The sequence below is a fragment of the Vulpes lagopus genome, chromosome 9 (genome assembly GCF_018345385.1).
Source record: "Vulpes lagopus strain Blue_001 chromosome 9, ASM1834538v1, whole genome shotgun sequence".
Lineage (NCBI taxonomy): Eukaryota > Metazoa > Chordata > Mammalia > Carnivora > Canidae > Vulpes > Vulpes lagopus.
The window spans coordinates 41,863,730-42,007,908 of record NC_054832.1 but is presented as its reverse complement, the minus strand read 5'-3'; the positions used below and the strand labels follow the sequence as shown (position 1 = coordinate 42,007,908).

At 43.5% G+C, this 144,179-nt stretch overlaps 1 protein-coding gene, 1 long non-coding RNA gene and 3 pseudogenes across 12 annotated transcripts; 2 read left to right on the top strand and 3 right to left on the bottom strand.

Annotated features, from left to right (window-relative positions):
• Nucleotides 1-23,658: 23,658 nt before the first annotated feature.
• On the bottom strand, nucleotides 23,659-81,244 carry LOC121498826. Of its 11 annotated transcripts, XR_005989921.1 has the most exons (8): nucleotides 81,186-81,244; nucleotides 71,737-74,547; nucleotides 69,088-69,316; nucleotides 68,610-68,674; nucleotides 68,308-68,500; nucleotides 37,958-38,057; nucleotides 37,027-37,203; nucleotides 35,885-36,833 (listed from the first exon to the last, which is right to left on the bottom strand). XR_005989921.1 is itself a non-coding variant. In XM_041769037.1 (6 exons), exons 2-6 carry the CDS (start codon nucleotides 74,541-74,543, stop codon nucleotides 38,047-38,049), a joined length of 660 nt encoding a protein of 219 aa, XP_041624971.1. In that variant the 5' UTR covers nucleotides 74,544-74,547; nucleotides 81,186-81,244; the 3' UTR covers nucleotides 37,210-38,046. The 11 variants fall into 11 exon arrangements, 5 of the variants coding, with proteins under 5 accessions (XP_041624972.1, XP_041624971.1, XP_041624969.1 ...); XR_005989918.1 differs by having other exon boundaries at nucleotides 68,308-68,674; XR_005989920.1 differs by lacking the exon at nucleotides 69,088-69,316.
• On the top strand, nucleotides 75,920-79,123 carry LOC121498828 (annotated as a pseudogene).
• LOC121498829 lies at nucleotides 81,239-117,213 on the bottom strand. The gene is made up of 4 exons (XR_005989922.1): nucleotides 117,088-117,213; nucleotides 116,517-116,602; nucleotides 82,923-83,398; nucleotides 81,239-81,296 (listed from the first exon to the last, which is right to left on the bottom strand). It is a non-coding gene; the product is annotated as an uncharacterized LOC121498829 (long non-coding RNA).
• Nucleotides 109,283-114,151, top strand: LOC121498825 (annotated as a pseudogene).
• Nucleotides 117,214-132,824: 15,611 nt separating the features above from the next.
• LOC121499182 lies at nucleotides 132,825-132,925 on the bottom strand (annotated as a pseudogene).
• Between the last annotated feature and the right edge of the window lie 11,254 nt (nucleotides 132,926-144,179).

Genomic DNA, 144,179 nt, shown 5'->3' with positions numbered 1-144,179 from the left:
GCAAGTCAATCCAGGAATCAAACAAATGGCTTCCATTATACGATACCAATAATTACCACTGACATCCGTCAAGTATTACTGTGGTTAATACAGTTCAGGTGCTATACTATGTGCTTTATAGGGCCTCCCATTTCACACCCAGAAGAGCCCTATAACGTAGATCTCATCATTCCCACTTTACAGATAAAAAATTTGAGGTGTAAAAAAGTTAGTGACTTGCCTAGAGTTATACAGGTAACACAGCAAAGCCAGAGTTTGGACCCAGGCTGTCTGATTTCAGAACCCCTGCTCTTAACCTTCTCATTATCTTGCCAGAAGCTGGAAATGACAGCTTGAACTTAACAGCTATTAGAAGAGAAACCCCAAGCGTACTTTGGCTGAGATGATTTTACCTTTTACAGACTGTGAGAAAAAATCTTTGAAACCTTTAATAAAAGTGAATGAGTCTACTAGAATTTAATAAACATGTAATGTTGAAAAACTACCGAGAAAAACACTACAGATCAGGAGATCTACTTCATTTATCCCCACAGGACATGTTCCGGGAAAAGAATTTTAGTCCTGATAGTGCCTTGAACATTACAGGCTGCTAACTCGCTCTCAGTAATAAGTGAATGCATGAAAGAATAAATGAATGATTAGTGTTGATTAGTTTGATTGGAATGGTTAGCCTAATTAATGGGGAGAAACCAAAGAGAAGAAAGCTAGAGGAAAAGATGTAAAGCGTATCGTATCGTAACTAAATTGCATTATATGTTCACACTACCAATCCCAAAATTAGGATATCCATTTCATCACTCCAAGACCTGCTGTCTGAAGGGATTTGGCTCATATGATTACTGTGTTTCCTGGTAGCTCTTTTAGGATAGGTTTTATGTCCACTCAAATCTTGTATCAAAGCAATTTCCAAAGAAGTCTGTAATTTTTCTTCCTATTTTATATGCATCATCAAGACAATTTGAAAGGGCAGTTGCAAAATTACAGACCCTTAACAACAACTTGAGGGGGGTGCCCATGCATGCATGTCGCCTAAGAATTGCTTTTATGTCGCATCAGAGAATTGAAGTTGCTAGACAAAGAATGACTCCTCATAGGGAATCATGTTGGTGGGCTTATTTATACCAGGGTCTCTGGGTTTCGGATACAAAAAAGACCCAACATGCCATCCCACAGAGCACATCTGACGTGTTCAGCTGATGCATTTAACTCTCAGGAATAGTCACCACCCAGACACGAGACGTTCTATGTGGCAGCGGAGGCTGTAGCGTAAGGGATTATGACTAAGATCCCAGAGAAAGCGCTATGCATTCTGTAAGACTCCAAGGGGATGAGTGTGAACGAAAGAACATGGAGGAGACTGCACCTGGAGAAAGTACCAGGGTATTTTGCATCCCCATTTCTATCTCTGGACACACTCACACCCACTCTCATGCACTCACAGATACACACAAGTATGCAACTGGCACGGGTGTGGGTAAAACCCTAGAGTCAGATGAAGACCCAGGGCCAGGTGAAGAATTTGGGTGTGGTGTAGAACGGAAGCCTGGTAAACTCCTGTCCGTGAATGCAGACAGCATGTTTGTCTCCTGAAGGAAGCGTCTAGAGAGGAGGGTCTTGCACAGCCCTGGGCACACGATCAGTTTTCAATACAAGTTCATTGAAAGATTAAATCAACAAACCAAGGGATAAATGAACTCTAGATTAGAAGTCTGCTGTAGACTAGAGACCCTGCGGAATAACCCTCCCAGCCTTCTGATTGCTCCTGCTGCCTGGACAGGAGTCAAATAAAAATACTACCTTCCATTATTAGGGAGCTTTAAGAGTAACTAAGGAAGTTCATGCAAGACTGTTAAATTCATGTTATCCCCACAACAACTTCTTGTTATGGGGGGACAACACCTTGACCCTAACTTTACATATTAGGAATCCCTAGGGCACAGAGGTAAAGTAACTTGTCTCCATCTACACGTCACTGGAGTCTATTGATAGAAATGGAACTGAATCCAAGGTCTAGTTATTATTCCCCATCTACTCTTCCTCTGAAACACATTTACACACGCACTCACACACGTACAATATACATATAATAGTTGATTCTCATTGTTTGTGGTAGTTCTATTTTACAAAGTCTCCACGAACAGTGAATGAGTGAGTCTTGAACCGTTGTTCCTGGGAGGCATATGTGTACACATACGTCTGTATCACGTAGATCACCATCTTAAATCCTAAAAACAACTCCACTCGGTGGCTTCTATTTTCTTTATTTTACAAAAGAGAAAGTGAAGCTCAGAAGTGCTGAGTGATTTCCCTACAAGCACTCCACTAACAGTTGCCAGGGTTGGGATTCAAACTCGTCCAAACCCCCTCTGCCCCCAAACCTGTCCCCCCACCACAGTCAGAGCTTCTGGTACTACCCTGCACTACCCCCTCCTGTCTCCATTCTCTGCTCCCTTCCCTGTGAGAGAGACACAAAAACAGAGGGATGCCTTGTTTGACCTCAGTGGGGAACTTGTACTTGGAGGGGACTCACAGCTTTCTCGGTCTGCATATGTCTGTGAATGATGGGGAAGGCACCAGAATGTTGAGTTGGAGTCACAAATAAATTTTATCAAGTAGGCAAATTCACAAATGTGGCATCTGTGAGTGATAAGGATCACCTGATCTTATCATGTCATATCATATCATATCATAGGAATGACCTTTCTCTTCAGTCTGATCTCTTGAAAAGAGAAAAAAGATCAGTTTTGTGAGAAAAGGCTGATCCAGTGGTAGGCAAGAGAGATTTCACCAATCTCCACCCCTGCGTTCAGTCTCTAGTCTGTCTGTTGGGCAGATGTAGTTAACTTCTGGCCTCCATGCTTTTATTTCCCACGTAATACCCGTGGGCACCGAACCAATGTACAAGGAGAGAGGAGAATGTATTTTACACGAAGGACTTCATTCCCTCTCAGACTACCACATCCTACAGCGCAGGCAGGAAAAGAGTATTGCCCACCGCATGCATGTGGAAAGCACAGTGAATAAATCACAGCAAGGCAAAGAAAGCCAAGGTGGGCCACTCTGACTAGGATCCCCAGAGAAGACAGCTTGGCCGTGTGGCAATCCAGGGGGAACATGGTGGACTCTGAATAGGCTTTAGGCCCGGCTGACATCTCAAGGGCACAACTGCAACACGATTGGGCTAGAAAACAAGTCAATGGTGGCAAGTCAGGGAGCAAAGAGTGGCCAAGGTGAGGAAAGCAGTGCACCTCCATATCCATCTCTGCACCGTCAACTGAGGAGAGTCATGAGGGCAGCATCTCTGAGCCCATTGCTACAATTTCCAGAAGGCCTTACATTAAGCAGTTTGCACGTGCGTTTAATTCTCACAAGAACACGACTGGCAGCCCTACTCTTTGTGCTCTTTCCACAAGGGAGGAAAGTCAAGTCTTAAAGAAGTGAAGTGATTTGCCCAGGGCCACTCAACCAATCAGCGGCGAGGCCAAGATTCAAACCCAGTGCCGTCTGAAGCCAGGGGTCATCTTCTCCCACTTTGTAGACACGTCGCTGCCTTCTGTGGGTACTAGAGAAAAAAGTAAATATGAATCTAAACACAGCTGGCAGGAGTTTGCTGGCACTAGAATTCTCTCCCCTGTTCAATAATGAATTCATATTAAAAAGCCTACTCTGAGAGAAAGGAAAATGCAATTCATCAAATTAATGGCTGGCGTTCTTACATTAAGAAATTGACCTTCTGAACTGAGTGTGTCAATCTGCACGGAGATAATATTTATGTTCTAATATCTATAGATTTGTCATTCTTGTTATCACAGAATAAGTAATTTGTTACAGAAGACACAGTTCCAAAGTCGTCCAACCGCCCCCCCATGGTAAAAAAAAAAAAAAGTAAGTCCTTGGAAACATGTAAATTCCATCCTGTCAGATATACAAATCAATTTAAAAATTAAATATGAAGTAGTGTTCGGCTGAAGAGTTTGGCATTTTGCAGAATGAAAGACATCTGGAAAAAACAATAGATGGATCCGTTCCATGATTCCAAAACCTGCCTGAATTCACTCATCCTTCCCCGGGCCCATTTGGAGCCCAGCCACGAGCACATAAGGAAACGTGCATTTACCCTGTGATTCCAGGGAACAAAAGCATTGCTTCGACGGGCTCCTCTCCTCCCACCTCCTCAGTCTCTGCCATCTCTGAAACAGGAGAATAGATCTCATTCCTCCAGCTCCCGAGTTTTATGTATTATATTCTTTTAATGATGTACAATTGATTCAGTGCCTTTGAACTTCCTCTAAACATCTAAAGCACTTAGGATCATTAAGATGCTTTCAGAAGGCAGAGAGTGTATCCCTCAAGTACTCTTCGCCACTTGTTGTGGATTGAACATTGCCTCTGTCTCACCCAGCCTGGGTGTCAGCTCATGGCTCGTTACTGTAAATTACTAACATTAGAAATGGTGAATCACAAAGATGAATTGTGGAAAACTTACACAAGAGGACTTTCCAAGCCACGTGTCTGTGGGATGTGCTAGGTGTTAATGCAGGAAAAGAAGATGCAAGGGTTTGGAAAGATAGCCATCTTCTGAGTCAACAATCGTGCCGCTGTGCAGGAGGGTAGGATGGACTTTTTAAAGTGGGGGCCACCACCCTGGTTTCTTTAACCAAAACTTCTCACTCCTGAGACATGCCTCGGGGTTGACAATACATAGAACGCTAGAGGAAGGACAGCAGAGGGCCCCGCCTCGCTGGCCAAAGGTAGAAACCACTCTTGGTCATGTTGAACCAAGTCTATTGCCTTAGGTTCCTCGTGTGAGGGATCCCCAATATGCTCATAGTAAGTGGCAGAGGGACAGGGACTTGGGAGGTAGGATAAGTTGGGAGGTCCTAATGTAGGTAGAGCTGGTGAGTTTAAAAATAATAAGTATGCTCCCATAAGTCAGGGAAATCAATCATAATATGTTTATGTGTCATATGTTTATTTATTCTCTGATGGGCTTTTCCTAACTCAATTCTGCAGTAGGACTATTCTAACTCCTACTCACAAATTTTATGCTGTTAAACTTTTCGAGGTTGCCTTCCTTGAGGCTCATCTTCACCCGATTTGCCTTTGTAAGAAAAAATGTTAAAGGGGAATAGGTAGTCTCAGAACTAGTCTATAAGTAAGCCGTTGGCTCTCAGGCTTTTTGGACCCTAATCCATAATAATAAATACCTTTCATATTGCAATACAGTACACACATACAAATATATAAACAAAAGTATACACGTAACACACACACACAACCAATAATACTTCAGTAAGAGATGACTGTAGAAATGAAGAAAGAGTGCAACCCAAAAACAATGTGTTATGCAGTCGATAATTATACTTACCTAAAATAGTTAATACCATGGTACAGTGCTCATGAGAAAACAATAAAACAAAATACAGAAAATGAAGGAAAACAACTGTATGTATAGTGTGACCCCAATTTTTTAATAGATTTTATTTATTTATTTATTTATTTATTTATTTATTTATTTATTTATTCATGAGAGACACAGAGAAAGGCAGAGACATAGGCAGAGGGAGAAGCAGGCTCCCTGAAGGGAGGCTGATGCGGGACTCGATCCTAGGACTCCAGTATCATTACCTGAGCCCAAGGCAGACACTCAACGGCTGAGCCACCCAGGCATCCCTGAACCCAATTTTTAATTCATATCTTGATAAACTCAGACCATTGGTGCAATTTGTCTTTAGGATTTAGAAGGAAAGAGGACATGCTTAAAGTGAGCAGATCTATATCCTATTTACAGAAAACCAACAGAAGAAAAAGGTTGAGAAACTATATCAAATTATAAAAAAGGAAGCCACAATTTCCTGATAAAATCAGTCTGTGTATATAATCAATTCATATTATTCAAAATATGAGTCCTAATTAATTAGAATAACAGCGGTAACAACTACTAACTACGTGCATTTGGGAATATTCTTATTGCCAACCGAAAAGAAAAATAAAACTCCAGTGATTTATAATTTATGCCATGCAACTAATGAGAAGTATTGACTTATTTTACTACCCACTCATTCATTCGTTCATTCATTTATGTGAGCATGCAATATTTTTGAGCCACTATGATAATACTGGCTCTTTAATAGGACGTAGAGATCCAAAAGATAAATAAGACAGAGATCCTGTCCTTAAGCAGCTCAAAACCTAGTGGATGATCCAGGCAAGTAGACACTCACATGAAATGTCATGAGCACAACACCAGACTAGAATATGAAGTGCTATGGGGACAGTGATCCGGTGGGTCCTAGGCAAATGGGAGAAGGTTCAGAGAGTGGCTGACCATGGACTGAGTCCTAAAAAGTGTGAGCACTTTGCTGAGTAGGTAAAGGAGGGGAGGGTATTCCCAAAAGAGAGACTAATAGGTTCAAAAGCCCAGAGACAGAAGATGGCCCGTCTGGAAACCCATCTATTTCAGCAGGGCTGCAATGTAATAGCTGGTGGGAAGAATGGGAAGATATGAAGTAAGCTGGAGAAAAACAATGTTTTTATCATGCAATTCTAAAGAGTTTGGGTTTCTTCTGAAGACAACAGAGAGCCCATGAAATGCTCAGAGCCAAGAAATAACAGATGTCATTTGTGTTTCAGAGATACTATTCTGGGATGGGTTTGGAAGCATGCATGGCTAGAGACGAGACTTATTAAGGAGTTGGACTTAGACCTGCGGACACTTGTCCCTGTTTGACCGGCTATGTCAAGAGATCCGCAAACGGAGACCCTGCCTTCAGTGAATCCAATATCCAATTTATGGAACCCCAAATCGCAACCGATGGAGAAATGCTCTTTCTTGAGATAAATGTGTTGTTTGCCAGCGCGTTGACACAAAGCAAAGTGCTGGCTTCATAGAAATAATTAATCCTCTTTTTCTGCCACTGGGATAAACAAAGAAGGAAAAAAGAAATAGACGTTATGAAAAAAAAAAATCCAAGGCAGATCAAAGGGGATGTGGTGGAGGATTCAACAACTGCTCCCCTTAAGCAAAGAATAGTAATGAAGAAATGAGTTTTGGCAGCCCAGCCAATGGGATATTCAAGAAATTAATCCAGAAGGGATGTAATGACCTGAAAAAAATGATGAGCAAAGACCAGAAGCATCAGGAGGGAGGAAGGAAAGCAGACAGGTAAGAGCCATTTTCTTCTCCGTCCTATTTTAAGGATATCAGATTTAAGGCCTCAGTAAAGGAAGAAGATATGAAAAGCAGGCCAAAGAATTGATTCGGCAAAGTCATTTAAATTTCTTACTCTTCTTATTCTTTTTTTTTTTTTTTTTTTTTTTTGTTAAGGCGAAGAATGGTATTTTAATTTACTGTCATAACAAAGGAACTGGCCATTGATTACAGCAGACTTGTTCAAGAGCAGCAAAACTTCAGCAGACTCGGGATGCATTTTCAAATACTTTGTTTTTCCAGCTAAAGATTAGAATTACTTTTGAGACTCTGAACCTTTAATATAATGTACGTTGATGGTTTTTATTTTTTCTTTCCAGAATGGACTTCAGTGCAACAGGGAATTAAACTGAAATCATTAAATTCCTTCTACTTAGCACTTTAGAGAACATTTATATCCAGCCGCCTAAGGTTAGTGAGTACTGTAATAATAAATTGTTAATACTGAAGTCTTTGGTATTTATCTGATTTTTAAGTGATTTTTTCCACCTCATTAGGTAGAGTCTTATTTTCTTTTTAGTCCTGTGAATTTGAAACGGAGAAGATAATCTTGATGATCTGAAAATATTTTCTTGACCAAAGGCTTTCAGATAAACTTGGAAATGTCACGGCTGTTCATCAGGACATGTCCGAATTTTTGAGCTCTGAGTAATAGTTCCAGAGTTTAAAGTTCCCAGTTATTAACGGGTTTGTACTTTTCACACACAATTTGATATGTGTTTCTTGGACTTAAAGTGATGATGCTCACAGTGGGAAATTTAAAGCAGCCAGTCAGTCTCAGATTTAAAAAAAAAAAATCCATCCTTACCCATCACCTTACGAATCAGGAAAATGCATTATCAAAAGTTTTGAGTCTTGAAGAAGCTGCAGAACAAAAATCAAAGTAAGAAACCTTCAGGTACTGTGACTTCGGGGTTGTTCTATGCTCCAGAGAATGTGCAAGGTATATACCATTGTGGCCATTTACCTTCCTTTTTAGTTAAAATATCTTTTCAGTTCCAATATCCCCAGTGTTGGTCAAGTCTGCCATCTGATTTCTAGAATTTCAACCTCCATCCTCCCTACTCAACCCTCTCCACTCCAGTCCTGTCCGCACTGACGAAAGAATTTCCATCCACTCCCTGCAAACCAAGGTAGGGAGCACCTGCCACGAAACCTGCCCTTTACCAGAAATGGGCCAAGTGGCAACCTGGGTGGACGACATCCCTGGGAGGCAGGGGGAGGGCTTGTCTTGTGGTCCAGCTGCAGTGAGAATTTTCTCGTCTTCCTGGGGGAAAGGGGCACTGACCTAGCTTTCAGCCTGAGCCTGCTGCTGGAGAACTAATTACTAGTGTGAAAAAAAAGACTTGATTCAGGTCAGTGTTTCCTCAAACATTGTTTACATTTGATTTTAAATCCATACAATGGCAGAATTGACATTTGCAGCTTGCTCCCACATTCATTTGAGAGGTTTTAGGTGATTTTATTTGCAGGTTAGGAATGTTTGAGGAGGAATTTATCATTAAAGCCATGGCCTTTGCTCCTAAAGCTTCGCCTCTCAAGTACAATAACAAAAACTGCTAATTAAAAGAGGGAAAACAACCAGGAGCCGATCACAAAGGGGCGTCCCTTCCTCATCAGCACAGAACAATAGAAAGCTCCTTCCAGCTCCTTCCAGGCTTAGTACTGGGAAGCCTGCTCCACCCTCCAGGGTAAGCACTTCATCCTGCTGGCTAAGAGCAGGAAGGGAGGAAAAGGTGTTATTCTCTTACAGAACCATAACCCAAGATAGGCTAGGTTATGTGCAATAACCAACGACCCCCAAAATCTATGACTGAATCCAGTTGAAGTTCATTGCTCACAGTCAGAAAAATCTATTGTGGGTCCAGGCAACACCCTGGGGCAACTTGCCCCCATATGGTGACTCAGTCATCCAGGCTGAGAGAGTGCCACCATCTCGTCAGTGTACCATCTGGAATATTGTCCTACCTGTTTTATCCAGCCTGGGAAGAAAGTGCTAGTCTCCCACCCGTAATTCAAAGCTTCCTCCAGGAAGTAATGAGGGGTCCAGCTTATTGGCCAAAGCAGTCACAAGGTTGTACCTAACTGTAAGAGGGCAAGAAATTATCATTTTCCCAGAAATTAGATGAAGGGAAACAAATAAGAGTGAGCACTCAAGTCAAAACATAACAGTTTATGGATACGTGGTCCTTCTCAGTTTAAGTAACCCTCACATACAAGGTGGAATAATTTTTTAAAGAGAGAGCCCTTCTCTTTTCCAATAAAGTCTAAAATTTTTCAAAAATCTCTCTCTCTCTTTTTTCTCACTTCTTTGCCTTTTTGCATTGACAGGTGAAGTTTTGTCCCTACCAAAGTTTAGCTAAGTCAGTTGAGATAAGACAGTTGGTTTATCCAAGTGAGAATATTTTAATATGTTTACCATTCCTTTCAGAAATACATTTTGGTACAGCTTACTGCCGTGAGCTATCACCTAAAAGACAATCTCATGAGCTCTATGTTACGGACAAATAAAATATTTCCATAGTTCTCTGAATGAGGAAAGTTTGAGTCAGGACCTTCCATTTTGCACTTGGGGAAACTAAACCCTGAAGAAGTAAGTAATTTGCCCAAGATCACACGGATAATTGGTGGCAAGGCCAGGATGCAATCCAGGTATCGTGGATGAATAGCCCACCTTGAATCACTATGTTATATAACTTCATGTACAAAGAAAAAAAGTTCCAGTGTTGTTTCCTCTCAGAGAGAAAGAAGATAAAGAACATGAATCTGGACAGGCAGCGAGAGAACATATGTTGAGGGCCTTTTGTGCTCTGCGGAGAAGGTTGGGTTAATCCTCTTAGCTGGAGGCCAGCACATTTTTTTTCTGTAAAGGATCAGATAGGAAATATCCTAGGTTTTGCAGACCCTACATTCTCTTTCGCAAAGACTCAAGTCTTCTTCATTGTTCGTGGCTACTTTCATGCAATGGAAGAGTTGAGTTTGTACATGAGTTTTGTTTGCCCAGAAACAGAAGATGAGCCCGATTTGGCCCATGGGGCATATTCTCCCTGTTCTGAGCCAAGAAGGTCCTTGAAGAATTCTTACTGGGTGCTGACATGTTCAAATTCATAGGGGATGAATTTTTTTTTTTTTTTTTGGTAGAGGGGTGGTGAGAGACAAAAGTAGAAATTGGAAACAGCATAAGGAGTTCATGTAAGAAGTAATGGATGCCTGGATCAGCAGAGGCTATAGGAAAGAGAGGAGGGCACAGAGCCATGGGCTGGTATGACTGATAAGACTTATCATTCAAGGGGATCCCTGGGTGGCTCAGTGGTTTATCACCTGCCTTTGGCCCAGGGCGTGATCCTAGAGTCCTGGGCTCAAGTTCCACATCAGGCTCCTTGTATGGAGCCTGTTTCTCCCTCTGCCTGTGTCTCTGCCTCTCTCTCTCTCTCATTCTCATGAATAAATAAAATCTTAAAAAAAAAAAAGACTTACCATTCAATTAGCTATGTGGGGTGAAGGCAGGAAATATATCCAGGAGTCCCGTGTGGGCATAGAGGTACTGGGCACCTTTAGGAAAATACAGGAGAGAGAGTAAGGTGAAGGAAGTTGAAGAGGGGAGACATACTTCAGGGTAGAGCAAATTAAAGGCATCTGGACTGGAATGGAGCACATACACATCTGAACACACATGTCTGGGTCAGAGGAGAGAGGGCTGAGTGAAAGATGGGGGCTCACAGTCAAGAGAAGAAAGATGGATCTTAAGCTGTGGAAGTAAATGAGAGAGCCTAGGAAGGACTGAAGAAGGGAAATGGGCTAATGAGAAATTAATGATATCAATATTTAAATAAATATGAACATTTAAGAGATGTTATGGAAGAAGAGACACCTGGAAAGAAGACCAAGGAAGAGCACAAGCAGCTCAATGAAGAAACCAAATGAGGAAAGAAAGTTTAAGAAGGATGGCATTGTCAGCAGCGGGAAGTATGGCAGGGAAATCAAATATGATGCCTGGGAAGTATCCATGAAGTTGGCCGCTAGAGGATGGTCAGTGGTGTTAGAAAGAAGAGTTACGTCAGACTGGAGAGGAAGAACACCAACTTGTAATGAGTTGAAGATAGAGAGGAAGATGGGTTCTCAGGTCAGAAGGATTTGCACACTGGGTGATGGCAAGGACTCACATGACCGAAGAGAGGGACACTTTGAAGCTACGGGCAGGAAAGAGCATTTGGTGAAACAGGAGGCACAAGGGAAAACCCAGAACACAGCAAAATGGGCTTGCTTTGGGTAAAGGAGGCAGAGGAGAGGGACAAATGCTCACATGGACATGGAGGCTGATGTAGAGAAGCAGAACGGTGGGGAAAGCCAGACCTTAAGAGCCTCTCTTTTGTCTGTAGATAAGAAGCAGGGTCTTAGATGCCAACCTGGAGACCCACGAAAAGGGAGGGCAGGAGTAATTTATAGTAGCCACCAATCATCTGTCCCTAGAAGTTAGAAAGTCCAAACATTTTTGACAAGTATTTGCAGATGTGGAAAAGGCAGCTTCCACCACCTTTGGGAAATTTGGACTAAGGCTCCTCTTCGACTGGGCCCGGTCGCGGGGCCAGCAACAGGTCCTCCGCTACCACGGTTCTACTGAGCCAGTTACTCCGCCTGCGACTCCCCCTTTGGGATGTGTCTCTAGACAAGGCAACGTTTTCAGTTGCGGGCTCACGGTTCAGAAGGATTAGCTGACAAGAGTATGGGGGTGGCTAGGAAGCCAAAAGAAAGTGAGCTGCGCCGGAGTTCAAACTCACTGCCTTCACGCGGGAATGAGCGCTGGCTTGAGCAGGGGGCTGTGGCCTTATGGCTGTTTTCAGCAAACCCCTCGCAAAGCATTCATCCTTTGCAGCATTATAATACTTGCGAAAGGGAGAAATAACTGCCATTAGTTCGTTATGAAAAGATATTTTTATTTTTAACAATGTCCTGCAAAATAAGACAAATGTGGGAGGAAAGATTCATCTCTATGGAAATAGCAGTTTTGAGAGGAACAGTACTATTATTTTTGGAGATTCCGAAGACAAGGCAGTCTTGGGAGGAGGAGAGCATTCTCTCTGCGGGGAATACACGGCAGTGATGGGGTTCCCAAGAGGGGAGAGGGAGCGTTGTGGTTGGGGGGTGATGAGCCTGTGACATGCCCTATAGGCCTCCCTCACCAACAGCTGGGTAGTCCTCCCGACTGAAGGACTGAAGGACTGAGTGCAGGGGTGAGCAGTGCCTCCTTATCCCAAGAGCGGGTGGGAAGCAATGACAGGACACTTCTGAAATGAAGAAGCTCTGCAGAGCCTGGGCCCTTCATGCTCGGGCCCTCGGGTTCTACAGAGTAGACGCAGTGGATGCACATGAGTCACAACAGGCCAGAGACGTTCTCAGTGGAGAGGTGGAGCAGACACACCTTCCTTCTGGCCTGCCTCCTTTCCATCCTCTCTTCTTCCTTCTTCCCTTCCATCCTTTCTTCCCTCCTCCTTCCTTCCTCCTTCCTTCCTCTCTCAGACACCCTGTGTGAGGCTCTGCTTGCCCCTTGATCCAGTTCCAAAAGCAGCTCCTGGTGAAGCTTCCTCCGTGTTCCTTCCCCCTCAACAAAAAGCAGTGAGCCCACCTCCATCTCTCTCTTAAGCGGAAATAGCCCCAACTCAGGAACTCGTTTTGAACTGTCCTCCTCCCTCACTGGACTTTGGGCCTGCAAAGACTAACCTGTGCTCTCCCCCTCCAGCCTCTTTCCTTGGTTCCCCAACAAGGTGCCGCACACCTAGAAGGAACACACTACATGTTTGTCCAATTGAAATACGTATGGGAATTTGGCAAATCGAGAATGTTTTTGAAACTTCAATTTCTTGGCTAATTAGACATAAAATTAGGAAAGTGGCTGAATGACAAATATTAAATTCTGAATCCTCCTCAAAATGTATAATAATGTGCGGAGCAGCAGGAATCTTTATTCTCTCCCTCTGAAAATATAATTATAGAGCTAGAAATGACTAGAAGAATCATTCGCTCCATTCTCCTCTGCCTCCCAGGTAGGTTATATTAAATTATCTCAGACAGATGAAAATCTATCCTTTTTTCACTTCAAAAAATGAGATTTTAATTCCACTATTCTAGTATAAAAAAAAAAAAAAAGGCCTCAGCTAAGCATCTCATCCTGATTTCTTCTCTAAGGCCCACATGGCACAATTTAAGTTGGATAAAGCCAGCTGGATAAGCTTCCTTTTGTTATAATTTTACAAATTGCATATATAGATTTGTATTTATATAGAATCTATATTTATAGATAGATTTGTAATTTTACAAATTATATACCTAGATATTATACCGATATGGATTGTGTGTGTGCATGTGTGTAGAGAGAGAGAGAGAGAAAGACAAAGACAGAGACAGAGAATTGGCTCTATTTAACTTACAATTTCTGAAATGATGAAGTAGGAAATCTTTTTTTTTACCTGAGACCTCAAACTCCAGGAAGTTTTAGTCTTGACCAGTGTGAAACATGCTAGTAATACGAGGACATAGGAAGAACGGGTTTTTAAGTCATCATATATATAGTGGTCCCTTGTCAGTCTCTCTTCCCTGTGCCTGAAATTCTCGGGTGTGGGACTGCATCTACTTATTTTCTTTCTATTGCCATGAGAATTTTAGATCTGAATTTGTGGACATCAATTGTCATTTCTGCTCAGAACTAAAAAGGAAGAACTGGGCATTGGAAGGGGAAGAGGAAGGTGGAGTAGGGACTGAGGTTGTTGTGGTGAAGCCTCTCCAAATTCAGAGCACAGAGGAGAAGCCAGGGGAGACTGGCTTGCATCCGTGGACAGAAGAGGGATCAGGGCCATGCAGCCAGGGCTCCCCACTAGGAATGAGGAGGGGCTCTCTGAGGACCACCCACCCAGCTCCTCCGGCCAGGTTCAGTACAGGGTCCCACTATCTCTTTCATGGCTGTATTTCTGGGATTATGGTCAGAACGGATTTCCCTAACCAGCAGGGAAAACAAAAATCAGGAAAGAGAACCAAAAAGCTAAAAAACTACTTATTAGGTTAAAATGCAATCTGATAGCATTAAAAGAGTAGAGCTTCAGGGCACCTGCGTGGCCCAGTCGGTTAAGTGTGAGACTCTTGGCTTTGGCTCAGGTCAGGAGCTCAGGCCCTGTGTCAGCCTCCACGTGAAGCCTGCTTAAGATTCTGTCCCTCTCCCTCCCCCCTGCCTCTCCTGCCCCTTTTCCTCTCTTCCTCTCTAAAAAAGAAGAAAAAAGTAGAGCTTCCAGGGTCAGCTGGGTTCACCACCCAGTTCTGTCATTTATGTGTGAACTGGACAGTGAGTTGTTCTCTTTAAAGCTCATTTTCCTGGGGCGCCTGGGTGGCATGGTTGGTAAAGCATCTGGCTCTTTATTTCAGCTCAAGTTGTGATCTCAGGGGGGTGAGTTCGAGCCCCACGTGGGACTCCGCGCTCAGCACAGAGTCTACTGGAGTGTCTCTCTCTCCCTCTCCCTCTGCCCCTCCTCGCCCCACTACCTCAAATACATAAATAAAAAATTTTTTAAAGCCCGCTTTCTTCACCCATAATGGGGATAATGGTATCTCTCTTATGGGGTCTTATGTAGGTTGAATAAAATAGTAGGTGTCTGCAATATAGCATGTGCTCAGTTCATGGCAATTATTAATATATCATTTGTAACAGAGAAAAAACATTTGTAAGTATCTTATTAAAGCTCAGGGGATGGGAAAGAGATAAATAATAAACTAATGAGCTGTAGAGCATTAATTATTACTGTTTTAAGGTATGCAAAACAGGCTTGACAACACGTGTTTTATTGTTATATTTCAGTGAATGTAAAAAATAGATATGAGATTCCTCTTAACCTTACTTGCAGCCTTCATTTTTCTGTAAGGTCTTCCTTTCCTCATATGGGAATTCTACAATGCAGGTGAACACCGTGGCGCCCACCCAGACCCACCCTGGTAAGACCCAACACTCATGACCCCAGCTGCTAGGCTTGTTGGTAACCAAAGGTTCCCGGCTGAGTCCCTCCCCAGGTGAGAGCTGCCCCTAGTCACAGGGAGCCTCTCTTCCTGAGACCATGCCCATCCCCAGGCTGGCCAGCCTCTAGCGTCCCCCCGAGGAATGTTTACCAAGACCCAGCTGTTCCATGAAGGGTTCAGTTGAGACCTTTGCATGGCTGCATCGTAGTGAACTCCTCCACCAACCTCATCCTTCTTCCTCTACTGCCCCACAGGAGATGGCCCTGGGAGCACTCCCCAGGCTCCCGGGACCCAACCCAAGACAGAAAGTTCAGGAAAATACGTTTCATCCCTGGAGACAGGCCACCAGGACTCCAGAGAGAAGAAGGTGGGGAGTGGCAGGTGCCCAGCCTGCTGCAGGGGTCACTGATTATAACAGAAAATTGAGGAATTGAGGTGGCCAAGGGGAGAGGGGCGGGCAGAGGTGCAGGGTGCAGAGGATGGCACGCAGGGTGATGTGGCCTGAGTGTGAGAGGGTCCGGCCCACACTCGGAGAGGCCCACAGACTGCTACAGGTCTACAAAGGAAACAGGCACCTTGTGAGAAAGGCTACAGATCCCCACCTGGCGTGGCCAGATGGGGGTGACGAAATGCCAGTCCCAAACAGGTTGCCACTATTCCAATACCTTGTTCCACAAAAGCCTTCTTCTTTATAAGTTTGTCCTCAGCACAACAGTAGAAATCAAAAAGAAAGATGGAATTGATCTGATTCAGGTCCCCCTTACAGGTTTGTTTCCCCCCTGGGGCAAAGGGATTCCATACAGACACTCAGTCTCCTGTCAGCTTTCTCTTCTTCAGACAAGAAAGAGAAGCTGTTTGTTTTGACCTCTGCAGTGTGTCAAACTACGCTTTTTATTCTAAACTTTTACATTATAGAGAAGGGTTATAAGGCGTTTATAAACTCTGCAGACTCTGGCTCACGGCTTAAAGGGCATAAATGTGCTGTGCCACCAATTTTGTGCGATTTAAAAGGGCATATTTTATACTTTACTGTAAAAACACTCGCCAGGTGTGCTGTAAACATGAGTGTTTGAAAGTTTCCTGGCTGGGCCTTCATCCTTTTGGGTTTATTGAGCATTTTATTATTTCTAGCTTATAGTAGAGTTGTGTTTCTGGTTGCATTTAGAGGGAGTGGTGAGTTTGAGAAAACCAGGTTACCTTCCCCAGAAGCTGAGGATCGGGTCCTCCCCCCACCCCCACCGACCCCAGCAGTTCCAAGGTTCCTCCTGCAAATGATTTCAATGAAGGCTTTTGTTCTCCCTTTGCAGGAGGTGGGACATGTTTTCTTCCTTCCCTCACGCCATCCTCAGGGCTTTTAAGTTATTAAGAAATCATCAGCATGTGCATTATTCAAGAGCCATGACAGATCATTCTCCCACGGGCATAGGAAAGAGAGAAAAAGGAGTCTGCTTGGAACCACGTTGGGTGCGTCCAAGAGGTGGGAGACCAGAGCCACCACACAGGCCACCTCCCCACCCTCCCCTCGTCATCGGTGGCAGGGCAGTGGGGGCCCTACATCAGGCCTGAAGCCCAGAGATGGTTCTGCTGGCTGGTGCTGCATCTCAGGCACTTCTGACCTGGCCCTGTCTCTCTCTGCAACTTGCACTGGCCACCGTCAGGAAAAAGAGTGGGTACAGCCCATCACTCGGGAGCAAGTCCCCACCAGCTCACATGAGGGGAAACGTGTATTGCTAGGGCTGCTGTAACAAAGTACCACAAACGGGGGGTGCATTAGAACAATAGAAATTTATCTTCTTGCAGTTCTGGAGGCCAGAAGTCTGAAATCAAGAAGTTTGCAGAGACATGCTCTCCCAAGAGGCACTAGGGAAGGGTCTGTTCCGGGCCTCTCTCCCTGTAGGCTGCTCGTAGCTTCGGCGTATGGACACCTATCTTCTTCGCAACACCTTAGTGTGTTTGTGGCCAAATCCCCCATTTCAATAGGGCACCCAATCACATCAAGGACCCACACTAACAACCACACTTTAACCTGATCCTCTCTTAAAACACTCTATTTCCAAATCAGGTCATATTCTGAGCTATTGGGGTCTAAAGCTTCAACGTGTCCTTTAGCGGTGGGGCACAATTCAACCTGTAACTGTGGACAAATGTTCTGGTTCCCAGAAGTGAGTGGTTGGCTTTCCATGGAGAAAGTCCTTTCAAATAGAGATAAGTCCAAGGGAGTCCAGGCAACATTGCCTGGCAGAGGGGTTGGTTATGAGCTCAGGGTACGGTGCTTGGAACCAGACCAAACTGTAGATCCCAACTTTGCCAGTTCTGGATGAAGCCACCTCTGCGAGCCTCTGCTTTCTCTCCTGCAAACCAGGGCAAGTGACAGTTTACACTTTCATGGGATTTCTGTGAAGGTGAAATGATAAAATATAAGGAAAGCATGGAGTATCAAGGTCCGGGTGTATATTCAAGCTTCAATAAGCGTACTAGCTATTTTCAACCATCAAGTTTTCTACTTACCTGTAGAAAGACCTTCTAGGAGCACAGCCTGTGGTGACTCCTTACAGCATTGTCTAAAATCCAAAAGAGCTATCAAGGCATCCATCCCAGCTCCCTACAGAGGCCCTACAAACAATGACAATCAAATTGGGTAGATTCGCGGATCTTACCTTCCAGACAATCTAGAAATCTATTGTTTCCAAGTTCTTCAAAGTTTGTATTTTCCAAAGAGAGAGGTCTTTTTCTCTTCCTTTAAAAGAAAAAGAAAAGTCATTGTCTGAGTCAATAGATTCCGTGGGTCATGGAAGCAAATTACAAAGCTAATACAATGGATTTGAGAAATTGCTAATGTAATCAGATTTTGAACAGGCTTTGGAAATGGTCCCTATTTCGCCGCACCAAGGGTATTTTTCTAAACCGTTCATTGCTTTCAACAACCCCATTATAAAACCAACTAAAAGTGAGAAAAGCAAATTCAGCAGCAACCTATCTTGTCAGGACAAAGAAACCCTCCTCACCAGGAAGCTGTTTTCAGAAAAATATTCAACACCGAATAAAATCCTATTTGAATTTTGCCACTCAAAGAAATCTCAGAAAGAGAGACTTGTGGAAGAAATCTGGGCAGGGGCTGGGGGAGATGGGGTTGGAAGGAGGTAGAGAGGAGGTAAGGAGAGGGGGGTTACCCAGAAAGCCTTCATTGCTTTCTACCTAGAAAAACAGAAGGGCTCTGCACCTTTCATTGTAGGAAATAAAAATTATGAGATCCCACACCTCTGACTTTTAATATAATTTTTAAACCTCATACTAAAATGTCACTGAAGACTTTACCTGCTCAACTGGTAAAAGAGACACTAAAGTCTAGAAATCCCTGAGGCCTTGCCTAGCACATAGTAAATACTGAACTGATGCAAACTTTTTATCATTTCATATGTAAGGTGATCCATATGTCCTGCTCGCTCTGGAAATTCCAGTTTATACTTGTTGCCTCAACAAAAATATTTATAATGTCTCCTTTCACTTTCAAAAGTGACCCAGTATTGACAAAAAATTAGATGGTCTACTCTATTGATAAGCAACCTTGAGAAAGTCTGAATATCCTACCACATAGGTTTCTTTTTATTCCTGGAAAGAACATCTGAAATTGCATTTAGGATTTTATTGGGGGAAGGACTTGTTTCATTTGATAGTAGACATAAGCATTTTCCATTATGTAATGTCAAACATATGTATTTAGGGTTTTGTGTTTAGGGGTCTTTTTTTATATACATAAATGAACTTTTCCTGAGCAGTTCTATCGACCTACAAATATTTATTGAGTGTCTACTATGTGCAAAACAGCTTTATATCCAGTACCAGCCAATATTCAGAAACATACTTGAAAGCTCTCACTCAACTAAAAAAAAAAAAAAATTATTCTTCCTATGTTCCTAAATTACTTTTGGAAGTCTTTTTAATTTGGAAATATATAAAGCTTTTAAATAGATATGAAAATGAGGCAGTAATCCGGGCTGGAAAAGGCACCAGGCTGGGCATGTGGTGACTTCGGTTCTCTGCCCAGCTGCTAATTAGCCGTGGAATGCTAGAAAGCAGTCTTCCCTTCACTGGGTCCCAGTTTCCTCATCCATAAAATGAGAGAGTCAGATGAGATAATCTCTGAGGCTCCTTTCAGCTCTAAAATTCTATGATCTGATGAACCATCTCTTTTCAATTGATTAAAATGAGTGTTAAGAGATTTCCTAAAGTAAACAAGCCAGGCACGATTCCAATTTGTTTTGTTTTCCCATTTTTCTTTTCATTCAGTTTTTCTATCTCAGCATTTGGGGCAGATACAAAGTGAGTTTTCCTGAATTGTCATTTAGAGATGACACCTGAAAGCTTCGCCATTTAAGATGCCTAACACGTCGCCGTTTTTAACGCGCTCTCAAGGCATTTAGACAACAAATTCAAAAGGAAACAGTCTGCACACAACCTGACTTAGTTTTAACCATGTAGGGAGTCAACCACCTTTTAGTCTATTTTTTAGCTTGTAACTTGGAATGACAAAAAAGCAAAAGGGGAATGATAAAAAGAAATAAATAAATCCTGGTATTCCTACCACCCACTTAGGGGATAGGTCAGCCCAAACCAGCTTAATGTTACCGGTGAGCTAACCCCTTCATGGACGTTCACAGTCTCTCAGCATTAAATGACCTCATTTGTTGGCTCAGTGGTTTAAAAGAAGCCTTCTATTTCCCATGGTTGTACTTCAATATGCTCTAATCCGTAGGGATTACTGTGGTAGAATTTTTCAACCCAGTGTAGCTTTCGGACACAAGTAATTTTCATCAGAGCAAAACTCACAGTCAATTTATGATCAACAAAGATATTAAAATCTTACAGTTATATAGTAGATGCCAAAATCAAACTATCTCAATGACTTAGTTTAAAAAAATTTTTTTCTAAAGTATTTTAACACCGAAAAAAAAAACCAACAAAAAACCAAAAACCTGCAACTCAAACCTTGATGGAATCAAGAAGGAATTTGCATTTTTGATTTTATGTACAGCTGGTGGCCAATGTGTTTATCTTGGTAGGGAAAGGGGGCAGGTGGAGGATAAAAATAGTAGTTAAGATAAAAGAATAATCCCAGTATGAATTTTTTTAAAATAAATGAGAAAAAGTGGATGGCACAATTGAAAAATCTATATACTCTTCAGGGAGCAGGTATGGGAATAGAAGGAGGAATATCATGCCTTCAGTGGAAGAGCGAAGTGAAGGTGTCATCAAAGCCCAACACTCATTAGAAGTGGCCCATCAGCTTCCCTCCTAATGTCTGGTTAAAAATTTAAGGATCTTTTGTGGGTACTATTATATGCCAATTGTGTGTCAGGCAGCACTGCCTACACAATTTAAGGGACCTCGAAACTGGAGGGTATTATGCTGAGTGAAATAAGTCAATCGAAGAAGGACAAACATTATATGGTCTCATTCATTTGGGGAATATAAATAATAGTGAAAGGGAATAGAAGGGAAGGGAGAAGAAATTGGTAGGAAATATCAGAAAGGGAGACAGAACATGAAGACTCCTGACTCTGCGAAACGAACTAGGGGTGGTGGAAGGGGAGGAGGGCAGGGGGTGGGGGTGAATGGGTGACGGGCACTGAGGGGGCACGTGATGGGATGAGCACTGGGTGTTATTCTGTATGTTGGCAAATTGAACACCAATAAAAAATAAATTTATTATTAAAAAAAAGGGACCTCGAGCAAATTGAAAACGTGAGGCCCCTTGTTCACTACTTATGAACAATTTCAAAATGGCAACTGCAGAACATTAAGCCAAGGACAAGATCCTGCGCAACCGCATAGTTCACATACTCATAGAGCCCACCCTGGTGCCAACTTCTCCACACCCACACTGGCTTCCATCATCTCACCAAATTGCACAATAATCCAGGAGGTGTGTGCCCCTATCCAGGCTGTAGATGAAGCCATTGAAAGTGAGGGAGGGCTTTCACTCAATCAGCTTGTGAGAGCTCAGATCCCCTGCCAGGAGACCTAGAGCTTTCCATCATCCCAGCCACACTTAGTGCTCCACGATATGCAAAGGTCAGTAAAACATGCAATTTTTTGCAATTCCTGAACTTCTAGTCCTCCAAAGATCCAGGCTTCAATCAGGTAAGTCCCCTGAGCATGCCATAGCTCGTCTATTTGTGCTTAACTCATAGGTTTTGCCACATAATTATCAGCTAAATGAGTGAGTAGATTAGCATGGCGTTCATCACAATAATAATATATTTTGGTAGATCATTTTTTCCATTTTTAAAAGCACCATCATATAATTTTCTTCTAGAATTTTTTGTTGCTGGGTATTTTAAGTTATTCTTATGATTTATAAATCCCCGATAATCTGAGCCTAATATAGGACAAGACAAACACCTACCCATACTCATTCAAAACTCTTTGCCAAGCACTGAGATAACTAAAAATAAACATACATAAACATACACATAAATGCAGTTCATTCCTTTCAAGACTTTACCATCTAATAAGATTTCCAGGATACTTTTTGAAGGTGAGTAAAAGGTATTTGGAAGGAAGACTGTGGACGAAACTTCAGAAGTAGGAATGACGTTTGCAAAGGTCCACATTCATTAATTGGCAAGGCATGGAGAAAGAATGCCTGTGTGGAATGGTGGGAGAGGAGGATGAAGAAGACAGGAGCAGACTGTCACAGGGTCTTGAGTACAAAGCCCAGGATGCTGGCTTTCTCCTAAAAGCTCTGAGGAATCATCCTAGGAGCCAAATGGTGTTCCCATGACCAAAGGTATGGCTCTCAGTCAGGGAACACTTAGAAACGCAAATCCTAGGCTTTGTAACTGAAAACTAGTCCCAATCTTCCCAGCCCCATTCATCCTCAGTCCTCCATCATAGTTATTCCACAGTCCAAAGGTTCCTGAGACTAAGAAGGACCAGACTTCATAGAATTCTTATAAGAATTGACGTCGTAGGAGATCCCTAGGTGGCTCAGCAGTTTAGCACCTGCCTTTGGCTCAGGCGTGATCCTGGAGTCCAGGGATCGAGTCCCACATAGGGCTCCCGGCATGGAGCCTGCTTCTCCCTCCTCCTGTGTCTCTGCCTCTCTCTCTCTCTCTATGTCTATCACAAATAAATAAATAAATAAATAAATAAATAAATAAATAAATAAATAAATCTTTAAAAAAAGAATTAACGTCGTACCTGAATGGCCACCCATAACCCCTGGAACGTTAATGCCAGCCTCTCCACAAAGTTATAGGCAGACGATCATGATGGAGGATCTTCAGGTCTCAAAGGAAGGATCCAGTCTCCAAAGCCAGAGTAATTTCTGCGGCCACTCTGAAGAATTAATGAACCTCTGAATCACCTTCTTAGAACTCAATCCAAGTCCTTCCAATTTATCCTATCATCTGTTTCTCATCCCTAACCTCGCACTATCTTGCTGTCGCCACCTTAATTCAGGACTTTGTTTTGGACAACTGTGCCAGCATCCTGCCTGACCTCCAGCCTTCTCAAAGTCACCCTGTGCCCAGCTGCCTAAATAATATACAGAAGATAAAAATCCCTACTCCAGAGCCTCCCCATCCTCTACTTGATGAAGTCCAAGCCCACCGCCATGGCATGTAAGACCACGCGTACCTACCTCCCGGCCTGGGCAGCATCTCCCAAACCTCCCATCTGGATTCCGACATGACTTGCAACTGCCTCTGACTCAACCTTAAAGAGCTGATTTGGTTGCCATCGCAACCAGAAAACCACCCTTTACTCCCCCAGCCCCAGTGATGGGTGTCCCTCCCCTCTGCTCCCGTAAACACTCTTCACATACATCTTTTTAGATTATATCAATATCATTTAGGTACCTATCTCCCCCTTGGGCTGCAACTTCTTTGAGGACTCTACTATATCTTATTTATCTCAAGAGTTAACAGACAGCCTATACCCACTGGTGTGTATGTGTACATATGTCAGGGCTTTCCAAGTTGGGGTTCCCAAGATGGAAAGAAAGAACCTAGGAAGGATAGGTAGAAGGAATAAATGTTAAAAGGCCATAAGGGGCCATGGAAGAAATAACTTCCTTTTTTTATTCCCTCCTGCTGCTAAGATCTAGGACACTTCCTACTTAATAAATATATCCCAGTGACATCCATGGGAAAGGAAAAGGAGGTGATCCTTCTATTGGATCCCCTACAGAACAGGGCTTCAACATAATCACCAGCCCCTCGTGAACATCTAAGAGCATTAGGAGCTCTTCAATCCCCCTGGACAAGATAAGCCATGTGAGGCAGCTTTATTAAGACAAAATTGATAAGGTATCGGCAGCCCTAATGCTCTTTCCTTTCTGTCCCTAACAAAGTTGTTAAAAGGCAACCATCCATTCTGAGATGGTAAGAAAGTCTCACTTGAGATGGCAAGACAGCCAGGAAGGTAAACCTTTTTTTTTTTTTTTTTTTAAATCTTTCTCAAGTATAGCTCAGGACTAATTTGAGGACGAGAAACGATTCCAGTGCCTTGTAAATTGCGATCCACATTGCAACTCCTAGCAGCCACAGTTCAGCACAGTTAGAAGTCAATTAAGGGAGGCCCCAGATTAAGACATCATGGAGACTGAATTATCTCACGCCAGCAGGAAGGAGTCGTTTCTTCAGTTCAGGTTCATGGTCTTTGGAGCAGAAGTGGTTTTGAAGAGGAAAGAAAACACAGGCAACTATGGTCTGTTACTTTCTGCAAGACAAGGAAATAGAGAAGATTCCAACCTAAATATGTAGCTGGGCTTTTCAAAAGTCTTTAACTAATGAATTTATTTTTTAAAACACTTCGAGTACAAATTTTAGGCCTGTAGGTTCATTGGGAACAGCTAAAAATACCAAAACATGGAATAAACCACAACATCCCACAGTTCCCTCCATATGTTTTATTTTCTTTCCCTGTTTATGGGATAAAATAGGTGAAATAAAAGTAAAAGTTTAATTACAAGAAATAAAGTGTCAGCAGTGAAGTTCACAGCCAATTTCTGTACTTGGAGTCATGTAGCATGTTTCCATGATATGATTGTAGGTTTTTGATTGTGCAATAAAATAATTCCAACAATAAAAACCATTAGTACGCAGGTGTTCTACAATTTTCTTAGGGAGTTGTGCAGGAGCTGGCATGCATTTGATAAATGCACTCCCAAACCCCAAACTCCTATGCAGAGACATGTGGCTTCACGCGGAAAAGCCTTTTGCACACCTGCAGTAATCAAGCAAAAACATAATGGGAGGCGAGGGGATTGGGGGACACATACCCTTCTGTCTTCAGATGAATATTGAAGTATTAATGAGGCCTCATACACAGAAAGGCAGTGTTGTCATTTGCTGACTTTGCCCACCCACATTTCTAGTAACTGTCACTTTAGAGATTCGTGGGTGATCTTTAAATGGGCACGAAGGGGACTAAGCATATTTTGACCTTGATGCAAAATTAAAAGTCACAATATGGCTTTGAAAAGTAACTCTGCTGTTCTTATAGCGAAGAGATATTCAGTTAGTTGGCCAACAAACATTTGCTGAACAAGTTTCTCATGATGAGCTCCCCCGTAATGTCTCTCCCTCATATAAGAGCCTCTCCCACCTCTCAGCTCATTCTTGCATTATCTCTGGAGGGTCACTCCGCGAGGAGCTAAAATTAGGTCATAGCAGCCTATCTAAGGCAACTCTGAGTGGAAGGATCCAAAGGTGAGCCTAAGCCAGCATCTGCACAAATCACTGACAGCGCAAGCCAGGAATACTTAATAGCAATGCCAGTTCAAAGGGACGAGTGAGGAGATTGTAAATGGGAAACAAAGCCAGAGGTCAGGATCCAGGAGGAAACAGGAGCAGAGCAGAATCAGATCAGGAAGGAAGCAAGAGGATTCCAGGCAATTGTTCTGACTCTCACTGGCCTGCTTTCAACTCATCTGCTTTGGTTATTAGGTCCAGCAATGTCCATGGGCATTAGCGCCAAGATTCAGTTTGGGCCAACATTCCCCAATTTTAGTTGTTTTCTTTTTCTCTTTATATTGTCACCTCTTTAAGCGATGGATACTTCTTTTTTGCCCATGGAGAGTCTAACAAAAATAGATTTAAAAAAAATCTAGTTTCCCCCTGATCCTGAAGACCAATGGTTAAAGACTAAACCCCTCCCCCCTTCAGGGGCATAAAGGAGGCAGAGGGGAGCAGTAAACCCTATGACATACCTAAACCAGCCTAAACTTTTTCTTCTGATGTTCTTTTACTTTTAAACTCTGTATTTCCAAACAAAGGGATAATAGCTTCAAGCACATAAAAAGGATTCACATGGTGTCAATCTGTACCCAGCCCTGTGCTGTGTTTTAGAAGTCACAAAAATTGTAGGATGCTGTTACTGCTCTCAAGGTTTCTACAATCTCAGTAGAAAGACAGAAGACTTCTATATGAAGCCACAAAATTGGATTTTGCTAGGTAATGAATCACCTCGAAACCGGCTTGAAATAATCATTTATTTTTCTCTCAATTCTGTGGATTGTAGACTTGGGTTGGGCTCAACTGAGACATCTTTATCTTTAACCTACGTCGTATCTGATGAGCCCACTCCTATACCTGAGGCCTCCTCTGGGACAGCTGGCAAGTTTGGGGTGGCTAGGCCTCTTGCTCCACAGGAAGAGGAAGGCAGGCTTGTTCAGCATAGCCATGTTCCAAGAAAGCAAGTACGGAGGTCGCAAGGTCTCTGGAGGCTGAAATTCGGTTTGCACATTGTCATTTCTGCCACATGTCTTAGCTGAATGAGGTTATGAGCCAGCCACAACTCAAGAGGGAGAGAAATCCACTCCATCTCTTCATGGGACAAACTGCGAAAGATTTGTGGCCATATTTGATCTACCGCGATCACCCACCAGCTGTAATTATTTGTATTTCTCCTACATGTCAAGTGAATTCACCCACTTCCAAGATGGCTGAAAAATATCGTGTAACTGTGTCACAGACTCAGAGTCCAGTAGCTTCGGAAGTGTACCCAGATGTGGATGGTCTAGATGTGGATGATGAGGTCTCTTACGTAGGTACAGCTTCTTGCATCTGGCCCCTCTTAATCCAGAAATTTGTGAACTAAGCAAATGTATTTATTTGCTCCTTCTGCCCACATACCCAACGCATAATGGTGAGGTAGCGATAAGATAATCATAATAAATATTTCCATTCAAACACAGGAGAAATGGGAAGCAAATAGGAGTCATTGGTCCATAGTAATTCAGGAATCCAGTCATATACCTATTACTTTAAGAAATAGACATTATTGGGGATCCCTGGGGGCTCAGTGGTTTAGCGCCTGCCTTCGGCTCAGGGCGTCATCCTGGAGACCCGGGATCAAGTCTCACATCAGGCTCCCTGCATGGAGCCTGCTCCTCCCTTTGCCTGTGTCTCTGCCTCTGTGTGTGTGTGTGTGTGTGTGTGTGTCTAATGAATAAATAAAAAAAATCTTAAAAGAAAAAAGAAATAGACATTATTTACAGATAAATAGCTTTTCTCATACTGCTTCCTACTCAAAGGAATTTTTAAAAATATTTTATTTATGTATTTACTTGAGAGTGAGAGAGAGAGAGAGAGAGCACAGGAGCATGACCGGGAGCAGAGGCTGAGGGAGAGGAAGAAGCAGACTCCCCGCTGAGCAGGAGGCCCAACGCTGGGCTCCATCCCAGAACCCTGGGATCATGACCTGGGCCAAAGGCAGACACTTAACCAACTGAGCCACCCAGGTGCCCCGGAAACGTAATTTATTTTCGAATTTAGAAAGTCTAGAGGTGCTCTATCTTTCCTCTACTTTCTGCTTGCAGACTGAGTTGTCTTTAGTTCCTCCCTTTCTTATATATTTTCAACACTCTGCCTGAAAATTTTCTTAATCAGATCCACAAGCTTATTAATTACATTTTCGAACTTCTGAGTTACCACATGCAGTATCTTTGCCAATTATTTCGAAATGAAACCAGCGCCGCATGTTTCAGATTTCTTGTGATGGCAACATCGCGTTTCTCAGCACCAATTTCTGTTTAAGGTAGCCTTTGCTGTACAACAAACCACCTCAAAAATTAGTGGCTTAGAACATTTATTTGGTCATAGTCCTGTAGGTCAACAATTTGTGTTGGATCCAACGGCATGATGATCTGGCAATCGTCATTGCTGAGTATGTAACCTGTCAACAGTGGAGATCAACACTGAGCGCCTGATATGGCACCATTTCCTGGTGAAACTGCCAGCACCTAATAGCAGGTTGATTACACTGGACTGCTTCCATGTGGTCCTCCACGCCTTCCCATTAGAGGCAGCACTCTGTTCTCATGGAATTGATAACCCCAAATATGGATTCGCCTTCATTTCCCACAACTGCCATCCGTGAACTTGCAGAATGCCTTATTTATCATCATCCTACTCTACACAATGCTGCTCTTGATAGAGAATTGATTTTGCAGCAAATGAAGTGGGTCGTGGGCTTCTGCTCATGGAATTCTCTGGACTTAACCATGGTCCTTCCCTTTCTGAGGTTTGACGGAACTGTAGAAAGGCCTTAAAGACGCAGTTAGGGTTTCGGTGGAGTACCACCCTTTTGTGACACTCCCCGAGATTCACTAAAAGCCAGATTAGTGACTAATATCTCATTCTGTTTCTTCCATAGATAGGATGCAGGAGCCTGAGAATCAAAGGATAGAAATGGAAGTGGTTCCTCTCCTATTACCCCTAACGTCTACTAGTCAACGTTTTGCTTCCTAGCCTCACCATGTTGGGCCCTGCTGGTTTAGAATTTCCTGTTGCTAAGGAATAATGCTTCCAGGGGTGTGTGTGTGTGTGTGTGTGTGTGTGTGTGTGCATATACACACACACACACACGCACGCAGATTTCATTAAACTGGAAGCTGAGATGACCACCTGGCCACACAGGCTCTTCACATGAGGAAACCAATCGTCAAAGAAGGAGCTTCCTTTATTGGTTGGGGTTATTGAGTCTATCAAAAAGAAACTGGTTTACTACTTGATAGGTTTTCTTCCTCCCACCAACCAATTCTGACACCACTGTGTGTCCTACGATCCAATTCAATTACAACACTATCTGAGTTAGTGTCAGACTCCACAGGTTTAAGGGCTCAGTCCATTTCAGATGCCGATTTCAAGTATTGGTTCCTTGGGTTACCCATGCTTCTAACTCAATTACAAAGTTGGGAGTTCCCATAAACCACCCCCCCTCAGTTTTAATAATTTATCACAATGACTCATAGAACTCAGGAAAATTCAATACTTTCAATTACAGTTTATTATGAAAGATACAAATAAAAGCTAGATGGAAAGGCACATAAGGCAGTGTCCAGAAGGATCCCAAATGCAGGCACCCTATGGAGTTGGGATGCGCTACCCTACCTGCGCCTGTATGTGTGCTTCAACACAGAAGCTCCCCAAATCCCATCAATTAAGAGTTTTTCACAGGAGGCATCATTACACAGGGGTAACTGATTCAATTGTTGACCATTGGTGATTAATTCAACCGCCATCCGCTCACCCTTCCCTAGAGGTTGGGGGTGAGTCTGAAAATTTCTGCTCTAATCACACGGTTGTTTCCTCTGATCACCAGCCCCTATCCTGAAGCCTTTTAGGGGGCTACCAAGAGTCCCCTTGTTAGAACAAATGACATCTTATCACCCTTATCCATCAGGAAATCCCAAGGGTTTTAGGAGCTCTGTGCCAGGAACCAGGAACAAAACCCAAATATTTTTCTTATTCTACACAGTACCACACAACAGGGTCAGAAGACTCAATATTCCCACTGCGCTGGGATGAAGTACATAGAAAACTGCAACGGCCTATTATAGGTGGGACAGCTAATAGCAGAGAGATGGGTTAGGTCCCCCACCCACCATCAGACAAGAACTATGGTAAGTTGAGGTACTTGCCTGGAGCAAAGGGAATATGGCACGGTTACAGAAAGAAGTTTTACACACCAGCAAGGACTGTGAGGCCAATTACAGAAAAGAAGACTATAGTACTCACTAGCATTGCTTCCTTAACTTGGCCTGAATATATATTTTTTCTTTTTTTCTCTCTGATTTTCCTACCATCTGAGATATGTTCATGATGGTTTATGTTACGTATAATGCTACATAGAACGTACACAATATATAGCATGTAGTGCCAAGTTATCAAGGTATTGTTCTACTAACCAGCTTGTGTAAGCTGAGAACGACTTTTCCCAGAATCTCTCCATGATTCCAGGCCAGAGTTGGCCAAAGTAGGAACTGAAAGAAAGAAGCCTGGGGTTAGGAAGTGTGTCTACACAGCTCGGTCCCTTCCTCCTTCTCTCGGGAGTGACGCTGCCCACCCAGAGCACACATCTCACTTCTCACACAGGATGGATCTCCACCGTGGCCTACACCACAGCCTGTAGTGGGGTGCGGATGTCCTCCCAAGTCTACGTTATAAGACCCACCTGCCACATTCTCCCACCTTGTCAGAGTAAAGATGGCATCTGGGGCTTCATCTGTCCAGTTTCTACTTCTCAACTGGTTCAGAACTAAGGTGGAGAAGAGAAGTGTTCATTGCTAGGCTCCCCCGAGCCCTAGAATTCCTCAAGGAGACCTTGTAAGAAAGCTTCCCGCCAGATCTTGAAGGATGTCATAGGACTAGAAGTGAAAGAGAACCAAGGAGGCAGGCACAGGAAACCATGTGAGCAAGAAAGAATGTCGTGTGGGCAAGAAAAGGAAGATTCATGGGGGGAAACGAAACTAAATTTTCTAAGCAAATGAAACATAATGAGGGAGACAGTTTGAAAAGACACAGGACAGTGGGGTAGCTGATGAAGGCCTTGAAGACGAACTTTAAAATTTTCATAATAAAAATAAATTTTTTTTTTCATAACACTTCCCTTGATTTTGCACCAATGATTCAGCTTCTCCCAATATTAAATCTTCTGATCAGCTTCACCCCTAATTTAGTGAGATACACAATCGCTCCTCTCTAGATCTCTTTTACGGCTAATATAGGTTTCCTAATATCCTAATCAGAGAAATGACCTGCCAAGAGGAAGAGTGTCCGAAGCTTTCCCACTGTCCGTCTCTCCAGCACCCTTAACTGTCTCCAGCTTTACTCAGAAATATATTTTGCAGTCTCGCAGACATTACTAATCCTTTCAGCAGTAGAACCCCTCTTCTATGCCATAGATATGATTTCAGGGTGCTTTCCTAGAAAGACCAGGAGAAAGAGGGATGGGATGGCTAACATTTTACCCTGGCTCCGAATCGGTCAGGAATTCAAGCGAAGAATTGTATCTCTGTGTGTGTTATGAATCACACTGTTGGAAAATGCACCCATATTTCCCTTTGGTCCCTTATCTATCCTCGCCCACCCCCTCTCCACATTTCAAATTCATTTTTGTTTCTGTTCCAGTACTAATGAGACTGTGATCAATGCATCTCTAGCTGACCCTGCCTTCAAGTCTTCAATCATAACTTCTCTGTCTAATCCACTCCCCTCTCTTCTTTGTCAACTGATGGATTTATTTAGTTAAGAAAACTAAAAATACAATCATGCCTCCACTCCACAAACAGGCCTCCGGTTTGATGGTCTTCATTTTATGAAATCCAACCAACCACAGATCCTAACGCTGTCCTTATGGTGTCTGTCTCTGGGATGATAATATTTTCTGCTTTTGTGAAAATGTTTTAAGTCTGCTTCTTTCACGAATGGGGTGTTCGGCAGGTCACTTTCCTGAGGCCAAGGTTTGAAGATTATATCCAGAAAGTTCTATCCCTAAGCAGTTGTGTTTTTTTTGTTTTTGTTTTTGTTTTTTGTTTTTTGTTTTTCACATGAGTTTAGTGCTCACAATCCTTGCTTTATGAAAATGGGACTCCGGGTGAGGTCCGCCCCCACCCAGGGGTGCTGAGAAGAGCCGGGCAATGCAGAAACCCACTGCCCACTGCCCACCAATGAGCCTGAGGGGCCCAGCAGGGAGGGGTGCCATGACTGCAAACTTCAGAGGACCCTGCGGGCTGCCCTCCCTACTTCCAAAGTTGTGCCAGCTTCACATCCAACCCCAACAGGCCTTTGTGTTTGTACATGATCTGATGATTTGGACAAAATGCTTTTTACAGCTAGCATCTCACTTGTTTCTTCCAACGTTCCTAAAGGTAACCCTTTTCCTTCTGTCCTTCTGGAGATGGAAAGCCTGAGCTTCTGACAGTGACATTACTCACTGGAATCCGCAGGACAACCACATCGTGCTGGTTCCAGGCCCCCTCGTGCTCCTTCAGGTGTGAGTCCTCACCCTCCTGACCTCTGCTCCAATCTCTATCTCTATCCCAGTGCGCACCTGCACTTGGAGCCCCCAAATGCCACCTCTGCACCCCTGGCCTTCCTCTCTGGCTACAACCACCTCTATGTTCCGTCCTCCCAGGCCAGAGAGCTTCCAATTACACCGTGCCATGCTCTAGACCATGTGCCATGGAGGCATCACAGGTTCGGAATACTTCCAAGGGAAACGTAGGGGATCCTAAACCCCTCCAAAGACCTGACCTGGAAATAAGCCTTGGAAATAAGCCCATGCCTTGGCTTGATCCCTACAGTTGGCCAAACTGGAATAATGAAAGGTCATGGCTGATGAAAAGGAAGGGGAGAGAAGTGGCATATAATTGCCTCTCTCTGCCTACTTGGTCTTTGTCTGCTGTTAAAAACAAAAACCATGTGGCTTTTTTTTTTCTTTTTTAATCTTTTCTTCCCTTCAGGGATAGAGAAATTTGTTTTAACTCCATTTCACCTAATTACGGGGACACTCTGTCATTTCTCCCACCCCTTATGGTCCTTGCCTAAGTCCTTTCTTCTTTACAGTAACTGACCCCCATGCACCTCCAGTAGCCATCACCAAGATGATCCCAGATCCTTTGGGCTGTTGGCCTTCACAGGTGACCTTGCTTCAAGTATACTTGCCAGGGCCGGCTCTGCAACTCTCAAAGAGAAAATGGAAGTTCCATCTTACTAATCCAATTTAAATGAAGAATTCTCCAAAGCAACAGATCTCAGTGAAATCGATCTTCTTTCTCTTGTCATCTATATGCTCACTGCTTTGATAAATAGTCATTTGCATTTGGAAAGCGGAAAAAATCAAGGAAAGCATAATTGAAGGCTGATACCACTTGGGAAATCTGGTCATAGATGTGAGAATGTTAAGACGGTTCAGGGGACCCTAAAAAAAAAAATTCGTGCGGCTAGCACGCTGTATATTTTATCTGCGGATTCCCGGACAAGCTTCATGAGAGAAAACACTCTGGGGTCACAAGTATGTATATTTTCTGCAAGAATGAAATGCATCTTCCATCTGAGGGTACTTTTTAGGAACAAAGCACTTGGAGAAATGGCTGTCTCGTAGCTGCTTTAATACTCAACCAGGAAGATAATCAAAATTTAATGACAAAATGCTGGATTCAGAACAATGGGGACAATGAGGTTCTTTACTCTTGCCATAATCCGTATTGCATTGTGTTAATGCGACTGCAATTATCCAGAGTTTGGGATGATCTCATCCCATTTTCAAAAATCACCGGTAGCACATATTACATGCAAATAATGCTTGGTATCATCCTAATACTTTCACGTCTTCCTTAGTTTTATTGCCCTCGAGGTGATCAGAAAGGGTGTTATTTTTGCAAGTGAGGAAGCTGAGGGAGAGCAATCTCCTGCCAGGATTGACACAGCCGCTTCGTGACAGCTCTAGGTTGGAACCCAAGTTTGTTGAACACCCATCCAGAACACCCTGTGTCCCATGAGCCCAGTCACGTTAGTCCCATACCGGTCTTGAGCTTCCAGGCATTCCTGGAACCCATGAAAATTGTATTTTTGATTGAGAGCCTACTGATGAATGGTGCTCCTCGTCAGAGCCAAAGAATGCCATATTTAATTTCAAAAAAATGGAGATTTAAATGTAAATGCAGACAACACCTTGCATAAAAAGCCTCCTGCCTTGAATCTCTTGTAACACCTCTCTTTCAAAGACCTAAGGAAACTTTGCAGCCACTTGCTAATCCTCCCAACAGGCCTGTGAAAGGCCCAGTGGGCAGTTTTAATTATGCCTGGTTTACAAATAGCAAAACTGAGACACAGATGGTGAAAAATGAAGCTGAGTAAGGGGTTCTCTCAGAACCACCAGGCCTGGTGGGGCCCAGGCCACTGCTTGCCAGGCCCGCACCTTCTCCATTGGACCACGGATTCAGAGTAAGATGCTTCAAACGGCAGGTGATCGTTGAAAGCCCCGGTGTGTTTCGACTGTAATACACAGAAACTTTGAGAAGCAGCAAAATAAAGGGGTCAGAGCTCAGGCTTGTTTGGGGAGGGCTGGGGGTAGATGACAGGAATGGAACACCCTAGGCACCAAGCAGCTGGCAGGTAGTCTGGACACAGGAACCGGTCGCAGGGAAATTGGTCTCTGCCTGAAAAGAAATGAGGCTGCTAATGTAGACACCTAATAAATATTTATGAAAGAAAGGAAGGAAAAAAGAAAGATGTGAGAGAGGGAGAAAACTTTGTAAATGGAGACTTTGGCTTACTACTCTCTTCCTGGGACTCATTAGAGCTTGTAAGAATGGTTTTATCTTCCGTAACATGAGGGTTTGGTGTTCGGAATATCATTTGACCATGTCTGTTTTTTTGGCTGCAGCAGTTCTTCACACTGCCCTTAATGTAGGTCAATTTTCACCTCGCCTGTGCAGGCTTCTTGGCTTAAAGGCCATGGTTACTGCAGCCCAACCAAGGGACATTGAGTAGACACAGTCTACCTACTACGGTTTGTTTCCATGCTAGTGCAGAAGAATTGCATGCCTCTTTGAAAAGTAGCTAAGAAAGGTTTCACTGGATGGCAATAGTGCCAGACTTGCCTCTCAAAAAAACACTCCTTTTCTACCTTTTTAATCCTCTTCTTGATTATCCCCCAAAATCAAACCAAATCTTCCTCTCCCTTGTGCCGACCGCGGCCGCACACACCATGATGCAGGTAGGGCATCCGATTAAGATTCCGAACAACTTTGCTTAGCAAATGGAAAGAAAGATATTTAAAAATTCATGAACTTCGCTGGCCAGTTGGATTTCTTTATCCAAGCTTCTACCAAATCCAAGCTTCTACCCCTCGGTTCTAACACAGAGCCCCTGACCACTGAGAGAGCCTGGAAATGGCTTGGCTGTCTTCTGGATGCTCAGACTCAGTTGCCCTGTTCAATCTGATACTATTAACACCGTCTACATTAAAAAGCAATGAGCAAACAAGCTTTATTGCTTAAAAGGAGGCATTGCTAAATATGGAAAAAATTGAACAACTTTTAACCTCGCCTAGGTAGTGTACGCAAGTATTCTTTCCGTGTTTAATCCTATTATTTAATGTGTGAAAATAAATAAATAAGAATGGGCTGACAAAAGTGGCAATATAATATCCTTTAATCTGCGGTTCACAGTGCATTTAAAAATAATAATTTTAAAAGGAGCATTTGAAAACATTTGATCTTAAAATGCATATTTTGCTTATTCTCGTGTTTGTTGATTTGAAGGCTTTGAGGTCAGCCCAGTAAATATTCAGTTTGCTTGGCACAAACTGTGCAGGAATCTAATAGAAAGCAATATTGTTGAAAATGGATATCAATTGAAAACAGAGAGCAGTGTCAACTATTCCCCACTGGGAACAGACAACAATAAAACCAGTCAAGCATTACACAGCCGAGCCTGCCAAATGTCATTAGAGTGGAGAAAAAAGGAAAGGAACATGGTAGGGAAAGAAGCACTTTGCTTTATTTTTTTTTCCTCCAATTTAAAAAGATAAAAAAAAAAAAAAGGAAAAAAATCTGGGTAGGTAGGGGTAGAAGGAGAACATTTGAAGAATAAGGAAAATAAAATTGTCCTGAAATTCTCCAAGCCAGTGTCACCATTATCTCAGGCCTGACATATCCATCCCGCCCCCCCTCATACACTCAGCTCCCAAAATGATCAGATTATAAAGATTTTCAAATAGTTTTTCTGTCTCTCCAGCTGATCATTTTTCTCCCAATGACCGTCTGATCGGGTGCATTTGCAATCATAAAGTTCCCAATGTGTAAACCGGCACTGTGATGTCATTCGGAATAATCATGTTTCTATCATCCTTTAACGAATTGATCTGAGTTCATATGGGAGAGAAAAGGTTTTGTACATGTAAACTTTCCACCATTACCCCCAATAGTGGAGAGCCTTTCAGAAGGAATGGGCTGCAGAGAATATCTCTGGGTGAGAAGAAATATTTACAGTAGCTCTAAAATCTGCTACATGATGGGAATGTACAAATATACCCATTGGGCATCGGGTGGGGGACCGAGGGGGGCAACACATCATCACCACCATCCCCACCCGGAGGCAAAACTGGGAGCCAGTGACTTCGCCCCAGAGCTTCTGCTGTATCTGTGGCATTTTCATTGATGATTTGTAAATTTTCAAACAAAGAAAAATTGTCTCCTACAGACAATGGTCAAGCCTCTGAACAGCCAGCCAAGAGCTCCCCCTAGTGAGGTTGCACTCATATCAGAAGGAGCTTCCCACGTGTGCGTGCGCGCGCACACACACACAAACACACACACACGCACGCATGTGAGCACGCACTCCCAGTCCTTAAACCTGACTCTTCAGGCCCAAAGTTGTCCAGCATCACGTTCTTTTAAAGCAACACGAAAAAAGAGTATCCCCCAAACTCTCCTGGATGGTTCCTCCTATCCCCTGTCAAAGCCCACACTCAGCAGTGAGGAGCCTAGCCAGGACCCCCGAAGAAGGCAAAAACTGTCATTCTGATCATATCATTTTGAAATAGTAATAATCACACATTGGCTCTGAATCTGCATCCTCAAGGAGATGCTATCAGGGTAGAAAGTCCTCAGGGGCAGCGTATTACCATGTAATTAGCATAATAACTTTGTTGTGTAAACAAAATAAAAGAGGGCTTGATATAAGAAATGTATCTTCCACTGTAGGGTATCTACAGCTTCTAGAGAAAACCCTATTGTCCTTGCTCGTCTTCTAGTTTGTTGCCGCACGACAGGGGGAAACACCTCCTGGCACGCGCGAGCAGCTTCCTATGTGAGTGCGCCTCGGCCGTGCACACGCCTACACCTGCCCGTGCAGTTTATTGCAGAACAATGTACAGAACGCTCATCCCACTCATATTTAACAGAACTAATTTGCTCTAACACCAGCACTGCGTGTCCCAGATCAACCCTAATTCCTTCAAGTACGTGTTGGCTTCCTCCAAAAAGATATTTTATTGGTTTTTATGAGCCTTGATGGGGCTCTGAAGGGAGGATAGGCATTCTTTGGGGGAAAGAAGGTAACAAACGTAGAAATCAGACACGGCGATGAAAAGGGGTTTAAGGTCTTCTTAAAAATTCTTTGAGAGCCATATCGATGTTTTTAGTAAAATACAAATGACTGCCATTTAATAATCGACACCGGTTCGGGTTAAGTATCCAGCGCTTCGTAGCTCCTGCTACGAAAAGAAAATATTAATTTTCTTCTTCCTCTTCTTCAACCACAGATCCACAAGACAGGTGATCACAGCTCTAAGATGCTAAAGGTGACTCTATTTCCCCAGGAGTCTGACTCTGGAACACAATTGGTGAGATGTTACGTATTGATGCTCAAGCCCTGAAATCCTCAGACATCAAAACAACACGGGAAAGGGTATTTTTTTATGGAGTGTTACTCTCATCATCAAGCTTCTTGGAGTAAAATTATTTACATATGAACCCTACTAAATATAAATGAACCCACTGGCTTATAGATACTACTACTTACCTCCCAGGAGGATGGTGGCCATGAAGGCTAAAAAGTCTTCGCAAAGCATTGATGGAACATGCTACCGTATAAGTAAAAACAGTAAAATTTTTGTTTTTGTTCCATTTTCTAGGGAATATTTTAACAAGCTTATCGAATATACTCAGATCTTTGTTCTTTCCAGGACTCCTACACCACCTCAAAACAAAAAAAGAGACCAGGTGAGAGATTGGGGTGGGAGGTTGGGGAAATATCGCATAACTAAGCCACTCAATGGGACAAAGGTTTACGTCACCAATTTTACCAGCCTTGGCTCAAATTATTAGGGCCAAAACTTCACTCCTATAAAACCCATATCAATGGTGAGCTCTTCTACAGTTCATTGCTGGACTGTGGGTTTATAACTCGGCCTGCAAAAACTGATTTTCTTCCCTCATAAAAGGGGGAATTATAATGTTCGACACCTCCCTGAATCAAAAGGAAACCACTATACAGAGAACTGAAATTAGACCTATTACGTTAATTAAAATTCTGCTGGCATCTCTGAAAGTGTAATTTGGCCCAATGTGTTTTAAAAAAACCAAAACATCATGAAAATTAGCTAATGAATATTGTGCAGTCACTTCCCTAACATAAAATAACTCAACCATTTAAATTGCACAAATTCCAAAATGGTCTAATTTACAATACGTTGTTGTTTGCTTGTTTGTTTTAGAAGTGCTTAACCTAATAACATGGTGAGATTGTATTTTTTTTTAAATTCCGATCTTTTACAAAATAATAAGAGACTCAGGGTTGAATTTTCCTATGAGTTTAGTTCCTGAAACCCTGAATACTTAACTCTGACAATATTTACTTCTGTTTAAATTTATCATTCAGGATTTGGTCCTTTCTGTCTTCATGAGGTTGAGAGTCAGGAGTCTCAGGCTTTCAAGCCAATGCTGACAGTTACCCATCATTTGACCTTGAGTGAGTCCAAGGTCATGGGACTCTTGGCTTCCCATCTGTAAATCAAGGGTAACAATATGTCCCCCGCTGGCCTCATGGAGTGACTGTGAGAATTAAATGAGATAACACAAGTGGTAAGTAAGTGTTTTAAATATTAGAAAATTCTAGACAAATCTATGCACCGTTATTTTGAAAAATAATATCTTAATCAGTCCAGGAGTACGTGATCATCTTTTAAAACTTTCTCCAGTTGATTTCTCTAAATGGTTCTTTTTTCCTTTTCTTTTTCTTTTTTCTTTTTTTTTTTAGAAAGCCATATATGTTGAGTTAATTTATCTGCAGGCATTTATTTTTTTAAAAACAATTCCCGGCACCACTGGAACCTTAGTTGGATATCTACCTCTGTTCCAGCCAGTCTTTCTTCCTCAGAATCGCCCCCGTCCCCCAAATTGTGTGAGAGCATAGTCCATATATATAACCACTGGGCTCCTTTGCTTTGGGTTCTCCTAGGCGAATAAGTGTCGTCCAAGAGTTTTCCACTGAAGCATTTGCAAAGAGGGTTCTGTTGGCACCAGTTAAAGCCTCTGCCTCCCTTTGTCATAACCCAGAGGGAAGAATTAGCCCCCCGCTGCATCCCCGTGTTAAAAGTGCAAGCACGTGGAATAGTACTCAGCAATAAAGAGAGATGAATTACAGGCCTACACAACGCGATGAATCTCAAATACACTTGTACTAAATAAAAAAACTAGACTCCAAGCGCTAGGTGTTGGATGATTCCATTTACGTGACACTCCAGAAAAGGCAAAGCCATAGAACAGGAAACAGAGCATGGGCGGCCAGGGGCTGAGGGGAGAGGGTGGGAGATTGACTACAAAAGAACAGGAGGAAAAAAAAAAAAAAAAAGAACAGGAGGAAATTTCTGCTAGTGAGGGAAGCGGGCTGTAGTTGGTTGTGGCAGTGGTTACATGACTGCATGGCTGTCAAAGCTCCTTTTCAAAAAGAGGAATTTTACTATATGCAAATTATAGCTCAACAAATCTGACACTAAAAAAAAAAAAAAATCATGGAAAAGTCAACGTGAGTTTGTTACCCTGCTTGGGTTGTGATTCTTCCTGTAGAAGCAAATTGTATTTCCATGGCAATTCAGACTGTTTTCTGGTAAGGCGCAGCCCTATTAAGCTCATCAAGACGCCTAACTGCATACGGTTAAACTCTGAAATAGAATTTTTCACTACGTATCTATCACATCAGTGATTAATGACCAGAGTCCAAATAGTGTATTTGTCTTACAGGGATCACCGTCTCGCTTTCATTGTTTCCCGAATGGGAGTAAAAGACTTCAAGTCTGAAGCTGGTTATATGCATCCTGCCTCTCCTCTAGCCTCATCTAGCCCCTAGAGAATTGTTTACAACCTTTTATAGGAGCTGCTCATAGGGATGGGGAATATGTCCCCTCCTGGGGGGTTGACAGTCAAAAAATTTAGCTGGCTACCGGAGGCCCTCACTTAAATTGAATTCTAAGCAAAATATGGATCCAGATACAGCTGCTGAAAGGCCTGGAAAAGGAGATTTTAGAAGAGAAAAAGCAAACCTAGCTAAATGAGTTTCTTTTTAAAATAGGGTTGGGAGGCCATTAGGGAGAAGGAATTTGTGCATGTCCTCGTCAGAGAGAGCATGACCGTTTTAAAGACCTTTCAGCCAGCTTCCAGCCCTTTAACCTGGATCTAACTTCCGCCTCACCGAGACACCTGCCTCTTCAGTCTACACGTAGAAAGGAGCCCATTCGATCTAAGGCCTTTCAATCTTTTATTTGCATATTAATTCAACCAATCCCAGTGCACCTAGTTTCAATTCCTGTTTTGCACAGAGGACCTGAGTGACGACTGCACTGCCAGCCTTTGCCTACATAACTCTGCTCCCTCTGTCTTCCTCCAAACACAAGTCACGTTTCCACCTGACTCTGTATCCCCAGCTTTGCAATCCTCATTGTCCAAGTAAACGTGTCTTTGCTTAAATTTTCAGTGACTTCTCTTAGTAGACAGGCCCTCCCCAGCCCCCCAACAGGAAATAAAGCTAACAAATCAAAAATAGCCCCTAGAATTCAGTGAAGAAATGCAACCCATGTACGGTACAGATGTGCCGTGAAATATTAGTGCTTGGAAAGCTTTCTTTTTAAAGATCAGGGTGCAGCTTTCAGCTGCAACGATTTTATTTTCTTATTAATTCAGTTGTAGGATTCATAAAACAGGCAGAGGGGTCAGTAGGCAGCTCCTTCCTGGGACACGGTTGCTGCGGGGGCTTCTAGGGGGAGCATCTCTGGAGTGAGGAGGAGTCGTGAGCAAAGAATCCCACCTCTGCGACACCCTTCCATCCCTTCTGTTGTAAATCGCCATATAAAGCGATGCCCGAACAATCTATGGCTGGAAACACCATTATTTGCAGGTGTCTCAAAGCCATTTTAGCTCGTTCACTCTTCCTTTCTCCTCATTGACATTTGTTTAATCTGTGAAAATCAGATCACAATTACGCCAGACTTTTTACCTCATTAGTTTTCTATTGTCTGTTCTGAGGCATCGCATATATTTCTACCTCCAGGCAAGATTGGTTCCCGTCTGCACTGGTTTCTATCCCTTCCCCCTCTTCATTCTTATGAGGAAGAAGCACACTTTTAATCCAATAATTCAACTACTTCTGGAGCTAATCTGGAAAGATTTCATCTGCATTGTTCTTAAACTTGGCAACTTTGGGATATAAACACCAGTCTGGTTGTCATCCCATCACCATCAGGTATATACATGAGACACCCACACCCTCAGGATTTATTCTCTATACGCACAGCAATTCTCTATGGAGTGCAAATTATATTAAATACATACAGTTCCATTTTTTCCATTGTGTGAAATCACAGCAACGTCGTTTTTCTTGGTAAATCTGTGTCTCCTTTGCGTCTTTATTACTATGATTGGAAAAGCATTACTTAGGATTATTTTAACTGTGTTTGGATTGGGGTTAAGGCACCCACTTTATACTGCCAGATCCACGGGATCAAGCCAGGGACATCAGTGAGAGTATGGAGCCGTTGTCTGCAAACCCTTGAGTTTCAGCGTTTAAGATCATAACGATTTTTACTTCTCGGGATACTATCCTGCACATACAAGTGGATAAAACGTTGAAATTTCTTGTCAATTAATTATACAACGACACAAGGTGTCCCTTTCATATCTGAGCTACCACTCTGTTTACAAATGATTTTCAAACATATCTGAAACTCTCAAATCTAATTTTTTGATTTGGGACCGAAGGACAGTTGCTATCTATAGCCCTTAGAAATTGGGGTCAATAAAGAAAATTGCTAATAGTTATTCGAGCGGCTACATATTCCAGTATTAGCTGTGCTATCAACTTTTCAAGAAATCCGAGTTATGGGATGTCTGGGGGGTTCAGCGGGTGAGCGTCTGCCTTTGGCTCAGATCATGATCCCAGGGCCCTGGGATCGAATCCTGCATCAGGCTCCCTGCATGGAGCCTGCTTCTCTCTCTGCCCACGTCTTTGCCTCTCTCTCTGTGTCTCTCATGAATAAATAAATAAAATCTTAAAAAAAGGCAATCCAAGTTACATTAACAGAATGTCATGAACTGTTAACATTCACTGTTTATTTCCTTATTGAATATCAGCAGAAATTATCCGCCCTACCAAGAAGCATCAGATCTCCTGACTAAACAACTTTTTTTCCTTTGGGGGAAAAATAGTAATAATAACCTTTGATTGTATAAGAACATCATAATCCGCGTTGTCATTCCCGATTCAGCCCATGCCAAGAATACAGGACGATTTACATATGCTCTAATCAAATATTTGGGGGCTAGGGAATCGCACTGCGGATCTCTAGATCAAGATTATGTGACATGCCTTGGATTCCAGCCAGGTTTGAGGCTCTTCATTTTTAAAACAATAACCACCTGCTAAAAGAAGAAAGAAAACCATTTCCTTCTTGACATTCGTTAGCTTAGGATCAGCAGAATCTTCCCGCTGCTCAGATTGAAATGTAATAGCTGCAAGGTTGAAAACTGAAATCTTGCACTAAGCACTTTGTTGCTGCTGGCTTGTAATTTTTTTCTCTTCAAAAAATTACATACACAAAGCAGTTTTAGACTCTGTAATCAGATATTTTGCCTCGTACTACAGTGTGATTTGGGATGTTTTCTTTTTTCTTTTTTTTTTTTTTTTTTTTTTTTTTTTTTTAGAGAGAGAGAGAGAGAGCACTAGATCTGCACAATCCATGCTCTCAGGCTGCGTATGCATAGGCCACACAGGACACTGGCCCTTCACTGCTGCTGTGTCATGTACTTGTGGATTGTGACCAAGCTAAAAGAGTAAGATGAGCTCAGAATAGTTTGCTGTGATGGGGCCCAAACCCTCAATGCGGTCGACTCAACTCATTTTCACTCGCTTGTTTGTCCGTCCAGCACTGTGGCAGTCAATTGATGCTGCGTGTATCTGGGGAATGGGGCAGGGGGGAGGTCTGAGCAAGGAGAGTCAAGGGGCAAGGAAAGGCCAAAGGGAAAAAGGACTCGATCTTAGCCTCGAAGAACGGCCTTGTTGTGGGTCCAGACTCTCCAAGGGGCATGAAATGCATCTGGCTCAGCTGAGATGTGGTGATTTACCCAAGGATCCTCTGGATTTTCTCCATGCTGAGCTGACAATGGCATTATCATTTTATACTCTCCCTGGTCCAAGTACCTATTGTGAGGAAGCACTTGAAGTATATCAGATTTGTAAAATTTATAAACAAGCAGCAAAAAAAAATGAGAGGGAAATCATATGTTTTATTTGCAAAATATACAGTTACAATGGCATGGTATTTGCATTTTTTATGCACCACCACTTTGGCACAGACCCTTTCCCCTCAGAATGGGTTGTCATTTATAAATGAACTCGTAGTTAATATCTGTATTTTTAAAGAGCATAATATAGTCCATTGCTTTAGCATGCTGTGGGGATAACTAACTTATAGAAATTTGAATTTATAAATCCTTTTTTTTTTTCAAGATCTTCAAAATGGAAGAACATCTTTAAGCATCTATCTCTATGTGTACTATTGTGTGTGTGTGTTATTCACTTTTTACTTAGAGGTCTTCTGACCTCAGGCTTGTCCAAAAAAATATCATCTACCCCTTACTTCTCAACTTTCCATGTCATATCTCATCCACTTGCTCAGGATGAAAACTTTGAAATCATCTTGAAATCTGTGTCTTCTTCCATCTAATTATATAATATCAGAGACTAAAAGATGTAAGCAATAGAATTAGACCAAGAGATGCTTACACTTTACTTATCTTACAATGTATAGAGAGCAACTACGTGATAAGGCAAAAGTAAGGTATGACAATAAGTCCATATTTTAATAACCTTCTTGAAAATTCAAGAAAACTTGTTGGCAGTCTCTTCGGCATATCTGATTAGAACGTCCCAGATTTTCCATCTTTACCTGATGATCGAGGTGAAGAAGCACTGGCACAAAGGGCACACCATTACCAGCACGCATCTGAACCCAGAAATCCTTTGTGAAGATCATCTGAAAATATTTGTCCACTATACCAAGGTTGGTTTAGCTAAAGTCAGGTCATATTATCCAGAAATACATTGAACTTCAAGTGCAAGTGTGTGTATAGTTCACTGGAAAGTACCTGAATACGCTAAAAGTCAAAGGATGTGGGAAGGCACCACGGTCAAGCCTTTTTGCTCCGTCATAGTCCTTTCTCATCACAAGCCTTCAGGCCTCATATGTGGAATATGACACCTGATATGTGGATCCAGGACAGGTGCTGGTGCCAAACCACATCTTAAACATTAGTGAGGGGCACCTGGGGGGCTCCATCAATAAGCATCTGCCTTCTGCTCAGGTCGTGATCTCAGGGTCCTGGGATAGAGCCCCACACTGGGCTTCCTGCTCAGCGGGGAGCCTGCTTCTCCCTCTCTCTCTGTCCCTCCCCTGGGTTTGTGCTCTCTCTTTCTCTCTTAAATAAATAAATATTTTTAAAGATTTTTTTCCACAAAATAAACATTAGTGAAACAATTTTTTCTTTTTCTCTTTGGGTTAAAAAAATAAACATGAACTCTATGGATAGACATCCTAATTTCTTGTAGCATCTCCAGTGGAGCATCTCGAACCTCTCCTGGTATAAAAAAAAACTCCCATTTTATAATACTCCAGTCAAGGGATTATTACTGTATTAGTCAGGATTCTCTATTTCTCTCAATTCCCACCCCCCTCTCTTCAGAGATATAACCTAAAATATTAGATCTTCTATCTCTCCAGGGGGAAAGAGAGAGGGAGAGAGGCAAAAATAGATTTTAAGGAATTGGCTCGTTGATTGTTGGGGATGGCAAGTATAAAATCTGCAAGGCAAGCCAACAGCCTGGTGATTTAGGCAAGGGTTGCTCTTGCAGTTTTGAGCTGAAGGCTAGAAACTCAGGCACAGCCTCTATGCTACAAGTTGAAGGTGTAATTTCTTCTTTGGAAACCTCAGTCTTTTCTCTTAAAGCCTTCAACTGATTGGATGAGGCCCACCCACACATTGGACAACAATCTGCTTTGCTTCGAGTCCACAAATTGTAAAGGTTAATCACACCTTAGAGTACCCTTACAGCAACATCTGAACCCATGTTTGATCAAACAACTGGTCGCCACAGTCCAGCCGATGTGAACAGAAAATTCCCCATCACAATCCATTCCCATCACCCACTGTGCCCTGGTGATGACCAGCAGATGTGGAAGAGGAACCACAGCACAAATAGGCAAAATGGCAGACTGCCTTCCTCTTCTTCCAACACCTCCCTGCCCCAGAGGCCTTGGTGCAGAGCAGAGGGAAAGAAGAGCAGAGAGAAAACAATCCGCTCCGCTCTGGGTTCCTGCTGGGTGCTCTTCCCCGTCCTGGGAGAAGAGAGCTCTGAATCAAATCAGACTGAAACTGAGAAATCAGCATGACTGAGTCCTAATTACTAAACTGAAACCATGCATCACCAAAGGGAGCTAGAAACTTACGGAATCGGATCAAGATGTCATGGAGACAAGTGTGAAGCAGAAAGGGGGGTTTCCACCCAGCAGAACGGTGACTACATCAGAAAGTACAGAACCGTAGGGAGATGTTATGTGGAGGCTTCACAGGTGTCCAGTTCTGTACACGCACAAGGAACAGAGCTCGAAGACACAGGAGGAAAACTGGGTTGGGGTAAACAGAGTGGGGCAGGGACGTGGTTTCACTGTGGGTGTAACACAGACCTGACAGGTGGATCATGTGGACACACTTGCCAAGAGTTGACCTGACATGGACAAGTTGGGGGGGGGGGGAGTGTCATTGATGATCAGAGCACAGACCTCAAAGTCGGGCACCTATTGCCTTGGAAGTGGACTCTGCCTCTGTGAGCACGTTGCTTCATCTCTTCAGGCTGCAGTTTACCCCATCATAAAATGGGGATGAGAGCAGTGCTTGTGTCCCAGAGTTGCCGTGACGGTAAACAGTCATGCAGAGTGCGTGTCCCCATAAATGGTATTTGGAGTCATCATCACCGCCATCTTCTTCGTCAGCAGATGCTAGAAGTTTCTTTGGCTGTTAACAGTGAAGCATCTGGGTGTAAACGTACTCTTGCTGAAGTTTTACGTCTCAGAAGAAGACGCCGGCTGCCACTTCCAGAATTTCTGTATGGTAACAGGCACTCCGCTAAAGGCATTTCTTACACAATTGCCACAGTAACCTCACAAGGTAGGCGCTGTCTGCATTTCACAGATCAGAAACATTACTGAGGCTTAGAGAGGTTAGCCAACTTGCCCAAGGTCACACAGCTCATGAGAGGTGGAGCCTGGCCATTCCTACCCGACCACACTGAGTCCCACTGAGCCTGGACCTCATGTGGGACAAAAGCAGTTGGGCTGGCAGTAAGTTTGAATTCTGATCAAAAGAACTAAAGGCTTAATCATAATGTAATGTATCTTTGATTTTAGGTGAGCAGACTTCAACATGTCTTTGATTTTAAGTGAGCAGACTTCAAAATGTCCGGGGCCGGGGGGATGAGTGGTAGATATTACTACTATTACTGCTGCTACTGTGGACATTACACTCTACAGATGGGAGTCTATAATCCAGCAGACTTCTGACAGGCAAGTGAAACACGGTCAAAAGGGAAAACAGGAGAGGAGGGCAACCAAAGAAGCAGGTACGGCCACTGAGGTATTTTTCTGATGAAGTTTGGATTCTAATGGACTTTGATCAAAACGTGTAAGTCATCGAATTCTGAAGGCGGCACAAACCAGAAGGCTTAGTGGTCACTGGCCAAGTCCAGGGCAAGCAAGGATGAGAGAAATGTTAAATTTTGTGGAACAAGAAATACAAAAAAAGGGATTGGCCCATTGCTTGGAGGAGCTGATAGAATGGTGAGGGAATGGCAGAGAAAGGACAGAACTACTAATCTCCAATTTTATTTCTTTTTCCCCCTCTAAGAAAACTAATCTTCCAACTGCAAACATTGAGGTGATTACAGCAAATGAAGATAATCTACACCTGCTTTCACCTGGAGTCTCCGATCCCAGTTCTACTTCCTCTCTAATAACCTGCTGATAGAACTGGAGAATCCCTGCCAATAATGTAAGAGAAATCAAAATGAGAAGAAGAAGAAAAAAAAAAGAACTGGTCAGATAATTGTTTTCTCAAGATTCCAAATAAGTGTATCAAGGTATGTCCTGGTTTACCAGAAGCATCAAATGCTTCAGGTTGAGCTACCATAAGGAAGGGATGATGGAAATTATTGGGGGGGGGGGGAGGCTAAGTTGATATATCCATATTTATCCTTTCAAGGAAAAATAAAATACGCCATTTCAGGAGTCTTAGAATAACGGATGAATAGATCTTGGCGTGTGTCTCCAGCAAAATTACATGCACCCCGTTTTCAACTTCATGGAAACAGAGTCTTACTGCTGAACCAAAGCCAACATACCTACAATGTGCTCTCTCTCACTCTCTCTCTCTCTCATGCAGCTGGGTCTGCCCGTTAGAGCAGAGTGCCAACTGCACGTCCCAGCACTGAATTCAGCCTGCAGGCCTGTTTTACTATGTCTGGGGTCATTTGTTTGTTTGCTTGATTGTTTGCAATGCTTTTAAATAGGTCATATACTCCTTACAGCCTCTTGCTGTCATCCACCCAGTATCCAGTCGTGTGCACCACCTGCCTACCACCGTGGCCATCGCTTCAAATCGCAACCTTTCTCTGGGCCACATAAGGCAAATCGACTTTTTTTCCCCCTTTTGCTCCCCTTCACACCCTTAAAGCCTGATGAGGTTTTGAACAAGGTGACATCAGGCACTGAGCCTTTCACCAGGTCACTAATGAGGCCTGAGGTCAGCCACTCTCAAATGTTGTCATTCTAGTCTCAGGGTCAAAGATCCTGTGACCCATTTCACCAACCCTTCCCACTGTCCAAAGCTTAGTCATGAGAAACAATTACAAAGGATCACAATGTAAAAGTTGTAGCAAACTTATTGCTGGCAATATGATTTAATTGCTCATTGTTTATTCCCTAGAACAAAATATACGCTTCCACCTGAACTGTTCATTCTACCTCCGTCTCTGTAGACAGTTTTGGTAAATGGGCATACTTGTCTTTCCCAATCGTCGTAAGCACAAAATAAGGTTAAGTGTATTTTAAATGCCCTATAAATTAGAAAGAGCTCAGTCATCTTACTATGCTGACTATTTAACTCACACTTTTAAGCATTTTAAGTAGCACAAATTTATAGGGACCACATTGCCAGTAAAGTATGACCATATAAGCGAATTTTCAGTGGAGTGTGTATACATTTTCTTTAAGAACAATATACAGCTTATTTAAGTTTGAATGATAATACCATTATGTTTTAAAGTCGAATTAATAGAAAATTAGAGGCCAAAAATACTGTTGCAATAAACATGCAACCTACACATTTAGGTTAAATAAGCTGCAGCCAATTAAACTGATACAAAGAAACCAAGCTAATAACAGCTGCCCATTAAAAACTAAAGTAAAACTTGAATAAAAACTGAAAGTAACAACCAACTCGATTGCACTGATAATAAGGGATTCTTTCTGAACTTGGAACATTCCATCTGGCTGGTTGTATGCTTGTGTAGAGGGAGCTGGGTACTGTAGCTAGTGGTCAAGCATTGAGTCGAGTAGGAAATTGCTGCTTCCAACCCTCGGGAGGCAGTCCTATAACTTTTTTTAAACAGATTTTATTTATCTGAGAGAGAAAGAAAGAGAGAGAGCATGAGCAGGGGGGAGGGGCAGAGGGAGAAGGAGAAGCAGACTCCCTACTGAGCAGGGAACCTAACTTGGGGCTCGATCCTAGGACCCTGACATCATGACCTGAGCCTAGGGCAGACGCCTAACTGTCTGAGCCACCCAGGGGCCCCCCTATGACTTTATGTATACAGAACCTAGTATCTTTCATGATTCACCCAGTGGTATAAATAAAAGTGGTAAAATAAAGTTGAGCCTGCATGTCGTTTGTCTAGAGAGCCAAGAAGCCTGGCCAATAGAGCTGCCATTACCTGGAACATTTTGGCAGGGAGAAACGAGCACTCAGGAGAGTCCAGCACCAACCACTCAAAGCTTGGTCCAGAAAGCCAGGCGTAACTTCTGCTCACAACTCATTGGCTGCCACTGATCACAAGACCTTACCAACTCCAGGAGGCCAAGAACTGCCATCGTATCATGTGCCCAAAAGGCAGAGATATGGACATAGTTAGTAAAGAGAATTAATTAATTAATTAATTAATTTTCACGTCACTGAGAAGATGACTCTTAGTGGACCTTGGCAGTATACTCCTGAGCTGACAGCTACATTGGGAGTTTCAATTTGTCCGCTATTGGCCTTACGTACTGTGACTTTCTATGGTCACCATCATGGATGACAATGGCTTTTGTCATCACTTTCTTTTTGTGAAGGATCCAAGAGCTAACGATTATGGAAGGCTCACAATATGCCGATCACTGGGCTGAGCTTATTTTAGTCACAATGATTTCCACTGCAGCTAGAATACGACCTACACATATTAAGAGTTAGAAGGCTGGAGATGGAAACCAAGGTGCAGGGAGATGCGGATTGTAGAGGCCACAAGAAAATAGGCAGTGCAGTTGGGCCTCCAAGAAAAAGAAGCCAAGAGAGAGAATAGCATTCTGGGGAACCAATGAGAAATCTGCTGATTTGGGGATGGTAAAGACTTAAGGGGAAGGAGCAACTGAAGGGGGAGAGATTGAAAATGCAGAAGTGACAGGGAATGGGAGCAAAGTCCCCAAAGACATAGAGGGGATGGGACTCTGGGCCAAGTGGGCATCTCAGCTTTGGTCATCTCATGTATGCATGGGCCAAATGGATTTCCTCAGGTAAGAAATGCTCGCTTGTGCTTTTACCCACTCCCTGTTGTTTTTTCTTATTGATGGTTACCATGTTAACTCAAAAGGCCCAAGGCACATTTTCCTTAAGAAGGAAAAGATAGAGATGGGAAAAGAAATAGAAAAACCCTAGAGCAAATGAGCAGAGATCAGAGAACATTCTGCTCCATATTTTAATGAAAACAAGGGCAAGGAGTGAGGGAATGGGTAGCTTAATGAAAATCATTTAATGTTTGAACTGCTATTAGGGAGGCGACATTCAAGCCACTCAGAGATGGTGACAGATTTGCTAAGCATCAAGTCCAGCTTGGACAACTACTGCAAGAATTGGGTCATTTTCTCCATGAACCTCAATGAAGTCAAGAAGAGAGGTGACCAGTTACAAGCACACAGTAGGTATTTAATAAAAGCCTATCAAATGCATGTAGAGCACAGTGCCAGCAGTCTTGACACTACCAGCCCACATTTCATGTGTACGAAACTCAGGTCTCTGTATCATGTACACTGGTACTACATCACAGGGCTGATCTCTCGGTTGCTTTATGTGAGTCAGTCTTGCCTCCCAACTTGACGGTAATTCTCAAACAAAGACCAAGTTTTGAATGCCTTTGGGACTCCTCACATCGCTAAGGGACTGAGCATACAGCTGGTGCTTTATAAACACGAGCAGAATGGAATAATTCAAAGTAAAACAGCAATAAACTCCCAGGTTCCAGGTTGGGAATAAAGAATAAATGGAAAACTCTAGGCTAAATTTTCATTATTATTGCTCACAGAACAACCAGAGGAGGAAAAAAAAAAAAAGCGTGCTCAATGGGACATTCAAGACCAATAATTTTAAATGTCTACATTAGAGATGTGATATGAAAAAAGCTTTAATAACTTAGAAAGAAGATGTACTTTTCTGAACGTTTCTGGGGCATTTTCTCAATAGATTTATCAGCTCTATGAACTATAGTCTCCAATTCATAGGCCCACTCTAGACATATTTTTTATATGTATATTTTTTATTGGAGTTCGATTTGCCAATATATAACACCCAGTGCTCATCCCATCCAATGCCCCCCTCAGTGCCCATCACCCAGTCACCCCAACGCCCGCCCACCTCCCCTTCCACCACCCCTTGTTCGTTTTCCAGAGTTAGGAGTCTCTCATGTTTTGTCACCCTCTCTGATTTTTCCCACTCATTTTCTCTCCTTTCCCCTATAATCCCTTTCACTATTTCTTATATTCCCTGTATAAGTGAAACCATATAATGATTGTCCTTCTCTGATTGACTCACTTCACTCAGCATAATACCCTCCAGTTCCACCCACGTCAAAGCAAATGGTGGGTATTCATTGTTCTAATGGCTGAGGAATATTCCATTGTATGTATAGACCACATCTTCTTTATCCATTCATCTTTTGATGGACAATATTCCATGCTCATGGATTGGAAGAATTAATATTGTGAAAAATCTCAATGCTCCCCAGGGCAATTTACATGTTCAATACAATCCATATCAAAATACCACGGACTTTCTTCAGAGAGTTGGAACAAATAACCTTGAGATTTGTGTGGAATCAGAAAAGACCCCAAAAATCCAGGAGAACACTGAAAAAGAAAACCAGATCTGGGAGCATCACAACATCTGACGTCAAGCTGTACTACAAAGCTGTGATCATCAAGACCTTGTGGTACTGGCACAAAAACAGACACCTAGATCAATGGAACAGAATAGAGAACCCAGAAATGGGCCCTCAACTCTATGGTCAACTAATATTCGACAAAGCAGGAAAGAGTATCCACTGGAAAAAGGACAGTCTCTTCAATAAATGGTGCTGGGAAAATTGGACAGCCACATGCAGAAGAATGAAACTAGACCATTCTCTTACAGCATACACAAAGATAAACTCAAAATGGATGAAAGATCTAAATGTGAGACAGGAATCCATCAAAATCCTAGATTTTGCTGAATTTAGTGGCATGTGAATCAAGTCTCAGGCTCAGAATAATTTGGATTTTTTTTCCTTTTAGAATCAGAGAATTAGGTAGACTGAAAAGGGGACCCCAGATTTTCATGTGTGGCTGTGTATTGATTAAATGATATATTTCCCTGAATCTGCTTTATGCTGCTGAGTTTTTGATGTTTTTAATCAGACCTAAGTATGGAATTGAATGGTGCCATTATTGCTAGGTAACCTGGGGAGGGCCTCCCAAAACCAAAGCCACAAGGATCCACAAGGACTTTATAAACAACAGAGAAGAGGGAGACAGCTTCTTGACCATAAAGGAAATGTTTTCAGAAGAGGAGACACATTTTCACCACCCAAGAGTGCCCTGGCATCCAATCAAAACACTAGAACACGATTAATTATTCCAAATCATGTCCTAAAAATCAGAGCATCAGCCAAGGCCATACTTCATACCAAACTATGTCCTTCCTTAGGTCTTCTTCTAGGAGGATATCTTGGAAATCAGAGGAGAAAGTTGGAATATAATTACATGCTCCACCCCTTGAAGAGCATTTATGTCAAAATTCTAAGTATAGGAAGAAAAGCCAGATTTAGTTGCAAAAAAAAATTTTTTTCATTGCTACCTTATATATGAAATAAAATAGTTCAAGTCTCTAGGAAACTATACGAGACGTTACATACTTTAATATAACAAAGTATATTGAGGCGAGATATTTTAAATCATTGTCACTAGCGAACGGATGATTTAATTTTAGCAACTGTTTGTGGGGCATTGTGAGAAAATGAATCCATTATTTTGTCATGAAATACCTCATTTCATAATATAAATTTTGCTGTTAGGACTTAAAGCAAGGGTTTTCCTAAGGATATACATTTTTACATGACATTAAGGTCATTTGTATATATTATAATATAACCATAACTGTGATAATTATTCTTTTGTGCAAAAAATTTCAAGTAATCCTTCCAGCAGAACATTAAAAGATTATAATGTATGTGTGTGGTTATGTGCGCGCGCGGGTGAGAGCGACTAACTCACTAATGATGCTAAGTTAGCTCGAGCATCTTGGGGGTTAGCAATTTGTTATAAAAAGGCCATGTCTAGCACAGTGTGTGTGTGGGTAGGGGGGTAGTATGGGACAGAGAAGAACTCAAGTGAGTTAGAATCCTTTTCCTGCTTTTTATGTTACAATTCTGAATGGATGGCATCAAACTCAATATGCATCTATTACTTCCAGAAAGCAGCTTGGTTTGGAAAACCGAGTTACGCATCTGCCATTGGTGGTTTTCCAGTTATCTGGCTGTATTTCCATCAGCGTGGCATGGAGAATGAGAGCAGCATTGGGGAGTGGATGAATGATCGACACCCAAGTCTGGAACAACCCCACGCTCATGCCCTGCCGACCAGACTTGGGAAGCCGAAGGCAGTGCCGGGTCACCAACGTCACTAGCAAATTCTAATGCATTCGTGGCAACAAGGTGCATGATCTGTTGGGGCGGAGGCACCCATCTAAAATTAATGTTTTCCATTTAATCCGGAAAGCTTGATATTTAAATGTAACCTACATATTATTTTAATGGATAAATGGCAGCTACAGGGAGACATCTGGGACGGAGCATGGTTAGGAAAAGAGGACTTCTTTGGAATATCTATTTATAGGCCTCTGATCAGTTGAATATATTTAGTCACAAACATCGCAAACCAGAAGCCAGCCTTGTGTATGGCACGTTGGACAAGTCCGGCTCTCCCTGAACTGAATGTTTTTAGGGCATTAGAAGGCTCCCATCCGTCCTAATCAACTTCGTGTAGACGTGATTCAACATCCAATGTTGGCTCCAATCAGCACAAGTGTCAGTCACCGAGCACACTCTCTGTCCTCATTTCCTCAGGGCCGAATGCATGTGGTTCTCACAGGACAATCCCTCACAGGCTGGTCTGGCCCTTGCGGGCTGGCCCGGCGTGGCACCGACCATATGGCCTGGCTCAGCTTCACCTCCCTGCCCACGACACCGTGTCCCTGCTTCTCCAGCCCCCGCCATCCTCAGGGAAGGCCTGTAGGCAGGGCTCCTTCTCAGACAACCCAGCCTCACAAACGTGGCCACGATTCCAGTCACAGGAGAGGGTATACCCCCGACCCTGGGTGACGTAGTTTATTTCTGAAGAGAACTGAGTTCAAACTCATAAGAATATGGTTGCCTTTCATGTCCCAGATTCAATTTTGTTCCATGACGCAGCTTCGCTTTGCCCTCCCATCTGATGCCGGGGCTCTTGATTCTGTCACACGTTAGAATAAACCGTGTCTTTTCTCGATATCTTATAAAAATAAGGAATCTTAAAGATCGCTTTGAAACTTCTCCTCTTCTTTGAGGTCTACCCCCACAGAAATATCAACGTGCATTACAGTATTTGAGGAAATTCAAGACTCTGCAGGGCTCCAAGAAGTCTTGGAATGGTTTGTAACACTGTTTACCACCAGCCCCATCCCGAGAGCTCCCAAATTTATTTTCTTGAGTAGGCCTTTTTTTTTTTTAATCTAATACCTATTGTCTTGGATCGTTCAGGTTGCTGTAACAAGATACCACAGAGTGGGTAGCTTATAAATGACTGATGTTTATTTCTCACAGTCCTGGGTTCCAAGGAGCCCAAGATCAAGAGGCTGGCATGGTTACATTTGACCGAGGGCCCCCTTCCTGGTTCATAGGCAACGCCTTCTCTCCATGTCCTCACGCAGTGGGATGGCCCGGCGAGCTCCCTGGGGCCTCTTTACAAGGGCACTAATCCATCTAAGAGGGCCCCACCTCCTATTACCATCACGTCAGGCACTGAGACTTCACATACAAAGACTTCACCCTAAACATTCAGACCATGGTACCTACGAAGCAATACTCAGTTCTGGGAGAACTGAGACATCAATGAAAAGCTAAAAAACAAAGCAAAACAACAACAACAACAAAAAAACACACACAAAAACCTATTTTCATTTTTTTTTTTTAAGATTTTATTTATTTACTTGACAGAGATAGGGAGAGAGAGAGAAGCAGACTCACTCCTGAGCAGGAAGCTGGATGAAGGACTTGATCCTAGGACCCTGAGATCATGACCTGAGCCCAAGGCAGATGCTTAGCTTCCTGAGCCACCCAGGTGCTTAACTGGCTGAGCTCCCCAGGCGTTCCCCCACCAAAGAAACTACTTTCAAATACCAAGCTTGCAGGGGGATGGGGGGAATTTCTCATACTCTGCTATGCTCTTAACTCACTATTTCAGGGGTGATTGGATCCAGTAGCCATAGCCAATGATGCTGTGCACAGTTGGGATGAAGTCAGTACCAGCAGGAGAAACCCAGCCCCGGCCCCACCCCCTGAAGAGGCAAAGGTTGCTTGAACCCTAGCGCAGATGACACATGTAGGATGTGTGACTGTGCAACACCATGGGAAGAAAAGGATGACCAATTCCCCCCATGTGTTCTTGCATACCCCATGTCCTGCAGTTTCTCCCCAGAAGTTCAAATATTTGGTTGGATTATAATTATTCTTCTAGATTCCCTTCAACGTATGACTGAAATAATAAGCGAATGAGTTTGATGACAGACAGTCCCTTGGGTTCCTGTGCCCCTTCCCAATGGCTTTTTCCCAAGTCTGAAGCATGCCAAACCCACCCACCCACCTCAGAAGCTTCATATACACACTCCTTTATCCTAGAATAACTTTCTCTTGGTGTTTTGTTGATGGCTTCTTCCAGCTTAGATGCCAACCCCACAGAGAGGCTTTCCTGCATCATCCTACATTCTGCTATGACTCCCTGCACCCAGCTCTTTTCCATCGTGGCACTTATCCCCAGTGATAATTCTATGGTTGTTTGTTTTCTTGTTCACTACCTCCCCCCTGCTTTAAAGATCACACTCCATGGAGCAAGGGTCCCATGTCTCTGTTATCATACACCAGTGTCTACACAGCCCAGCACAGAACCTCGCCCAAAAGAGGCACTTAAAAAAATAACAATTGAACAAATCAATGAAAAGTCTGACTCTTGGGACACCTGGGTGGCTCAGTGGTTGAGTATCTGTCTTCGGCTCAAGGCAAGATCCTGGAGACCCAAGATCAAGTCCCACGTCAGGCTCCCTGCATGGAGCCTGCTTCTCTCTCTGCCTGTCTCTCTCTCTCTCTCTCTGTGTCTCTCATGAATAAATAAATAAAATCTTAAAAAAAAAGAAAGAAAGAAAGAAAGAAAGAAAGAAAGAAAGAAAGAAAGAAAGAAAGAAAGAAAGAAAATGACAAGGACCAAGTCTTCATTTAGGTTCGATTCCTGTGGTTATTATTCTTGTAGAGTAATAGAGCCAAGTCTTTATGATCGGGTGCATTTCAGCCTTGATAAATCCCATTTACACAACTCTGAGACAGAATTCTTCATAGTTTCACACCTGAAATCAAGATGTGCTTTGTAAGTGGTTCAGTGTGTGCGTGTTTCTTTTTCTCTCCCAAAGTTACAAATTGGATGATGTTACAATCCAGGGAGACCTGAAATCAAAGACATGTGATGGTGCCAGGTAAAGGAGACCCATAAAGGTTTTCTATCTGCTCTTGATATTTAAAATAAAAATGACCAACAACAGGGGACAAGACAGCTCCCGATTTACAGTGATTTGACTTATGATTTTTTTACCTAATTATGATGGTGTGGAAGCCATGCACATTCAGTAGAAACCTTACTTCCAGATTTGAGATTTGACCACTTCCTGGGTGGGCTGATCCTCTCTCACAATCCTGGATCGTGCAGCCACGGTTCCCAATCAGCCACACGACCATGAGGGTTAACACCTGACAACTCTATTCTGTACCTGCACAACATTCTGTTTTTTGCTTTAAGTCCAATCCTCAATAAATCATAGGCAACATTCAATGCACTAGTATAAAATAGGCTGTGTGAGATGTTTGTGCCCGATTAATTGTAGGCAATGTAAGTGGTCTGAGCACATTTAAGGCAGCATAGGCTGAGCTATGATGTTTGGTGGGTTGGATGTATTCAGTGCATTTGGATTTACGACATTTTCAACTTCACAATGGCTCTATTGGGATGTAACCCCATCATAAGGAAGATCTTGTGCAGTGTGATTTTTTAAAAAAATCATCTTATTTAATCATCATTAGGATGATATCATAGAGCAGGTAATTAGATTAGTCACTATTTTATAGACGGTAAAATGAACACTCAGAGAGGTTCATTAACAAGCCCAAATTTGCACAGCTATTCAATGTCAAAATGGAGATTCCAACGCGGGTCTACCTAATGCCAAGCTCCACATTCTTAATCACAGTGACACACTGGTCCCCGGTCTAGCACACAGTGTTGGAGGCCTTCTACCTTCACAGCAGGACACAGGGCAGTGGTAGTTAAGTTTCTGTCTAACAACTACCCATAGCAGGACCGGTCCTGTGGTCCTACCAGAAGATCATGGAGGGACAACATACCCTCTGCAGCAGCCCAGGGGCCCCCTCACTAGCAATGTCAGCATCTTTGCCTGCACCAGCACGACAACTTCACGGTGGAGAGGTCCAAGTGTCATCACCAAACACCAACAGTCACCAGCTCATACAGTGATATAGTCCCACAAGGATGCAGACATCTACTGCTTCAATCTTCCCCAGGAGACAGTGATGCACAAAGCACCTGGAGAATCACTGCCAGAGCCCTCAGGGCTCAGGCGTGATCTGATTTTCCAGGGAAGGCAAGTGGATTGATAGTTTTCACCTCTGGTAGGTATATACTTGTACTCAGGTCACCCTTCACCAATTCCCCACCTGAGGAGACTGCCTGGAGTGCCTTCAAGCCACTACTGATTCCTCCTCCCGGGTAGACAGGATGACAGGGAGGTACAGATGGAGAAAGTGGGCTCTATGGAGTGCTTGGGAGCCCAGTCGGTGAAGCATCGGCCTTCAGCTCAGGTCATGATCCAGGGGCTGGGATGGAGCCCCACATCTCCCTCTCCCTCTGACTCTACACCACTGCCCCCCACTCCCCATGATGTTCTCTCTATATCTCAAATAAATAAAATCTTTTTTAAATATTTTATTTATTAAATTTTTATTATTTACTCATGAGAGACACACAGAGAGAGGCAGAGACACAGGCAGAGGGAGAGAGGGAGAAGCAGGCTCCCTGTGGAGCCCGATGTGGGAATTGATCCCAGGACCCCGGAGTCAGGCCCTAGGCCGAAGGTGGACATTCAACCACTGAGTCTCCCAGGCAATCCTAAATAAATAAAATCTTAAAAAAAAAAAAGTATATATATATATATATATATATATATATATATATAGAGAGAGAGAGAGAGAGAGAGAGAGAGAGAGAAAGTAGACTCTGAATCCAACTGCTGGTCTGAAGTCTCTGGCTCTGGGACTTGCCCATTGAGTCATGTGGACAACCACTAACGCTCTCAGTTCCTTGGTCTCTTCATCTGTAAAATATTAGCTAATACTGAGTTCTATCTGATATTCATATTATCAGTTATCAGAGCATTACCACAGGGACATCATGAGGAATTAATGAGATAACCGATGTGACGTGCTCAGTACAATGTAAGGCCCAGAGCAATGGTAGGTATTATAGATAAATATTCAGATACTCAAAAAGTACATTCAACATACCACGTTTGGTATCTTCCACTCACATATACCACTGTCCTTATAAATTCCTAAATTAAAAGAATCCTTTCAAGTGTTCAGGAGAGATACCTCAACCGGATCGAACCAAATGGCCTTTGCCGTCATTTTTCTGGAACCCACATTGGGTAGAACAAGTAAGTAACCCTCCTCATCGAGTAGGTCTTCTCCTAGGCTGGATATGTGGACTCCACACTTCTGAATGATAGCTATTTAGTATTTGTCCAGTGCAGAGGTCACAAATGAGGTCCACAGTGATGCGTATGAGACGAGTACAGGAAAAATCATATAGTATAAGAAAAAACAGTGTAGTATAACGAAGCAATAGAGTGTCAAGATAGTAGCAAGTGCACTAATCCCCAGAAGTAGGGGACGATAAGACTGGGTGGAACTGGGAGCCTGCCACTGCCTAAAGGGCAGTTACTCAGCCCAACTAATTACTTTCCGTGGAAATGTAGGCCCACCCAACACCAGAATATCCTATTTTTCATATAAATCTGATTTACAAATATCAGCAATGAAATTCAAAATATTTTAAAGATTTATTTACTTATTTATTTACTTATTTAGTTATTTACTTATTTGTGTGTGTGAGGGAGAGACAGAGACAGAGAGAGTGCAAGTGCATGCAATTGTGGGGAGAGGCAGAGGGAGAAAATCTTCAAGCCGGAGCCCAACTTGGGCCCCATCTCAAGACCCTGACATCAAGATCTGAGGGGAAACCCAAAGTCAGATGCTTAGCTGGCTGAGCCACCCAGGTGGCCCTCAAATTATTTTTAAAACTATCTGTAGGCCAAACAAATACGACCAAGTAATACCTATATGCCTCTGGTTCGCAGGCCCCAGGTGTGATCTAAATCTTCTGATTTGGCAGCAACTTTTCATACACTGGGAATATTGACCTCTTGGTTCAGAAAGACTCTCTGCACAGTTTAGTTCTGGGATCCCTTTGTTCTTTGTTAGCTGGCATGTTCCTGCTGCAGCCCCGGCACAGTCTAGAAAGGAAAGAGATTCTGAATTTGGGAGTTCCTCACATTTTCTATGACAAAACTGAGGTCAAGGGCAGCTTACCCAAGGGAGCCTGCCACTCCTCCCAACTCCAGTAGGAGACACATGATTTATTGTCCGTAATAGGGTCACCAAAGAGTGTGACCATCTCCAACTCGCCAACGAATCAGAGCCCAGATACAATAGCAAAAATGTTTTTTAATTCCATTGATCCTTCCAGAAAATTGTCCCTTTCCCACTAGGCCAGGACATGAGAGTATTGGAGCTCTTTAACTTTGAACAGACAGGAAGCTGCCATCAGAGCTGGTAATGGGAAAACAATGGACTGCTCTTAGGAACACACTTTTTTCTGCCATAAAGAGCTTATCATGGAACTTTCTTCTAGCTATTTATTCCACCCCCACTCTGACGTTCTCCTTACTAGAGGGACCCAAGCACACATTATCCACTTCATGCACTGCCCCATGCCTTCCCAGGGAGCGAGAAATTGAAAATGAAACACACTATATGCAGATTGGTTTTAATCACCTGGAACAGATGGTGCAGAAAGTGGCAGGTAAGTGCAATTTCGAATTTCCTTTGGATGTTTCTTAAAATGCAGACACAACAAAGAAATTAAATGGACTGTCAAATGTCAGTGTCATTCTGGCTTCGAACAGCCAGGCTTCACCACGTCTACACGTAACCCTAATACCATCTAAATCTATTTTTCCACCTCTCTGTTAATTAAGTAACATTTGATGGGCTAAATGCAAGAAGATGTACATAGAAACAAAGCAAACACATTTTACTCCTTGGCTATGGGAGAAGGGAAGGGAGCCCAGTAAATGTGTGTGAGCCCAGCTCACCTGAGCTCTGCACTATAACAGGTAATTGCAATAAATCATCCTTTGCCCCGTGATCCCAGCCTAGTGAAGATTAATGGCAATAGACACTAAAGCTGCCAACTTGGAAGATTTCCGTGGTGGTGGAGAGGAGGCTATGCGTAAGGAATGTGTGATAAAATGCTACGCTGGGACCATAATAAACGGGCTGGAAGGGAGCCGAGGTCCTCCTCTGTAATGCAGAGACATTAAGACCTGTCTGATTGTGATGACAGACAGGTATTTGACTGAGCACACTGGCAGCTATAAAGAAAAAAATAGCTAAAAGCCAACGTCAAGATGTGATGTAGACCTGCCACCTGCCATCACGACTAATTACGGCTCTGACCACTTGCTCGTAGGGAGGGCAGGGGAAACAATATTGTATCTGACTGCAACGAATCGGCCACGTTTGATTTGTGGCCCTGATGGCATGACTGGCCTCACTGTCACCCTCCTTGATGAAGCGGCCGAGCCAGACACTGACAACGGTCCTCTCTGAAGGGGAATCGAGGGCCGACTTGCTTTCATTCACTCCAGTTAGGAGGCAGACGGTGAAGAGAGGGAAAGATGGCCTGGAGACAAGACCTGAATACTATGTCCTCAGAGAAAAGACCAAGTGGGACAGACAAGTAGAGATGTGGACATCAGTCCAGGAGCCCTTTCAGAGATGCGGGTTTCAAGAGACCTGCAAGGCACAGGCCGAACACATTTCTGTGCTGTGCACACAGAAACAGACCTTACCACACGCATGTCAACATGCTCCCTGGCAGAGAGAGTGACTGCCACCACACAGGCTTGGAACCTTTGAATGCTCCAGAAGAGCCCAGAAAAGGCTTTGGGGGCTGTGTAGGACGGGGTCCTCTATGAGTTTGCTAGGGCTGCCGTGACAAAGTACCGTACACTGGGGCAGGGGCCGGGGGAGCCGAAGCAACACAACTGCCTTATCTCACAGTTCTGGAGGCCAGAAGCCTGAAGTCAAGGTGTTCATGGGGTTGGTCCTTCTACAGGCTGTGAGAGAAGGATCTGGTCCAGGCCTCTCCACTCAGCTTGTAGATGACCACCTACATGTACGCATGGCCTTCTTCCTATATGTTAGTCTATCTCCAAATTTCCCCCTTTTTAAAGGACACTGGTCATACTGGATTCCAGCCCACCCTGATGATCCCGATCTAACTGGATTAGCTCCATGAAGACCCTGTCTTCCAACAAGGTCACATTCTGAGGCACTGGGGTTTTGGACTTGAGTGTATGAATGTAAGGGGAACAGGCTCCTAGAGGAAGACTCCACCTGGCCAAGGTATATGGGAATAAAAAGTTTTCAACAGTCTGAGGGGAGATGACCAGGTGCTGCATTTGAGGTCAGGTCAATGGGATCCCAAAGACTGCAGGTAGGTGGGTAGGGGTGGGCATGACATCTGTAGGTGTAAGGATACCGGCAGGGCCAGGCACGAGAAGGCACAGACCACTAGCAGAGCTCCAGGGAAAGCAGGCAGCACAACTGAGGGTCGCCAACCAAGCAGACAGACTTTGGGGTCCCGGAGAGCATCAGTGGATAACCTAGAGCTAGACTCTGGAGTAAAACAGAAAGACACAGGGATCTTTTTTGATGAAGACAGAGCATTTTTAATGGCCTTCGGTTTTCTCTGGGTTAGATCTTCTAGAGTTGACCTCTGAAAGGATGGAGTTGGTCATACAGACCCTCACCCTGCATGGCGGAGTGCATCCTTAACTACCCAGAGGCCACAGAGTTTGTGCCCCTATAGCCTCTGGGTTAGGCATATTATGAGGAGGATCCAATTCTCCACGAACTGGGTAGGAAGTTCCTGCAAAATCCTCACAATCCACTTCATGGAGGCATATGTCCTCTGGACCTTCGAGCAGAAGGCAGAAGACTGATAACATGGATTCTTGGCCAGATTTTGACAGTACCACTATGAATTAGGGGTGAAAGTCACCAAAGAAACATCTGACACTGTGACTCAGATCAATCACAGGACGGGGGTGGTAGGGAGGAGAGGGGAACAAAGAGAATAACTTTCCAATGAAAGGAAAGAAAATAGAATCACCTCATAGGGTCTATCTCCTCCCACCCCTAATAACTAAATTTGAATAAAATATTAGATCCCCTGTTACTTTATCTGAAGCCTCGTGTTGATAACTCACTAGGAGGAACAGGGACCTATACACCAGCTATCTCACTTTCAACCTATGACTTCCCAACAGTTTTCCAGGTAAGGAAAATGTCAAAGCAATTGTTTTCAGAAAATGCATGGTCCTGTTTTCATTAAGCTTGTGACTTTTTTTTTTTTTAAGCTTGTGACTTTTTAAAATGTCCTTTAGGACTTAAAAGTTTTAGCGTTGTCTCTTCCCAAAGGTGTTTTTGGAGTTTGAAGATGACATTTGAGCTTCAATCATTTCCGCTGTTAAATATGAAAGAGGAATATACAGTTTCTGCTCTCAATATAAAACATTCTTTTCAATGGTTCAAGTAACTAAAATGTCTAAATTTGAAACCTGGAACCTCACTTGTCTACGGTACTCCACGGAAAAGAAATTCTACTCAAGTTGGAAAGTATCAGAGCAGACATTTTTATGATTGCAAATATTATAACGAGAATGACTAAGCATGTGTCAAGCATTTCTCTAAATTTCATGTATTTTCTACTCAGGGATAGATTCGGGGTATGCATGTGGCCTGCAACCAAGCTCTTATTTCTTTGAACAAGAAATTAAGAAAAAAAAAAAGACCTCTTGATCTAAGTCTCCCCAAAGACTTAGATACAGAATTTATGAGAACATAAATTCTCATTTATGTTTTAATTCAACTACTGCTACTTTTAATAGTCATTTATCAAGCACCTTCTGTGAACTTAATAAACTTAGAAAGCATATTGATAAGCTTAATAAATACTGTTACATCACAATCACTTCAAGTTTTCTTTATACTCACCCTATAAGAGAGATAGTATTATTCCCAATTTGAAGATCTAAGTGAGGTTCAGAGAAGTTATATAGCCTGAGGGATGCCTCACGAGCAAGCAACCTGTGCAGTCGCCAAGGGGCCTGCACTGAAAAGGACCCCACACTTGGTTTAATGATCATCATGTTGATATTACATTAAATTTTTTACTAAGTTTTGAAAAACCACTCGTTTTGCACTGGGCCCCCTAAATTACGTAGCTGCACTTGACCAATGTCCCACAGGTCTTCGGATAGTGAAGACAGGATTGAAAACCAGGTCAGCATGGGTCAGAGCACTCCGCCATTCCATTTGTATCTTGCTGGATTACATCTTCTTATCATTAGCCTTTTCCCAAGTAGGTCTTTACAGTGATAATGTGATTTTCTAGACATAAAGTCTTCATTCACATGCATAAAACAAGTTCAGTATTGAGTTAAAAGTGTTAGGACACATCGTGTTTTCCACAGATGCCCACAGCAACGTCGCCTATTCCCTACGTTCTTGTGTAGCATGACCTTGCGGATTCCCCACGATAGAGTGCGATCTACTTCCCCTCCCCTTAAACTTAGGTTGTCCTTTCTGACTTGCTTTTGACCACGATAATGCAGCAAAGGTGACATCCCGGGAGCTAAGGTGCAAGATCAGAAGGAGACTCGCATCTCCTCTCTCTTGGAAGGCTAGCTCTTAAGGTGCTTCTTTGGGGAGCCCAACCCCCACAAGCATGAGAAGCTCCAGCCACATGTAGGTACTCCAGGGGACAACCCCAGCTAAACTCCCAGCCGATGGCCATCATCCACTGCCGTCCGAGTGAGTCAACCTATTCAAGCCTTTAGACGGGAGAACCTCAAGAGCAAACCATCCCGTTTACGCTGCGTAGGACGGGGTCCTCTGTTAGTCACAGCCAACCCACACAACTATGACAGGAAATGCTAAGTCATCCTAAGCCACTGCATTTAGAAACAGTTGGTATATACATTAGACAGCCAGAAAGTATTAAGACACTCAAACGATTTGACTCCTGATTTGTTGTTTTTAAACCTACTGGACTTCTTTCTTTCTTTCTTTCTTTTTTTTTTTTTACCGACTCAAGAGTTTCTGTGTACTATAGGTCAGGCGACTGAACCATAGAAGTTATCCTAACACCTTGAAGGAAAGTTCCATTTAGATGTTACCAGCGCTTACACCCACCTGTCCTCTGAAGGAGCAAATGCATGTCTAAAGGCTCCTCCCATAGTCTTCACACAACATGAACTGGGGAAAAATGTCCTACCAGGGAAACCAGGTAAGTCCTGGTTTTCCAAAATTAACTTCTCAACATCATCCATCTAAGAGCTGACTCTCGCAATTTCATTTCCCTGGCCTCACACTAAGAATTAAGAAGTTTCTTCAAACTCTAGTCTTCAAAGCAGCAACAATGTACGTGTCTACACAACTATATTCCTGCATCTGCCCACCCTAAAAAATGGTTTCCATAGAGAAGCTTAACAGCAGAAATCTGACCAACAGGCGATAAGGCAATTATCTATATTATATCTATAATCCAGTATATTATTAGATATTAATATTATTTTTCCTCTGCTGTTTTAGAATTGTCACTCGGCACGCAAGTAGCAAATCTGCAAAAGAGATTAAAATAGCCGATTCCCACCTTTCCTAGCTGCACAAATTACCTTTTGCACCACTTGCACGCATGCACACGTTCATACAGGAGAGCTCTGTGCGTGGTAGAGGAGATAGGGCCAGGTTCTATGAAATATGTAGTGAAAAGTAAAAACACAAAAATCATCAGTGCATCAAAATGAGAGAAAAAAATCCTTAGAAAATGGTTTGATCATGTACCAAAACGGTTCCCTGATGTTCTAGAACACAAAATAAAGGAAACCGACCTGTAAACTCGGGTAAATTTTACCACCTCTCCTATGTCCTATGTCTGCCCACCCTGTTTCCGTCAATCATCAAAGGTTACATGCTGGCCTTCTGGAAGGGCACACTGTTTTGGTGATGTCTTGTGAGGTTATGTTCTGTTCTGTGTTGAGAAAATCATTAGAGCTCATTATTCTAGTCTATTCCTTCCCTTTACAAAATATTCCACTTAGGAGGTATCTAGCCTCTACCAACCTATATTTCACACACTCTGGTTCCCTCTCTCTCTGTGTCCCCCTCCCTCCTTCTCTCTCTCTCTCTCTCTCTCACACACACACACACACACACACGCATGCACACACACTTCACAAATAAGCTTTCAATGCATTTTCTGTACATTTCTAGCCTCTCACTGTCAATGGGAATTTGTGTCTGGAATTAGGACCATTCACCATGAATTCACAAACAGCTTCCATGTTCTCTAAGTCAGCAACTATCAGATCTGTTGCAGAAATCCGACCAGACATGATTTCTGGAGGACAGCCAAGAGGGCTGAGAATCTGTTGTGAGTTAGCCAGACTGTTTCCATTGAGCACATCTGACTCTGCTAACATTTAAGATCATGTATCTCCCTAACCCGAAGCCTGTGACTTGCCAGCAGGAATAAATAGGACAGCACAGGCCCTGAGCCTGGGCCCGAGGGCTATGGTTTCTGAACAGAATCAAATCATGGACCTGGACTTTCCTTCCTCCCAAGGGATCCAGATGATTCAGGCTGAAATGACTGAGAAGTATGGAAGTCGTTAGCCCGCTAAACTGTACACAGCGACCAAAGGATTAAGAACTCTCAGTAAACAAAATGACCAGCATTTCTGATCCCCTAAATACCCCCAAACTGAGACACGTGGCTAAGAAGACTCTTAGCCATCCCATGATCTCATTCTCCTCTTATCCTGTAGGTGAGAAGGGGAGTACTCAAGACTACATGGTGGCCTGTGACCCAGCCAAAAGCAGATCCGGACCCTTCTCCCTCTCCTCCAGTCATCTGTCCACCTCTATACTGCTTCGCGCTGCTTCCCAAAGCACCACTTCCTGGCCTTGCTTCCCTGCCACCTTGGACTCTACTTGCAGCCGAATTCCAGGGGTGACAGTGGCCTTGTAACCTGGGTCTTCCATAGGTTCGGTGTGTCAAAATCAGGGCTATATTCTGTTTTTCCTACTCTCTTCTGTTCTTTCTTGACCCTTTTGCCTCGTGATGCTGTTTTACCATTAGCAGGGGCTGCTCTCTTCCTATCCACCTTCCAACTAACTGATTAGTATGCAAGGAGAATTTATTGACCTATGGATTGCTAGGGATCATCTGCTCTTCTTCATGGAGTAGGAACCACCCCTCCCCAAAAAGGAACCCTCGGGCACACATTTCAGGGACATTTCATTGGTTGCCACCATGTCTGGAGCACACCACCAGCGTTTTGGGGATGGAGCCGGGTATGCCCGGCTCCCAGCAATGCCCAAGACAGTTCCCTGCAGCAAATCGCCCACCCAAAGTGTCAACAGCACTGCCCTGGGGTGACGACGATGGTGATAGAGTCACCTGGCTAAGGAAAAACCCCTTGTTTCTCTGCACCACCTGCCTCGGTCCACGGGGGAGGCCGGAGGGAGCAGGCAATGCGTCAGAGTCTGGGTGAGGAGCGAAGGTCCCCAACAGGGCTCCCCCGGGGAGAACGTGGGTGAATCATGTTCGGAGTCCGTGTTTCCATCATAAAATGAAGACAAAACATCCACTTCCTAGAGTGATTGTAAGGATTACAGGACAATGTGCATAAAACTGTTAGACCTCTATGAGTGCAGAAATGGAGAGGACTCTAGCCATCGGATTTCCGAAGACGGGAACAGTGACAGAGAACACCTGTGCCGCGTGGGGAAGCCACCAGACGGGTATCCCCGTGGGGGCTCACACGTGGACTTCTGGAAGATTCAGGGAGCAAGTACGTGTGATTGAGGTGTTTGGGGCTGCGTAGCAACGGGAGGGGACCAGGAGTTTGAGGGCCACCGGTAGGATACTAGCAAAACCATATCTGCGCAACGCGGCCTAAAACCTTCGGGAAATGTGATAGAGAAACGGGGCGCCGTTAGGTTGGGTGTTTTGCGGGAACTTGGAGGGGATGGATTTTGCATCAAAGCAGCTCAGAAGCAGAACCCGTGCGGAGGAGGCAGGGGAAGGAAGGTGAGGTCAGAGAAGATGTTAACCAGGGCATAGAGCTGGTGATCCCACCCCATGGCATCTGGCTTTCGAAAGCTGTAGAGGAGTGGCAGGTCCCTGCAAGATCAAGCAGGGGCCGAAAACAATAGTTTTTTTTTTTTAATTTTAACTAAAGCTCCAGTCCCCCATCCCCGTACCCCATCCCTGCTCCCCATCCCTGCCGTGGAGCCTCCAGCATCTAACTGACCGGCATTTACAAAGAAAGAGGTGGACGGTCACTCCTCCCCTTGGATAGTGTGGGTTTAGGGCTTCGGGGTCTAGTACAGCACGGCCTGCACACAGTCCGGCTCTCTCAGGGCCTTGCGGCCTGATCTGGGACCTGTCGTCATCACTGCACATCCCCTGGGCAGGTGGCAGGCTTACCTGGAAGGTGGCAGGCTCCCCCAGCAGGTGGCAGGCTCCCCCAGCTGGGGGCAGTCTCACCTGGCAGGTGGCAGGTGACGTGCTGCCCACCTGGGCGCAGCAGGTGGAGGAGCACCCAGCACCATCCCCGTAAATGGGTGCAGTCGGCCCTGGGGTTTCACGGGGCCAGTGACTCAGCCAGTGGCCACTCAGGTAAGAGGAACTCAAGCCATCTGAAAGGCTGTGCGTCTGTCCGTCTCCGGGAACCGTGGACGCCCCACAGAAGCTTCAGGGCCTGGGCCCGCGCACAGGACCGTGGCCTCGTCAAGCTGCTGGGAGCAGCCGCCGCCCCCAGGAAGAGGCTCACTGCTGCCCAAGCTCGGCCCGGGGCTGCCCCCGCCTGGGCTCGGTGCTCCGGCCCCAAGACACAGGTGGCAACCGGGCGCTCCAGCTCCCAAGCCACCATGGCCATGAACCTGCTTCGCACAGCTTGAGGGTTGGGACACTTGCATCCGACGTTGAAGCAAGTGTGACCGACAAGTCTGGGAAAAATGAGCCCACGCAAGCCTACAGGACAGAGGATGTGATAATATGGCCCTGCGAGGCTCCTTCCCCTAATGCGCAGAACTGTGCCCGCTGTGCACGACTCTGGCCCTTCCACTATTTTATGTGGACATAGGAATGTTCTCTCTGCCCGATGAGAATAAAAAACTGAAGAAATGGGGACACCTGGGTGGCTCAGCGGTGGAGCATCTGCCTTCAGCTCAGGCTATGACCCTGGGGTCCTAGGATCGAATCCCGCATCAGGCTCCCTGGAGGGAGCCTGCTTCTCCCTCAGCCTGGGTCTCTGCCTCTCTCTGTGTGTGTGTTCCTCGTGAATAAATAAGTAAAATCTTAAAAAAAAGAAAGAAACTCAAAGCAAGGACCAATAGTTTAAAAAAAGAAAAAAACAACTAAAGAGATGCCTCAGCCTGGAATCACGTAATGTCCTCTCAACCACCTATACTTACCTGGAGGCTCCACCAACGGTGCTGTCCTAACGAGGAAATAACTGGGGGCAGATGACCAGTCTCCTGTAAACGGGGCACTAAAACAGCCCCCATCGTGAGCCAGCAGGCGACACCATGGACTACACGCTCCAGGAGGGCAGCTGTAGGCTGTCCCTTTTCTTCCTTCCTGTATGCTCAGTGGCCAGCACAGTGTCTGGAAAGTAGGAGGCGTGCAATAAATATTTTTGGAATAAATGTTTCCTGAACTGCAGTCTAAGTAGTTTGAAGCCCAGACAGACAGACAGCCCAGGTGGCAGCACAACCTCCTCGCCCGGGTTGCAGGGAAGCCGCGGCCTCATGTCATCATGAAGGTGCCCAGTGCTTCAGCCTTTGGGAAAAGAAGAGAATGGATTTATTTTTAAACCCCACTGGCACAAACCCTTGACGTCTTTGAAAGATGAAAAGAAAGTTGCCAAGCAGTGAAGAGCAGTCATTAGGCCGGGCAGACACTCATCTTTCTGACCAGGGCTCTCCATTTACTTTACCCCAGTTAAGACTGGGTGATTTGTGGAGGCGAATGTCGTTCAGCCTTTCAGCAAAATTTCAGATGGAAAGGGTGTCACAGGCTAGTGAGGGGCCCTGGTGTGGAAAGTTGTAAAGAATCACCAACATGTTTTGTGCCCTTCGTTACTGAAAACACGACCCCATAGATATCAGTAATAATTGAAACGGGCATGGTGGGGGGCATTTGCAGAGCACTCAGCGACATCTTTCACGTGAACTGTTTCGCCTAATACTCACTGAGACATCATGAGCTCGATGCTATGGCCCTAGTTATTTTCGGTTGCAAAAACTCATCATTCCAAGACCACAAATGGCTCCATGGAGGTCTCACATGTGTCCAGTGATGGAGTCAGAATTTAAAGCTGGTCCACCTGCCTCCAAAAGCTCTTGATGACTAAATGAATTTCTAGTTGAGTAAGGTTGGCCTTAAAGCCAATCTTAAGGTTGGCCTCTGCCTTCTGCAAACCTAGATAAAGACATAGAAGACAAACAAGAGCAATCTGAATATTGCCATGTCTCTTCTTCTTTCTTTATTCTCACCACGAAGTGTTGGCACAATCTAGACTATAAGGAGTTACAGCTACAGTGACCTCCCGGGGCCCGTTTTGCAGCAGGTGTCTGGGTAGACAGACCAGAGCGGGGTAGCCATGGTCAAAGAGTGAGAATTTTCTTTCATCCGCCATTGCACAAGCAGAGCCATTGAGGCGTTTGCCATTAGAAGACTTGGTCAAGTCATCCCCCTCTCTGAGCCTCCTCCAGGGGGAAGAGCTTGAGCTTTGGATTCACACAGACCAAAGGACACCTGGGAACCCAGCAAAAACAGAGATAGAAACTATAATTCTTTGGCCACTCCATCTGCTGCAGCGGAGTCATCCAGGGCTTCTCTACTCATTCATATAGAGCAGAGGTGGTCTAGAACTTGCTGCCCATACAATAGCCACTAGCACATGTGCTCATTTAAGTTTAAAACAAACAAAATTAAAATTTCAGTTCCTTCGTTGCACTAGCCACTGTCCAAACGCTCAGGAGTACACGTGGCTAAGAGCTACTGTCTCAGATGATGCAGGTCTTCGACCGTTTCTGAAATAATCCAGTCATCACAGAAGATGCTATTGAATAGCAGCGGTCTGGATAGCAAGGAGAGCAGACCCTTGCTGCTCAAATGACTGCCACTTACAGGCAGAGGGGCCAGGGGCTCCAATTTTAGTGTTCGTTTTAATGGGAGGTTTCTTCGAATAGTGAGTCCGGACTCGTTCAATTATGAGAGGATGAATCCAACTCAAAAATAGCTTACACAAAATTAGAGAATTTATTTGTTCTTATATCTGAAAAGTCTAGGCATAAAGCCCAGCTGGATCCGGGGGTTCAAATCTCTCATTAAAACTATGTCGCTTGGGGCACCTGGGTGGCTCAGGGGTTGAGCATCTGCCTTCGGCTCAGGGTGTGACCCGGAGTCCTGGGATCGAGTCCCACATCAGGCTCCCCGCAGGAAGCCTGCTTCTCCCTCTGCCTATGCCTCTGCATCTCTGTGTGTGTCTTATGAATAAACAAATAAAATCTTTTAAAAAAAAAAAAGACTGTTTCTTATCTCTACGCTTTACCCTCTTCTGTGCTGCCTTTCTTCGTAGGCTGGCTTTACTACCTAGGGACAAAGGTGGCCCTCAGTGGACTCAGGCTCCTACCATTCTAGGTACCCACAATCTCAAATTTGTCCTCCTATGTCAGTCTCTGATTGGCTGGACTCGGATCCATCCCTCCGTACAGGAGTATGGAATATTCTATTGGTAAGGATTGGGTGCCAGGTTCAGAGGAAGTGGGTAAATGAGGAGGTTGCATTTACCCCAATCCCATGACTAAGAATAGAAACTGGTCGTTCCCCAACGACGTCTGAAATGCACACACACAACGTAGCTACTACTACAGCCACCTATGTCTACGGGGGGACAAATAGTAGCAGTATTGGCACTAAAGGTAGTGACAACGGGTGGTGATATTAAGGTGGAAGTATGTCCAGGGTAGTTTTTTGCCGAAATCCAGAGAGATTTATTAAAGTGCTGCTGTTCATCACCATTCATTGACTACTGTCTCCACATAACAGGAGAAGAGGCACTACCTTTACCTACTTAACAGGTACCAGGTGTCAAAGCACACCTGTGCCAGCCCAGGTTCTCTGACTTATGAGCCAGCTGTGTGACCTCGGGCAAACCCTAATTTCTCCATACCTTGATTTCCTTATCTTTAAATGGGGACAATAATACCAATTTTATGAGGTTCTTCTTGAGCATAAAGGGGAGGATTTGCACAAAGTGCTGAGCGCCGTGTGAGTGAAGGGTAATCCCACTGTCCACGCTGCTGGCACCATTGTCACCACAACGTCCCAGACGCACAGGGTTAGGGCTCATGATGAGTGACGACACTGAGTGTTCCAGGAGCGGGGAGGGCCAGCAGCCCCGTACCCCGGTGGGTCCCAGGAGGGTTTTGGGGAACGCACGGGACATGGGCAGAGGTCTTCAGCCTGGACAGTCGGGCAGAGGGAAGGGGGCAGCGCGGCCACCAAGGACCTCAGTGTCTCCCACTGGGGAGCAGGGGGCTCTAGATGGTGGAGGCGGGAGCTCCCCTCTGACCATCATCTGCAGGAAAAGCTGAGAGGCAGCACGATTTTTTAAACATTAATAAAAAGTGCACAGCAAAGCTTGAGTGGGAGCAGCCGGGCAGGCGTGAGTCCCGTGGGTCCCTGCGCCCAGCTCTCAGCGTGGGGGTGGTGGGTGCTGAGGGCCTCCCCGAGGGCCGGCCTGAGCAGGCCGCCAGGGCTCACCCAGGGAGGTGGGGGCCTCCGAACAGCTGCTGCGGCGTTTGGGAAGCACGTGGGGGACACACTTCTCTAACCTGGAATCCTGTGGCTCCGAAACAGGTCCACCTCTCCCAGGGTCCGGCTGGAAATGCTTCAAGATTTCTGCTGGTCGCAGGAAGCTGGGGCCTGGTGTGGGGCCACGGTGCATGGTTTCTGAGAGCCGGGCTGTCCTTGGCGAGAGGAGTACTTTCCATCTCATCTCGGAGGTGGAAGAAACGCAGTTTAGCTTGCGAGCAAAGTGGGTGTGAGGGAGCCGTCCCCCCACCCGGGGTGCGGGCCAGCTGGGGGGGAGCACTTCCAGGGCGTGCTGTGATGCCCCACTGCCAAGGCGGGCCTCTGGGAGCTGCAGCTGCAGAGGAGCTCCCGCACCCCCTCGCCCCCCCACCGCGTGTGTGGATGTGTGTGAGGAGAGAGAGCGCGTGTGTGCACCAGCGCACACCACATGCACCAGCCGAAAGCCTTCATTAGCGCACCTTTACGCATTAGACCTTAAAAGCCACCAGGGCAGCTGTTGGGAAGAGCCAGGGAACAACATGCAAGTCACGCCTCTGCCGTGGGGCCACACGGCCTCTGGCCAGGTCATCACAGCCCCCGGAGCTCCGAGTCCTTCATTTGTAAATGAGGACAACAGTCTGGGACCCGGTGGACCCCGGGTTTGGACCGAGAGCCCAATTAGAACGCGAGGAGGCCCCGGGAGGTCTGCGGCGGAGCCTAAGGCCCTGTTTCTCCAGGTCCCGACCCCGGGCCACAGCACCCGCTCCTCCCCAGGCAGCTCGTTAGAAATGCAGCCTCATGGCTTGCGCCTCGGACCCACTGAATCAGAACCTGCATTTAAAAATAAGGTGTGCAGAGGTGATTTCTATGCACATTCAAGTTGGGGAAACACTGAAGCACCAGAAAACTGGATTTACAGATTCGTTGCAAGGTTGAATACAAGCTCTCTGACCCTTGGCTACCGCAAGGTCAGCCACACAACCGACTTTCTGAGACAGCCCTCCTTCCTCGGTGGCTCCCAGAGAGCAGCAACCAGTGTCGTGAACCAATTCTTGGAGGCGCAGAGCACAACGTGCACCAGGCTCACCTTGCAATTGTGTGACAAAACAAGATTTCTTTTATTTTTTTTTAAGTGCCTTGGCCTGGAAATCCCTGCAGGACGCTGTGGCCTTCCATCACGGCCTACATTTACTACCCTCCCCAGCCCCACGTTGGCCCCTGGAGACCCTTCCCCACTCCTTCCCTCCACTACTGCCACAGTGGTCCCCCCTGCCGGTCCTCAGACATACCAGGCACCTCTTAAAGGAGAGCCTTCGCCTTGCTATTCCCTCTGCTTAGAAGGCTGTTCCCTTCAATAGCCACAGAGCTTAGTCTTTGCTCCAATGCTACCTTCTTCATGTTGCCCTCTTCAACCCTTCTCATTGAAAGTGCAGCCACCTCCTTTCACCCAGAGACGTTTCTCTCCGTGCCAGTTATCGCTTTCCAGCACACTCTATGCTTTACTTGTTTATTATGCTTTATCTTTAATCCCTTTCTGCCCCAAATTAGAATGTAAGTTCATGATCAGCAAGGATTTTCATCTGTTTTAGTCACTGCTGGATCCCAGCTTCTGGAACAGTCCTGGCCCACGACTGCTTGCCATGTAGTGAAGGTGTGAACAAACACACAGAAGGATGGCTTTGGCCGCTCTGTAATAGGCTCTGTAATAGGACAGACTTGGGCTTGAACTTCAGCTTTACCACGGGGAACTGTCTGACTCAAGGCACATAGACTGGATCTGTACCTATTGGTTATCATCATTAAAACAGACTTATTATTACCATTAAATATAAGCCCCATTCTCCTAAGAGACTGAACTCACAAGTATCACTCATTTTTATAAATAACCAAACTTTCAAAGAATATGCCACATTGCCCAAACAGGGCTAAGGAGCAGGATTCACTTCTCGGGGTCAATTCTTTTTGCATCAGGGAAAAGAAACAAAATAATAAAATAAAATAAAGTAAAATAAAATAAAATAAAATAAAATAAAGTAAAGTAAAATAAAATAAAATAAAATAATAAAATAAAAATGTGCATGCATGAATATACTTCACCCAAAGAAAAAGCTCCCTGTTTTCTTTTTTAGGAGCAAATCAGGAAATAGTGGTTTCTTTTATACTTCCAACTAAAATCAAATGTCTGTCTTTGGACAATAGAAACTCGGACTGAACCTCAAGGAATGATTTTGCGGCATTCTTGGCCCTGTGAAACCGACCAGATGAGGAGGTGGCTCTCCCACCTGACGAGTCACTTAAGCCCACAGGAAAAGTTGCTGGGAACTTTTTCCCGCATGTTTAGACCTACTGTAAATATCTATAGAGTAAATGGCGGGTTTCTCATAATAGTTGTTCCAGGTATTTTTCTAGAGGTAAGAATTAAATATAAGTAGACTATTTTAATTCCATTGGCTCATTCTTCGGACCTTGAAGAGCACTCATTTCTCTACCTGCAATACAATGACTATTGGTGTGTGTCAATCACCTCATGTCTTGGAACCTCAATTCTGTTTGCCCTCAAATGGGGATTTGAGTCAGGTAGCGCCTAAGGTTCCTTCTGGCTCCAACAGTCAGAGATGCTCAGAGATAGTCACAGTCAGAGACTCAGAGACCTAGAGCATCTCAATCTCCTTTATCCCCCACCCTGGCTCCACCCAGTTCATCACTAAGTCCTATGGGTCTGAGTCTAAAATAGATTTGAAATCTGCTTACCTTTACAGTGAGCACCCCAGTACTCACTGGAGAGCTTCCTCATTGGTCCTTCTCTCTTGTACCTCTCCAACCTCTGCTCCCACAGAATGGACAGCATGGTCCTTTTGAAATAAAAAAAAAAAATTGATTCTACTCCTCCACTTAAGCCCTTAAATAGTTTCCTTTTGCACTTAAAACACCATCTCAAATCCTTAGCAGGGACAACAAGATGACGCACCATCTGGCAGCACCCCTATCCCCGGCCCTTTCCCCTGCCTCATTTCACAACCCCTTCCCCTCTTATTTCCACCAGCGCCACACGGCCTGCTCAGGTTCCTGGCTACGTGCTGGTGGTTCACACGAGCTGCTACTGTGCAAGCCGCTCAGCCTAACTCTTAGCCTCTAATCCCACAACAAATGTCTTTCTCAAAGATGCCTTCTTGGACTCTTTGTTGTACATTGCATCCCTCTCAATTCTTTTTCTTGATAACACTTCTTATACTCTGCAGTTATGCATCCCTCTACGTGTCTCTTTGCTTCATATCCATGTCTCATTTTAAGCTCTAAGCTCCTCAAGGAGAAGGACAGTGTGGTTCGTCCATATATTCAGCACACCGGGGGGTTCTTGGCATATACTTGGCAATTAATAAATATTTGCAGAATAAATGAATGGATGAATTATCAAGTCCATCTATGAAGGGAGAGACAAGAATTGGACTGCTCTTTTAGTTACCATCTTATGAAGTCATTTAAAATAATACATGCAAAGCAATTTGAATCCATAAAGAAATATTTTTTTAAACCAAAGCATTATTCTTTTTCTAATTTAAATTCAATGAGCCAACATACAGTACATACTTCGTTTCAGATGTAGTGTTCAATAATACACCAGTTGTATATAACAACATGCAGTGCCTCATCACATCACGTGCCCTCCTTCGTGCCCATCACCCAATTACCCCACCTGCCCACTCACCTCCCCTCCAGCAACCCTCAGTTTGTTTTCTATAGTTGAAAATGTCTCAGGATACCTGGTGGCTCAGTGGTTGAGTGTCCGTCTTCAGCTCAGGTTGTAACCCCAGGGTCCTGGGATCGAGTCCCACATCAGGCTCCCCACAGGGAGCCTGCTTCTCCCTCTGCCTGTGTCTCTTCCTCTCTTTCTGTGTCTCTCATTAATAAATAAATAAAATCTTAAAAATTTTTTTTAAGTCTCTCATGGTTTCTCTCCCTCTCTCATGACTTCCCATTCAGTCTTCACTCTCTTCCCTTATGGTCCTTTGCACTGTTTCTTATATTCCACCTATGAGTAAAACCATATAACTGTCTTTCTCTGATTGACTTATTTTGCTAGGTATAATACCCTCCAGTTCCATCCATGTAGATGTAAATAGTAGGTATTCATCATTTCTGATGGCTGAGTAATATTCCATTGTGTATATAGACCACATCTTCTTTATCCATTCCTCTGTCGACGAACATCTGGGCTTTTCCACAGTTTGGCTATTGTGGATATTGCTACTATGAACATTGGGTTCAGGTGCCCCTTTGGATCATTGCATTTGTATCTTAGGGGTAAATCTTACAGCACACACAAAGATAAACTCAAAATGGATGGAAGACCTAACTGTGAGACAGGAATCCATCAAAATCCTAGAGGAGAACACAGGCAGCAACCTCTTTGACCTCGGCTGCAGCAACTTCTTACAAGACATGCCTCCAAAAGCAAAGGAATCAAAAGCAAAAATGAACCACTGGGACTTCGTCAAGATGAAAACCTTCTGCACAACAAAGGAGACAGTCAGCAAAACTAAAAGGCAACCTAGGGAATGGGAGAAGATATTTTGCAAATGACATCTGATAAAGGGCAGTATTCTTAAAGTCATTGTTCATAGATTAACTCATCTGTGAGGTAAAGGTTTGTAAAGGTTTTTTTTTTTTTAATTTTAACAAAAGAACACACTTACGGACCACATAACAGAGTATCAAAAGATTTGGATTGATATTTTAATGACTCAAAAACTTTTATCATAGCATTACTGAATCTGTGACTTTAACCAAGTCACCTAGCAAAAAAGAATAACTATGTGCTTACTATCTTGTATCACCTGCTGAAGAGTGACTGAGGATATAGTAAACACATGCATATTTCCTGTCTCATTGGCATTCGCAGGCTATCTGAAATGAATATATCAAAAAGGGAACCTGCAATTGCCATAACTTTAAGTATCCGTTATAAGAAGGGAGTTAACTAGTATTATAATTATTATCAAAACACTGATTAAAATTCATTTTGCATAGTTTTTTTTTTTTTTTTTTACCTTTTTTAGTTCCCTTAGGCTAGGTTCTCTGAGCTTCCGGTCAATGAGTTAGATAATGAGTAAATTAAAACATGTTATTACAGAAGGTCGGGAATGTGGTGTGACCATTAGAAGGAAAGAAAATGAATCAAAGGCCTGGAGACTAAAAAAAAAAAACAAAAAAAAAAAACCAAAGGCCTGGAGACTGACGAAGGTGAGGAGGGAGTCCTAATCCCCTCGGAGTAAGCTTGGCTAGACATGAAGATGCAGCCACAGGAAATGTCATGCTACCAGTATAAACAGGTATGTCCACCTCCATCCCCTGGTTGCCAAAAAATAGAGATAATCGTCCCTGGTCTTAGCAACCAATGAGGAATATTGTGAGAATAAATTAGATACCATTTTGCTTTGGAGGAAAAGCACTATATAATTTATGATATTGTTATTATAATCATTAGTCATCTTTGTCTAGATTTATGGAGTGACTCATCCTAAATTAAGCCTTTGGAACAATGAGAAGAGGGAAATTTATGAGACCTACAATGATTTTCTAGTCTCATAAAAGATTGTAGTACTTGATTCTTGAGATGTTGAAATATCTCTGCCTCTTAACAGGAGGCTACAGGGACCATCCTTTGATTCATTATTTGTTAAGTCTTTCAGGTCTCCCTCCTTTTGCTCCCCTGGGACTAATAATTCAGCAAGCATTTTAACAGTCACCTTGGCTGTCAATAAATTATTTTAACTTACCTTTACAAGTGCCTGCTATTTCTCTCCTTTTCCTATGAGAATAAAAATATTGCTACTTTTTTATTCCCCATAATTTCTCTACAAACCCACTTAACATCCCGGAAGCAGCTATAATATCAAAGCAATGAGCCAGGTGTAGAGACATAAGTAAATAAGATTCTGTCCCTCCCTCAAAGAGCTTGTAATTTAGTTGGAGAATATAACTAAGAGGACCAAATCTGGTGGATTTTTTTTTAAATAACTATGAGGTCACAGGAACTGAATGGATAGAGAATGTGAAAGGGAGGGAAGAGTACGGAGGGCAGATCTGAGGAGGGACCCATCAGATCCATTTTAGGCCCACTGAGCTGAGGTTGATAAGATGTCCAGCAAGAAGCTTGACCCATGGGTCTGGAGTGTGAGAAAGAGGTCAGGACTGGAGACTCCGATTTGGATCTCATCCAAGGAAAAATCCTGAGACTAGGGGACATTCCCAGTGAGAGAATATGAGACGAGAAGGGAAGATGAGGGAGAGTCTGATGGTTAAAGAAAAAAAGGGCAAGAGATGCTCTCCCTTTGCTGCATCTACTGTGAGAGTGAAGACCATTCTCAGCAATCAGACCGTCACCATTCCAGAAAATGTCGACATCCCCCTGAAGGGACGCACTGTGATCGTGAAGGGCGGGCCCCAGAGGAACGCTGCGAAGGGGCTTCAATCACATCAATGTAGAACTCAGTCTTCTTGGAAAGAAAAAGAAGAGGCTCTGAGTTCACAAATGATGTGGAAATGGAAAAGAAGTGGCTACCGTTTGCACTGTCTGTAGTCACGCACAGAACATGATCAAGGGCTTTACACCGGGCTTCCATTACAAGGTGAGGTCAGTGTGTGCTCACTTCCCCGTCAATGTTGTTATCCAGGAGAATGGTTCTCTTTTTGAAATCCGAAATTCCTTGGGTGAAAAATACATTTGCAGGGTTCAGAAGAGACCAGGTGTTGCTTGTTCTGTATCTCAAGCCCAAAAAGATGAATTAATTCTTAAAGGAAAATGACATTGAACTTGTATCAAACTCAGCTCCTTTGACTCAGCAAAAGACAACTGTTAAAACAAGGATATCAGAAAATTTTGGGATGGTATCTATGTTTCTGAAAAAGGAAAAGTTCAGCAGGGTGGTGAATAAGATCTGAGTTGTCGAGCTACAGAAACAGCAAGATGCCAGATGATTTTTCAGACTTATTTGTGATACTTTAAAGATGCAATAAAAACTATACTGATTTGGGGAAAAAAAAAAAAAAGAAGAAAAGCAAAAAGAGGCAAGAGACAAGTCATTTTTGGGAGAGATCCAAGGGATGAGAAGGGCTAATGAAGAAAAAGGATAGGAAAAGGCAGAAAATGGCAGACAGTGAGGAAGGAAGAGGAATCTTGATGAAGAGCAGAATGGAAGAGTCAACCTTGGAAATGAACCTCCTTCCCTCTCTCCAAGCAGCACAATGAGGGGCAGATGCGTGCAGATATACTCTGAGGTGGGACAGAGGAGACTTACAGGAGAGATTGTTGGCCATGCAATGGAAAATTAAATTACAAAAGGCTGTGGTGGGGCCACCTGGGTGGCTCAATCGGTTGAGTGACCAACTCTTGGTGTTGACTCAGGTCATGATCTCAGGGCCGTGAGATCGAGCCCCATGTTGGACTCCGTGCTCAGCTTGAGTTTCCCTCTCTCTCTTTCTCTCTCCCTCCGCTCCTCTAAATGAATAAATACATAAACAGAATCTTTTTAAAGACAGAAAAGGAAAGGTTGTGCTCAGAGAAGACAACAACGTGTAGAGAAAGGAGCACAGATTTTGGCATTGGCCAGGTCTGGATCCAAACCCCAGCTCTTATACTGATGCTCACTGAGATGTTGGACACGTGCCTTCTTCAATGGAGCCTCCGTCCCGTCTTCTGTAGAATGGGCAGCAGCAAGGACATCCTCCCTGAGGTCGTTTCAAGCACTAAGAGCCCATGGGCGAAGCGCCCCGCTCTGGCCTGGGCCCGGGTAGGGACGAACGATGGACACAAACTGGCTCAAGAAACAGAACCGAGGTTCTCGCACTTCAGATTTCTAGGCCGCCTCCAGAATCAAGAGGTCCAGGATGGGAACCTCATAAATCTGCGCGTTCTAACGAGTTCCCAGGGCATGCTGACACCCAGGTCGAGGTAGAGGAAAGATCAAAGGGGCAAGAGACTTTGTTGGCACCAGAACCCAGGTCCCAGAAGAACCGGATCGTACCTCTTGTTCTAGTCATTCTTCCATGGATGCACTTCATTGTTTCGTCTCCAGAACCTTGGCTACCCTGCCTTGGGAGCACTGGATCTCAGCCCACTGCTCGGCTGGAGCGGTGGGTGCAGAAGTGAAGGCTACCTGCAGCTTCCCTGAAGAGGGAGATAAAGGGGAGCCTGCTACCTGTACCCCGCGTCTGTCCCCAGGGCTTGGAGCCAGGGTCCCCGGGACGGCGTCAGTAGCTGGGAGCCAGGCTGAGGTAACAGGACTTTTTTTTTTTAAGTGGAAACTGTCAAAGTTTAAATATTATTTTAATTTTGTTCTGTCTTTTCAATATTGCATGGCCCAAGTGTTTAATATTTCACATGTTTCTCTCTCTCTCTCTCTTTTTCATCTTAAATTACCTTTTATTTCTCTTATTCTTTTCCTTGGCCCCAAAGTACCTTTATTGCTAAAAATGATAGTTTATAACCCTTTGCCATGGATCAGATTATCTCCAAGCAATTTCTTTCCCGTTTTTTGTTCCTAATTCCTTCCCATTGTATTATTCAGTTATTCCATTCTATTGCATCCATTATTCACTACTTTTTTTTTTTTCAAAAATTGATTCTGCAGAAATCGAACACCCTCATTTTTCATTTCTTGGTTGGAGTTACTTTAGAAACTCAACTAGATTATGGCTCCTAATGCACTAATGCTCCGCTGAGTGCACGTTGCCCGGCATTTTTATAAGTTCTGAATATAAAGTCAAGTCAAACCCTATTCCTTTTCAAGATTCTCCTTTCATATATCGTTTAAGAAAATTGCTCAACCATCCTGCTTGCTTCTACTTAGTCCCTGACTCATTTCCTCACTGTTGAATGCCCTATCATCCTTCCTACATTTATATTTTCAGCCAAGGAGGGGAACATTAACCTGACATTTTGGTGCAGACCGTCGGTGACACCATGTTCTGCGGCTGGAGCCTGAGGACGGCAGGGGCATGAAGATGACACCGGTCGATGCGTTAGTCAGCACGAACCCCTGTCTCTTCTCTGCATCAAGGGCCAACTACACCTCACTTGTGATCTTTCTCATCAACAAATTTTTATAATTATTCTCAGCTTCCTTTAACATAGGGAAGCTTAGTCTCTTGCTTTGTGCATAGTCAACACTCAAAACCATGAACGACTGAATGACAAGTGAATGGAATGCAGACCCAACACAGCCCAGTCGTGCCTACTTGCCTAGCTACTTACTCTCATGCCCCTCTCCTAGGGGTATGGTATTCAGAACTCCCCAGTTCCCCAAACGTGTCAGGCTCACTCATGCCCCCAAACCTTGGCATGGGTCATCCATTCCCACCCTACTTTCTCTGATTAGCACGGCTTTCCTTCCTTCCCCAGAAAGTTGCTCCTGAGCCCCTGCCTGGGTTGGGTGGCCCTCCTCTGAGTGCTGGAAACATCTCAGCTTCTTTGGCCAAACACAGTACTTACAAGGTCACCCGGGGGGCTCAGCAGCTGAGTGTCTGCCTTTGGCTCAGGTTGTGGTCCTGGGGTCCTGGAATCGAGTCTCACCTGCTTCTCCCTCTGCCTCTCGCTCTGTGTCTGTCATGAAGAAATAAAGAAAATCTTTATTAAAAATTTTTTAAAAATAAATAAACGCAAGGGCTTTGGGAGGCCCGCATGGCACAGTCGGTTAAGCGTGTGACTCTTGGTTTAGGCTCAGGGTTGAGTTGGGTTCCACACTTAGCGAGGAATCTGCTTGAGACTCACTCTTCCGTCTGCCCCTCAGCCCCCCACATATGATCTCTCTCTCTCTCTCTCTCTCTCTCTCTCTCTCTCTCTTTCTCAGATAAATAAATAAAGCTTTAAAAAAATAAATTAAAGCAGGGGCTGTGTCTCGTGGCATCGTTACAATCCCAGCTTCCCACCTTAATGCTCGAATGGTGGTGCTGGGAATGAGTGAGGATGTGCTGGCATCCAGGTGAGAGGCAGAGATGATTGAGACAGGAAAGTTGCCATGAGCACCGACAGGAGGAGAAAGGTGTGAAAGACGACAGGAAGAATTTTGCAGGTGGGACAGCTCATTAGATGCAGGGTGGTGGGACGGGAAAGTAAAACACAGCTGCCAGGGAGATTTCAGGTGCTTGAGCAGAGGCCTAGGAACTTCATTTCCAAAGAGAACACCAGTAGGCCTCTACCATTCAGCCTATTCTCTAGTGTTTCTAACAGAGAAGAGTATTCTTTACTGAAGTAAGACAACAACATAGCCAAGTCAACTTTTAGCAGTTCCAAGTAGCACAGAGGAATATATGGGGAGTTTGGGGGCCCTGGTGGGGCTCAAGGTTGAGCATCAGCATTCAGCTCAGGACGTGACCCCAGGGTCCCGGGATCGAGTCCCGCATCGGGCTCCCTGCATGGAGCCTGCTTCTCCCTCTGCTTGTCTCTCTGCCTCTCTCTGGGTCTCTCATGAATAAATAAATAACATCATATATATATGTAGATTAAAGATAAAGTCATAGAACCCAAGAGGGGGACGCATGGTGCCCTCACAACAGAACTGGTCCTGTCACGTCTTTGCAGGGTGGCCTTCCAGCTGTGAGGTCCCATACAGGTACTTCTGGTTTAAGCTCCTGCGCAGCCGTTAAGCAGGTGAAATTACACCTGCCAACGCCGTTGTCACGTTCTGAGCCTTCTACAAACAACATCTCAACCCTTAATATTTCAGGAACTGATTTCTCCTTTCTGGGGTGATGGGTCCCTGCCCCACTCTCATCTCTCTCTCTCTCTGTCTCTCTCTCTCTCTCTCTCTCTCTCTCATTTCAGGTCTGCTCCTGCCATCCGAGTTGTCTCTGCTCGGACGGAAATGTACTCCATAGCGACACCTACCCAGACCTCGGCCCCTCCCTATCCTATCTCAGTGAGACCCCTGTGACTTAACACGGGTTCCTAACCGCAACCACATCCCATATAAGCTGGAAGAATTTAAAAGCTACAGCTGTCCCATGACCCCCCTTTCTCCATCCCTCTGTAAAGCCCACCTTTCCTCCCAGATCTGGCCTCCGACCTGTCACTCGGCTAACAATCCCCTCCCCCCCTTAATTCTTAGAGCACATATTTTCTGTAACAATAGAAAATACGTGCTCATGTCAGACATTTTCCATGGCTGGTTGGCTGGAGGGGCAGTGCCTGGATGAGGGGCACACCACATGCTCCGTCGCTCCTGCTTACGTGCAGTGGACCCTGTGCAAGCAGCACCTTGTCTCTCTCTCTCTGGGATAGATGTTAGGGTGGCATTCCGGAGAACATTGCACGAGAAGCAGGAGGTGGTCCGGCACAGGGAAGGTGCTTCCTACCCTGCAGGTCTGACCCTGATTCAGGTGTGAGCCACCAGCCGGCGAAGGGTCCGTGTCTTCTCATTGTGCCCCCGGACATTGCATCATCACTCTTCATATGGGAGCCTCCATGCACCCCCGGCAGCCCAGGAGGCTCGTGGGCTCGTGTGCGAGCAAAGCCTCAGTCTCCATCCTTCTTCCCAAGTCCCTGGCTGCACACTCGCGTGCAAGCAAGCAGTCCGGCCTGCGGAGCTGGAGCAAAGCGAGGGGGCAGGAGCCGGGTGCAGGTGCGCGAGGGCTGGCATCTGCGAGGATGATTACCCTCATCATGGAAGCTGCCAGACGACTTCAGCATATTCTGTGGCATGTAAACTGCCAAGAAAGAACACTGTCAGCAGTGTCATTTCTAACGAGGGAGAAACAATACATGAAGCAGGAAAAAAAAAAAAAAGATAAAACCCCACCCAGCGGGCCGTGTCCCCTAAATACCCCGGCAGGAGTCTGCGCCTCTCCTCCCCCTGTCGCCCTGTGGCCGGAAGGTGCCCCCTGCCACAATCACTGCCTGACACTGGAGACTAGGGCTTAGAAAAAGTAGAAACCATGAAATCGCCAAGCCCTGGAAATCCAGGTAGCTGCTACACAAGTCCATCTGGCCGCTGAGCGCCTTCTTGCATTTTGCTCAGAATTCTCATCTATATACGGATAATATTTGCCTGGAGAGTGTCTTGTGGCCTCTCTAGTGATTTTTTTCTTCCTTTTCACATTGTTGGTTTTAATACAGCTTATGATTTAAAAAAAAATGGTTATCTTGGTTAGAGAAAATTTCTAGCCTGAGCGAACGCGTTGAGGTTGTGGAAACTTTGTTTTCGTAAATAAGATCGACAAAGTCATGAGAAGACCTTAGACACATGCGTACCAGTGACCTACAGGTTGACACACATGTATTGCCACAGATAGTGGCATGTGGCAACTAATGAGGAGCACAGCCCATCCCAAGGTGCAGAAGCTCCGTCTGGAAGCCCTTCCCCTGTTAACAAACACTTACGTGTCCTGGAGTCCTCACGGACCACCCCTCTCATTGAACACCCCTACCTTCAATGAAATCTGGCTTTTCCAGGAGGCTACCAAATCCCCTGACACCTGTCCTGCATCCCATGTGCCTTGGAGCATGTCAGGATGTGGGCTTCGTGTCCCCCCTGTTCCCCACTGTCTTCCACTCCCTGTCAGCACAAGCGTCCCATGTCAACTGCGCTTCTGGAACAAGTGCACGTTTTCTGCTTAGGCTCCTGCTTACATCCAGGCAGACCTCCTTCCCTCCATGGTCCTCATTCTTTGACAGACAGACCCTCGCTTACTCTGCTTCTTGGATTTAGGAACTTGGTTTCTCTTCCCTAAACACATCGTCCTGTTCTTGATCCTACAGTCAGTACTGTTATGTTTACTCGGGTAACCAGAGCATGCCCCCCCTTTAAAGGAATGCCACACTAATTGCCTATGCAAAGGCAGTTGTTTGTTGCTTGTACGCAGCTTTCTGATTACTGTTTGAATACGGTCAAAAAGAAATTGGATTTTTTTTTTTGTGCACGCCTGATTCCCTTGCATGCATGCCTTTGTCAAAATTTTGACACAGTAAATACGGGCCTCCTCCATGTGGACCCCAATTGATTAATTAAAGGAGAAATTCATTGCAAAATTGCCAGCAGCTGTTGGCTAGAACAGAGGCTGGGGAGTCATAGACAAAACGGCTTGCAGTGGATCAGGACCATTTCTAGAGGATGTGTGTCTGAATTCTGTGGAAAGTGAGTTCTACCTCTCAATCTGGGCCTTTTTTCTCACTCCATGGTCTATTTAGAATGTATAATGTATTTTCCCTCGAGGAACAAACAGGTCAAGAACAAACCCTAAACATTTTCCTTTCCCTGCTTACTTGTTTGCTTTCTCATTTTCCTTCTCTCCTTTTGTTTCTCTCTCTCTTTTGTTTTTCTCTCTCTTTTCTTTCTTTCTTTCTTTCTTTCTTTCTTTCTTTCTTTCTTTCTTTCTTTCTTTCTTTCTTCTTTTCTAGATCAAAGATAAATAAATGCATAGCAAGACACCTTGCTCACTACCAGAGCACTTGTGCTACAGGAGAAGCACGCACAGGAGGGACAATTCACCTGGTACAAGACCACAGAGGGAGGGAAAAGCTAAAACCGCTTCTCTCTGCAAGCTCCTCTGACTCATGAGATCCAATGTTCTGAATTCTGACAATAGGGGTGCACGGAATTTCAGATCCATCCTGAAGGGGAGACGAAAGAAGTTTCCAACAAATACCAAAGAGCAAACAATGTCCAAAAATAAGGTTTTGGGGCCACAGGTGTCGTGAGAGACTGTGGGGTGACAGAAGGGGAGGAAGTCAGCAGGGCAGAGGGGAGCCACGCAGAACAAATGGTTCCGAGCAAATGTCTCTAATAAGTCACGGCAGTGACGGTTCCTGAAGGTCCTGCCTGGTTCCCCGCAAAGCTAAGGGTGCAGTTTTCTCCACGTGTGGCGTGCGGGACCAGGGGCTCATACACCTGGGCTCTGACCTCACCCCAATGGAGAGCTCAGCTGGAGGAGCAGGTTGGGACCTGAGCCACTGTGCATGCCCCCAGGGCCACCTGTGAGTCCCCGCCTGTGGGGTTGGAGCCCATCAGGCCCAATCTTCTCCCGCCGCCCCAGCGGGTCTGACTCCGTGATCCTCAGTCTGTGTGCAGGGCGCCTCTGTCTCCACGCAGCACCCGTGGGACATCAGTGTGTTGCATACTGCCTGGGCGGGGTCCAGGACCTAAGCCACACACTAGAACTTTGAGAAACCACATGTGGGGGGGAACCAACCTCAGCTTGAGTACCACATTTCTCCTCAAAGTGGTCAACGTGTTGGAGGCCACGTCAAATGTTTGCTACAGACCGAGGCAGGGTGTGGATGTCCATGCTCAGAGACTTCTGTGCCAAAGGGACTTGAGGTATGTCTTCAAAATAATCTGAATAGTTACCATTCATTGAGTGCCTACTAAGTGTCCAACACCATATCAACATCATCTCTGATGATCCAAACCGGCCACAAGAGGTTGTTATTATGCTCATTTTCCTAGTTAGGAAACCAACTGCTGAAATAAGAAAGGACTCACCACGGTTCCACAACTGGCAAAGGGCAAAGGCAGGTCTGGACATAGTTTATTTTGCCAAAGCCTACAGTCCTCCTCATTATGCTTTCCCCCCATCCATCTAGAAATGCTTACAGTGACTAGTGTCAGTTCCCCGGTTGCTCAGCTCTATTAAATAGGCCACGTCCTTTTCCTCATGGAGCTCACTGATCCTCAACCACAGTAAGTGATAATTCCCCAAACCCACCCAAAATTTACTTCCTTTTACTCTTACGGAGTCTGCTAAATCCTATAACTAGAGAAGCAGTGGTATCACCACCAGCTTGAAGCCAGCTCCCGGCAGCACCTTCCAATGGAATCGTTCCTGCCTCCCTTCCTCTTCCTCTTTTTCACTTTGTTCCAACCCCCAGGGCTCAGAAATCATAGCTGCCAAGATGACGGAGAGTAAACCAGAATGCACGGGGGGGAAAAAGAAGCCAAGTCAAAACCCTTGCCTGGTAATGAACTCTGGGTCTCTAGTCTCAAAGAGACCCAAGCTCCTGTTCCATGTTTTGAGGGGGAAAGAGGTTAACAATAATCGAGGTCAGAGGTGGGGGTTTTTTCATTGTTATGACACCAGAGTTAATATATTATGAATTTATTTGATACTGTGTTTGGGACTGAATGGGACCACAGGAGCCTTTATTACCTACCTAAGAGTGACTAGAAATCACAAATATCAAAGTGAATAGAATGGATCAAGAACTCTCCACAAAAGATTTGAGACCCCTGTGGTCAACAGCAAACAAGATTCAACATGAAAATATTCCAGTCCGAATAAAAGCGATTTGGGCTCTATTTTATCTCATAGCCAAAGGCTATGAGATCCAAGGCTCATATTGTCCTAAAGAGACCAAGCAACATTTTATGTATATATGCCTTTTACTGGAGAAAGAATCCACAGCTTTAATCAGAGTCACAAAAAGATTAAAATTATTTCCAAACCAAGAACTTCTGGAAGCCCAGGACAGCCTGGGACTTCAGCTTCAGATCTGGTTTATATCCCCTTCCGACACAGTGTTGGTCAGGGCCCAGCCAATCCTGCCTGAAAGTGGAACCAAGTGGTGGGATGCAGCCTGATCTGTGCTCCAGAAAGTCCTTTGGATGTGATTCCAGAAACATCTATGGTTTAGATGGGGAAAAGATAAAAATTAGCTTTCAAAATCAGGATATGGTTATCTAGGTTATAGAAACACCTCAAGAACTTGATGGCTCATTGAGGTCACCTCTATCCTGACTTTATTTGGACTCTTTTCAGTGAATTGTGGTGTGCATGTTTTCCAAACCTTTATGCATGCTTTGGCATAAAATGCAAATAACTCAATTGATTGTGAATTTCCTGATGCTCAACTCCTGGCTACTAACCTTCCAAGGACTTAGCTTCTCCATAGTATCTACAACTGGGTAAGGTGATGCCTGCACTCCTTGTTCTAGCTGCTTCTTGGAAAGCAAAGCTAGTCCAAAGTATCAGGTTTTAATTGAGCTCATAGCCCTGCCATCCCCGCTCACCCAAATTCTAGCTACCTTTCCCCCATTTGACAAACTATCCCAATTGGGTCCCTAGCCATCACAGCATCAGCCAGCCAGCAGTCCCAGGAAGCGAGTCATTAGCATCTCAAGCTGGAGTTGAAGAAATGCTTTCACGGAATGTCATAGGATATCATTCATTTGATGCACAGCAAAGCAATTGGGAAAATGTTAATTCTCTCTTAAGAATCAAGCACGAATAATAAAACTTAAATTGGTCCATGGGAGAGATCAATTAGCTGCTAGAAATTGTTATCTTGCAGTCAGTTCTCAACCATCCATGTTCATAACAAAGGGGCAGGGGTCATGGAACCCGGCAGGTTATTTTTAAATAATTAGTATTTGGCTTTAGAACACTCCATATATTTATTTGCATCAAAGTTACCTTCCTAATAATGTTTTGCTTATATTAACATTTAAATGATGACCAGCTCCCTGGAAAGCAGCAACTGGTTGCACCTGAAGAGACAACCTGCATCCAGACAAGGTGGGAGCAGTGAAGTCAAAGGAGAGATTACAATTTTTACTCTGCATTAAATCTCCCAAACTCAAATAACTGAGAACGAGCTCTAATCCCCTTCAACATGAGTCTTTCAGAAATTGCTCCCTGACCTCCGGTTAAATACCCCTGTGGGCGTCCCTCGATATCCCATAGTCCTTCACACCACCTACCATGCCAGTTGCAATTATGTGTTCCATCTCTGCTTTCCACCCTATAGCCCATGAGCTCCAAGGAGGCGGAACAGAGTCTGTCTTATATGACCTTTCATCCCAACACTGGGAAGGTTCACTGGTACATAGTATGTAGCCAACAAATGTTTGTTTATTGAGTGGAGGGAATCTACATTGATCCTCCAAATTATCTATGAAAAATGAGAAAGATCCATTCAACATTGACACAGTATATGTAATTGTGTCCTCAGGAGAAAGCCTGATGGGGGGATGGAAGCTTTATGAGCTCAGGGCTCCCCGCTTGTCTTATCCACTGCTGTGCACACGGAGGGTGCAGTGCCTGGTGGATTGTCCAAGTGCAGCAAGTGTGATCAAGCCAGGGGCCCCAGCACCTCCCCTTGCCCACATCATAGGTGCTTTTCCCCCCACTTGAGAGGTTATCTCAGCTCACATGGTCCCTCACATAGTCACAGAAACTGTTTGGAACAATGAATGAGAATAAGCAAGAAAAAGTTGCACGGCTCTAGCTGCGTAGTTTTCCTACCAGGGTGCAGAGAGGCAATGGGGAACTGTAACAGAATTGTAAAGAGGCAGAGAGTTAGCGTAGCTTTGCCCCTTGGGGAACAAACAAAACCTGGTGTTGCTCATGCTTGTTTCTGTGGTAAAGGCATTAGATCCTATCTGTCTGTCTGTCTGTTTCTCTTTCCCTCCCTCCCATCTTTCCCTCCGTCCCGTCCTCCTCCCTCTCTCCTCTTGCCCTCTCCCTCTTCCTCCCCTCTTCCCTGTCTCTGTCTCTGTCTCAGGTTGACCTTATCTCTATGCATAGACACTCGGGTGCTCTTTCTGGGGCACGTCAGGACTTCTGAATCTGTGCGGCCAACCGATCCATGTAGTCCTTTTGAAAAATGTTTTGTTAAAAAAAAAAGAAAGAAAAAAAGAAAAATGTTTTGATACCATTCCACCCTGACGTTTCCCTCACATGGAGTTTTCAGAGCGGTAACCTTGACGTCAGAACACAAGTCATCAGCAGTATGCCTACCCTTGCTCTGGAATCCAGTGGAGGACCTGAGACCATGTCAACACAGGACTTACACAGTCATATGAATGGCCAGGAAACCTTCATTCATCAAAACCACCTTGGAGGGGGATCCCTGGGTGGCTCAGCGGTTTCGCGCCTGCCTTCAGCCCAGGGCGCGATCCTGGAGTCCCGGGATGGAGTCCTGCATCTGGCTCCCGGCATGGAGCCTGCTTCTCCCTCTGCCTGTGTCTCTGCCTTTCTCTCTCTCTCTCTCTCTCTCTCTCTATGTCTATCATAAATAAATAAAAATAATTTTTTTAAAAAAATCACCTTGGAGACCACCTGGGGGGACAGTATCCTCACTTTATAAAGGAAATTGTGGTGGGGGAGTGCTGGTGCAAGGTGACCATACATTGCAGAACTCACAGGACAGCCTGAGAGTCACCTGGCTGACAAGGGAGACATTTTCTCTTTGTGGTTATCCCCTAACTCAAGAGATAGGCCCTTCCCCTCGGCCTGTAGACAGACAGTAGTCCCCCCCCAGTATTGAAAGGGTTCAAAAAGGTAGGAACCTTGACCTAGTTTCCTCCACTAGCGATCACCCTATGTATCCTAACTTCCATAACCAAACTCCTAGCAGTAGACTTTGGCACTTACTGATTTTATTTTTTTCCCCTCAATCTATGGCCCCATACAAAAAGAGCTAGAAGCTTCCCCTCCTCTACAGCTCTTGTTCAGCTGCTGAGAGATTTGCTCCAGATTCCAAAATTTAAATGATTCCCCCTCCTCTAGAATATACAGATTCACTTTTGGGTAGAGGGACAGGGTTGCCAAAAGCCTAAGTAGCAATTCTAACAACCTCTCATTTAAGGAAGATAATATTTACTACTTTTCACCTAAAGGACCCTTGTCTCCACAAGAACACAATTTCACATCTGTGCAGACGGGACCCGGCCAACAGGGGACTCAACCCATTGGTGGAGTCTTGACAAAATCACCCTCTTCTTCCTGACATTTGAACAACACCCTTTTCCTGACATTTACAGCCAAGCAAAGTCAGTCAGCCCTGGTGGTGATGAGCTGGCATGTGGATCCTGGGTTCATCCCCTAAGTAAGCAATTTCTTTATTCAAGACAGTTTTCTGACTTTTGCAGGATGAGTCAAAATGAGTCCTGGCCAATTATTCATGTTTTCCAAGTCATGTGACATCCTTGCTCTATCAACTGCCATGAGGATGGGAAGGACAGGACAGGTCAGCTACTGGGTGGAGAAGTCTAGGCTTTGCTGTTGGTATTGTCACAGTCACCAGCATCCTAAGTGGGCAGGGGAGACAAAGAGACATCTCAGCCTGGGTTCCACTGAAAATAGAGCCTGGATATTGAATACAGGGCCTACTTTGAAAGGTAGAGTCATGAGGCAGGGAGAGTTCATGAAAGGAGAAGTGTGACAAGGAAGGTTACAGAGCCACAGCATGTCATCACACTGGCCACTGCTTTACCAGAATCCTCAAAGACACACAGCTGGCCGCTCAGCAGGTGCAGTGACTTTAGCCACCTGGGATGCCTCCAGACAGGCTGTGCATCGAAGCTGCTCAAGGCAGCTGCTTCAAGGAGGAAGGAGGGGAAATTCCGCTGCATAGCTACTTCCCTCTCTTGTCTCCCAGATTCATTACACTGGGGGCTCTTCCCTCCAAACCCCGAGTCACAATGCCCAGCTCCCTCAGAAGCTGTTCAAGAGACCCATTCCAGGACCCCAGCAGCCCACTGCATCCAAGCCTGAAGTGGCCAGAGGAGCCAGAGGCCCCGGGAATTCCACCCATCAGCCTCAGGTGGCAAAAATCACACAGACCCACGAAGGACCAACCAATCTGTCTCAGTGGCAGCTGAGGGCCAGCCAGCAGATGAGGTTTGAGAATCTGAGGAGGGGTTTGAGACTAGAGCATTCAACAGAAGCTAGGATGACAATCACGTCCAAAGCACAGAAACTTCCACCAAATACCTCTTCATGTGGAGAGCCTGGACTGGGTCCCTCATGACAAAAGCATAGTAGATATGCCAACCTTGGCATTACAAAATATCAAGTCAAAATGATCTGTTCTACTAGATGTAATGACATTAAGGTGCGTGCTAGCCAGGAGAGACAGACCCTGTGGTGTACTATCGAGGCCACCCATGAGCCCGAAGCACCAGACCCAACGGGTACCCTTCAATCTTTACTTAGCGGTCAAGTTAAGTCTTTGCCATACTTCACACAGCTGAACTCTTTTTCGATATGAAACGTTTTCCTTCCTCTGATGCCAAATGCAGATTCCCTCTGATTCTCCTCTTCCTTTTTGGTCTCCTTCGGTGGGTACTTTTCTTCCCATTGACTCTGTAAAAACTAGTGTTCCTTGGGTCTCCTTTCTCAGCCCGATGCTCTTGGGGAACCTCATCCGCATCACTACTCACACTGCTCCCCTGGGCTGAGATGCCTACAGCTCCAGACTTGTGAGTGAGGCATGATCCCAGCCCTCTATGGGGAAAAAGACAAAAGACCTCAATTACAATGACCCTGGGTAGGAAATGCTAAGCTAAAAAGTGTGATGATGGCAGGGGCACCGAGAACACACTCAGCCTGAACCAATTCTGAGAGGCTAAGAAAGGAGTTATTCTGAAAGATGAAAAGAGGAAGAAAGTTCCAGGAGAAAAAAAAAAAAAAAAAACCTCACAGAACACAGGCCTGAGACAGCATGGGATCAGAGAATAAGCAGTGAATCTGAAAAGCGAGCTGAAAAATCTGTAGAGACACAACCAGAAAGGCAGAGGAAGGTCACAAAGGGCCTTACGCAACAGGCCACGGTGTCTAGACTTCACATCCTAAGAGCAGGATCAAGGCAGGGTCAACTTTCCATTTTATAAATATCCCTTTGTGAGGACTGTGGTTTGGAGGCTATGCCGGGAAGGGTGGAGACAGGCCAGGAAGTTGTGGCCACACCCAAGCAAGACACTTGAAACCATTAAGACTCTGGCAGTAATGATCCTTGTTTTTCCCATTGAAAGTAACCTGTGCGAGGTAAATCCTGAGCCGGTTCCAACATTTTTGTCTATATGCTTAGAGAATAACAAATGGCTTTCTTGATTCTCAAACACTGACTTGATCTCTGGGTCTTCCAGGCAACTGTTCATTCAGCATCCTCCAACAACTCCAGGAAATAAAAACTATTTTGTAACTGCCCAAATCATCTATTCCTCTATCATTTTTTTTGTTCATTTTTTTAAATGTATATTGACCAGTTACAGGAAAAAAAAAACAAAACAAAAAAACAGTCCCCCATCAATTACTGTGAGTTGTGGAAGGAGGACACAAGTCCTCAGGAAGTGATATTCCAGTGAGGTACAGTTAGCAAAAGGATCAGCTGTGAAATGGGACAAATGAAAGAAGGACAGAGAGAGAAGCCCCGGGAGTGGGCCATGGGTGCCTGCAGAAGAAGGAGAGGGTAACTGTGTTTAGGAGGTTTGAGTTAGGCTTGAAATGGCTAGGATCTCAGGCAGAGATAGGGGACAGATAACCCTGACAAAATGCCAAGGGCCTGACATCACTGCTGAATGGCTAGGGTTGGTCAAAGTGGCAGGTGGATAGAGGAACACAGTAGAAAAAGAAAAATGGTGGACAGTTCAGGGAGACTTTAAGGTTGAGGTCGAGGCAATGGCAGTTGAGCTGTTTGAGTAGACATCTTCTGGGGCACCTGTGTGTCTCCGTGAGGGCATTCCACAAGGCCATACGCGATGTACTGACTCAGCCAATCACCTCTACAACTATTTGAACTGAAACAAATTGAATCCATTTTCTTGTTGACAGCACGGACTTATTATCAACCCTTCCTCACAAGGAGCTGCCTTCAGAGCAAAGCCCTCGGTGCAAACTCAAATTTTCCCAGTCCTCTCATGGCCACTCATGGATACAAGGCAGCTCAACTGAGCCTGCAGGGTTGTCTACGTCCGTATCTCTGTTCACGTAGAGGATCTCCATTATTTTAGACTTAAGAGACCAGAGCTGCTATGTTATGGAGCCTGCATGAAGGCAAATTCCCTAATAACACATTAGGATGTGATCGACTCAAATCCATGGGGCCAAAAAGTAAAATGCACTAGTCAAGAGACATGTTAATAGGTTAAATGAACCTCCTAAATTGAGTTCACTGAGGAGACCCAGAAATAAATTCAAGAGGCCCATTCCCTTTCCCTTTTTTTTTTTTATTTAATATTTTTATTTATTTATTCATGAGAGTCACAGAGAGAGAGGCAGAGGGAGAAGCAGGCTCCATGCAGGGAGCCCGATGTGGGACTCGATCCCGGGTACCCAGGATCACGCCCTAACCCAAAGGCAGACACTCAACCACTGAGCCACCCAGGCGTCCCGAGACCCATTCCCTTCAAGGGAACCCTGAGGAACCCTACCTGAAAGCTATGGCTACAGAGGAAAAAAAGAGAGAGAGAGAGAAAGAGAACAGAGAACCAGGGACCAAGAACAGTATCTGACTCCAATAAGGGTCAAAACAATATACTCCAAACTGTGCAGGACAGAAAAAAATATCCCTCCACAATTAAATGATACAATGCAGAGTCATCATTGTGAATCTTCATGCAAGCAACCTGGCAAGACCGAGAAATATCTTCTCTCTCAATTTGATGGCCTAACCCATCTACCTCATCAAATGTTAAGGTGCAAAAGCCACATGAACCCTTTCATTGTTAATTAACATCTATCCTGGGTATATGTCTAGTTTGTGTGTGTGTGTGTTTTCAGGATCTCTTCATCTGTAAACCATTATACATTCTTATTGAAGAAGAGTCATTACTATGCTCGGCTTACTCCTTACTCCCTTCTAATTCTTTCCTCTTCCTATGTCTCCCCTGCTCTCCTGTTCCCCAAGGCCACACTGGTGGACAGGAGGACAAAGGAAGCAGAAAGATACTGTGGTAAGTGTGCTGATAGAAATAGTTCCTACCTTTCCTTACCTCAAAACCAAAGATACCTCGGGATGCCTGGTGGCTCCATGGGTTAAACATCTGACTCAGCTCAGGTCTTGATCTCAGGGTTATGAGTTCAAGCCCCCCTGCATTGTGCTCCACACAAGGTATGGAGCCAACTTTAAAAACAAAACAAGGGCAGCCCGGGTGGCTCAGCTGTTTAGCGCCTGCCTTCAGCCCAGGGTGTGATCCTGGAGACCTGGGATCAAGTCCCATGTCAGGCTCCCTGCATGGAGCCTGCTTCTCCCTCTGCCTGTGTCTCTGCCTGTGTCTCGGCCTCTCATGAATAAATAAATAAAATCTTTAAAAAATAGATAAATAAAATAAATTAAAAAAATAAAAACAAAACAAAAAAACACCACAAACCTAAAGATACCTTTACAGTCTGAGATTTGGAATTTAGAACTACTTTCTCTGACTTTGTTGTCTCCTCCCAGTGGGTTTTCATCATCTCGAGTGCAGAAGGATAGAGGACAAGCACAGCTGGACCATGTCCCACACAGCACCCTCTTTTTACTTTGGTGTGTAGGAACCACAGAAGCTCCAGGTTATGTAAGGTCCCCACTGCTGCTGTAACAAACTGCCACAAACTGGGGGGATTAAAAAATAAAAATCATTTTCTCATAGTTCTGCTGGCCAGAAGCTCAAAACCAAAGCCACACTCCCTGGAAAGCCTCTCAGAGAGAATCATTCCTTGCTTATTCTGGTGTCTGATGGTTGCTGGTATTTCTTGATTTCCTGGGCTTGTGGCTACATCGTTCTAGTCTCTTCTATGTCTAATCACTGTCCCAGCCTCTGGTGTCTTTTCTTCTACTGTCTCAAGTCTCCCTCTGCCTTTCTCTCATAAGGGCTATTTGGCAACAGACTTAGGTCTTACCCAGGTAAATCCAAGATGATCTCTTCATCTCAAGGTCCATAATTTACTTACATCTGCAATGATCCTTCTTCCAAATAAGGTAATACCCATAGGTCTCATGAATTAGGACATAAACCTATCTTTTTGGAAGCCACCACTCAAAGCATGACAAGGTCCACATATAGAGAGGCAAATTCCTTGTTGGGAGAGTCAAACACTCTCCCAAGCCAACCAATGCCACAAATATTATCCCAAGACTGAGTCAGAACACCAGACTGGTTAAATGCACTTCCAAGAAAAACAAATGGCAGCCTGCTCCTCTTTGAGAATCTAGACAAAGGCTGAGATTCATCCGATGAGCAAGCTCTCAGCAGAAGACAGAGACAGTTTGAACACTAGGATTTAGGCACTTCGACTTGTAAACCATTTTAATACATACAGCGTATTGTTAGTGTGAAGTCTTTTGGAAAGAAATATGCTCAAAATGGTAACATCTTACCTCAAAAAATGATACAGAGCCCTCTGCCTTCATGTACATCACATTTCAAAAGAAGGTAGATATTACGCTGTCTTATACCAAATGCCCTCGAGATTTTTTTTTTTAAGTGTAATATAAAACATCTTTTTCTCTGGCTCTAATCCAATTTCTTTGAGTGATGTGTAAACCTTACAATTGTTTGTAGCTCTGTGTCAGTATCCATTACTTTTGAAATGACCCCTACATTTCACATTCTATATAACATTTTCCTGTCTTCTCTGGGAATTGCAGAAGAGCCTTCGTAGACACACTAATTGCATGTGACACACACAGTCCTTTTGAACACTGGCGTTTTCTTGGTGAACCAGTAAATACTCTGTTATTTGGAGAGGACATTGTTGCAAAACACTTTCCCCGAATCTTGCTTTCTACTTAAACATTATAATCACACAAGACTGAGTTATGGCTTCACTGCTGTCCGTGCATATAGTACTCTTAGCGTTACAGGAGCTTCAGGAACAACTCTTCTCTTCAAAGTACCAGTAATGATTTCTTTTGCTGGCATTCACACAAAGTAAAGCATTACATTTGAGACAATAAAGCTGGCAAAGACCTGTCAAATTTATATTTTTTAAAGGCTTCATATTACATTCTTCCAAAACACACCCCCACCTGTCTTGACCTTTAAGCACATTAACCTCTGCAGGGAAATTTCTTAAATCCATCTTATATGTATAAAACCTCTCATTCAGCATTTGGTGAGGAAAATAGATTGTTGCTGGTCCTAAAACATCAGCGAGCCAACCACACCTGACAGTAGATTTGCCAAACAAAAAACAACAGCCTTAAGCTTCTCTTAAAAGAAGATGTAGTGTGGCTAAAAATGCTGATAGGTCCAAGGCAGATGTCCAAAAGCTTGGCAAACCCTAGCACACCAACGTCTGGTTCCCACAGATTCTCATGTGTAAATAGGAGGTTGCAGTCTGTCACCTGCACCAAGGACCAACCATTCCTGGGTCACACTGCTTCCCCAAACCAATTGCAGTTTCCTGGGTTTTCCTCCTTCTTGGCCATCAGATAAATATCCTAATTTGCCCTACCTGCTTTCCTCGCTCTTCCATGTCTTGCCTTTTTCTCCTCACAACTTGTGAATTTTAGATAGGTCTTCTTCCTTTTCTTTTCTTTTTTTTTTTAACTGAAATATATTGGACATGTAACACTGAGTAAAGCTTGAGGTTATTCAACATGTTGCCTTGATACATTTTGATCTGGTAACATGATGGTCTCTGGAGGGTTGGCTAGCACCCCTATCATCACAGAAGCATCATTTCTTTCTTTGTGGTGGGAATAATTAACATCTAGTGTCTTAGCAAGTTATATGCTTATGATACAATATTGTTGTCCATGATCCCTGTGCAGGCACATTAGATCTCGGGGACTTCTTTATCTCCTAGTTGTGTATCAGGTCTTCTTTCTGAAGCATCTACATCTTCCTACCTCCCTTGATCTTCGCCTTCTTCCCGGCTGTCCTACAACCCTTCCACTATGACTTCTTTTATTTTTTTTTTTAAGATTTTATTTATTTTTTTCATGAAAGACACACAGAGAGGCAGAGACACAGACAGAGGGAGAAGCAGGCTTCCATGCAGGGATCCTCATGTGGGACTTGATCCCAGAACTCCCGGATCACGCCCCAGGCTGAAGGCAGATGCTCAACCACTGAGCCACCCAGGTGCCTCCCTTCAAAACAATTTCTTACGTACTTTTAACTCCCCTGTTTTATTCACTAGCACTGTACACGTATTGTTTTCTCTCTATTTTTTAAACTTTAAGTATATAGTGATTTGTGTTACTGTGCTAATAAGGCTTTGTAAGCTTTCAAATTAGTTCCATCACATTTAGGATCTTTCTCCCAGCAATATACTGCATCAAGATGCAAATGAATGCCTAAATAGTGACCCACTGTAAGTCAATGACCATATTATTCAGTTTCCCCATAGACAGACCTTGTCTAATCGATGCTGTATCTAAGAGTTGCTCATTTTTGTGTGTAGATTTTTTTTGCTACCCAAAATTGAAAGAGTTAATGATTTCAAAGATTCAGAATTCTCTAAGCTCCTTTCAGTTTATTTTCCCTTCCTTGTTTCCACCCAGGCACACCCAATGCTCTAAATCTGCTCAAAAGGGTGACCCCTGGTCAGAAATCTGGGCATTTGGGAGACAGGGAATGTATGGTTCATTGGTGAACATTTCCAATTTTACAGCATGTGTATATATTCAATATCTCTTCATTCACTTATTTCTTTGCTGTCTTTCTCACTAAGGAGTAGCTCTGGAAAAGCTCTTCTTCCCCAGTGTCCCCAGTACCTAGACTAGCATAAAGTTGATACTCAAGAAACAATTGTTAGGGGATCCCTGGGTGGCGCAGCGGTTTGGCACCTGCCTTCAGCCCAGGGCGCCATCCTGGAGACCCGGGATCGAATCCCACATCAGGCTCCCGGTGCATGGAGCCTGCTTCTCCCTCTGCCTGTGTCTCTGTCTGTCTCTCTCTCTCTCTCTCTCTCTGTGACTATCATAAATAAATAAAAATTTTTAAAAAATTAAAAAAAATAGCTCTCTCTTAATAGAGGGGGCCAGCTATTATTAAAAAAAAAAAAGAAACAATTGTTAGTAAATAAAATAGTTCATTAATCGATTAATTATTTTGATTATTTAGGTTCTGTTTGGTTTTTCTTTTACTTATTTCATCATTTTAAAAAGAAAAAGAAGACCTGAACACATGTGTATGCTAGATTTAGAATCCTAGGAAGTGGAGCTGGAAGAGATCCTAGAAATCATGTCATTTAAAATACTGATTTTATAGCTGAGGAAAGAGGGGAATAGGGAGGCACACTAAGTCATGATGCCCGAGACCCATCACAGCTGGGTAATGGCCAAGTTGCTATCCCAGGCCCCCAAACCACCAGGCCTCTTGAGGAGATATAGGACTTGTCCTTCCCATTGTAGGAGCTGGTGTGATCTTGTTGGCTCACCAGAGTATAAGTGGATCTCTATTTGCAAAATAAAACTGAACGTGAGAGAGAGGATCATGTGACCGCAGCAGAATGTCTTCCCGCCCTCTTCTCATTCAGCCTGCAAACTTGTACAGGCTGGGGACTGCATGCAGCTTGTGGGAAAACCAGAGCAAACAGCATGAGTACCAGCGTGTGTACCAGGGTCACATGTCTCAGCTGCAGAGGGCACATGGGGCTCTGACACGGAAACACAGCACATTCCAGGGGACACCGTGTTCTCAGAGGCCCTGCTTCACCACACCTTTGCAAGCACCCTGTAAGGCAGGAGGAAGACCTCATGCCCATAGTACAATCGAGGCATCTAGAGGCGAGCATAGTTGGTAAGCTGCTCAAAGTCATATAGGCAGCTGGTGATGAGAGAGAGAAGTGGGTCCTCTTATCCCATGACAGCTCAATGAATTGTTTTCGCTACTCAACTGTGCGTGCTTTCTTGGTCTCAAATTGTTTTGTTTCATCTTGTTTTCTGAATTGGTTGGATTTAAACCTACCTCCTACCTACCTATCCCCATCCTCACATCAGGATCTGAGCTCTTGGCTGAGATGTTTACCCACTCTTTATTTTTTTTGTCAGAAAATAATAATAATTTTCTCTCCTTCATGCTCCACACAGGGAATGTATTTCTCTTCTTATGGGTCTTCAAATGGTTAATTGATGGATATTGAAAACCCTAAAAGAATATGCAGCGCTGAGATTCTGTGGTTTCAAAGTCTCCACTGGAGAATATACACTGGATTTTCCCTTCTCTCTCCTCTCTGCTATTCATAAAAACATATATACACAGTGTGGTTCTACGGCAACCCCCCCTTCTACCTGAAATCGTCATCATCACAAGCACTCGTGGATTAGACTAAGGCAAATATAATAAAAGCCTTCAGTGCACTTCAGTGCAGCTGAAGTGGAAGATCATTGGGGCTATACCGCAAGAAAAAACCTGAATAGTGTTGTGGTGGGAACAGAGGTGATACATGATGCCTGGATCACAAGAGGGAGACTTTGGAAGAAAAGGAATATCCAAATAGAAACCTCGGGAGATGCTAAAATAGGAGACAAGTTGCTGAGACTAGAACAAAGGTAGAATAAATAGTGCAATTACCCCCCTATTGCCTCTGACACTGCAGCAAAATGCCAGGTGAGTACTTCAGTTTTTGAGGAAACCAGCAGGAGAATATTGGTGAGAAGGCCAATTGTGTCTTCGGTGCCTTTTTAAAGGGACCCAAGGCATAGCCAGCTCTTCTCATGTGGCCGTGATCATGGCTGGCTGCAGCAGCTTAGCAAGGCTGGGACTGATAGAGGTTCCCTAACTGTGTAGGAAGCATCAGTCTTCCCATCCTCCCTAGCCCCCATCATTTGCCAGCCTAGAGGCCCGTTCTAAGCTCCATCCACCCCTCCTCCTTATGCTCACTCTCCCCCCACTGTCAACCCCTTAGATCCATGGGTACTGCACCACAGTGGGTACCATGGTACCCACACACTCTTGTTAAGGACAAACTGTTGCCTTCAAATGAGACTTTGAGCTGGAATTTTGAGTCCCCCAGAGTATGGTCTAGAGAGGAGCTAGGCACTGGGTGGGCACAGCTCCTTGGCCATCTCCTCACTGTCTTCTGTCCCCAGTAAGAGCAACCAGAAGATGTCCATAAGTGATTGGGATCAAGGCAGGACCCTGACTACTTGGGCCTAGGGGTAACAATGAAACTTGAAGCCATATGGGCAAAAGAATCCAGTAAAGTTTTCAGGTTCAGAAATCCTGAAGTCATCTTCACAAATGCAGTAATTGTGGCTTGTGGGATTTCTGACCCTGCCCAGCTTCCTACTGATAGGATGAGGGGGTGGGGGGAAAGATGTGTGAACAGGTACATATCTTTTAGATTTAGACATGAAATAGGGCACGAATGCATCCCCCAAATTCAAATGGGTGTCTTAGACAACCATGGCCTAAACTAAATAATCTCCTCAGCTTTATTACCTTTTATATTAATTTGATGAGAAACTCAACTTTGGATTGTAGAACAATAAGGACAATGGATGCGTCCCTTGGCTCTTCCCTGGAGGTAAAAGCATAAAAGCATAACTTTAAAGAGCCTATCTAGCTTATTTGTAAGCGTGGGGGAATGGAGGTTAATTAATCTAGTTTTGGGAATGCTAGATAATATCTGTGTTCAGTTGCTTATACATTATGCTGTCCAATTAATTCTTCCCAAGGACTTTTATATAAGATTATTCAGCTCAAAACTTCTGGCTTGAAACTTTTCAAGGTCCTTGGGGTGACCATGAGAAAGAGCACATTTAAGAAACTATCACCTTCTTTTTTAGTCTTTCATCCTGGTTGGAAGCTGTGCTCTTCTCAAAGGTTAACGAGGTTACAGAACCTTCAGGGAGTGTGGCCAGGACACCCATTTCAATTGCTCTCACATGCTTCTCGTTTCATTCTCAGGAGCAAAGTCTGGAGTCCACGTTCCACGATGCCTGCTGCTCAGCCCACCAGGGCTTCCTTCAGAAGCTGGCTGGGCCCAGGAACAGTCAGACGCCCTCGGAATCTTTAAACGCTTTTCTAACAGAAGGTTTGGCCATTTCTTCTCCCGGTGCTCATTTTAAAGTTAAGTGCATGAACACACATTTTTTTAATCCCAGAGAAGACTTTTAATTGATTCCCTGAATATTTTAAGGTCTACTAATTCCATTGATGTTGCAAACACTGCAATTCATTCCAGCTGCTGTTCTAATCACATTCATTAATAGGCTTATTTTTACCTGCCAGCTAATATTTTACCTTACATCAATAAATCTGCAGCTCTCCAGCAAAACTGTGTACAAAATAAAATGACTCGCCCAACCTCCTGACTGTTCCACAGGGGTCAGGTTATCCAACACCCCTCCCTCGGAGATGCTAAACTGAAGAATGCATATGCTACTCATTTGTGACATATAAATATAGTATTGGATTAGTTCAGGGACAAATTTTCTTGCATTGTCGACCCATTTGGTTCTTTATTTTGTATTACCTAAAGTAAAAAAGGGACATAACAGTCACTCAGATATAGATGAAAGATCTTATAGTAGATTAAAATAACTCACATACCAATGTCCCCTATAGGACATGGTTTCTTTTCAGTAATGATGGGGTTTTTTCTCTTTTTTATTCATTTATTTATTTGAGAGAGAGAGCGGAGCCAGAGAGAGAGCACGAGTGATGGAGGAGGGGCAGAGGGAGAGGGAGTAGCGGGCTCCCTGCTGAGCAGTGAGCCAATGCTGGGCTCTGTCCCAAGACCTTGGGATCATGACCCTGAGCTGAAGGCAGATGCTTAATCGACTGAACCACCCAGGCTCCCCAGTAATGATGTTTAATTAGGATTTATCTATCCATGGTGTCTTTGTTCATTCTTATATACTGGCAATAGCTTATGAAAGAGAAAATGACCCAGAATCACATGTGTAGCATGTGTCATTAAAACAGAGAACAGGTAAATGACCTACATGGCAAACTAACCAAGTCTCTTGGGATCATTTGCTAATGCTCTGTGTACTGAAAGAAGAGGAAGTGGGAAAGCCCATCCACAGAGTTCAGAGCCAGAACTCTCCAGATGAAGTGGTAAATTTTCTGTCATTAAATAATAAGAGTCCAAGAAATATAGAATTATGGTTAAGAAACCACATGGCCTTGACTTCTAGCATTGCTGCCTATAAGCTTGAGTAAAATTATTAACCTGTGTGAAACCTACCCTCTTCTTATATTGAATATAAAATAAAATTTGGCATGTAAGGTGCTTAATACACTACCCGGCATATAAGAAGCCCTTTAAAAATGTAAGCTCAAAGAAAACAAGTAAGTTGCATTTTGCATTCAACTCCCATCACTACTCTTAAGCTGGGTTTTATGTCATAATCATAAGCCAAAAATTTTTCGACAAGGCCCTAGAGACATCCCACCTGCCCACCTCACTACCTCATTATAAAATCATCACTACCCCTCTCATCGTCGACTTCTACCCTCCCGCACTCGTTTACCTCCAGCCACACCAGCCACCTGGTTGATCTTAGCATGTGTCAGGTGCAATTCTTCCTGAGTTTCCATTTACAATTCCCTGTGCCTGCAAATACCCTACTACCAGATTTCTTCATGGCTTAGCCTCACAATTCCATAGGTCTTTGCTCAAAGCTCACTTGTTCGAGGAGGTCTTCCCTAGTTACCCTCATTTAAAATTCCACCCATTTCCCAACATTCTGTGCCCTCCTTCCCCGCTTTTTCTCTGAAATATTTATCACCACCTGACATGCTATCCATTTTGGTTATTTATGTGTATGTTGACTGTCTCAACAGGAATGTAAGTTTTGTAAAGAGGGGGTCTCTTTTTCTGTTTTTGAAAGTAAAAAAAAAAAAAGGAAGAAAATAACAAACATGAAACACAGAAAGGCAAAACAGTAGTGCACAAGAATTGAGATACAAGGCAAAAAATAGTATAAATGTTGACAGAGGAGTAAATGGACTTAAAGTATTTTAAGATCCCTCTCATATCAAGAAAATGGATAAAAAGAATCAAACAAAATGAGTCTTTGATAATTTAAGGATAAATATTGTATGCTTCAGGATAAGCACTGAAAGAATAGATGCAGCTACCAAGGTGATACGATGGGGGAAGAAGAGCAAGAATACATTATTAAGAAATAACCTAGCAAAACACAAGGCAAGAAAGAAAAAAAATAGGAGCATAAAGAAAGTTAGGTAAATTGAAAACAGATACAAAATGGGAAATTTAAACATAAATGTATCAGCGATTATATAACATAATCCTATTAAAGGACAAAAATGGTCATGTGGAACTTGTAAAATTTGCTGTATGATGATTATAAGTAATACATCACAAAATAAGAAAAAAGTTGCAAATAAAGGAATGGAAAAGGTACAACATGCAATCATAAAACAAAAAGGCTGATTAAATTATACTAATATCAAAGTAAATAAAACACATAACTGGAGACTGGGTGGGAAATACATGAAAGGGTCAATGAAATGGTTAAACCATTCTCCTTTTTAAAGATTTTATTTATTTATTCATGAAAGACACAGAGAGAAAGGCAGAGACATAGGCAGAGGGAGAAGCAGGCTCCCTGCAGGGAGTCTGATGCGGAACTCAATCCCAGGACCACGGGGATCAAGACTTGAGCTGAAGGCAGACCCTCAACCACCGAGCCACCCAGGTGTCTCTTTAACTATTCTTAATTTGTATTTACCTAATATCATAACCTCAAAATATAGAAAGAAAACAGAACTACAAGGTGAAACAGAAAAGCCAATAATCATAGTGGGAAACAATCACAATCTTCTCAGTAAATGGTAGAAGTAAAAAAGATCAGTAAATACTCAGAAGATCTGAACAACATGATTAATAGACTTTAAGTAATTGACTTGTAGATAACAGTAACCAGCAACGACAAAATCTAACTTCTAAGCCACATACCATACATTGATAAAAATTTATCAAATGCTGAGCCAACAAAAAAAAACTCAACAAATTGCATAGGATTAAAATGATCAGAATATGTTCTATTACATAATTCTATTAAGCTTGAAATCATCGACAACAACAAAATTGGAAAATCTCTATATCTGTGTGAATTAATAAGTATAATAATACTTATAATAAGTATACTTATTACTTGATTAACTGATGGTAAACTACTGTGAGATGCAGCTAGGCCCATTCTCAGAGGGAAATGTACAGTATTCATTACAAAAGAAGAAAATACAAAGTCGATAAGCTAAACATTCATCTCACTAAGTTAGTGATAAAACAGTAAAATAAACCTAAATATAGTAAAAGGAACTTAAAAGATAAGAATCGAAATTAATAAAATAGAAAACAAATATATAATAAAGAGGATCGACAACACCAAAACTGTTTCATTATAAAAATCAAAACATTTGATAACATTCTCCAAAGACAGACTAAGAAAAAAAGAGAAAAGATATAAATAACATACCAAAACATTAAAGAGATTATAAGATAATATTGAAAAAAAAAAGATCTTAAGAAGATATTATTGAAAATATAATGAAATACCACTCCTTTTCAACATTGTACTGGGAAGCCTTGCTAATGTGATAAGGGAAGAAAATGAAATAAAATGTACGTAGATTGGGAAGGAAGATATAAAACTCTCCTGGTTCACGGATGGCATGATTGTCTATGTAAAAAGTGTCAAAAAATTGACAAAAAAAGAAAAAAAAAAAACCTCCTAAAACAAGTAAGCGATTAGAGATTAGAGTAAGGTTTCAGGATACAATATTAATATAAAAACATCAATTGCTTTCCAATATACCAGTAATGAGCATGTGGAATTTGAAATTAAAAACATAACAATAGGGATCCCTGGGTGGCGCAGTGGTTTGGCGCTTGCCTTTGGCCCGGGGCACGATCCTGGAGACCCGGGATTGAATCCCACATCAGGCTCCCGGTGCATGGAGCCTGCTTCTCCCTCTGCCTATGTCTCTGCCTCTCTCTCTCTCTCTCTGTGACTATCATAAATAAATAAAAATTTTTAAAAAAACATAACAATATTTGTGTTAGCACCTCCCCCAAAATTAAATAAATACGTATAAATCTGACAAAATATATACATCTATATGAGGAAGAACTAAATAAACGGAGAGATATTCCAGTTCATTGATAGGAAAACTCAATATTGTCAGAAATGTCAGTTCTTCACAACTTGATCTATAGAGTCAACTCCCAATCAAAATCCCAGCAAGTATTTTATGGATATTGACAAACTGGTTCCAAAATTTATATGAAAAGACAAAAACTCAGAATAACCAACACAATATATATTTTTTTAAGATTTTATTTATTTATTCATGAGAGAGAGAGAGAGAGGCAGAGACACAGGCAGAAGGAGAAGCAGACTCCATTCAAGGAGCCCGACGTGGGACTCGATCCCAGGACTCCAGGATCACTTCCTGGGCCAAAGGCAGATGCTAAACCATTGAGCCACCCAAGGATCCCTAACCAACACAATATTGAAGAAGAAACAAAGTTGGTGGACTGATGCTATCCAATTTCAAGACTTACCGTAAAGCTATCGTCATCAAGATAGTAAAGTATTACAAGAATACAAAAATAGATCAATGAAACAGAATAGAGACCTCAGGAAAAGAACTCGCATGAATATAGTCAACTGATTTTTGACAAAGGAGCAAAGATAGTCTCTTCAACAAATGGTGGAACAACTAGACATCTACATGGAATAAAACAAAACAAAACAAAACAAAACCCTATATCCACAGACCTTACTTTCTTCACAAAAATTAACTTAAAATGGATCACAGACCAAAAAGTAAAATGTGAAAACTATAAAACTCCTAGAAGATAACATGGAAGAAAACCTATATGACCTTGAGTATGATGATGCCTTTTTTGATACAACACCAAATGCATGGCCCATGAAAGAAATAATTGATAAGCTGGAGTTCATTAAAATTTAAAACTAGTGCTCTGCAAAAGACAACTCAAGAGAATTAGAAGACAAGCCACAGATTGGAAGAAACTACTTGCAAAAGATACATCTGAGAAAGAACTATTAATCAAAATATATTCTACACAAACTTTTCAGAGAAAATAAAAGTATATTCATATGGATATGGGGTGAGTGAGCTCCCCAAGGTCTCTTCTATAAAGGCACTAATCCTATTGTGAGGACTCCACCCTCATGACCTCATAACTTCCCAGAGGCCCCACCTTCTAACACCGTCACATCAGAAGTCAGGTGTCAAAATAAGAATTTGGAGGGAACACAAATATCCACTCTATAGCGCTGTTTAAATCAATTATACAAAGTTCAAAAGCAAGAAAAACTATAGTATAAAAAGGAAGTGAAAGAAGGAAACAGATAAGAAACAGAAGCAGCCAGGAAGAGGCTCTCTCGGGTGTCGGCAATAGTCTCCCTTGACCTCAGCCGTGATTATATGGTGTTCCACTGGCAATGACTCACTGAGCTGCACATGTGCTTTTGCGCCCCTTTCCGAAGTGTGCTTTCTTCATGCAAAAAGAAATAGAAATTATGTAATAATATCCATAAAATTTTATTTCTAGGAATTTTGCTGTCTAGATATAATGCATATTAAAAATTAGGTTCAAGCACTATTTATGAAAGCGAAAGACGGAAAAGCAGCTTAACTGCTCATCAGTAGAGGACTGGCTCAATAAATTACAGCACATCCAGGAACACGATGGAAATTTTAAAAAGAATAAGGCATCTCTATGTGTACTAAGAGGGAACAATCTCCACCATATATTTAAGCAAATAGTAAGCAGGAAATATAGAAGAGTGCAGGGATGCTATCATTTCATTGTAAAAATAAGATAGAGCACACATGTATAGGTACTTACTTACATATATAATATTTCTAGAAAAACGACTAAAATATAAAACCCAGACAACAGTGGTTGTCTCTGAAATGGGGAATTGGAACTCTAGCAGTCACGGACGGGAAAGAAACTTTCTTTTCAGGGTAGCTATTGGCATCATGTGAACTTAATCACATATATGTTACCTTTTCAAAAGAATAAATTAAAAGGTGATACATACATACATACTTATATGTAAATAATTGAAATGATTTTAATAAATTGAAAAGATTTCATATGAGCCCAATTCCCAACTGGTGCATTTGGACATTTGTATATATCATAACACCCTTTCTTTTGGGAACTGACATGGCCTAGAGTAGAGGCAAGGGTGACGAAGCCACAAAAGACACCAAGACGCTCAGGTCAGGGACATAAGACAGAGGCAAAGGCATGGGATGCAAAAGACCTGCAGAAGGAAGACTGCCCAAGAGGGGGAAATCCTGTTGCCAAGTCATGGCTTGCTCTCCTGGGCCCGGTATTGATGGCAAAGATCAATGGGTCAAGGATGAAAAGATCCCATGCTCTCACCCAAGTGTTTGCATCGATCCAAAATATGGTCAGCCCCAGAATGGAATTCTTGTCTCCTCTACGGTACCTGCGTATAGTGCTATGCACACAGCGGTCTTAAAAAGGAGCTGTTGATTCAACCCATTTCCTAAAACATAAAAACCTAACGCATTCTTCCAAGTGGTTTAGCAGGTTTTCACACTGTCAGCCTGGCAGTGAACCTAGGCCGCCGGCTGGTGGGCAAATGAGCACATAAAAGGATACTAGCCTTTGATTATCTTTACTCTGTGCCCCTCAGCTGATCATTCCATATTTCAGTTGCATATTCCACACTATTTCTGCTACCCAGATTCGTCCTGTTAACAACCATCGTGTCAACATTTAACCTATAAAATCTGTGGAAGGGATGTGGCTTTTGAAGAATATATTCTGGGGTAGCAGATGTCACACTAAGTGCTCGGCTGCCCCAAACTCCAGAACCCTCCAGACTCCCGTGAGGACCGAAAAGCATGTAAAGGAAGCAAACTGAACAGGGAGACAGTGCCAAGGCCACAATACAAAGGAGATCCACTTTCCAAGTCATCTTCTAGCCAACAGGGTCCTTTTGCCGTTTAACACATCTATAGCTTCTATATTGCGATGCCAAGTTTAGTCTCGGTGCAGTTTTCGTAAATCACATCCAAAATATGATTTGGAAAAAAAAAAAGTGCACCTTCTTACGAGCCCACTGTGTACTTGAAAGACCCAGTGCACAAATCATTTGCACCTGTACCATTTCCATCCAGTTCTAAGCTAATTTTAAAAAGGCTCTGAAAGCCTGCCAACAGCACATGTGCACAGAAGATAAAATGTAATAGCAATTAATCCAATCATCTCTGATTTAACGTTAATTTAACCCAGTGGATTATGCCTTGTTTTGTGTGCAACTGTGTTGATCCTGCTACATTTCAGAGAGCCCCCAAATCAATCAAGTCACAATCCCTAATTGCAGTCAAAATGGGGAATTCCACTCAGCAGGGCCCTTCTCTGGAGTATCTATTCCACCCAAGGAAGAAAGGGAAGTCAAAGAAAGAGGCGTCTCTAATAGCAGGCTGCTAACATCACAGCTGATGGTGTCAGGACTAGCTCTGAAGAGTGGCCTCGCGTTTGCTGGCATATGCAATTGCACTGGGGCTCCTTGCCAGAATGAACAGGAAAGGGCCGTCAGAGAAAAGCCAGTAGAAGTATCGTTGCTGTTTAAACTAGAAACAAACAACAACATAAAAAATTCTGGGGGTATGATGCCTTCCTTTCTCTTCATTTGCAATATTGATCGAATGATGATAGCAGTTAAAGACCTTTATTAGGACAGCTGTAGTGGAAAACTAACAGCATGCTACCCCCCTGAGTCAGCTTTAACTGGGCTACAGTGTAGATCTACGTTCGTGGAAGCAAGGCTGATGGGGGCGGGTGGCGGGGGGACATTTGTATTATCATGTGCAAGGAATAGAGCAATGTTCAGGTTGCTAATTCCTTCTGTTTGGGTTTTATTGAGAATTGAAATAATGAAAAGTGTTGCCTGGGCTCAGGGGCAGCCCCAGAAGTTCAATTGTAGTTCAGCTTTAGTTAAGGATTAGTTAATAGATACTTCACATAAAGTGCTACCATGTTCTTTTTCATAATTTTTCTTTCCCCTCCTCCCTTCCTTTGCAGCTGAGAATAATTAACTGTTCTTTTGTGAGTGTCATTTGTTCTCAAGGAATTAAATGCCACCTTATTTCCCAGAACAAGAATTCAACTGTCATAATTATAGCTTCATTTCAGAAGCAAAAAAAAAAAATCATAATTTATTACAGATTGTTCAGCATGTGAGATAGGTTTAAATGTCATTGGAAGTAAATTGTGGCATGTCATGAAGGGGTTTTAGCCACCACTGTAATTGATTTATAATTTCACATTTAAAATGAACAACATTCACCCATTGTTCTTGTATTATATAACTCTGACAGCAATCCCTTGAGAATGAAGCATTCAACTTGGTCAATACACAATAATAATAATAACAATAACAATGATATGCCAATTTTAAAGATAAGTAGTGAAATTAGCATAAGCACTAAGAACATATGTGTTAAAAATGGAAGCTCAATCCCTATAATACAAGGTAAAAATCTATTCTAGAAAGAACGCATTTTGATATTAGCATTGAACTCCATAAAATTAAATGACTCTCAGGGGCTTTAATGAAACTCATAAAATTAAGGACCATCAGAATTAAGGTTTAAACTGTTCTCTACCCAGAGTTATAAAGAAAGATACAATAATTGGAGAAGCTGGAGATGAATTTTTCCATTTCTAATTTCAAGCAGATTTAGAATCAATTCCACTTTGAATAGTAATTCTTTAGGTTTGCAGTGTGACCCTAAATCCCAAGGATTACGTAGTGACCACAGGTGGTATGTATGGTGGGAGGATTATGTAAATACTCAACACACCATTAAGTGCCTACACCTCTATTTTGTGCAAGATGAAGTGAGTCCTATGACGGTTCTCATTCTTCAAAATCATATCAATGGGTTTTCATCACTTGCATTCGGGTATAGAAACAAACACAAACTCACACAATGACAAGGACAGACTGTGGTGTTGATAACCAAACTGCATAAGCCAAGCTTTAGGCAAAATCAGAACCTTTCCAACCTACTCCCCATTTCCGTGATCTATGGTCTTCTGAAATGCCTTCCTTTTCCCTTCGGGGAAAACCAGTACTTTATTCTCTGTTTTTAAAAAGTCAATACGATACTGTAGATTCTGGAAATGCTTTGGAAAAGCAAGTCACGGTAGGCTGAATAATGACACCCCAAGATGCCTGTGTCCTAGTCCCCAGAACCTGTGAATGCTGCAATATATATGGCAAAGGGACTTTGTAGATGTGATTATATAAGAATTTTTGAGACAGGGAGACTATCCTGGATGATCTGGACAGGCCCTAAATGTAATCACAAACATCTTCATAATAGGGATAGAGAGGAAGTCTTGATGACAGTAGAGGAGAAGGCAACATGACCAGGGAGGCAGTCAGGAGCCAAGGAACGTCAGCAGCCTCTGGCATTGGAAGAAGCAAGACGCAGAGTCTCCCATGGAGCCTCCAGAAAGGACCAAACCCAGGGGGCACCTTGATTTCCTCCCCGTCAGACTCCTTTGCAGAAGTACGAGAGAATATACCTGTGCTGCAGTAAGCCCCTACGCTAGTGATCATCTCTTACGGTGGCAGCACAAGTTTGATTCACTGCAAAGTCTTCCCCAAGATGAAGGTATCTCTGTACTGAGGACACACCAGGGGTCTGACCCCCCCCACTCTGGCTTGGCATTGAGGCGTCCAGTTTCATCAGGACCCAGACTCCTCCGTCGCCGGCACTTAGGAAGTTCCGACAGCTGCCCTTCCTGGGGGACAATAATCCGAAAATTTGACGACCTTGCCTATTTAAAAAAAGGAGTAACATCGGGCTTGATTTAAAAGTCACTTTTTGAGAGTGAGGTAAATAAATGTAGTGCTTTAAAATGAACTGTGATGTTATTTATGAAGAGAAATTGCATTAATTTGAAAACATTAATTTATTACAAGATTTCTGAAATATGTAGCTTGTGGTTTTTCCAAACAGCATCATCTTGATCAGGTAAATAATCGCTATGTAGTTGTCACTTACCATTCAATAAATATTTGCAGTATGTCAAGGACGTACAGTGGAAACTTTAGACCCAATTTTTAAAATAGTCGTTTATCCAGTCTGCCATAATGAGAGGAAGAAGAAATAAGGTACTTTTAATAAACTATGAGGATGACACATAAAACGGTTTTGTCTGGGGTCTCTGGACAGTAATATTTTATTACAAATATGTTCAGGGACACCTGTGTGGCTCAGCAGTTATGCGTCTGCCTTTGGCTCAGGGCATGATCCTGGAGTCCTGGGATCGAGTTCCGCATCGGGCTCCCTGCATGGAGCCTGCTTCTCCCTCTGCCTATGCCTCTGCCTCTCTCTCTGTGTCTCTCATGAATAAATAAAGAATATATTTTAAAAAACACACACAAATATGTTCGGGGGACTTTTTGTTCTGCTTTCATTGATCCTCTACCAGGGAACACCTTCCAAGCGTTTTTGTAATAGTTTCCATCTCTCCCAGCCCTATCACTGGATTTGGGACAGCTACCCCCGGACCTAAGTCATTAAAAATCTAAACAAACTCAGTATCAGGGAAAAGAAGTAAGACTCAGTCTAGCTTCACTAATTACATTGAGAGGTGAGCCTCACAGTCATTTTCTAGCATCATTGCATTATCCACTAAGTCACTCAACAAACATCTTCATTTTACTCTGCGCAATGTCACTGAGACAGATAGAAGGGTGAAGTAAAGAAATCCTACCCAGTAATATCAGGTAATGACTTTTCATTTACTGGGCGCTTCCTGTATGTCAAGGATGCTGGTACATCACTTTACATAACTTATCAAATATGTCCTGTGAGACAGTTATTATTACCCTCTACCTGCAAATGAGGTGGTTGAGACTCAGAGCATGGGAAATTCACCCAAGTTTGGAGAAGTAGTTCGGTGGCAGAGCCTTAGTTCAAATTCTAACTCTACAAAACTCACGGCCCTAGCCTCTTTGACAGGATAAAACAGAGTAGTTGCCAGAGGAAGAAAATAAAGGGTGTGGCACGAGAGTGTGGATTATACCCCCTCGGCGATAGGGAAGACTTCCTGAGGGAAGCAGCACTTAACCCAGGGGACGAGGACTGGTTTCAGAAGGAACTGAATTTGTGCTGATGGGACAAGGGGTCAATGCCAGGCGGAGGGAACAACCAGAGTAAAGATTCTAAGGTGGAAAAGCAGGGAACACACATAGGGAAAGGCTCAGAGTGGCTAGACGTGCAGGGTTAGGGTTAGGGTTAGGGTAGCATCACCTGGTGCCAGACTGCAGAGGGCCTCAGGGACAAGCTACGGGATGGGCTACGGAGGAAGAAGAGGAGAGCTAGCATCAAGCACCTGGTGGGGATTAGCAGGGGAAACTGGACACACCTCTGTTGACTAGAGTTGTGTTGCAAGTAACCTATTAACACATTCCAATTAATATCAGGCACTAAATACTGAGTTAGAAAAATAAGGACTTGGCTGTCTGCTCCTCCCCCTCAACAGACAGCCTCATCTTCCGGTGCAGTGTCAGTCGTTTCCCTGAGACACAATGGTGAAGGTCGGAGTCAACGGATTTGGCCGTGTTGGATGCCTGGTCACCAGGGCTGCTTTTAACTCTGGCAAAGTGGATATTGTCCCCATCAATGACTCCTTCATTGACCTCAACTACATGGTGTACATGTTCCAGTATGATTCTACCCACGGCAAATTCCACAGCACGGTCCAAGACTGAGAACGGGAAACTTGTCATCAATGGGAAGTCCATCTCCATCTTCCAGGAGCAAGATCCTGCCAACTGATGTTGATAATGGGGTGATGATGGTGCTGAGTATGTTGTGGAGTCCACTAGGGTCTTCACTACATGGAGAAAGCTGGGGTCATCATCTCTGCTCCTTCTGCTGATGCCCCCATGTTTGTGATGGGTGTGAACCACGAAAAGTATGACAACTCCCTCAAGATTGTCAGCAATGCCTCCTGCACCACCAACTGCTTGGCTCCTCTGGCCAAAGTCATCCATGACCACTTCAGCATCGTGGAGGGCCTCATGACCACCGTCCATGCCATCACTGCCACCCAGAAGACCGTGGATGGCCCCTCTGGGAAGCTGTGGCATGACGGCCGAGGGGCTGCCCAGAACATCATCCCTGGTTCCACTGGCGCCACCAAGGCTGTGGGCAAGGTCATCCCGGAGCTGAACGGGAAGCTCACTGGCATGGCCTTCCGTGTCCCCACCCCCAACGTGTCAGTTGTGGATCTGACCTGCCGCCTGGAGAAAGCTGCCAAATATGACAACATCAAGAAGGTGGTGAAGCAGGCATCAGAGGGCCCCCTCAAGGGCATCCTGGGCTACACTGAGGACCAGGTTGTCTCCTGCGACTTTAACAGTGACACCCACTCTTCCACTTTCGACGCCAGGGCTGGCATTGCCCTCAATGACCACTTTGTCAAGCTCATTTCCTGGTATGACAATGAATTTGGCTACAGCAACCAGATGATGGACCTCATGGTCCACATGGCCTCCGAGGAGTAAGAGCCTCCTGGACCACCAGCCCCAGCAAGAACAAGAGGAAGAGAGAGGCCCTCAGCTGCTGGGGAGTCCCTGCCCCAACTTAATCCCCCAACACACTGAGAATCTCCTGACCTCTAATTTACATCCCAGACCCCGAGGAAGGGGAGGGGCTTGGGGAGTCCTACCTTGTCATGTACCATCAATGAAGTATACTGTATCCAGCCAAAAAAAGAAAAAGAAAAAGAAGGGCTTTTAAACAATTAGTATCATACAAACTGAAACGTAACTGATGACAGAGAAGAGTAATGGTCCAAATAAGTCTTAGGTTACTCCTGAAGCAAGCCACCCCTGCTCTCTATCTCCAAGAAAATAAGTCAGGTGCTTTGGCCAGGTTGCAGGCTGTGAGTCAGAGAACACCACCGTTGCTGCCCTCCAGGAGTCTACAGTGCTGGGTGGGGATGTCCTAGGCTACATTATCGTCCGCACTATGTGCTGCCCCTCCCTCCCGTGGGAGTAGAATTAGCTGCCCCTGGCACTGCTTTGGCTGAGGGAATACAGATAGAAGCAACAATTCTAGGCAGAAGCATTAAGGCCAAACATGATCACATGCACATGTGGAATCTTGAAAGACAAACCAACCAAAGTGAACTGATAGACACAGGGACCAGAATGTTGGCGGTCACCAGAGGTAAGGGCTAGAGGATGGGCAGCAAAATGGGGGAAGGTGGCTGAAACACACAAACTTCCTAATCACAAAATAAAGCAGCCCTGGAGACGTAACATGTAGCTTGATGACTACAGACAGTGATGCTGCATTGTATGGTTGAAAGTTCTCATCACAAGGAAAAGATTTTTTAAGGATGTGTGGTGATAGATGTTAATCAGACTTATTGTAGTGATCATTTCACTACATACACGCACATTTCAAATCATCATGTTTACACTTGAAACTATTATAACGCTGCATGTCAATTATGTCTCAATTTTTTTCCAAGGCCAGATGTGTACTTTGCCAACCATGTCCCCTTTTCCTTTGCTGTGAGCCCAGCACTATCCCAGAGAGAAATGGGGGCTGCTCTCTCCATGAGCCTGGGCCCCGATAAGGGGCAGAGCCCTAGCCGACTCGTGATGGAAATGCAGCAACAAGGAGCCAGTAGGCCACCTTGGCTGTGGTAAGCCAGTGCCATGCGGAGGTTGTTCGTTCCCACAATAGAACTCACGTAAGTTGACTGAAACAACGACCTAAGACGAGAGCGTACAGAATCACAGTATCAGGCCAGTTCCAGGAGAGAAATATGGGATTTCAAAGGAAGGAAAGATCTATGCCTAGACCACATCAGCGGCCGTCCAGCCAAAACATTTTCTCCTTTTTTCCAGTGGCTTTTCATTTTGTTTTACTTGACTTTGCTTTCCATGCAGCACTGAGTGAGACAGAGATCTGACAACTGACTAATCAGCTGACCTGAGCAAACCAACTATCCCCCCACCGCATTCTCTTCTTTGCATCTGACCCATGGAGGACAAGCCGAGGTGTTGCCAGGCCGTGACTAGGCCACTCACTCACTCATTCACTCAACATACCTTCATTGGACATCTACCACGAGCAGGTTACACGAGACTCAGAGACAGAAGAAGAGTCCCTGCAGCTTCTCAGCATCTCATGAAGGCTGGGACCAGAGCTGCTCAATAACCATGGGCTTACCGGGCACTCTGGGCTACCAAAGGGCACATGAAAGAGAGGGATCGATGGGACCCAGCCATGGGAGGGTGGGGGAGTGGCATCAGGAAACACTTCCTCAACCGAGCTCAGTGTTGAGGGAAGACGAGGAGTTAACCAGCCAAAGGGAAGGAGGAACCACAACTTGCAAAGGTGCAGAGCAATGGGGCTTGGCTTCCTGAGAGCTGCCCTGTTTGGACAGAGAGTGGGACAGGAGGGTGGGGTAACAGAGAAGGAAGAGGCCTGGTCAGGTCTGCATTGGAGCAAGATTGCCCCGGCAGCTCCAAGAGGGAAGGATGTGAGAGGGGCCGGCGGCTCTTAGAACAGCAAAGTGAGTTGGGAGGCCCTTTCTACAATCCAGGTGAGGAATAGAGAGGATCTGAACTGAGACAGGGCCTGTTGGTGGAAGAAAACAGAGATTCTCAATTTCTGCTCATTTAAGGAGGAAATTAGCTCAGAGCTGGTGAGCTGCAAAGCCAGCAGGGAAGCACCAAAGCTTTTCTAATTCCACTCTGCCCCAGTGAAGGGCTTTGAAGTTCTTGCCTTCATAGTGGAGCTTTTGTAATTAAAACTCATACCTTGATTGGTTATAAAATTATTCTCCTACCCTCTTCCTCTTTCCAGGCCCCTGTCTCCATTCACACATGTAAACGTGTCCCTGACAAACGTGTTCCCTCCCACAAATGTTTATTGACTCCCCATTATGTCGAAGGCACTGTGCTAGGTGCAGAGTACAGAAGAAGAGCAAAGCGCAAAGTCCCTGCCTCGCAGAACTGGCAGCCCGCACGATAAATATATTAACAAATAAATAATCACAAAATGCAGATCTTGATGAATGAACATGAGCAGAATGCCAAACTCAAGAAGAGCAGCTCTGCGTGTATCCTCACCGAAATGTCCTGGGAGGCTCATCCGAAGTCAGTCAGTTGAGATGTAGGCACTAAGATATGTGCATTTAATTTATATCAGTGTCATTCTAGAAAAAAAAAAAAAAAAAAGATGTTGCATCCAGGCTGGAGCTCATATACCAAAACACCAGCACTTAAAATACAAGGTCACATTCTCCAGAAAGGAAGCAAGGGCTCCAATGATAGGGGTGGGAGTGGGAGGTTGGGAATGGGGATCTCTAACCCTTTCCATCTCTGGGCTCACTGAGGCCACAAAGCCCCCGGGGTCTCTGTGAGGGGCTCACTGGAGCACTTCAGTATCGACTGAGCGTCTCAAGCAGGTCTCACAAGAGGCCACAGGATGCTGGACCTGGTAAGGGTGACACACTTGGGGCTGAGTTCTAAAGTCAAATGGACTTGCATCATTGCAGCTTATATTCATGAAACAGAACCAAAATCCTTATTAATGCTTTCTTGTTAAAATGTCACCAGTTAAAGAGAAATTAGTGAGCTCTGCCTTAAATAAAATTTCTCTTTGTCGATAGCTTGAAGATCGAAACCCCAGAACACTCACCCTACAGCATTAGTGCTGGGCCTTTCTGCAGCAGCCTTTTCACAGAACAGCTCCTGTCACCTAAAGATAAAGAGTATCTGCCCAGAGAGCTGAGCCCAGTTCCCACCGGGAGGCCCACTGGACTCCTGGCTTTTCTGCAGACTCTCTAGAGTCTGCAGTCAGCTGACAGCTGGACTCTGGCTACCAGCCCACAACCAGCAGGGCAGTGACCCTCCACAGCCACCGGCCAACAAAGTTGGATGCAAACCATTGGCCAGTAGGTAAAAGCCCCTCTACCTGATCTTGGCTCTTCCACACCACCCTTTCCTGATCTTGGCTCTTCCACACCACCTTTTCATCTGTCATCCTTTCCCCAGGCCCAATAATTTGATTAAAAAAAAAAAGATTTGATTAAGTGCAAGATTTATGAGGTTCCGCACTTGAAACAAATGGTAATTCAGTAGAAGCGCGTTCTAGAAAAAGGGCTAGAATGTGAACCAAATTCTCTATTCCTTTATCTATACCTCTACATTCACGCGTGCGCACACACACGCACATACACACACACACATGCCATTTGGCAACTTGTCACTCAGAAAGACTAATGATAATTATTCACTTTGCATATTTGGCAGGTATAATGGGACACTACTTTGGCAGTGATCAAAAATCATCTTCCTTTATGGTTCTTAATCAAAAATTTATTTCCCATTGACTAACCCCAGGAAAAGGTTATCATCTACTTCAGTCTATACTTATTTCACTACTAACAAGAGATCCTTTTCTCTCCCATCCTCAGCAATGCAGAATTACCATCATTCCCAAGACCTCTTTGGGTTCCTTGACCAGAAGAGGCATTTAGCTATGTCATCCATGATGTATTGCACATTTAATTGCACTATGCAGCTATTCAAAAAGCATTCAGAAGTAATCATTTAGCATTAATATCCCAGGGCAATCCAAGGTCACAGTACATTAAAAACTAATTCACAGTGGTTCAAGAATGCATTTTTCATATATGGAGTAACATAATTCTTTTATGATAAAAATGATAGTGGTATTACAGAATGATGAGATACAAGATATTCTGAATATCCATCATTGGACCTACTGTACAAATGGCAAAGTCAGACCTTTGTTCTTCTCATAACTCAACACCCCACTAACCTGTATTAAACACTATTGACCACGTTAACCCTGACCATGTTTTAAGGAGCATCAGCTCCTTATTTATTATCACACACAATACAAGCATTTAATGCTTATTGTGATAATTTCACTCTCAAATTTTACTATCTTTTATTTTCTATAATTATTCCATATAAAATTATCATATCTCCGTGGGTAACTACTACTGGCTTTTTAAAACTGCACGCACACATCCCTCTGTGTGTCTGTGAATCCTATCAGCCGTCTTCCAGGAATACTGTGGGTGATGAAATTATTATAACTTGCATCAAACATCTATCATGATAAAATAATAGTATCCTGAGGCAACAGGCCCTCCATACAACATAGAATGGGCAGGCCCCATCTTCCAGAACCTATCATCTCTCACACCCCATACCATTAGCAGTGCTGTATCACACTTTGCTGCCATTCAGCAGGCAATATATCAGGAATTATTTCAGCACTTCACAGGCAATATTGTCATTTGTTAATATGCTAAGCTCTGCATCCAAAGATACCAGGTTACACTACCAACCCACTGGTGGGGTTTTTTCCCCTATTTCTTTATATTTCACTTCCCATCTTTCCAATCATTCTCTCTAGACTGGATAGAAGTCATAAGCTTTGTCCTGTTCAGAGGGTCATTCAAAATGACCAATAAATATTATCATAACCTTGCATTTAGATCATGAGGGTGAGCTGAGATTGGGCATTCTGAAAATGCGGATAAGATATCAAATCACAAAGTACAAATAAAATGTATGCTTTGGCCAGTGATAACAGAAAACTGGAACAGGGACTACATGACTAATGGTCAATGAACAGCACAGATGTTCAAGTGCTGAGTTTGGAAGTAATAACATCACAGGTCTCCACCTGTCCTTCCTGTCAGCCTCCAGGACAGCCATGCTAGAGCTCCTGGAACGTGTGTTCAGGGTTCACCACCTCAACTGCCTTTCTCCAGACCCCTGAGAAGTTGTTTTTCCAGGACTGCAAGGGGAAGGAAGAGCCCTAAGGATCTGATGAAATATGAGACATGAATGGGATCTGGGAAAGTATCCCAAAGGTGAACAGGGGCATAGATCACTTAAACTATTCGAAATCTCTATTTTCAAGCAATTTTTAACACAAAAAGCCAGCTTTGGATAAATTAGGGAAACGAGTAATTCTGGCTGCAATTTCTTTAAATAGGAAGATCTCTACATCTGTATAACCGACCATCAGCATTCCTAGCTACAGTCTGTAACTCCACAGACCAATGAAACCTGGGGGATTCCTTAAACACATAGACAAGGTACTTGGGCCTCTTCCCCTCTTGGTGATGAAGGCTGAAGCATTTCTCCCTTCTGTTCCTCTCCTTTTTTTCTCTCTCTCCTTTCTCCCTTTTCTCTTCCTCTTACCCAATTCCTTATAAATGTACCTTGGGAACTAGAAGGACTGTACCAAACTCAAAAAGGGAGAAGCTAGAAGAAATATAATAAAAATACAGTTGGTAACCCAAAAATTTCACAAAGGAGGCACTGCTACATTAGCTCAATCTCCACTGTTTCCAAGTAGCTGGCTTTTCCATCATGGATCCTCAGCAAAACCAGTAAGATCGATAGAAACCAATAAATCTGATGTTAGCAGGGGTTGGGGTCTGCATTTTAACATTTCTTATTTGAAGAGCATCTTAAATGTGGGCATCTTAAATGCCCTTCTCATCCTCCTATCAACCAGCAGTCTTAGGCAAATCTTATATGGAGTCTTAGCCACCTGTTGGCCTCCCTCACGAAGGGAGCAAGGGACACAGGACTTCCTAATAAAATAAGTTCCTTATAGGACAAAGTAACTTCCAAATTTCTTCAGGCACATTTATTGTTATCCTCACCCCCTCTCAACAGCATGATCATCATCAAAATCTCCGTGTGCTATATCCCTAGCAAATGCTACAGAGAGAACAGAGAAGAGAGATGGACAAAAGTTGCCAATTCTGAATTTTAGTGTCTGTCACTATCAAGCTTCCTGCTCGTATACAAGTCACTGAAACAACCTGGGCCTTCCTTTCATCATCTCTAAGATGAAAGTGTTAGATAAGCTCTCCAGTTTCCCTGCTAGATTTAATTTTCTATAATTCTTTATCCTAATTTAAAACATTATCACTAGACGCAACCTACCCACGTGGACAGAACTGATCATGGAAAAACTGATTCTTAGCACTTAAAAGCTAAGAAGGCATCATTAGACTTACCTTAAATATGAAGAAACTGGAGTTCCAAACAGTTTCATTAGTTGCCCAACCAAGGTGAGTAAGTTTATGAGCAGTGGGGAAGGTAATCAAATTCTGATAAAGCTGAACAGAGACCATGGGGTCAGATCAGGAATTTAATTTTAGTTTTACCACTTGCTGTGTGACCTCAGGCAAGTTGCTTAAACTCTCTGAGAATTGATTTTTCTCGTTAATACAAATGGCAATACTATGTTACCTACATCTCAAGACTGTTATGACTTAACACAAGTGAACAATACCTAGTTAGTGTTCGACACATAGTAGGGGTGCAGAAGGGTTAGTTTCTTTTCTTAACCTCATCATGCTGGTCACAGTATGCCAAAGGGAAAGTAGGCATTAGGTTTAACACTGACTACTTGTCAGCAGCCATTGTTGTAGTGTCTGGTGGACTGGGATTTAATCTCTGTGTCCTACTGCCCTCTTCTGGATCTCAAACATCAAATCTGCTTGATTCATTTTATTGGATCCTAATTGAGCAAACCCTGGACGTGACTCAATAGTGCCTGCTCCAGAGATGCAACGGAAGCAATTACTGGATGCAACAAGTGCACATTTACAGCAGAAAAGATAAGGTGGTTTGTAACTGCCATAGGGGGTATGTTGAAGTCACGACAAAGTGACTTAAAGGACACTTCTTTTGACGTGTGTGCCAGGTCATCTAACTGTCTGGTGATTCCAAGTTAGTCACAAACACTGACCAAACGTGTGGGAAACAGATAGAAGCAACCCACAGGACATTTTGATATTGACTTGGAAGGGAATCCTAACCTAATTAAGGTTAGTCATGGCTCCTAGACAAACTGTTCTAGGAGCCATTTGGTTTTAGTGCATATTTCTGCAAGCTTTTAAGCCTTTAATTATATTTATTCACAGAAATATAATCCATCTGTTTCTAATTCACTTACACCTTTTGTAACAAACTGTTGTTTTATATCAAGTTGATGTCCAAAAGGCCAAAGATATCCTTATAAGTGGTTCAGATGTTTAGAAGTTTTCCTTAGGTAAGCCTGGTGAAATGTATCCAATGCATTACAAAACATTTGAGGTCCAAGTTGTAGGCACATCAAAGAATAACTTACAGAGATTTGAGATATTAGAGAATAACACTCATCAAAAGTTAAATTCCTACCTAAAAACGAACCCAAAAGAAATAATCTGTTGTGCTACCCAGTGATTTACAACAGGTGTAAGTGTATGGGTGATCCAAATTTTATTTTTTGAGAAAAATGCAGAAATAACTAGACAGTATCTTAGACTTTTCACATTCAATCAATGATTTTTAAGTTTTCTGTACTCACTGTCATTACAATGTTAGAAAAAAAATAGTAACTCTTGAGTTGGAATACTGGATGGATTAATGGGTTTGACAGATGGATGGATGGATAGATGGATGGATGGTTCAACAGAAGGAACATTCTTAGAATTTTTTAAATTCAGTATATTTTTTCCAATTGCTTCTTTGATCCATACATTCCAAACACAAATTATTTTCTCTATTATTTCAAATACTTATTTTATGATCAATACCACCTAAATTGAGATATACATTGCTTTAAAAAACAAGGTACAGCAAAAAAAAATGAAGGCAAATTATCTTTCAAATGCACCAAAGAGAAATTATAAACATTCTGAAAACAAATCCTTCTATAAAATGAAGAATGAGTTTATGTGCTAATCACAACTTTACATTTTATAAATCTCTATTTTCACATGTGATATGTGTTTAAAGAGGACTTTGAATTTTGATGCATCCAACTTTGCTTTTCTTTTTCAAAATTGCTTTGGCTCTTTGCGGTCTTCTGTGAACTTATACAAATTTTAGAATTATTTGTTCTAGCTCTGTGAAAAATGCTGGTAGTGTTTTGATAGGGAAAGCAAAGTTGGAGGCATCACAATTATGGACTTCAAGCTGTATTTCAAAGCGTAGTTATCTGGACAGCATGGGACTGGCACAACCACAGGCACATATATCAATGGAACAGAACAGAAAACCTAGAAATGGGCCCACAAGTATATGGTCAATTCATCTTCAACAAACCAAGAAAGACTATCCAATGGGAAAAAGGCAGTCTCTTCATCAAATGGTGGTGGGAAAACCAGGCAGTCACATGGAGAAAAATGAAACTGGACCACTTTCTTACTCCATACACTAAAATAAATTCAAAGACCAAAATATGAGACAGGAAACTATCAAAATTGTAGAGGAGAACACAGGCAGCAACCTCTTTGACCTCGGCCACAGCAACTTCTTACCAGACACATCATCAAAAGCAAGGGAAAGGAAAGTAAAAATGAACTTTTGGGACCTCATCAAGATAAAAAACTTCTGCACAGTGAAGGAAACAATGAACAAAACTAAAAGGCAACCTACAGAATGGGAGGAAATATTTGCAAATGACATATCTGATATAGTATCCAAAATCTATAAAGAACTTATCAAACTTAACATCCAAAAAATGAATAATCCAGTTAAGAAATGGGCAGATGATATAAAAAGACATTCTTTCAAAGAAGACATACAGATAGCTAATAGCCACAAGAAAGGATGCTCCACATCACTCAGCATCAGGGAAATACAAATCAAAACTACAATGAGACATCACATGACACTGGTCAGGCCAAAATTAAGAACACAGAAAACAATAGATGTTGGTAAGGATGCCGAGAAATGGGAACCCTGATACACTGTTGGTGGGAATGCAAACTGGTGCAGCCACTCTGGGAAACAGTATGGAGGTTTCTCAAAAAGTAAAAAAAAAAAGGGGGGCACCTGTGTGGCAGAGTCAGATGAGTGGCCAACTCTTGGTTTCAGCCCAGATGGTGATCTCAGAGTCATGAGATCAAGTTCTGTACTCAGTGGGGAGTGTGCGTAAGACTCTGTCTCCCTCTCCCTCTGCCTCTCCCCTCATCTCTCTCTAAAATAAATAAATCTTAAAAAAAAGTTAAAAATAGAACTACCCAGCTACTAGGTATTTACAAAGGATACAAAAATTCCGATTCAAAGGGGCACATATATCCCAATGTTTATAGCAGCATTGTCAACAATAGCCAAATTATGGAAAGAGCCCATCCACTGATGAATGGATAAAGAAGATGTGGTGTGTAGATGTGGTGTGTAGATAAAGAAGATGTGGTGTGTAGAAGATGGCTGAATGTTATCCAGCCATCAAAAATGAAATCTTACCATTTGCAATGATGTGGATGAAGCTCGAGTATATTATGCTAAGCAAAATAAGTCGGAGAAAGACAAATACCATATGATTTCACTTATTTGTGGAATTTAAGAAACAAACAGATGAACATTGGGGAAGGAAGGAAAAAAAAGAAAGGGAGTGAAACCACAAGAGACTATTACTAACTATAGAGAAAAAACAGGGTTGCTGGAGGGGAGGTGGATGATGGGTAGTAAGGAGGGCACTTGCTGTGATGAGCATCGGATGCGGCACACAAGTGATGAATCACTAAATTCTACTCCTGAAACCAATATTACACTATATATTCGCTAACTAGAATTTAAATAAAAACTTGAAATGTAAATAAATATACATACAAATTTTAAAAAGGACTTTGCGGACCAATATTATTTATTAGAAAACACTAAGAACTGCCCTTGTTTCGATTTGACATTCATAGGTGAGAAATAATATTTCTGATGCCACCTGGCAAAGAAGGGACAGCATAGAAGCCAACCTCGGGACTGTGAGATACTATGCACCCGCCGCGTACCCTTCAAGAGCACATGCACTTCTGAAGTACATGCACGCACACACACATACACATACAATTCATTTACCCATATGCTCATCCAACAAACACTAATGGCCTATAATCGAGACTCATATCAAAAATCATCTTCTTAACAAGTCCCCCAACATGCTCCAATAGAGTGAATGGCCCTTTTCTCTGTTACCCAAGCCACCCATTCATTCTTCTCTCCTTGCCTTTATTGCATTATAATTATTGTTTACATGGCTGCCACTTATCTGGACTATGAACTCAGCAGAAGTGTAGGCTCTATGTCTCATTCAGATTTTTATTCCAAGCACCTAGCCTGATGCCTAGGACACAGTAGATGCTTCAGTAAGTGTGGCTGCAAACAGGAGAACGTGTTTGAAATTCTCTGGTTGTTTCATCTGCATGTTGGACACTAAACATCTGAGTCAGCTGACGTCTAAAACACTTCTCTGCCCACACACAACAGCCCTGTCACAGTTAAATCCGTGGAAGTGATGAGCTTTCAGTGACAGATGGCATTCAGCCATAGACTGGGCAACAGCTTGGTGGGAACTGAAACAGGAAATGGATAATCAGGCTAAATTACCTTTCGGGGCTCCTTCCAAACATGACCTCCGGTGATTCTAATGCAGGAAGCTTCCTTTCTCATCTGTTCATTTACCTTCTTCCTACTTCATGAGAACTGCTGAGGCAACGAAGCTGAATTCTTGGATCCCTGAGATGTGTTGAAATAGTAGGGAAGCTAAAATGTACTTGTAAGGTAATCCTGGCCCTATAACTCACCCAGGAAACTGGGTTAGACTGTTTCCTCTTTCTTGGCATCTCCTAAATTCTAAGGTTGCTCTTTTTTTTTTTTTTTTTTTTTTTTTTTTTTACTGATTTTGACTTAGACTCTTTCACATTTCCCAGCCGGGGCTCTTTCTCTCTCACTTAGGTTGACATTCTTTAGTCACTTTCCAACCAGTTTTAATTACAGCTGATACAAGCATTGCTGTATCTAAAGCACTGTGCTGGGCACTTTATATCTGTTACGTCATTCTGCTCCCAAGAGGTAAATACACTGTGATACCCACATTAAAGGATCGAGGAACTAAAACTGAGAGACATGCCCAATCCCTACAACTAAAAAGTAGTAGAGCTTGTAATTCAAGCCCATGGCAAGCTCCAGAGTGCAAGCTCTTGACCACTAAGCCAGTGCTTCTCAAACTTTGTTGTGCACCCAGGTCATCTGAGGGTCATGATCAAAAGCAGATCCTGGAGGCACCTGGGTGGCTCAGCAATTGAGCATCTGCCTTCGGCTTAGGGTATGACCTCAGGTCCTGGGATCAAGTCCCACAGCAGATTCCCCATGGGGAGCCTGCGTCTCCCTCTGCCTATGTCTCTGCCTCTCTCTCTTTTTCTGCATCTCTCATGAATAAATAAATAAAATCTTAAAGAAAAAAATAAGGTGGATCATGATTCAGTCTAACTGAATTGGGGCCCGAAGTTCCAGATTCCTAACAAGTTCCCAGATGTATCTGCTGGTCCTCTGATACTCTGGATCCTGAGTAGCAAAGGATGATGCCATTTGCCCTTCCTAAATCCTTCCTTGCGTTTAGGCTTTTTACCAATTACTTCTTTTCGGCTCCCTCCTAGATTTGGCACACACCAAGAAGTTAACTTGAGGGCACAGTGGGTGGGTTAACCATCTCTGGCACATGCACTCCTGCCCATGCAATAGTTACTGACCACAGGGCTAACCAGCACCATGACTGACGGCACAGATGTGCAGTGCAAGCAGCTTCAGTCTACTAAAGAATGGAGAGAAAGTGTTAGAACTCTTTTTTCTCTGCCCTAAACCCACCAGAATTTAACTTTAACATCTCAAAAGTCAATAAATAAATAATGCACAGATCTATTTTACAATATAGCATCCCTAAATAGCTACTTTTTAAAGCAGTTGATACTAAAATGTAGGATTTTTTTAAGCTAAACAAGAATACCAACACTGAAGGAATATCAGGACAAGTAAATTTAATGACTTAATGTTGCACAATATAAAATCATTCCACTTGAATAACTTTTAATTAATTATAGCGCATATATGCCAATTATGCCTGATTTATTAAGAGAAGTTCGGCAGCACTGGATCCTGACAGATAATACTGGTTGCCATGACATCCAGGCTTTGCAAGGACATCTTAAGGATCATGATGCTACTGTCAGGTGATAAGTTTGACCTTCTGTGGGTTCCATGATAGATGATTGTCCTGTTAAAGAAAACACCTCAGTCACTAGGTACAAGTATAAAGATTTTACATATATTCAGCTTCTTATTTTGCTGGAGATAGTGCATAAGCAACCATAAAGAAATTACATCACTTAAATATTAGATTGCACGTACACATGAGGGCATACACACACGTACACCTATTAGACACTTACATATGCATATATCATATGCACATATGTACATTTAATTAACTATTTCATTCATCATTATATTCAAAGAATGAATCTTAGGGGAAGAAATAAGAGGTGAAGCACAGGGATTTTTGAGACAGTGAAACTATTCTCTATGATACTGGAATGGTGAATACATGACATTATGCATTTGCTAAAACCCACAGAACTATACAAAACAAAGAGTGAAGCTAAATATAGACCATGGGCTTTAGTTAATAACATATTGGTATCAGTGCAGTAATTGTAGCTAATAGATCCTACTGTACAAAATGTCAATAATAAGGAAACTGTATTTGGAGGCGGAAGGATGGGTATGTGTGAATCTCTGGACCACCTGATAAGTGATCAATTTTTCTTTAAATTTAAAACTGTTCTAAAAAATAAAGTTCATTAGTTGAACACACACACACACATACACACAGAGAGAGACACACACAAGGAACCACTAAAGTTCATAAATTAAGGCATAATCAAGAAATAACTGTACTTCCAGGTAAGAAATTTGAAAATTGTGAAGTAGAAAATATCTGTCTCAAAAACTCTTTTCACCCATGGCTCTGTGTCCCCAGCCTGTATGCCCCATACGCATGTGCATGCACACACACATAGCGCGCTCATGCACCCTGTGCTTGACCGGCACCTTCCATCATCTCACAGAGATGACTAAACAGAAAGATGTGTTCTGACAGCACCAAATACGTGCATTTGCTCCCCCTCTCCCACCGCCCCCCCACCCCAGATAACGCCATGGCTCCATGGCCTGGCGTAGTCAAAGATGCATGTCTTCAGCAGGCTCCCAAGAAATCATTTTAATGGCATGCGAAGTGTCTTTTGAATTCCAAGAACAAACCTAGAGAGGGGACCATTTGAGGTCTTCGAGCCCACCACAACCACCTGAGTAGCTGTTCTTTCTGCCTTTCAGTATTAAAAAAAAAAAAAAAAAAGAAGAAACATCTACCTTCTGTGCCAAGTCTCAAATATGTCAATGAGGATTATCACATGACGAGAAGACAGCCACTGTACATATGTGTTATTTCATTATGGCCGTCCTGCCTCCCTCCTTTCCATTCCTTGCTAGTTTTCCAAAACTGTCAGTGCTCCTGGAAATTCTGGCTTTTGTCTCTGCCAGGAATTGCTACTGGGGTTCCTAGGATTAGGAAAACAGATGCAGGAGAAGGTTGGTAGCTGAAGAAGGAGAGAAAGAAGAAAAAGTAAAGAAGTTAAGTTGTAGCTCTTCATGAGTTAATGAATAGCTCAACACACTTCCTCTAGATCATCCTATGCTTTAAAAAAAAAATCGTTCTCTCCGCTATTTTCTTTCTGTTCACATTCCCTTTCCCCATGAGTCCCAGCTGACTGTCTCTGAGCTTTATAGGAAGCATCGGCCACAGGGTTGCACAGTACTGCTCTTTTGCACTTCAGCGAGGAGGCCTGGGAACTGCGATCCCTGAAAGAATGATCCTCTGTCTGCAATTATTGTTATAAATGTTCCTCTGGAACTCACTAGTGGCCGTATGGTCTTTAGTTTTATTTGAGAACATTCTTGGCTTGTTTTCTATTAAAGGCAAGGCAGGCAGAGAGCATAGTAAATGAAAAGATATTTCCAGCCGGGTTCTCAGTGAGATTTACTTTTCAGTAAATAAAGTACCCCTGGGAATAAACTGCTCATCCTTTGAGATGTATTACTATAGTTCCTATCATATCTGTCAATTCAGGAAAAGAGACAATTTGCTAAGTATCCTGTTTCCCTGGAAATTAATTCTTATGTGAACAGCTTCAATCACTTTGTCCTTTTACCTCCCAGATCAAATATAGATTCCTGGCCTCCTCTTCAGAGCCACCCACCACTCCAGCTCCTCTCTCAGAGACTCTCTCGCCCTTTGACAGGCTGCGCTGTGGCCAGCCATGCAGTCACTTTCTGGCTTTCCTGCCTGTGCATACAACAGCCTCAGACTCAACTGCTTCACCCTTAACTGATTCTATCCTAGAAGATAGACCCAAACTGATTAAACTAAAATATTTATTCTTCCCTAGAACACCCCCTCCCACCCCACTGCCAATTCCTTCCTGTCTGCCTGAAGAGCAAATAGATTGTTGGCCATTTGCTGTCCTTTGAATAGTCTTTTGTATTAAAAATGGACTGCCAATGAGATCTACTAGAACTATCTATTCCTACCTATTCCAGTACTTACCTTCCCTCTTCTCCTTCCACCCCTCCCCCCAAGCAAACACTAAAGTCAGCAGATTCAGCCTTTGCAGGCATCCAGTGTTGGTGGTGTCTGAGCAACCATTTTTCCCTTTCTGGGTTCTTAACCCTTGGAGAACAGACAATAGTGGCCAGAGGAGAATCAAAATCCCTGGTCTGATTTATCATTTCAAAAGCTGGATTGAAGAACGTTGCAAGGCTCCTGTCTTCCCTCCCTGAAAAGTGGGTCCTATCTTCCCCTAACCAGCCTGTGACTAATTGGAGAAGCTGGAATAAAGTGAGAAGAAATCTAGTTTGGCCTGATAGAAATCTACATTTCTTGATCTGTTTACCACTGGAGACTGGAAACATAGGCCTGGGCTCTGGTAGGTCCAACAGATCAAAGTGCAAAAAACAAAAAAAAAGCAGCGGCAGATGCCATCTACTTCATCCACAAGATGATTCCCCCCTAGAAGTAATGCCTTGGTAACAAACAACTCCCAAATCCTAGGTGTTTACACTGATTGATAATCTGGGTGCTTATCACGCTCATGTTATGTGGCCATGTTGGGTTGCAACGCAGCTCCCCACCCCACCCTCTTCACTTCAGACTTCTTTCCCTGGGACACTGTTAGTCAGGTAGCAGAGGGAAAGAAATAGAGAAAATCCTACCCTGGGATTCTTTGAATTCTTTTAAAGCTGCTGCTCAACAGTGATCCAATTTGCTTCTGTGCAGTAAAGAACTTGGTTTTCCCCAAAGATGTAGGTATTTGGGGGCAACGACACGGGCAATCAATTAAACATGCTTATATAATGGAGCCCCAATAAAAACTCTGAACTCAGAGCTCAGGTGAACTTCCCTGGTTGGCAATATTCCAAGCATATTGTCTCACATGAATGCAGGGAGGGCGAAATGTCCTGCATATAGTGGACACTTTGCATTTGGAACCCTCCCAGACCTTGCTCTAGCATGTCTTCCTTTGGTTAATTTTTCATTCATGTATTTTGCCCATAATAAACCATAACCATGAATACAATAGCTTCCAGTGAGTTCTTTGAGTCTTTATAGCAAATACCAAAGCTGAGAATGGTTTGGGGAACCCTTACACTTGCATTGGGTGTCAGAAGTGAGGGTGGTCTCGTGTGGACTTTTCCCTCATTTCCCTCCCTTGCAGTTGGACCCTACCTCCTTGTAGTTGATGACAGAAGTCTCGAGCGGTATTGGCAGTCTGGAGAACTGTGTCCTCAAGCTTCACAGTTTGGCTAACTCTGAATGACTTCCATCCACATTTCCTCAGCCAAAGCAAACCCTAGACCACACTGAATTCATTGGAGGAGGAATGTAAAACTCTCCCACAAGAAGGGTCTCGCCGCAGACAAGGGAACTGTCGGGAAGAGTTGCAAATGCTCTAAACAGTACGATCTACCACAATAGTTTGGGTAAGGGAATTATAAAGACAGGAACTCAAGTGACATCAGAGTGATGACAGAAAAGACTACACATGATAGAACAAAACCAAAATCAAGAAAATGTGATGCTTGATTCAATATGAGAATAAGGCAGTTGAAGTAAAAATCACTCACACGTGTAGGTAGTTGGTGATACTATTCCTTGAAAAGAACTGCACTGGGGATAAAAAGCTTAATACTGAACACGTTAATTTGAGGAACATCCGAGAAGAGATGCTTGGTTCGATGATACTGATCTAGAACTCAACAGAGAAATACCAGCTAGAGATAGATTTAGAATTCATCTCCCCATAGGGCATAGCCAAGTGCAGCAGATCACCGCAAGTATCTAGAAGGTGAAACAGGGAGGGGTGAGGATGGACTCCCAGGGCAGTACTTTCCACGCACTTTGTCATGTCAGGACACACAGGTGGTTGGGCTGCCCACTGAGGTAAACAGGCAAGACAGCTCAAGTCTGCAGGCAACTCGCCTGGGGGCTCTGGCCACAGCAAGGAACAGGGGATCACTGCTTCATGATGGTTGGGAAGCTCAGTCCTATGGAACGAATACATTTAGGCAGGTGGAAAAGAACAGAGGAAACCAAGAGGTAGCCACAGAAGAGGAAAGAATTGTTAAAAAGGAACTTGAGAGTTTGCATAGAATGAAACTGGAGGGTATGAGCCAGTTTGGGCCAAGAGTAAGAACTAAGAGAAAGGGGTTCTGTGGGTAGGTGGTGTGAGGTGATGACTTCATTGGGGTGAGAAATGAGAGTAAGGGGAAAAGTGAGGGACAAACAGGGCTGGGCAGGGCTAGGTAGGGGGCCACGGAAGCAGGCTCACAGAAATCCCAAAAATGCTGAGATGTAAGGAAACCAGAGATAAAGGAACAAAGCCAGACCACCTGCCCTGGGTAACCAACAAAATCATCAGACTCTAAAAAGGAAGTAAGGCATTAAAGATGTTATCACTAGTCCCTACTCAATGGTGATGTCAATGGAGATGTTAAAAGGATTTAGGTTCCCTGATTAGGCTTCCAATAAAGGACCAGCCCTAAAGCCATCAGGCGCAGCCCTCTCGGGACCCCTCTCACCCCTGGGAGTTTCCTCTATATCTTTACTTAATAAACCTCTGTCCCTTTCCTCACTCTCCTGTGTCGGCGAGATTCATCCTTCAACTCTGTGAGACCAGAACCCAGCTCTCCTGTATCAAAAGGGCAGAGCAGGAGACATGAGGGAGATCTGGCCTTGAAGGAGGAGAAAGACATCGGCAAGAACTGGAGTTTGTCATCAGGTTTAGAGGGAGGAGTTTTGAGATGGGCAAGACCTGAGCCTTTCTAAGAGCCGAAGACAAAGAACCAATGGAAGAGGGGAAGTTGGCAATAAAGAGAGCAAACAGGTGATTTACAAACAAGGACAGTCAGAGGACGGGCCCCAGAGCCCAGAAGCCCAGAAGGGCAGGAGGAAGGACAAATCTCGCCTTGAGGAATAAGACAAGGGGAGTTCATTCCAGCAGCTACAACTGGGTCACGGGTGCGGGCAACAGTCCTCTTAGACTCTTTTCTCTCTAAAAGTTCCTATTACCTATAGAGCATGAAAGGTATGAGGCGGGGCTCCGGGAAATAGCACAAGCAAAGGTGAGCATGGTGCTTCAGGGCGATGCTCCATTAAACTGGGAGGGTACAAAGTTTTGAATAATAGACTATTTTCCTATATCTTCCATGTTTCTGTGCTCAAGTGAAGTAAGCAGGGATTACTCTCAAAAATTATCAGCCTAGAAAAAAACCCATCCTTTTTCACTCATCCAAGGCCTTCCGATGATTCAGAGCCTCCATTTTCTTGCCACCACCCTCTCTTCCAAATATACTGGCCCTTCTTGTTCCCTGCATATGATAAGCATGCTCCTGACTCTAGGGCCTTTGCACAAGCTATTCTCTCAGGGCAGAAGTGTCTTTGTCTAGCCCTTGGCATGGCATCCCTCTTCAATTGCTTTATAACCTCTCTTAAAACCCTCATCTTATTTCTAGAAGATTCCCTGTTCAATTATTTTAAATAATGCCCTTCCGTGATTCTCTTTATTCCTATCCTTCTATATATTTCTTCGTAGGATTTGCCCTCACTGACCTATTTTTCATTTGTTTGCTTGCCTAATGGCTGTTTCTCCCTCCAGCCCTGCCCTAGAGCACTGAGGTTGAGTCCGCTTTGTAACCTGTTCTACCCCAGTACCTAGGAGAGTGCCGATAGCAAATAGAGTGTGCAGTATTTGCTGATGGAATTCCAGCTCTTTTCTACTCTGTCGTCATCGTCTTCTTCTGCTGCTTCTTCTTCTTTTAAAAATGTTATTTATTTATTCATGAGAGACAGACAGAGAGAGAGAGAGGCAGAGACACAGGCAGAGGGAGAAGCTGGCTCCATGCAGGGACTCAATCCTGGGACTCTACGATCACACCCTGGGCCAAAGGCAGGCGCTAAACCACTGAGCCACACAGGGATCCCCTTCTTTTTTTTTTTTAAATATGGAATGCTTCACAAATTTGCGTGCCATCCTTGCTCAGGGACCATGCTAATCTCTGCATTGGTCCAATTTTAGTATATGTGCTGCCCAACCGACTGCTACTCTGTGTTGTCTTTAGTAAATGTTTCTCCCCCTTTCCAGCGTCCATGCCTTTTAACTTCCTTTCCTTTCCATCGCATCAGAAAGGGATCTATTATCAGGTCACTGTACCATCATTGCTTAATTACTCTTCAGTGCGATGAATTTTGGTCATTGCACCTTTCCATATAAATTTATAGTTCCAACTTTTATTTCTAATTGTGGAATACATTTTATTCCAAATTAAATTCCGGTATCATAAACAGATATTCAGACATTTTCTCAAACATACGCATTTTTGTTGGCTAGGGGATAAGAAAGTCAATGGAGGGAGTCTGTCTCCTAAATGATCCTGCCCTGTTATGCGCCTCTTTAGAAACTTTCTCTTACAGTCCCCATTCCACCCACCACGAAGCAACCAAGGCTCCAAACAACTCCACCTGGGCTCTGCTGGGCAGAGCCTTGCCTCAGGCCATACTGTGGGTCTCCCACCTTATATCCAGGTCTACCCTACAGATGGGGGCAGGCCCTACTGGGCCTCCAGGACTGATCCAGATGCTCAGAAGAATTTATAGCCTCAGGGTAAATTTTTGTAGTCTGTGGATACACACTTCCCCCTTTCTGCCTCTGCTATGCAATTTTGCTTCAGGATGAGTTATACCCTGGGTCTCACCCACATCTGATTTAGAGGATATATAGGTGAGACTTTTGACTTTAGAGTTGATGCTAGAATGAATTAAGACCTTGGGGGCTATTGGCATAGAATATGTGTATTTTGCATGAGAAAAGGACACGAATTTTGGAGGGGCCAGGGCAGAAGGCTAAGAACCAAATTGTGTGATTAAGTAGTAATTTTTTACTTTGCTTGCTTGCTTTGAGAATGGAAACCATCTGCAACACTGTCCATATTAACATGACTTTACTATCCACCTACCTACATTCAAGTGACTTCAATATTCCACGAAAATTTTGCTAGGAAGTTTTCCAAGAAAATGAAGTTGCATTGTTTTTGCTTTAAGAACATTCTGAAAATCCATTTCTCCATACAATGTGAAACTCTATGACCCTCATCATAGTTAATAGCCCCTTCCCCAGACAATAGGCCTCACAACCAGACTCACTGCATGATTGTTTATCCTTTAAAATACACTTTGCTAATCCTAAACAGTTACATCATGAATTTTGCTCAATCCCAATCAGGTCTACCCACTGAAAGACCTTAAAATATACTTCTAAAAACCTCATAAGTATCCCTTTTTTGCTCTCTTTCTTCTAAAATGCTTGTCTCCCTTACTGCTTTGTTTTATCAATGGCATCTTTTGGTGTCTTTTCAGGGAATTTGACAGTCAATGGATTTTTATTCTTATTGTAGAATAAATAAGAAGCCAAACAGGATCATAATAATTTCTATTTCCTATCATTTTAACATGAAATGCTCCAGTAATGGGCCTATTTGTTTTCTCTTTTGTTCCAAATACAGTAAAGAATCTTTTTTTTTCTTTAGCATGTCCCCCCCCAATCTTATTGCATTTAGAGCCTTTTAATCTTTCACACATTGTTTCTTCTTTCCTCCTAAGTGCTTCCACTTCCCTCCTTACCTTGTAGTGAGAACACTGCTTGCATCGCAAGACAATGGAGAGATTAATGAGATAATGTTTGTTGAATATGTCATGTGATGTAAATATCAGGGACAAAGTCCTTCATTTTCCCATAGTTCTTTGCATTTACCTTTATTTGAGCACCTGCATCTGGCTCTGTCCTTCACCATAAACCTCAAAAAAGTAAGAGTTGCAATCTTTCCATCCACTTCAATATTTTGCACAGTATCCGAACCAGAATTTGGTTCTCTGCCTTACAGGGCAGAGAGGAAAGAGACCAGACAGCAACGGCACCACAGTAGACTAAAGAACAGGCGGACGAATGTTCAACAAGCCCTGACTAAAGTCAGAGGCCTAAAGGCAAGTGGGTAGGTGCTGAACCAAGGTTAGAAGCAAAAGTTCAAGTCTGCACACAGAGGCAAGTGGCACCAATGGTCTTTGGTCAGGAACATCCCTGTCTTGAAGGGGTCATAGCCCCACCAAAAGCACATGTGTTCCTGGATTGCCCTACCATGGTCACGGTCCATAGTTCATTTTTACAGCTTCCTTCCTCTCTTGAGTACTATTTCTTTCTATGGTTTCCGGCAACAGAAACCATTATGTAAACTCTTAAAAATTCTCTTCCCAACCTTAGTACCATGTCCGACTCTATCTAACATTTTTTTCCTTTACCATTAGGAACTCCAAGATAACCAGGTCACTTTCTCAGAATATCCCCTAAAATGTGATTGGAAAAGAAATCAGACTTACCCAGGGCCACTGGAGAGCAAAAGGACTGTGTCTAACAAGTATTTAATGGACAGGTGTCTACATAATAAGTCTGAGCCTCATCATTCAGCCAGAGGACATTCATTTACTCTGGCTAGTGTTCAAAATTCTCTGGACAGGAAAGCATTCTGCTCTTTCCCTAAGGGCTTTATAGTACCCTCAGATTAGAAGAGCAAATTCATGTAACCCAAGGATGCACACATTTTCAGAGCAGTGCCAGCTTTCTGTGAGCTGATGCTGTTCGACTTTTAGCATTGAGTGTAATAAATAGCAAGAAGACTACATTATTTAAAAAAAAAAAAAAAAAAAAGGACAGGAGGGAATTATTTTTTCACTGCCAGACACAGAGAAAAGTACTACAGAATTTGCCTTAAGTTCTTTTTGGTTGGGATGCATATTTATTGAACTATATGACTTTGAGATCTGGACTCTAGCAGCAAAACTGAAACTAATTATTTACCTATATATGCATACACGCACACACACATGCGTGCATATCCAACTCCCTTAAAACATGCCTCTAATGGATTCCTCAACAGTGTTTCTAATCAAGACTTACTAATTCAAAAGCCGCTAGGGATAAGACAGGTATGATGTTACGCACTATGCAATAGTAAAGACTATGGCAGAGTCATATAGCACATGCCCTGCCTAAGAATATTCAGATTTATTTTTCACCGATATTTATTTTGCTAATTGAAGCCACTGCTAGCCAAATTCAACTAAGGGGCCCCAGTTTGTGATCCCCACAACTAATCTCTGCCAAGGCTCCATATACAAGCACATTATATTCCTCTACTTCTCTCCGTTGCTCTAAATGAGCCATGAAAACACCTTACTTTTGGCCTTAGAGCAAAACTCAGTCTGAGTTCTAACCTTTAATACATTCTCCAGTTGTGCCACTAAGAGTCACAAATAGCATTTCGATTCGCTGGCCCCAAAATATTTTCTGGAGACATACTTAAGGTTAATCAAGTTTCCACTACGAATCACAGTAATAGGTGGCTTTTATTAAGCGCTTACTGCATGCTAAAATAAAATCGTTGCTCTCCCCACGTTTCATAAATAATGAATAGTCAGGAAAGGTAAGAGCTGCTGTATGACTCACAATTCAACCGACTCACGAAAATCCACATGATGCTGTGTACACAACAATCACTGCTGTCTATAGAGCAGCCAGTGTGGACTTTGAGTCACGGAGTGTGTGTGAGTGTGTGCGTGTCAGCGAGAGAGAAAGAAAGCGAGTGAGAGGGAGGGAATGATACAATCTCCAGGTAATTTTATCTTCCAATGTGTAAGTGTGTGTTTGAACAAACAGCGGACCGGCATGTAGCTTTACTCCGGACACTTCCAGTTCTCACTGTCATCCAAGATCTCTCAAGGTGCTTTGCAATGTCGTTCACATCATTATCACTTTAATGTTAACAAAACATTGAAAATTTCTTTCTCAGCTTAACGAAAAGCTAATAAAAGTCTTTTTTTTCTTAATGAATGATTCTAACTATGTGATGATAATACATAGGCTGGGCAAGTTATGAGAGAGGCAGGAGATTCCAAAGCATTAGCACGGCTGTGGAAAGTTAGTCTGGGCTGTAATGTTCTTGTTAGTAAGGAGTAGGTATCTGAAACGAATATGCTCCGTAACAAGTGGGTACGGGGTCGTGATGTCAGGACGTTATAATTTAAGAGTTTAGAATTCCTTTTAAAATTCTAGGAAGACATGTGGATAGGAGCATAAAAATTTATCTCCTAGAGCACAGGTGGACAAATTTTGGCGATGAAGGCCAGTCCCCATCGCAACTACTCAGCCCTGTCCCTGTCCTAGGAAAGTGGTAGCAGACAACAGCCAGAGACCACATGCAAATGGACGGGCATGGCTGGGTTCCAATAGAACATTAAGGACACTGAAATTTGAATTTCATGAAGCTTTAATGTGTCACAAAATATGATTTTTCTTTTCATATTTTACAACATTTAAAAATATAAAAATATTCTTAGCTCATGGACTGTCTAAAAACATGCAGGGAGACCAAAATGGCCTACAGGCCATATTTTCCCACTTTAACTATCCTGAAACCTAATGTTAGAAAGGCTGCTTGAATGTATTTTGCTGTGGAGTAAGAAATTTACGCAGGTCAATTAGGTCAGTGTGGCTTCACCCTCTCCCAGCATCATCTCACTTTAACTATCCAGGACCAAAGAAAGAGGGGACCATCTCCCTTCTCTCTACATGGGGCACTTCCCCTTAACCATTTGGAGCCTACAAATAACCCTCTGAGTTTATTCACTACCTCACTCCTCATATAAAAAGGTTAAAATGTGACCCGTGATTTATGCAGTTTAATTGTGAAGTTAGACGAGTGTTTTTGAGAAATAATACTATAAGGGAAAAAATGCTCTCGGATTGTTAAGTAAAAGAATCAGAGAAACCACACCATATACACAATACGATCCCAATCCTGGGAGGGGAGAGTTACCTTCCGTTCAAGGTGGTTTGAATTTTATCTTCATGATTCTCAGTCTTTTCAGAAGTTTAATAATTATTTAAGAAGAAAACCCATTACGTTTTTCATTCTCTTTCTAAATATCATCCCAACCTTCAGAGCTGATCTCCCTCCATTATGTGGCTTCTACTAACTCTGATTTATATCTCCCGGTCTTAAATCCCAATCCTTAATACTCAGCCTCCACCTAAAAATAGAATCTCTAATAAGAGCCATTAGAAATAACACGTTGTGGCTCTAAAAGCTGCTAGACTGTTCTAGAGAAGTGAGCCCTTGTTAAAGAGAGACTTTTAAAATCACTTTGTCCTTGTCTGTGAATGGCTTTATTATTTAGCCAAGTTACCTGATAATTAACACAGATCGACCAATTAGGCTAACATTAGTGTCACCTGATGCTTGCTCTGAATCCTGGCTTTTCTGTTTAGCACAAATTAAAGCCTACTAATTAAATAAATTTGAATGCCAATAGATAGAGCCTGGCAAGAATCAATTCAGAAAATACTATGTTCAGTGGATTTATGAATGCTCCCTTCCTAAATTGATATGAACCCAAAAGGAAGGGAAGGGCATCCAACTTCACATCCTATATGATAAAAGGTTAGAGTCGGTTAGAGTTTGCAGAACGCGGGTAAAACTAAGCAACTCACTCACCATCCACAGGACCCTGAGCCCACGGTAAGTTCCTGCGTAACGTAAATGTACTCTAAGCTGGACAGAGGCTGGATGCATTAGCTCACTGCTCTTGCTCTGCATTCATTCCACGTGCCTAGTGTCCTTGGGACCCGGGATCAGAGAGCAGGAGGCCCAGAGCATAAACGACGACAGCAGCATGATGAGCCAGTTTTCAACTTGGGGCTACCATTCATTTGACATGTTTCAGATTAGGGGCTTAGAGCTCTATACGGATTTGTTGAGCCTGCATGAAATGGACCAAAGCCTTCCATGACGATCTCTTGCAGTCGTTCCTTCTCCCGGTGTTAGGAAGCCACACTTTTGACTTTCCTACAGCCTCCCAGCTCACTGGTTCTCTCCTTTCATCCAACCTGTGTGTTACCAGCACAGCTCTGATCATGTCACTCCCACGTAAGAATCCTTTGCGGGCCCCCTCCACCTACTCAATACATTTAAAAAAAAAATAAATTCAAAGTTTCATACCGTTGTCCCTGACTCTTCCCAAATTGCTTTGTACTACATTTGCATGCATAGTGGAAGCTTCAGACTCTCCCCAGATAAGCCCTGAGCTTTCTTCCCATTCACTTCTCTGTTGTGTTAGCCTATAATAACAATGAAAGATCATAATAGCCATAGTCTATTGAGCCTTTACTATATCTCATTTTGTCCTCGTACTAACCCTAATACAGTAGGTATCATATCCCCATTTTAAAGATGAGACTTGGGGAAATTAAGCAACTTGCCCATGATCATCTACACAATTCAAATGCAGGCCTCTGAATCATATGCCCACTCCCTTGGCCGCTTCAGTATACGGCCTCCTTCACCTCACTCTATTCCAAATGCCCTCACGACCAACCTCCACCTAAACACACACAGAAATTCTACCCATTGTTCAAGACCCCCCTCAAATGCTACCTCCTGCATAAAGTCTTCCCTAGTCACCCTCCTCTCCCACTGCTCCAGAATATGTCCTTTCTGCCTATGGATCTGATATGCCCCAAGTCTCAGTAGTGATCTCAAAGTAAGACATTTATTCATTTTTTTTAAAGTAAGGTCTAAGCCCAATGTGGGGCTTAAACTCAAGACCCTAAGATCAAGAGTTGCATGCTCTACCAACCAAGCCAGCCATGCACCCCACCATTTATTCTTTAATATTAAACTTACAATGACTCTAAATTTTGTCCCATGAATCACAGGATGTCTATTTTTCCACCAGTTTCTCTCCATATCTAACTTCTGGGAACCCCTGTGAAATACATACATGTTCCAAATCTATCTTGAGGCTTGCCCCATCACCCATGTTCTGAATTACTGCTACATCGGAACTCTCCTGGGGATCTCTTCAGGGTATTCTCTCTTTCTGTAGCAATTTGTTCCAAGACTGGACACCAGTCCACGTTGTTGACCACCAATTTCCCCAAAAATTCCACCAGAAAAACTTGACTGAGCAAAACAAAGTTTATCAGACTTACTGCAGTAATGGAGAGTGACCCCTTGACCGCATCTTACAGATATCTCACAAGAGAGAGATCAGAAGAGGACATTTTTAGGATTCTGGGATCTGGCTTAAGGAGGAGTCTTTTAAGGAAAGAAATGAATTGAGATTAGACAAGGTTTATGATACAGTAATTTAAAACTGATGAATATAGAAACACTCATGTCTTGAAGCAATTGGCAATAAGTATCGTCTGAGAAGTGAACTGTTGCCTAAACAAGCAGTCTCTCTTCCTGACGGAACTATTTACCCATGTGAGCAAACCCTTGGCTCTGAGAATTTCCCAAACAGTAAAGTTATTTATTAGTTTATAGTTTTATCACAGAAGAATTACCTAGAATGATCTGGTTGTTTGCCACAGTCTCACTTCCAAACTCTAGTTTGGAACTCAGTCTCAGGCTGTCCTGTGTAACGAACTGTTTTGAGTGCTTATGAGATAATGGAGGCACAATGCCGAGAGTCCTCCTTTTGCCATTAATAGCAATTATTCTTGGTGCCCGCAGGCTGTAAAGGCAACCATGGAGTTCCTGTTTAGCTCCCAGAATAAAAGACCGAAGACAACACAAAGGTGGAAAGGGAAGGCTGACAGGCAAGGTAGTGAGTAGATCAAGGGGAAATGAAAGGGAAAATATCAACCTTCACAGCGTCAACCATGAGTCATCATGATACTGAGCTGTCGAAGGCTTTGTTATTGGTTTTCTGTTGGAAGCCCTTTGGTAGCCTTTCCCAAGTGAAGTCCCAAAGTTCACATCCATTTAGGGGTGAAGCCCTACCAGACTGAAAGGGGATATTGAGGTTGTGTGATCTACTCAATCCATGATGATTTCAGAACTCTAATGGTGATTATAAGGCAACTCCCACAACCCATTCCACTCACTGCCTCGTGCTCGATGTGGTACTCTCCGAACTTACCCACTGAGAGGTCCCTAATGACAGAGAGCAAACTTTAACCTACTGTTGGCAATATTACTACTTTTGGGACCATAACCACATTGAAGATAGGGTTTCTAAAAACCACCACCATGGCCGCTAAGTTTGAGAGGCATCACTTCCTATTTATCAATATATTTGTTATTATTCTGAAAGGCTAAGATGCTGTTATTGTAGCTGCTAATGTATTAACTGTCCCCCAGCAGAGTTTATGACAATCTGCTTTATGGAAGATTCTCCTCCCTACACACACTTGAGGTTCAGCATCAGCTTGTTTTTATTTTTAATTTTTATTTCACATTATCTCTCATCGCTGTAAACACAGGCACTCATGTGCACACACACCTCTCAGATGCTGTGGCCTCAGGGGAGCCAGGCTGACTAAAAAGTCATCTAAATGAAACCTCCCTGTGGAGCCGCACAAACAGGCATCACCTTTTGCCCTGTTCTTCCCAACATGACACAAGCTCTCCGGGGCACACAGAGGTGACTGAGGTGAGGATGAGGAAGGATTAGACAGAGGGGAAAGGGAATCCCAGACCTACTCTCCAGAGGCCATCTCCTCAGACCCTCAAAAGCCCTCCAAAGTGTTCAATCGGACCAAACCTCATGTTTCTCGGGGTAATGAAGGCTGCAGAAGTAATAGAAACATACTTACCACTGTCAAAACGAATCTGTTAATAGCAAAGTTTGGGGCAACGGGTTGGGTCGCCCATATCTGTGAGGAAACTGGTTTCCTATTTAGAGAAAATGGAGCTGTTATTCTTAAGCAGGGAGATGCCTATTGTGTGGGTAATTACAAGGAGGCCTGGCTGACCTGGCAATGAGGTGCTGTAGCTAAATACCTGAAGGCAAGGGGAGCCCTGAAATGAAAGCAGAGGCCCCATCTGCCAGGCTGTAATGATTGTGCTATTTGGAGGCAGAAAGGTTTGTCTGGAGCAGCTGGTTTCTCTCCAAGTGACCTTTTAGCATTTCTGCTTTTGCCGTCTGACAGATGTGTCAACTCAATAATTTCAAAAGCCCCTGAGTAAATAACCAATTGTGAGCGAGGATGACCCAAAGCGATGACAAAATGGCTGCACGCGGCACATTATGGAGCATAATGCCGAGTGACGGAACCAGGAACATTATCAGAAGGAAAAAACATTTTAGTCTTTATCTTTGACTAAATGGCTTTCTTACCCACACATGAGTTGTTTTTGAAGCGGGGGAGAAAAGGGAAATGTAGGTTGAGCGGAGGGCCTTGTGGCGGCTTTGCCCGGGGAAGGCTGGCCTGGGCCAGGCGCAGGACCCAGGGGCCTGTGGATGCTCAGGGTGGCCCCCTGCACTCTCAGCCCCATGGCCTCGGGAGCACTGAGGGCCAGAGCCCACAGGCCCTGGGGGGACCCAGGGCGCTGGGGAGAGGCAACTGCAATAGACCAGGCCTGGTGGCCCTTCAAGTCTCAAGAACAGTCTCCACTGGCCAGGCTGGTGCTGTTGGGCTGTGAGAACCAAGGGGGCCAAGGGGCCGTGGTTCAGAAGCCAGAGTGAAAGGGCCCCTCACAGCAGGAGCCAACCTTCCCCAAACATGCAAATGCAATTGTCTGTGATTCCTCCAGATGCACACATAGCACCCTTGCGGGGCCTTGGGATTCACTCAGCACATTTGTCCCCTTCCCAGGCTTTCTATGCCCCTCGCTGTTCTGCTGGAAACACCTGGAAACACCATGAATTAAGGTAAGAAGCCCCACCTGGCCACCCAGCACCTGCAGGGGAAGGGGGAGACGCTGTTAGCCCAAGATGCTTCTGGAATCACATTTCCTAAGACATGGATGTTCACATGTTCTTTCAGTTTTGCTTTAGTGAAAGTGTCACGGGTTTTTCTCCTCCTCCACCACCCCAGTCCCCATATTTTAATGAGTCACAGAAGTTTAGACTAAATTGAATATTATACTTCAAAGGCGCTTCTTCCCAGAGACAAACGGTTATTATGAGGGAATTGATGTAGTAAACGCAAGCCAGGCTGTGCTAAAGGCAGCTCATGCCAGCTTGTGAGTCAATGTCAAATTTCCAGGAATTTTGCAAAGTGATTTTTAAACCGATGGTATCCTGATATTGGTCACAGTAGTAGTATTTACACCACGGAAATCGGCAAACTATAAATCAGGGCTCCTCCCCCCTAGATAGCTGGCTGTTACACACTTGTCAGCACGCTTCTGACACGAATGAATGTGAGCATTAGAGAAAATACTTCCGTTTGGCCATGAGATCCAGTTTCCTCTCTCCTTTCACAAGTTCATATCATAGACTCTAAACTCAGGAGCCAAACTGAGGTTGATCAATGCCATAAAATACTTTCTCATTTGAAAGAGGTTTGAGAAATGTTTAAAGGCTGGTTATGGGGCAGCCCGGGTGGCTCAGCGGTTTAATACCGCCTTCATCCCAGGGCCTGATTCTGGAGACCCAGGATCGAGTCCCACATTGGGCTCCCTGCATGGAGCCTGCTTCTCCCTCTGCCTGTGTCTCTGTCTCTCTCTCTGTGTCTCTCATGAATAAATAAATAAAATCTAAGAAAGAAAGAAAGAAAGAAAGAAAGAAAGAAAGAAAGAAAGAAAGAAAGAAAGAAAGAAAGAAAGAAAGAAAAGAAAGAGTCATATTCCCTAATAAAAAAAAAAAAAAGCATTGCCTTTTTTTAAAGAAAAGTGCCCCAAAATAGCACACACAGTTCTCCATATTTGGGTCTTACTTCCATAACCTTAGTCTGTTCCATTTTGGCTGATCTGGTCTGCAAAATGTCCAGAATATTCCATATTCATTCCTGCCACCAAGCCTTTGTTCATTATATATTCCGGGTCAGAATCGCATGTCTCTGTCCTACCACCTGTCCCATCCCAAGCATCCTTCAACGTTCACCCTACCCCAACACTTATCTCATAACTCTGGACCATGATTTGTCTCCTTTCACCTCCAACTTCCATGGTATTTTTTTTTCTACTTCTCACTTTGGCTCTTAATCATACAATACACTGCCTTGCATTTTTTCTCTTTTTCCATGAGAATACCTTGCCCACTTGAAGTGTTACCTCTGGCAAGGACTCTGTATTACATAAGAGTGTATATCTTCCTCAATCCCTGGCACAGCACTACCAAAACACATGGTCAGGACTTAAGACCATGATGCTCCACTGTCTGAATATGGACTCCCCAAGGGAACTTTCAGTAGATACCTCCCCCAGGCGTCATTCCTCAGAGATCCTGACTGAGTTGGCTTGTTGTGTTATAAAGGTTTTCAAATAGTTACAAATCCATCTATTTTTTGTTCT

What these genes read in the sequence shown, in the direction of transcription:
- LOC121498826 (XM_041769035.1), bottom strand. Translation starts at nt 74,543, where the DNA reads ATGCTGTCCATTCTGTGGGAGCAGAGGTTGGAGAGGTACAAGAGAGAA. An exon ending in CTGGGGTGCTCACTGTAAAG is followed by an intron (nt 71,901 to 74,446) that starts GTAAGCAGATTT and finishes TCCACCTCCGAG; the next exon opens with ATGAGATGGAAAGTACTCCT. An exon ending in ACCGTTGGTGGAGCCTCCAG is followed by an intron (nt 59,007 to 68,307) that starts GTAAGTATAGGT and finishes TCCCAAATTCAG; the next exon opens with AATCTCTTTCCTTTCTAGAC.